The following is a 144,179-nucleotide window of genomic DNA, read 5'->3' as shown; positions in this document are numbered from 1 at the left end:
CTCCCTTTGGGGAGCAGGCCTAAGCTCTCAGCTGGACATCTCCCAAGGGCTCCCAAGCTGCCAGAGGGATGTCTGACTGCCAGTTTAGGCCCAATCCCCCCCCCCCCCCCGAGGAGTGGGCCTAAGTCGGCAGGTGGACATTCCCCAAAGGCTCCTGGACTGCAAGAGGGCACAGGCCAGGCTAAGGGACCCCCCAAATGCACAAATTTTTGTGCACCGGGCCTCTAGTATTTTTATAATGCCCTTTTAAATTAATACCAATAATCCCTCCTTGACTCCATATCTCCCTCTAGCTATCTGCCCTGTTCCATTGTACCTTTCATAGTGAAACCTACTGAGGAGCCGAGGCCGGTTTGGCTCAGTGGATAGAGCGTTGGCCTGCGGACTGAAGGGTCCCGGGTTCGGTTCCGGTCAAGGGCATGTACCTGGGTTGCGGGCACGTCCCCAGTAGGAGATGTGCAGGAGGCGGCTGATCGGTGTTTCTCTCTCATTGATGTTTCTAACTCTCTATCTCTCTCCCGTCCTCTCTGTAAAAAATCAATAAAATATATTTAAAAAAAAAAAAAAAAAACCTACTGAGGAGAGTTATCTCTGCCCTCAGTGGACCAACAGCTCTGGCATCACAGGGCTCCAGTCAGAAATGCAGGATCTTGGGTCCCATCCCAGACCTACTGGGAACTCTACATGCACATTAAAGTTTGAGAGGCACTGATCTATAATAGTGATTCTCGAACTTAGCACACTGGAATCACTTGAGGAGCATTTGATGGGACCCATCTATAGAGACCCTGGTTTAATTGATATGGGGAGCTGCCTAGACTTTGGGATTTTTAAAAATTCTTCAGTTGTCTCAAAGTCAGCCAAGTTTGAGAACCATGGGTCTCAATGACATGCTTCCTTACTCCCCCTTCCATACATTACAATCAGGATTTTGCCTCCACCAACAGAAAGGTCTCTTGCTGAGCTTACCAATTATGATGGTTAAATTTATGTTATCTTGGTGAAGCCATCATGGAATGATGCTATAGAAATCATTAAAACAAACAAAACAACTAGACAACCAGTGGACAGTAATTTCTGAGAAAAGAGAGTATCTGAAAGCTGAATGCTGACAGCATCTCAGAATTCTTCCACTCAAATTAAACATGAAAAAGTGAAGTTGATGATAAGTGGAAGTGGCTTTCCATACTTCGGGTCTCAATGTTTAACTCATGTGCTCTCTGGAGCAGCTCCTGATTCTGATCTGACTAATTGCCTCCCCACGGCACGCACTGGCTTCCTGACGAGCTCAACCAGCAGCTGCAGGGGCGCCCTCAGCCCTCAGCTCAGATGGTGTGGTTGTGTCTGTGGTTCACAAGAGGATTCTGCAAGGTGTCTGCCCTGCTGAAGTAGAGAGAACTTTAATCAGCAATTTATTTAACTAAGCATGGGAGGTACTGGCTTAACTCTTCCTAGTCCTTCAGCACTTTCAATCTCTCTAAGTGGGCAAGTCCTGCACTTCTTGGCCTGGTGGGATTGCTGCTTCTATTTTAGTCCCCATATATTATACATGATAAATTTAAAAAGCTTTTATTCATAGGTAAGAGGATCAAAACTTTTAGTAAAAAAAATGTAAATTCAGCCTGTTCTCATTACTTGCATTGGGCTTTGTTTTAAGTGAAGGCAGCCATGAAGAAAAGGTGGCACAATTGTGAAAAGGCCAACACCTAGAAGAAATTCAACTCCGTGAATTAGAAAAAGCACCCACTTTAGGCAGACAAATTGTAAAAAGGTGCCCCCATTGGACATGGCAATTAGACATAGGCAACCCACAACTCAATTTGAAAATAGTGCCCCCTTCTGTCGGCTGCTGGGCTTGTGGTTTGGACCAAGAGCTGAAGCAGAATTCAGCTCCTACTCCTTCCTTCTTATCTACTGGCAGAGGCTCAGACTGCACAAGTTATTCCTCTGAGCACAAGTCTATGTTAAAACTCAACTTTCTTAGGAGGATAAAAATGGGAGCTGCAGGGCCTGGCCGGTGTGACTCAGTTGGTTGAGTGGCTGGATTCCTGGTCAGTGCACATGCCCTGGTTGCAGGCTTACCTCCCAGTAGGGGGCGTGCAGGAGGCAACTAATTTTTGTTTCTATCTCCCTCTCCCTACCTCTCTTTCTAAAAAATCAATTTAAAAAACATTTTTTTTAGAATGGGAGGTGCAGAACTATGTAAATTAATATCTTTTCTTCCTATCACAATGCTACGAATAGCACAAGGGCAAATGATAAATAATCATAATCATAATCATATACCCTGAAAAGGAGGGATGAATGAGGGATTGCATCAGAGGGCTGCAGGATGAGTAAAATTCGTGGGGAAACATATGAGTACTTGAAACTGAGAGCTTAGTGAAGGGAAGGAGCAGAAAAAGAGAAGTTGCTCTATGAACAGGTTGGACCACAGCTCAGGAGTGATGAAGAGGTCAGATTTACTGAGAAGGAGTAGAGCTGCACCTAACAATGAAGAGGTGAGTGCCTCAAAAGCACAGCCGAGTCATCTTCAATCTCATAATCCCAGTGCTCAGCATGGAGCCTGGTTCAACACATTTAGTTAATTGGTTGACTGATTGAGTTTTCAGACAATACCAGATTGATCTGGAAGGCGTAATGGCTCAGTCAAAGCAGCAGCAGGTGACGCCATCCCTACTCTTTCTTGATGACACAGCCAGTCACTCCTGCATTCACACTGCAGCAGTCACATCTGCCTGTGATTCAGATCGGAGATTTCAGCCACTGATTGCCAAAGCTGACTGATCACAGGAACACCCAGGGAGCACTCACCAGCACAGCTCCGGGGTCCCCAGATGCTTTTGATCGTCAGCCAGGTTGAGCAACCATTAAGTTAACCAACAACAGGGATGAGGAGAAAACAGAGACGTGGAGTAGAGGGGGTGAGGGTGGTGGGGGGCTTCCCTAAATAGAAGCTTGTTGGCCTGTTTCTGAGAACATTCCCCCTCTTTATGCCCTTCCCCTAGACATCTGTTTCCTGTATCACCTAATGTTACCGCTACAGCAGCACCTAGCTTACTTCAGCTTGGTAACCTTCAGAACCACAGCATCATGTCAGCTGTCACTTTGGATTCACCCGAGGTCATCAAAGCTATTATCTGTGCAGAAAGGCAGCCAAATGTTCAGGACCCTCCTCTCCTATGGTTCCAGCTTCCAACTTCTATTCAAAATACTGTTCAGTTTCTGAGCCAAAACACTATATCTCCCCAGCTCCCACCTCCATCCCCCAATCTCGAACCCTGTTCTTTGAAAATCCTCCTTTCTACACTGCACAGTTGTAGGATATTTCTGGGTTACAAGGGATTATATTCCAAAAATCCCCTTGTTGATTATTTTTTGTAACTCAAGACACATTTCCCAGAAAAACAATGTGCGATTTCTGGACCCACCCATAACATTCTTTGTAACGTATACTTCAACTCACACTTACTCTCACTAGTTGCTCCTCATTTAACTGATGACTAAACCAAGGCCCAGGGAAAGTGAGTTGCCAGCAAAGTGAGTTGCCCAACCCAAGGCTCTCAATGGAGTGAAGGCAGGGAATGGCTTCGTGGTCGTGTGGCAGGCACAAATGCTAGCTTTGGCGCAATGGAACTCAGGCAGTGAGCAGACTGGAGAGAGGGATGTGTGGGTACAGTTCTAAGGGCATCAGGGAAAAAGGCTGGGTGGCCATCAGGCTTCAATGTCCAGCTAGAGCGCTATTTGCACAGTATGGGGACAGCCCTGTCCCCAGCCCCCACCTCCAACTCCACTTTCTCCCATATGCATGATAACATCATTATACAAGTGCACATATTATGTGTCAAGCACTGTACAGGAGTTTGATAGCCCCACTTTACATGTAAGAAAAACGAGGCACAGAGACATTAAACAAATAGCCCAAGATTGGAAGTGATAAAGCCAGGATTCTTAACCATTACATAGTCCTTCCCTTTTCGGTATAATCCACAGCTAAACAGCTCTCCTTAAAGATCTGGGAAGCTATAGAGGTGAGATTTTTTTTTAAAAAAAGGAAAACATTTTCAGTGATACAGTTTAAGGCATTCTCCTGAGGTGCAGTGCCTGGGCTCAGTCACTAATCATGTGACTCAGAACAAACCACTGCGTTAGGTGACAGTTTCTTCATCTATTAAAGGAAGGCATTGGATGGGATGGCCACTTGCAGCTCTAAGGTTGTGTTTCTAATTTCATAAAAAACTGTGTGGACAGGCTCCATGCCTGTCTGAATGTAAATACTGTATTTAAGTCTTTGTACCACAAAACTTCTCTAAGCCTCAGTTTACTCGTCTATAAAACTGGGATAACAGTAATACTCCACTCTATTGAGATTAAGTGGGAGAATAAATGCAAATGCTGTAGCATGCGATTTAACTTTAGCTATGTGACTAGCATGTAGTATGGGTTCAAGAAATGTTCCCTTTATCATCATCATCACCTCACACATAGGTGATACCTATCAAGGTTTTCCAATTTTAAAGTCCTGAACACTGAAGATGCAATAAAGAGTTGGCAAATTCTCAGAGTTGGAAAATTTGCAACTAAGATATTATAACTGCCTTCTTTTTACATTAAAAAAAAATGTATTTTCAAAATCAATTCCTGTAAATTAACCCTTTGTGCACCTGTGTCATAGTTCATGGAAGAGGAAAGAATTCATTAGTATTTCTAGGAGTGTCCCTGATTGCAATTTTCAGCCTCCAGCCCCAAACAATGACATGTTTTGAGCAATGAATTAAAGGCAGGCTCTTTTCCACTTTTTGAGAAATTCTACTGTTATTCAATGCCCCTATTTCAGGTCCTCTAGAAAAGGCACTGAGCTGGAAACGGAGTCAGGAGACTCAAGTTCTAGCCCTCTGGTTTTCACTAAGTTGCTCTGTGACCTTGGGGAAGTCACTTCCCCTTCCTGTATTCACTTCACACCTGCAAAATGCTGGGCCTGAACAGGACATCTTTACGGTCCCTCCAACTCCAAGATAGTGTGGCTGTCATCTCATCAGGTGATTTTATGGTCCTTATGACCGACTATTCTCTTTTTGTCTCCCTCAAGCTCAAGGTGAATCCATCCCTGAGACCCAGTTCATATACCAACCCGAGGCCGCCAAGAGGGGAAGCCAAAAGTTCTGACTTTGAGACTCCGTAAGGATGGAGAGAATTTCAACACTGAATATTGCAAGTTTTACTCCCCACTAAAGACATAAAAAGACCCAAAGAATGTTGATCTAATATGTGGAAATTGTCATGGCAACTCACATATCAGGGTCATAAATGTCACTGGAAAGCAAGCATCTGAGAATTACATCATCTGTCCAGCAGTCCTCCAGCAGGAGGCTGAGCCACTGCTCCAGGAGAATGAGAGGGCGGCAGTCAACACTGTCACAGCAGATGTCTCTGCTCCTGCACTGCCCAGCGCACCACACAGCTGGGCCACTGTGGCTGGACATACCCTTCTTTGAGACAGGAGGGGTACTTTCCATTCTCACCCTGATTCATGCCAAGTGTGTCGGTGTCCTGAAAGCTGGCCCTGATTTGTAGACACCTTCGCTGTGGTCCTGGGACAACTTGAACACTGGAGCGGGGAGGCTGAGAAATGTTTCATGTGCACCCAGGAAAAAGTGGTGTTGTGATAAGCACAGAGCAGCGACTCTGCCACAGTGGTCATTTCATTTACGTGGATATTCAACTTGGAGTGAGCACCTACCATGGGCCAAGTATTCCCACACATTGCTTCCTTCAGTGCCTGAAGTTGACTTTAATTTGATTCTACCTACACAAAAGTAACTGAAATTGGGATTTGGGGGTGATGCTGTGGTCCTGAAGTTGGCCAACCTGAAGTAGCCCAGGTACTGCTTGTGTTGTGCCCAGATTTCATGATTCCCAAGAACCCACAGGGAGCCAGCGAGTCCGATGCAAAAGCAAAGAGTCATTCATTTCAAACCTAGGTTTGGCTCCCCTGCCACACTCACCGATGCAACGGTAAGCTCCAGTGGCCGAGAGAGAGAAAACTCTGTGTGGAGAGAGCTTTTATAGGGGGTTGGGCTAAGGGGAGGAGAAAAGACTGTGGGCCCTGCCGATTGGCCAGGCGCGAGTCGGTGTCTCATTACACAGGATGTGGTCATAGTGATGGCATGCACTTCCCTTGACTATCTTCCGGGAAGAAGCTTGCTGAGCACATGGCCAAGTTAAGATGGAGGGCATAGCCCTTACCCTGGGGCAAGGCGGAGGGCGTAGCCCTTATCCTGGGGCAAGGTGGAGGGCGTAGTCCTCGCCCTTTCACTTGTAGCATCAATATTAGTTGATACAGGAAACTGAAAAGTGTCATGAGTATGTGGAAAAGACCTACTTTGGGCAAAACACTGTGACCAATTGTATGTGTGGCAGGAAGTAAGAAAGTATGCAAATATAAAGAGTCCTTCAAAAGAGTTCGTAATTTGTGTGGAGAATCAAATGTGCTCTATAATATGGAGAGTTCAGGCAGGGGGATGCTGGCTAGGGAAGGGGATACGAAGGGTCAGCTAATATCTCAAATTGGGATTCTGCTACTGTGAACCCACGTATTAACAGTTTGTTTTTCTTGAATAAGTAAAGCATGCACACACTGTATATAATTCCAGTGGGCACAAAATGATATTCAGTGGAAGCCTATCTTCCCTTTCTCCCAGCCTTCCAGTTCCCATCCCCAGATGCAACCACACCTACAGTCCCTTGCGTAGCCTGCAGGAGTATTCTGTGTGTTTAGATATGTCCTTTTACTTTTTTCCTCCTTGGTTTATTCAATCTTGGTTTACTCACATCTTAGAAGTCTTCCCATAGGAATATATGTAGACTTGCCTCATTCCTTTAAACAGAATGAGCAAACAGCAGCTCACATATCAGACCCAGTCTCCACTTGTTGTAAATAAAGTTTTTTTGGAGCATAGTCCCATTCATTCATTTCCTCACTGTCTGTGGCTGCTTTTGCATGACAATGGCAGAATTGAGTAATTGCAACAGGGAATTATGATCTGCAAAGCTTACAATACTTCTATGGCCCTTTACAAAAAAATATGGGTCAACACCTGTTTTAAATTGTTGTCTAATAGTTTGTGTATAAAATGTGCTCATTTATTTTAATAGTCCCTTATTTAAAAAATATATCAGATTAGATTTTTAAGCTATTATTATTACAAATACTGCTTGACTTGATATATTAATACATGTGTCATTCTCATATATGTGAATATACCTGTATAAATACCCAGGAGTAGGATTAGTGGGCAAAAAAAAAAAAAAAATGTCAAGAGCTTTTCATGGATATATCTGTTAATCTAGTCCCCCAGCATTAAAGATATAGAGGAAGGTTCAAGCCCAGAAGATAAGGAAGCCCCTGCAGCTGGGAGATGGAATGAAGAACAGCATTTGAAAGGAGAGTAAAGGGTGGTTGCTCCCAGCCCTGCCCCTGGAATGGGACTGTGGGAAGCTGATGGATGGAAACCATGTATCTCCATTCAAATAAATCTCCTGAGGTATCAGGACTGTGGAAACCAAAACAAGAGCATTCATTCCTGTTAAGGTCACTCTTTGACAGACTGTTCCCCGCCTCCCTGCTCTCATCCCCCACAGAGAGCTGCCTCAGAGCCTCGGAGGCAAACATGTGTGACAGCACTCGCTACTCCTTTGGGGGACAGCTGTGTGGGTTGCTGGGGTCACAGAGAGTTTGACTTTGTGTGGATAGTTTTCCTGGACCCTGGCTTTGCTAGTCTAAGCAGGGTTTGGCGCTGGGGCTCTGGGTTCCCCAGCCCTTGGAGGCCAGTCTGAGCTCATCCTTGGGAGGGGGATCTGAAATGTACAAGCTTTGGGGAGAAAGTCACCCCTCAGAGACCCGGAAGAAATCTTTTCTCTAGAGAGCAAAGGTGGAACCAAGAATGGGGAACGATTCCGACCTCTGCTTTCACCCACTCACCCCCTGCTGTGTGCCGGGTACTCTGGGAGAGGTGAGTATGCAGATGAATAAGAGAATCTGGCTGCCTGTCATAGGGCTCGCAGCCCAGTGGGGGGAAACTGATAGACCTGCAGTTCCCAAACGGTGAGCACCTTTTAAGTTTTCAAGAAAAACAGAGCCATATTTGACATCTGTCAGACATGGTGCAAATAAATAACTCAAAGCTCACAGCTTCAACCTGAGATTGAAACACTCCTTTTGATAATGCCATATCTTCGCAAAGCTTGGCCAGGGGCCATTGCCGTGCTAAAAAGCAAGCAGCGTGCCAACTCGACATGGAGCTGAAAGTGAGGGTGGAAGTGTCCAATTCAATTCCAAGTTGGAGAAGCTGTGCATACTGAGTGGTTGCACCCACCCCACTAAGTTAAGTGATGGGTTATTTAAGAATGATAGAGAACATGTCTTTTTTTTTCTTCCAATTTATGTCTGTTGTTTTTTAAACGACTACAAAGTTGTCAGGACAGAAATACTATTTATAAAGTTGTCTGGGACCGACAGGTATTTCTTTTGGCCCGAGTGCGCTGTAAAACAAAAATGACCGAAACGCTAAGTGCACTGTGAACAGAGTTTGGGAACTTCTGAGATGGGCATGAATGTGACCTGGGAAAGTTAACACTGCAAGCTCAACCACCAGTTCCTTAATTACATAATAGGGATCCTAAGACTAACTACCTTGGGGGCTATTGTGAAGGTTAAATAAGCTAATACAAGTCAAGAATTTAATGCCGGGCTTGGCAAATAGTAAGTGATCAGTAAATACAGGCACATATTGATCCCCAGAACCCTCAGCACCATAAAAGTATATTTAACCCCTAACTACTCAGCTTCAATTTCATTTGTAAACTTACAGCTTCTCAAATCAAGTGCTGTTGCCATGGTGACTGTTGTACTGCCTATAATATCTGGTGTCAAGCAAGTCATTCGGAAGCCAGGAAATTAATCCCCCTGCGGTTTGTCACAGTACTATGCTAATGACTTCACTGTCAGTCTTCTGTTAGGGCTTTGCTCCTTATATTAATTGCTTATTCTGTTTGATAAGAAACACACCTTTAGTAAATCTAGTGATACTTTAAGAAGAAGTAGATTCAAGACAAATTGCATCAAAATTATTCTCTGGTGTCTCTGAAATATTTCTATGTAAGCTCTCTCATCTTGACTATACTACAGTATTATAGTGATACTACAGTATAATAAGACATTGTTGGGGGCTGGGGAGGGGCTAGCAGTCTGAATTGGTGCCAATAACCTGCCTTCTAACGCACACTCTTGCTAGCCGATAATTAACTCCATTGATGCCTGTCCTGCTTGCAGAACCTATTTCCCAGAATGCACCCTTTTTGCAGAGGCCATAAACCATGGACCATACACAGCGCTGGCGCCAGGCCAAGGGTGTGGTCTCACGTCCCCCATCCCAACACATGGGCCTTTTCACAAAGCCCGCAAAAGGTCCGGAAGCCTGATCAATATTTGGGGGACAGAGAAACCAAAGGGTATAAAGGAAAAGCTTCCTCCATATTCACTCACTCAGGGATTTGGAGAACTGACCCGCTGAGTCACGGTACTAGTACAGCTGAAACTTCTGAATATAAATGGGTTTATTCTGGCTCTCTGAGTGCTCCCTGTGTATTTTTCGGTCGCCTGGTGAATTCTGTAACAGTAGTGGTTTGTATTTTTATACACTAATTTTGGTTGTAAGATTTTCCCTCCAGAAGACAAATTTATAGTAAGATTCATGACCTTTCATTTTTTAAAAAGACATAACAAACAAAAAAACTCTCATACTTTGGATGCTACCCTAATTCCAAAACATCCACAAACATGGCTATTCCCATCATCAAACAGAGCCTTCCTGGCCTTTCAGCAAAGCTGCTAACCTTTCTGCCAGTTCCAGATGGGTTTTAAGAACTTATTAGGCTTATTAATTTTAGGAAAGAGAGACCAGATTAAATAAAGAAGAGGGGAAAACCCACTCTCTAATTACCTAGATCAGTGGTTGTCAAATTACTGGTGGGGAGGGTTACATACCAGGAAACAGTGGCAATGACTAGCAATATTTTTCTTTGTCACAACTGGGGGTTGCGGGGGGGGGGGGGGGGAGGTGGCAGGGCACAGCAGTTGGGAGCAGGGAGGTGGTGCTGCTATTGGGAGTAGAAGCCAGGAATGCTGCTAAACCTTTTACAACGCATGGGGCAGCCCCACAGCAAAGAATTGTCTCACCCACAGTCCTAAGAGAACTATAGTTGAGAAACCCAGGCTGGTTTTACTTGATATTATTCCTTTTCCTCATTGAATCACATTTTTTTATTTTTCTAACACCTCTTCTCCTGACCTAATGGGTTCTTTTGAATGTTTAGCTTCTGAAATTAGGTGACCAGCAGCTGCAAAAAAATATCAAGTTTTTCTCCAAATCAGAGACGTTTCTGCCCATTAGTATCACCTGGGAGAACTTTCAAACCACGTCAATGCTGGACTCGACCCTTGAACCAATTAAATCTGAATCTCCAGGCTGGCACCTGATGGCAGTATGTTTCAAAAGTTCCCTGCATGATCCTTATGTGTAACCAGAGGTGAGCACATCTAAATAAATAGAAATGTTGTTTTCTATACTAAGTTGTCACAGAGGACTCAGTTGTGGGAGGAGGAGTTAGTGATGTTGCTATTAATGTAGAACTGCTTTTGTGTTTCTAGGGGTCATGTTGACCACTGGAACCAAAAGCTATTTGAGATTTTTCACACATGTGGCTTGATCACCTGAGATATCTGACTTTTGGGGCTGATCCAAGCATGACCAACATTTTATGTATCTGTAAGTTTTCAAGTGTGTTCTTAATCCTTTTCTTAAAAAAATTATAGTGCAAAGAGAATCATCCAGCTCTGGTGCCTCAAAGCTTGACTTTCACCTTTACTTGAGTCTAAAGAGGACAGGGATGCTTCTTCGATGGATTTCAGGCACCCGCCGAACCTGGCTGCCCCTCGGCATTCTGAAACACCAAAGGGAGTTTTTCCAATTTACTTTCCATCCCTGCTCCCAACCCCCCTAGCAAATAGTGGTCAAGCAGATGGTTTGGGTGTGATGCCCCAGAGGCTAACAGATGTGAATTCTGATGGAATAACAAGAGGACAAACCTTTTCTGGGGCCACATATAAACCAAACACATGGCCTGCCCCCCAACAAACAAATGGTGCCTCATATGGCTGATTTTCAGTATTCCAAAACAGAGTCAAAGACTTTTCAGAATAAGAGAGAAATAGGAAAAGTCAGTAAGAAAAAATTAATTTCAACATCACAGGACAATCTACTTCTCACTCAGTTCTGCAGGGTAGGAAACATTTGTTGCCACCTACTGGCCCTGCCCAGTATCGTCCTTGAAGGGCACCAGATGTTTGGGGAAATAGGCCTCTTTCTAAACAGTCTGTGATAAGCTACAAGTGTCCTATCAAAATGGGGTCACTATACTCTATACCTGAAACTAATATAAAATAATATTGAATATCAACTGTATATTTAAGTGACTGATCAATAAATTTACTTAGTACTCAGTGGAAAAACATTAGTTCCCACCATTTCCACCCCAAGTTCTATGTGCCCTCTGAGAGCTCACAGGCATCCAACCCTAACCTTTATGATAAAACTATGGCTTATGTTGAAACTCCCTGTGTTAATCATTACCTGTTTCTCATCACTAGACTGGGAGCCCCTCAGAAGCAGGAACTACGGTTGCATTGCAGTCTCTTTGTATGTCTGGCACCTAGCAGATAGCAGGTACTCCACAATTGTTTATGGAACAAATGATTTAATAAATGACTAAATTACCAGGAAAAAGGCTACTTTAAGCCAAAAAAATAAAGCAAAACAAAACTTTAAGGAGTTGTTGTTTTTACTGGAAGATATAGACATAACTAGCTAGAACTAGTAATGGATCCTTTAAGTCAAAGTTGCAGTGGCAGCTAGGCACCAGGGCGGAGCCACCCAAAAGCACCTTTGCCCTAGCATGGGGGTTGGGGGGAGGGAGTGAGACAATCTATACCCTACTATAGCAAGTATTTTGGAGGAAAGATCCTACTTCCGTGGAAAATCTTCTGTGGCCTCCTGTCCCTGAGAGGAGCTTACTGTTTAATACTAGCAAGGGAGATACTAACTGAAGTAAAAGCTTTGCTCACCCACCTTTGTTGTTAAAAGGATATACCTTTCCACTTCAAAACTGCTTTCTTCTTGGGAGCTACTTGCTCGCTATATAGATAGTTTACCCTAAAGGGACTGCAAATATTTTCTGTAAAGGGCTAGAGGATAAATACTTTAGGTCATATGGACCATGCAGTCGCTGTCACAGCTATGACTGTGCCATCAAAGTGTGAAAATAACCACAGGCAGCACTAGCTGGTTTGGCTCAGTGGATAGAGCATTAGTCCTCAGACTGAAGGGTCCCAAGTTCAAATCCAGTCAAGGACATGTACCTCAGTTGCAGGCTCGATCCAGGCTGTGTGCAGGAGGCAATCAATCAAAGTGTCTGTCTCACATCGATGTTTCTCTCTCTCTGTCTCGCCCCCTCCCTTCCACTCTTTCTAAAAATAAAAATAAAAACACAGTGGAAAAATACCCTCAGGTAAGGATTAACAAAACAACAACAAAAAAAAACACAGACCATATGTAAATGAATGAACATGATGTGTTCCAATAAAACGATGGGCCCTGAAACTGGAATTTCATGTAATTTTCACATGACACAAAATATCATTCTTCTTTTTATTTTCTTCCAACCATTTTTAAAGATATGAAAATCATTCTTTGTTTGTGAGCTGTACAAAAATAGGTGGCAGGCTAGATTTGGCCCATGGGCTGGAGTTTGACCTAAATCAGTATCTTCCCCTCCACCCTGTCTGTTATGTCTCCCTTCATACCTAGTCCTTTCACCCCAGTTAAACAATGATATTCAAATGTCAATATTTTTAGAAACTAATGGCCTCTCTCATCAGTCACTTACAGCTCAGTGTGAATGAATAAATATCACCGCCTTTCCTCAGAGGCGGGGAGAAAATGAAGGTTAAGGATAGTCAAAAGGGCCCCAGCCGGTGGCTCAGTTGCTTGGAGTGTCATCCCGTACACCAAAAGGTTGTGGGTTCCATTCCCGGTCAGGGCGCATACGAGAGGCAACCCATCGATGTTTCTTTCTCACATTGATGTTCACCCTCGGATAAAGATTTTTCAAAAAGGATAGTTAAAAGGAAGCAGGACAAAGCCAAGGTTAACCCAACAAAGCCTTGCCTGCAACCTGCAAACCGGAGCACACTTCGACTGCTGCTCAGGTCAAGTTCATTGCTCATTGGAAAAAGAGCTTACTTCTGTGATCACAGTGAATGTTTTCACTTCAGATAAACCAAGGGAGCTGTGGATGGTGTCTGGGCCGCACACATCTATATGTGTGACTTGGTGACCTCAAATTCAGCGACTGCCTGTGGTCTGGGCCTCCCTGAGAGGGAAAAAGGCCTCACAACTGACATGATCTGGTGTTGAGCCAGTCTGCACAGAATTAGGAAATGGATTATTGTGGATTTGTTTTCCTGTAGGAATTAGGGCTGGAGCTGGCTTAGCTTCCATGCAGCTGAGGTATTAACTGAAATGCATTTCCATCTTACCAGCCGCATCCCGTTTAGCCATGGTGACTTTGGGGTGACTTCCAAAGCAATCTCATCAGAATGCTGATTAGGGCTAACTTTCATGTCAGAACTGTAGGCAAGGAGAAATGAAATGTACACACCCATCTTCCCACGGCAAAATAAGAAGCCAAATTGTGTGACGTGGGCTACTGAATAGTGGTTGAACTTCCAAATGGATCTCCTTTAGTCAGGGGAGAACTGCCTCTTGCCCCCATCCACTAGCTCGGGAAGATTCACAGCTTATAAACAATCAAGAGAAGGTAAAAATGATCTACGGTGGCTGGCCTTGCACTGTGCTGCAAGGTTGTCTTGGTTTGCCATCAGGTCTAATTTGAAGCCCTGTCCTCATCTCCTTACCTGTTTGGTAAATTCACTTAACTCCATCGGAGCAAACACAGGCGTGTGCACTGAAGATGGCCCCCTCCGCATGGCCCTCCCGTTCCCTGAGAAGTCCCCTAACGCTGGGAGCCTCAGCTTCCTCATATGCAAAATGGGGCTTCAGGTCCAGATCCCAGGATTGCTGTAATGATCACATGAGATAAACATGTGAAGGAATGTGCATGATGTGTCCCAATAAAACAGTGAACCTTGTAACTGGAATTTCATGTAATTTTCATGTGTTCCAAATGTCATTTTTCTTTGTCATATAACCTACAAATATTGGCTTTTGTTTTATCTTCTGTCCCCGTCTAAAACCCAAACAGGAATATGTCCAATGCAACTGCCTGGAGACTGGGGGGAGGGGGGAGGGACGGGGGTGGACCGCTGAGTCAGCTATGCAAGGGAGGACTGTCTCCTGCCCCCATCAATAAGCGCTTATCAAAAGGATGTAAGCCCTGGAGCAGGAGACATCTGATTTATAGGAACATGAATTTCTTGAAGGTTCGGGACTGAAAATATTTTTTTCTGATGCAATTCAATTTGTTGGTAGCCCCCCATTTTTATATGCCCTGTCAAGCCAGTTCTGTGCAGATCACCTGGCCTTCTAGCCTTCAAACACACATAGAAAATCCTCAACACACTACCATGCAAATAAGCACTACACACATGCAGAATCGGCCTTACGAATAAACAGCTAGGTGGTCACCACATTCTGTGGTACAGGAGTGCCACCAAAGGGTCTCTGCTATAAAATCCCTCCCTGCAAACGTGGGATGCATACCCAAAATGTCACCATGGTGGGGCTGTTCAGATAAACTGTAAAATCCCCCCTTTCCAAAACAAATATTCTTTAGAAAGGTGATATTTTACTACCACTAGATATTCACAACTTCATGAAATCGTATTATATTTTTTCTAAAGTAGACAGCCAGGGGCTTCTTTAAAGCTAGAAGAATGAGAAAAGGGGAGAGGGAGTGGCCGTGAGATGGGATAGGACACAGCAAAGGAAGCAAGAGGAATACCAGAAGGACCCAGCGTCCACATCTCCCTAATACTTGAGTACCATGTATAAATCAGGATTCTCGGTTATAAACAACACATCAGGAAGATGTACCCTGCTGAGAACTGCATACTTGCCCCATAGTCAGCTCATTTCAGACAAGTGAGCAACCTTTGATTCTCACTAGTCTTGGTCTGTCCTCTAGCTTCCACCTGGACAGGAGCTAACCATGTGAGACAGATGGGTTTGATCAGTGTCCTGGGGGTTGGGGAGACTCTAGGACCTCAGGGTTGATCTATTTCTCCTTATCCATGCATTTATTTCAAATGTTAATTAAGTTTCTATTGCTGGCAGGCCTTGCACTAGATTCTATGGGGAGGGGAGGAAGGGGGAGTATCAGAAGTAATACAAGATACAAGCATCACCCCAAAGAAAATTACAGTTGAATGGAGGAGACAAGGCATGAAGTCAAGTTAACAAATGTCTCTATTAACTATGTATTGTGTTCCCAGCACACTAGAGAATAATTTCAAAACTCCATATGATATTGCATGCTGGCACTGCATGGCTAAGTGCTAAAGATGAGCAACATAAAGGGAACCAAAGCATTTGGCAAGATTAATCAGAGATGGCTTCTTTTTGTTTTTCAATATATTTTATTGATTTTCTACAGAGAGGAAAGGAGAGGGATAGAGAGCCAGAAACATCGATCAGCTGCCTCCTGCACACCCCTCACTGGGGATATGCCCACAACCAAGGTACATGCCCTTGACCGGAATCGTACCCGGGACCCTTCAGTCCCCAGGGCAATGCTCTATCCACTGAGCCAAACCGGTCAGGGCATAGAGACAGCTTCTTGGAGAAATTTATTCTTAAGCTGAACCTTGGAAAAAAAAAAAAAGCAGGATATAGATTCCTCAAAAAGGAAGAGAAGGGGGCGTTGTCCAAAATAGGGGACCCTCGGGAGCAAAAGCGCTGAGACAGAGACAAACAGTCAGTGAGCAAGGGACCCTCAGATGCTGGCTTCACCCTAAATAGGTGGCTCCGCAACAGATTAGTGAGAGATGAGAGTGGAGAGTGCAGTGGGCCTAGCCATGGAGAACTTGAATGTCAGGCAAAGGGACTTCTGAGGCAATGCCATGGAGAGTTCCTATATGGGTGAATCATATATCAAAAAAACATGTCAAAGGAGGTTAATCAAGAAATTGCTTTAGGTCAGTGGTTTTCAACCTTCCTAATGCCGCAACCCTTTAATACAGTTCCTCATGTTGTGGTGACTCCCAATTTCATTGTTACAAATTGAACATAATTAAAGCATAGTGATTAATCACAAAAACAGTATGTAATTATATATGTGTTTTCCAATGGTCTTAGGCGACCCCTGTGAAAGGGTGGTTCGACCCCCAAAGGGGTCGCGACCCACAGGTTGAGAACCGCTGCTTTAGAGCATAGCTCAGGACAAGAATTCAAGACCTGATCCTTTGAGGCATATGTAGTAATTTGGGTGTAAATGGCCAAGGGCCTGGTAGAGAGTAAGGTGTAGAATAAAGAGAAGAAAAGTCAAATCTGAAAGTACATTGAAGGAAGAGTAACTATTCCTGATAGAATCAGGATATGAAGGTAGAATAAAAAAATCACAAAGCCTGCCCTGGCCGGCAGCTTAGTGGTTAGAGCATTGGCCCATGCACTGAAGGGTCTCAGGATCAATTCCTGGTCAAGGGCATGTACCTGGGTTGCATGTTCGATCCCCAGCCCAGTTGGGGGGCTCGTGAGGGGAGGCAACCAATTGATGTATCTCCCTCTCACACACACACACATCTCTCTCTCCCTTTCTCTCTCTCTTCCTCTGCCCCCACCTTCACTCTCTAAAAATCAATGGAAAGGAATACCCTCAGGTGAGGATTAACAGCAAAAAAAAAAATAAAAAGTGCAAAGCCTGCAGGAGACTTGGAGAATGCGAGTGTATCTGACCATAATGGAAAAAAAAACAAAGAAACACTAATATGGGTGAGGAGAAAAGACTGGACAGGCCATATTTTGAAATGTCTCCATGGAAATAATAACACCTCTTCTGTGTCACCTAGTCACATCACCTCTGAAGACTGTAGGTGGTTCTATTTTAACTGGAGAAAGAGTGGGTTTTGTGGAGAAAAAGAAAATAGTTTTCATGCTTGCACATTTGAAGATACAATCCTCCAAGCTTCACCACATACACTTGCCAGACCCTTTCTCCTAAAACACCTCTTGCATCAGCATCTGCAGTAACTGATGACACTCACAGAGCTATCTTTTAGCCATAATCAAGAGGGCCAAAACCAAGACTTCTAAGTCCTTAACTTATGACCCACCACTGTGTCACCTCACTCTCATTTCCTCCAAACTGTGGCTGTTTTGCAGAATTTTTCTGTCTCCCACTGCTGATCAGCATGATTTCTTTGGATTTGGGGTTAGCATAACAAAGGCAAAAACAGGTTAAGTTTCCAAATCTTAAAGTTTTACTGATTCTTGCTGGTATGGGAGCAAAGCATGAATGCCTCCCTCCTTGCTCAAAGGGTGTATTTTGACTAAGGTTTATGTCACAAAAGCCCTCTGATTGCAAGTATTCCTAATTCCTTCCTAGTTTCCAGTCTTTTCCATCTCCCTAACTTCCCAGCTACCAAGCAAAGCAGCAGGAAAAAAAGCAGAAGAGAATGAGATTCAGCCCACCAATACAATCTTTGCCGCCAATTCAAAGATGTTTGTCTTCACAAGTCCTTCTCCTGGGGGACCCTCAGCATCTTTTGACATTATTTCAGGAAGTTTCCATTTAACTTACCTTCTGGAACCAAGGTTATCTCTTCTGTCCGCCCCCATGTCCAGCTTCAACAGACCCGACAAATGCAAACCTTACATAAATGCTAAGTATTAACTAGGCAGAAGCCAAGAGCAAACTATTCAAAGAAAAAAAAGAAACAAAACCAGAACAGTTTGCTTTGTAGAGTAAATAAGGAAGTGCAGAGTGATAGGGGGATGAAAGATGCTCCATGCTGGAGAACAAAGGAGAAGAAATATTAACCTGCAGCTTTAGCTCCAATCTTGTTGCTGTAATTGAGTAGCCCAGTGTAGACTTCCCGGTTCTATTTGAAGTGCATTCAACACAAGCAAATGCCCAATGTTTGTTACAGATCAGCAATTTGGCTCCACATTCCTGGAAACTCATGAAGGCTCCTTTTGTCTGGAATAGAAGAAAACTCAAATGGCTGGTTTCCTGACTCCTTTCCTCTGAGTCTATTGTGAGTCTATTCCCTTAATCTCTGTGCCTCGTAGGCTTCAGGTATAAAAATTGGAGCTTTCTTCTTAAGAATTGGTCACAAAGGCTTCCTTTCTCTTGGACCTCACACTTGTCCTGTGAGGGTTCCCAGATGGAGGGCAGGACTCCTCCCAAAGGGGCACAGTTGAATCTCTGTTCTAGTTTACATTAACTAAGTACTTGTCATATGCCAGGCACTTTTAATTCATTTAGCTCTCACATCCATCCTTTGAGATAAATACTATTATGATTCACATTTTATGCACTAGTAAACTGAGGCACAAAATTAAGTAACTTGTGCAAATTTAGAAAACTGATAAATGGAAAAACTGGGACTTAAACCTGGGAGTCTGACGTTAGAGGCCATACTCAGCTGCCACTTGGAAAAGGAAAAGGAAAAGGAAAAGGACAAGGACAAGGACAAGGACAAGGAAAGAAGGGGTGGATGATTCCCAAATATTTTGCCTGTCCGCCCCACCGTTCACGTGGTTGAGGATGCCATGGCGTGTCCATGCCCTGGAGTAAAGCTCCTTTCCCTCAGGTTAGATCGTCGGCCTGCGGACCGAAGGGTCCCAGTGATCCTAGGCATATGCAGAGGCTTCCCAGATGTTACATGGGTGCAGTCAGTGTTAAGGAGACCGATTCCTCACCCTCCATGTGTACTTTCCATTTTAGATCTTCTTAAGAACTTACCGGTGTTGACGGGCAAGCTCTCTGTCCCACCCCATTCCACAAGAGCCCTTCCTCCAATTTACAACAGAAAAGGGCACCTGTCACCCTTCCCGAACATTGAGAAGATGCATTATCCCAGGCTGCATCTAGGACCCTAGCCTCTAGGGCCCCAAACAAGGAACAATTTAAAACTCTGGAGCTGAGAAAGTGAATTCTAATGAGAGGACACCATATTGTTTAGGAAATCAAATGTTTATAATTCTTTGCTTTCAAAACAACGAACACCACCTAACAGAGCTGATGGATCCTTAGAAGGAATTGTTGATGCTCGAGCAGTAGCTGACTTTTGGCCTATAATTCCAGAGTTCAGGAACTGAGTGACATGGCTATAACACAGCTCGTTTGATACCTATATAAACATGATTATTTGGTGCTTACATCTATGAAAATGGAGATAGGAATATTATTTTACATTCCTTTTTAATATTTATCTATCTATACATATATATATAAACCTAAGCAACTGAATGACCAGTTGACTGGTCACTATGATGCACACTGACCACCAAGAGACAGACACTCAACGCACAGGATCGGGCTCCCTCCTGTCTGGATGGGGCCTGAGGGGATTGGGCTCACTTCTGTCTGGATAGGCCTGCAGGGATCAGGCCTGCGGGGATCAGGCCAAAACGGGCTATCTGACATCCCCTGAGGGGTCCCGGATTGTGAGAGAGCGCAGGCCAGGCCAAGGGACCCCACCGGTGCATGAATTTGTGCACTGGGCCTCTAGTAGATATATAATGCTTTTCATCCACATGTGTATGACCAACTGGAGGAGAGAGGGTAACCCATTCATTGGAGATACATTTCCAAAACGTTTCACTTTTTATTTTTAATAATCATCAATATTTATAATATAACTATGTTGTTTTGGTGTGTTACATACTAAAGGTCATTATGACTATATCTCAACCCAGAAGACTGTGTTTTAACACTGACACCGGAGGTCCCAGCCTTTCTAGTTTCACACCATCCTTAGTGAGCTAATAGTATTTCCACTATGTCCTCAGACCAAAAGAAATACTTATTGGTTCCATTTATTAATTGCTTTGGTTCAAACAACTTAATAAGTATTTCTATCCTAACAACACAGTAACCTAAGATAAAATACATAAAGTGAAAGAAAAAAATATATTTTTATTTCATTCTTAAATAACCAGAATGACTTACTAAGGAGATGTGTGCGCCTGATTCCTTAAACCTTGGGCACCCCACCCTCATTTCATGTTCCACACTGACATGTGTGCTGACTTGCTTTTTGTTAATCCAAACCTGAGCTTTTTTTTCCCATTGCTTTTCCGGAGTGGAAGGGAAGGAGGAAGGGAGAGAGAGAAAGAGAAACATCAATGTGAGAGAGACACATCTACTGGTTACCTCCTGTAAGCGCCCCGACCAGGGGTGGGGGAGTGAACTGCAAGCCAGGTACGTGCCCATGACCAGGAATAGAACCTGAGACCCTTTGGTGCCTGGGCCTACGCTCTAACCAGTGAGCACACTTGCCAGGGTCTGACTTGCTTTTGAAGTACAGCATCGGCCACAAAGCCACCCTTGCAAAAATACAACATCATCAAAGGAATGTAGTTTTGATCAACTGTTGAAGCTGTGAACTACATCCGAACTGGTAGTTCATACTGTGTTTACCTTGAAAATTTACAATATCCGGCGGTTCCCTGTGATTCATTGAAGAGCCCCTCACCACCTGAGTAAATAGTTCGGGAGTCACAGACTTAGGACCTATGTTCACAGGAAATGTTTAACATTTTTTTATTTATACTTTTCTTTTGTTGCAGAGAAAATGGTTGTGTAATTAATGAGACTTGGAAGCATAAACTATAATAGTCCATATAATAGTCCATGGGAATGGAAATATAATTTGTGTATCCTTTAAAAGAATGATGTTAGATATCAATTTGATAGAATGTATAAATATCATTGGGTACATTTAAAAGAGTGCTATGACTTTTATTTTTAAATGTATGTATTTTTAAATGTCAGTATTACTGATATACCAGACAGTACACCCTTTGCCACTGTTTAAATTATAATGCAACATTTACATGTCAACTTAAATATGTGTGAAGGAGTCACCTTTTTTTAAACTCTTTTAGGGCCAGGCTTCTCAGCGTTGGCACCATTGACATTTGGGGCTGGATACATCTTTGCTGAGAGGCTGCCCTATGTATGGAAGGATGCTTATTAGCAGCATTCCTGTCCTCTTCCCACTAATGCCAGTAGCAGCCCCCCCCCCCCCCCACGCGCGAGTTGTGCCAACCAAAAATGTCTCCCAATATTGCCATATGTTCCTGAGGGGCAAAATCACCCCCAGTTTAGAACCATTGTTTTAGGGGTTCCTGAGCAAAAAGGTACAAAGACAACAAGCTAGATTTATACGAGAAGCAATAAAGCATGATCCTTAGGAAGCTGGGTTTTAGAACTTCTGCTCTCACTTTTACTTGCCTTAGGCAAGGTAGCTAATTTTTCTACACCTATCTCTTCATCTGTAAATGGGAATGAACTTTATTAGCAAATAGAGAGTTGTTGTGAGCCTTAGGTGAAAATATATATGTGAGCTCCTTAGCAGAGCCTGACACTGAGTCATCCTATCTAATAAAGAGGGACTATGCTAATTGACTCTCACGCCATCGCAAAAATGGCTGTGCACACAGCCAATAAGGAGGGAATATGCTAATTGACCCTTGCACCATCACAAAGATGGCTGCGCACACAGCCAATAAGGAGGGAATATGCTAATTGACTGCCCCACCCTCAAAGATGGTGGTGCCCACAGCCAATAAGGAGGGAATATGCTAATTGACTGGCACGCCCTCAAAGATGGCAGTGCCCACAGCCACATGATGGAGGTGCCCAGTTCCCTTAGCCCCGCCGGGGCAGCAGGTGTGCGCCTGTCTCTGGAGTCCCCTTAGCCCCCCAGCCACCCAGGGCTGGTCCGAGGCACAGGCAAGCCTCGGATGGCAGCTGCCCAGGTGCTCAGGGCCACAGCAGAGGTGTGATGGGGCATTGCCTTCCCCTGATGACTGGGTCGCCTCCCACCCCTGAGGGCTCCCAGACTGTGAGAGGGGGCAAGCCAGGCTGAGGGACACCCCCCTCCAGTGCATGAGTTTTCATGCACTGGGCCTCTAGTCTGTTAATAAAAGTTGTAGACATTAGTAGATAGTTACTCCCAACACTTCTTCAGGATGTACTTCCCTGCAGGAGCTCCTTCTCTGTTGCATCATCTGCCTGAACTCTGCTGTCTGAAATTCAGACCTTTTATAATCTATCTTCACATTATTGAGCTAACATCGTGCCCCATTAGAAAGGCTTTGCACACCAGACTTACAGTTATGCCATTTAATTTCTTGTCTGACATTAGTTCTGTGCTCTGTCACCAGGTCAGACCTGTCTGGGTGAGCCACTCAGCCTATCTCCTGGGGTGTGTGTGTGTGTGTGTGTGTGTGTGTGTGTGTGTGCTGGAGGGTGTATGTAGTAGAACTTGGTCATCTCAAATTGCCTCTTTAAACTTCAAAAGAAGGAGGAGAAGGGTGAAAGGAAGAAGAAAGAAGGATCATCTGTAGACTTTGGCATGAAGTTCTTTTCTAGGGAGGCAGGATGCTCTCTGTTCTCTTACGTGCCATACTCCCCCTGCCGTTATCCATGCTGCTGCTGCTCCTCTCTGTCTGTTCTGATTCTCTATGGGCCCAGCTTAGGTCCCACCTCTCCTTTGAAACCTGCTTTGTTCACATAGCTGACTCATTCTCTACATTTCTTTAGCCCTTAATTATATACTATCAGGTCACACTGGTCTCCACTTGTTTCTTCTTCCCATTATGTGGTTCCATTGAGGTGATGCCTCCTTTAGGGCAGAGAGTACCACTCATCCTTTTTCAGTATGTGTGTGTGCTGCTCAGACTACCTCAGACAGCACTAAATAAATGCTGGGCAATCAGTTAATTGTCTGGATCATTATATTGTGATGTGACCTGCACATTAAGTGTGTGTCCTAGAAAAGCTTCTCTAGAAATTATCATGGCGTTGAAAATAAATAGCCACTTAAAGTTATAGAAGCATAATCAGACAGGGCTATGGCATGGCAATTCCCCAGTTGTTTCACAGTGAATGTGCCCATCCATGACTGAACAGTGACAGGAAGGACAAGGGACATTAGATACCCAAGCTACTCTTGTTCATGCACTTTTACAGGCTCTAAGAATGCTCTCCAAAGCAAATCCTTCCATTGTGGTTCATTAACAGCCATTAAACAATCCCCTTCTGGCCTTAATTAATGACCTTGCCTTGGAGTTAAAGAGAGAGGATGGTTATCAAGGGCATTATTTGCTCAATTACCCAAGCACCATAGATAATGTGTGGTAATGAATTGGAAGATGGAACACCCAGCCCTTCTTCAATACCACAGTATAAAACCTTGTTCTACCCTTTAAAGTGTAACATCAGTCCTTAGTAAGGGCTTGCATTCAGGGCGACCCCAAACAGAATAAGAGGATGTGATATCTTCATGCTCCTTCCACTAGAATTCCTCAGGTATGATAAGGCTTAGATTTCCAGATAATTTCAGGACCAATTACAGAGACTTCTTGTTTTTCTCTGGTTTCTACTCCTTCTCATAGTCTGCTGTTTGGCCATTTCATAAGTGACTTCGTCCATAGGCTAGTTAGACCCTATGTGGCATAATCAGACCTCCACTTAGAGGGCCTTGTGTTATAAAGCTACATTTTACTTTTGCTTGCTTTTAAAATCATGTTCTATTAGGCTTGGGTTGGTAACTATAAAAGAAATGCTTCTTTTTTAAAGAAAGAAGCAAAGTAGCCTTCATTAGAAAAGAGAAAAATCTGATTGTATTTGAGATAGTTGCTAAGGAGATACTTGGTGTCTTATTGGAAATAGCAAAGCTTCAGGGAGGAAAGAACTAAGATGAAGAGAAGTCTATCAGAGGCAAGCACTTCGTCTCTAATAGGAAAAAAGAAATCATGGCATTTCTTGTCGATTTTCTTATGTATATCAGAGAGCTTTCTCTCTTTACTTGAACCAAGGGAAGGGAAAGCAAATCTTTCTGATTAAATCAGAAGTTGTCAATAACCTGTGACTTCCTTCCGCCTGCCTATAACCGATTTTGAATTAGCATTGGCTTTGGGTCCTAAAGCTACTACAGTGCAAGGGTAAATGAGTGAAGGCGGTGGTGAGGACTGGATTAAGCAGTGGATGTAAACCTCTTTGGAACTCACACCATTTTAAGTGTTCTAATGTTGTACAACTCCTTATTAAAATTATAAGGAAATTAGTGTTTAAAACTATATGATCTGTATAACAGCAGAGGCATGTAAACCTGCATTGCTGGTGCTGAGGAAAGGATCCTTACTTTGTGATGTGCACAGTATGTGTGAAGGCTTCACTCAGAAAGTAACTCTCGAAGGAGGAGCGTTGCAGGTGGGTAAGAAGGGTGAGGACCTTAAGCGAGAATAAACAGCACTTCAGCAGTAGAGAGGCATTGAGGAAACAGAAGTTAAGTCCTGCTAAAAGCAGAGAGTGCACGCTGGGAGATGAAGTTGGAGGAGTGGATTTAGGCCAAGTCACAAATGCATTGTCTGCCAGACTGGGCAAACTATGGGACTCGAGGAAAAGACAGCTAGCTTGATCAGCACTCAGACAACTATAAACCTGGCCTCGCAGAACTTGCCCTTTTGTGCTGAGGTTTGGGAAATTGCTCTCTGCCCACCTCCGTGGGTTCCCCGATCCTCAGATACCAACTTTAGCTGATTTGTTCAGATTCACTGGATTCACACTTTGGCTCATTTTCTTTGTCTGTTTCATTCCAGTTTGGCAAACACTTGTTAGGGCCTGATTCTAGCTTGCTGACTGAATCTGCTCCTTTTCAGCTTAAAATGAGATTTCTAGATCATCCCCTTTCTGCATACCTTATTTCTGTATCATTCATATCCACCTCCCCAACCAAGCATTTATTTTGGACATTCTTTTTAGCCCTTGACACAAATTTCAAATGACCCTGCAATCCTATTTGAATAAAGGTTTTTTTGTGTTTTATTTTGTCTTAAAACACAATTGAATAATAATCATTAAAAAAAAAACCCTATGCTCTTCTTTTCCCCCTGTGGTATATAATAAGAAATATACTTCGTCTTTTTTCAGTGGTTCCTGGCACAAAGCTCCTTTTAAATTTCTTGAATGATAGAAATATCTTTATGTCATTCATAAGGAGCCCCTTTTGAGCCCACCTGAGTTTATGCTAATGAGGTGACTTAGGATGGGGCCTCTTAGTTCCTCAGGATGAGGCTGGTCACAAGAAAGACCAAGTGATTGCCCAGCAGGCATGGCTCGGTGATTGATCATTGACCTATGAACCAGGAGGTCATGGTTTGATTCCTGGTCAGGGCACATGCCTAGGTTGCAGGCTCGATCCCCAATGTGGGGCATGCAGGAGGCAGTCAATCAATGATTCTCTCTCATCATTGACATTTCTACCTCTCTCTCCCTCTCCTTTCCTCTCTGAAATCAATGAAAAGATATATATACATATATACATATTCAAAAAGACTAAGTAATTAGAGGGTTGGAACTTCTAGCCACATCCACATACCTCTGGGGAGGAAAGGGGGATGGCTACAATTTAAGCTCTACAAAAACTTTTGAACAGGAATTGTTGAGCTTGCATGTTGATAGACGCACCCATGTGCTGGTAAGGTAGGACACTGTTTACAGAAGCTCCTACACTTGGGGCTCTTCCAGACCCCATCCGATGTACCTTTTCATCTGACTGTTCATCTGTACCTTTCACGCTATCCTTTATAATAAACTGGGAAACATAAGTAACTGTTTCTCTGAGTTCCATGAGGTGTCTAGCAAATTAGTCAAACTCAAGGAAGAGTATGGGAACCTCCAGTTTATAGCCAGTCATTCAGAAGCGCAAGTAACAACCTGGCCTTGCGAATGCATCTGAAGTGGGGGCAGTCTTGTGGGACTGAACCTTTAACCTGTGGGATCTGATGCCATCTCCAGGGAGTGTCAGAAATGAGTTAAACCAGGGGTCCTCAAACTTTTTAAACAGGGGGCCAGTTCACTGTCCCTCAGAACGTTGGAGAGCCGGACCATAGTTTAAAAAAAAACTATGAACAAATTCCTATGCACACTGCACATATCTTATTTTGAAGTAAAAAAACAAAACGGGAACAAATACAATATTTGTATTTGCATGTGGCCCGGGGGCCGTAGTTTGAGAACCCCTGAGTTAAACTGTAGGACACTCAGTCTCCAGAGGATTGGAGAACTGCTTGGTGTTGTTGGAAAACACACATCAGACCCACCAATCAATCACATTTGGCCATTTAAGCCTAAATTACTCCTCATCAGTGTTCCCCCCTCCTCAACAGTATTGGCTTGGCAGTCCTTGAAGATGGAAAGATGAATTTGAAAACCACCGAAGTTCTTCCGCTCTGATGACTTCATGGTTGTATCCCTAGATTAAATTATCTACAGCCCATAAATGCTACAAATAATGAAAGCTAAATAATATGTTTTGCAATCCTTTTCAAATGTCTGGCCTCTGTAGATCATGTTTCTGTGTTAACACTCTCTCTCGTAGAGAGAAGGAAATGCCACTGGGAGCTTCCCTGCTGCCACCCCCGGAGGCTAATGAGGGCTGACACACTGACTAGCATCAAGGCACCACCAGCCTGGGGAGCTGCCATGGGGCTCCCTCACTCTAATGAAACAGACAGACTTTTTCACTTCAGTAGGCACTTGACACCCAAGAAATTTGACTGTAGGGATGTGGGGTGAGTTATGTCTCCCAGTTCACATTTTGTGATATCTTGGCACCTGGCTCAGTTTGGATGGTTTCACCACCATTGGATGCTTGGCACAGCACTGTTCAAACTCATCCAAGTTTTCTCAGTGAATCCACATATTTTTGGTTTGCAAAATGATCAAATCTTGTCTTAGTCTGTTCAAGCTACTTTAACAAAAACACCATAAGCTGGGTGGTTTAAACAGCAAACATTTATTTCTTAGTCTGTAGCAGGGGTCCTCAAACTTTTTATTTTTTATTTATTTTTTAAATATTTTATTGATTTTTTACAGAGAGGAAGGGAGAGGGATAGAGAGCCAGAAACATCGATGAGAGAGAAACATCGATCAGCTGCCTCCTGCACACTCCCCACTGGGGATGGGCCCGCAACCAAGGTACATGCCCTTGACCAGAATCGAACCTGGGATCCTTGAGTCCGCAGGCTGACGCTCTATCCACTGAGCCAAACTGGTTAGGGCCTCAAACTTTTTAAACAGGGGGCCAGTTCACTGTCCCTCAGAACGTTGGAGAGCCGGACTATAGTTTAAAAAAAAACTATGAACAAATTCCTATGCACACTGCACATATCTTATTTTGAAGTAAAAAAACAAAACGGGAACAAATACAATATTTGTATTTGCATGTGGCCCGGGGGCCGTAGTTTGAGAACCCCTGGTCTGGAGGTTGGGAAGTCCAGGATCAAGGTGCTAGCAGATCCAGGGTCTGATGAGGCCCTTCCTTGGTCCATAAATGGCAGTCTTCTTGCTGTGTCCTCACAGCATAGAGAGCTAGAATGAGAAGCGACAGTATTATGAACTGAATTGTTCGCACCAAAATTTACACATTGAAGCCCTAGCCCCCAGTATGGGAGAATGTGACTGTATTTGGAGATTAGGCTTTTAAAGAGGTGATTTAAATTAAGATGAGGCCATTAGGTGTGCCCTAATGCAATCTGCCTGGAGTCCTTATAAGAATGAAGATTAGGTCGCACAAAGAGACACTGGGGATGCACATGCACAGAGAACTGACCAAGTGAGGATGCAGAGAAGAGGTGGACGTCTACAAACCAAGGAGAGAGGCCTCAGAAGACTTACCCTACCTATAACGTAATCTTGGACATTGAGCCTCCAGAACTGTGAGAAAATTAATTTCTGCTGCTTAAGCCACGCAGTCTGTGGTAATTCATTATGGCAGCCCTAGCAAATAAATACAGATAATAATAGACAATTGTTAAAAAGCATTTGAACAAAAAAAGAGAATTTCATGAGATTAGAGTGTGTAATACAAATAAAATGGCCCAGTGATCTCAAAGTTCCCCCCATACTTCCAGGGTATTTGGAGGGAAAGAGCACCCCCATCAACCCTCTGAGAAACTGGACCTGGTTTACTGCCATTACCCAGGGGCCTACCATTGAACTATTGACTGTACATTCTGGTTTTCACCTATTATAGATCAATTACTGGGTATTAATTCATTTTAGTGACTCTGAAATGTGTCCTGGTTTATATGACAAGATATTTGGTCATAGGGAAGCTGGGTAACATGCCTCTCTCCAGGAAATCTCTCTCAGCTGGGATCCAAACACCAAGCAACAGTTTTCCAAGGATGATGTGTTGAAGGAGAAAAGGAGCCACGTGTCAGTGGCTCTATGGCAGTGATTCTCAACCTTCTGGCCCTTTAAATTCAGTTCCTCATGTTGTGACCCAACCATAAAACTATTTTCGTTGCTACTTCATAACTGTAATGTTGCTACTATTATGAATTGTAATGTAAATATCTGATATGCAAGATGGTCTTAGGCGACCTGTGAAAGGGTCATTTGACCGCCAAAGGGGTCGCGACCCACAGGTTGAGAACCGCTGCTCTATGGCAAGCTCATACCAAAAACACATGAGCAAGCAAACAAATCAAAAGCAAGACTTAGTGCATTATTGTAGGCCTTTGTACCACACACAAACACACACACCATCAGCCTAAAAACCCTCCTCGGTCCCCAAGTCTAAGTGCATGGTGTTGCATCTCACATCTGACCTCTCTTCCTGCATAAGGTTTCTAAAGGATTTTAGCTTTTGTGATTTCTCCCTGCTTTTAAAAGGAATTCACTGGTACTTGGTTCATCTGCATAAATACATGTGAGCCTAGGGAAGAAACTCAGTGTAATGGACCTGCTTCCCTCAACTTCTCACCTCTGCAGCGAGAGGAGGAACTTATTTCCCCTTTTCCCAAGTAAATTTACTTACAGGCAGAACTGTAAGATACAAATAAAAATGTAAAAGAGAAACTATAAAGAGAGTAGATACTAAATATTCTCACCACCAACAAAATTATAATTATGTGAGGTGATGGATGTGTTAATAACCTTAGTGTGGTAATCATTTTGCAATATGTACATATAGTATATGCATCAAATCATTATGCTGTACACCTTAAACTCACACCTTGTCATATGTCAATTACAGCTCAATAAAGCGGGAATAGTAAAAGAGCAGCTGTAATGAGGAAGATGGCCAGCAAACAACAGTAGCTCAAGGAAAAATAAAATCTTTATATGAAATAACTGGAATCTCGGGAAGTAGCCTCTTAGATGCAATTTTTATTTTCAGCATTTCAGGTTAACACAGATTGAGTTAATGATGTTTTCCTATAGCTCCCAGGCAACTCAGAAATGGCAGGACTCAGACTGGCAGAGATGCACTTGCTGCAGATTTGGAAAGGATGAGGAGGCTGGCCTGGGGTTGTGCTCAGTCCCCCAGCTGTAGATATAGAGGGAAGTAGTATAGCATCAGGGATTGTCTATTGCACCCCAGGCACATGGCAATTTTCACAGGTCCTCTCCTTGTCAGTTTCACCAGTTTGAATCAACAGCTCAATTTCAGTGGTGAACAGGCTTTTTTATTGTAGTAACCCCAGAGGTTCAATGATGGAAAATGAGCTCTCTTAGAGTAGGAGATCATTTAGGAATCCTGAATTCCATTTCACCCCTGGTGTTTATGTTTTCCATGGGAGAGATGAAAATGTGTAGGTTCAGAAAAAGGAAATTTCTGAAACCCTAGTGGGAATGTTTCAGATGTTTCCTGCTGCTTAACATATTGTTAAAGACCAGAGAATCAGCTCAAACTGAGGTCCGCTTGTCGGTTGAGGAGTGATTGCTGTTTGGAGATTTTATGTCAACTTTATTAAGTCAATGAAGATCAGTACAGACATTTTGAAGTTCCAGCTTCACTTCCTTCTTTAGAAACAATTTTTTCTCAATGGATGCCTTTTATGGAATTATTTAATGATTTTTCTCAACATTATGTAATTATTCAAAAACCTGACTCATGAATGCTTCATGAGCTTTAGCAAGTGGGGTGTGCATGTGTGTGTCTGTGTGTGTATATTTTCATGTGTTCCCTTTGGACAACTCTCTGTAAGTTTTCTCGATAACTGTGTGCATTGGGGTCATAGTATTTGGACTGTAAGATCCTAGACGACTATTCCTAGGTCTGTTCATATTGAATTCTACTTTTATGTGACTTGAAACATAGCAAATAGAGTTGGTGAAAGACCAACTTTATCAAAAAGGGAAATGACATTTTTTTGTTATTCATATCCTATCTAATAATAGACAAACATGGTAATTGACCATACCTTCGCTACACCTCCCATTGGCTAATCAGCATGACATGCAAATTGTTGGGGGTCCAACCCCAGCAGGTCCAGGGGTTCCCAAAGGTGTGGACGGAGTCGGCGAAGAAGGAATGACACAGAGACAACATTCAGTTGATCAGCAGCCTAGCCAGGTTCTCTAGCCAGGATCTCCAGCCAAGTTCTGTTTTTATTGTCTTGTTACACCTGTATTTATACCAGTTGATTTTAATCCTATCAATTCTATTCCAAAGGTTAGGGCGTTTCTTATCTCCATTCCAACGTTACTCTATTGTTCTGTTAAGCTACAAGGAAGTAACTGAAGGAGACTATCCTAAGTAAAGATTATGTAGCTTAAGTGTGATTGTTCATAGTTAAAGTGATTAATTACCCGCCTGGCACTTAGTTAAGGGGTTTTATTCCCTCCCTAACTCCAGGGAAAAATCCCCACCTGGGGAAACAACGTTTCTTGGAGAGGTGACCTTGGTTAAAACACATAGCGCTAAGAAGGGGAGCAAACATATTAAGAACAGTATGCCACATACACCAGGTCCCTTGAAACATAAGCTGCGCAAATGTTTCTTCCCTGCAGCGACTGTGTCAAGCTGCAAGGGTGGATCGGCTTCCAGCAGCAAATTAGCCGCCAACAAAGATGGTGGCTAATTTGCATACTGCAGGCAGATCCCGCTGCAATCCCCAGCCTCCAGCAGCCCCAGCAGGAGACCCTGGCCTGCCGTGTGCGGGGCGGGGTGGGTGGGGTGGGTGGGGCAGGCGGCAGCACAATCTGAGCAGCTGCCCGCCCCAGCACGGGATCCGGGCCTACCATCTGCCATCAGGGGAGTGGGCCTAAGCCAGCAGGTGGTTATCTCCCGAGGGGAACCAGACTGTGAGAGGGCACAGGTTGGGCTAAGGGATGCCCCCCCCCACCTTGCCAGTGCACAAATTTTTGTGCACCGGGCTTCTAGTTATATTATAATTCATACTAGAGGCCTGGTGCATGAAATTCTGCACAGGTAGGGTCCCTAGGCCTGGCCATTGATCAGGGCCGATCGGGGCCTTCTGGCTGCCAGTGGGGCCTTCCTTCATTCCATGCCACCTCCTGGTGGTCAGCGTACGTCATAGTGAGTGATGGAACTCCCAGTCTCCTGGTTGGACTCCCGAGGGGACACTTTGCATATTAGGCTTTTATATGTATAGATTATTAATTCACATTGTCATATTTTGATATTATATTCAAATATTGTATTATTTGTATTATGGAATTTTCACAATGAAAGACATTCTATGAAGGCATTCAGGCTGATGGGACCCATAAAATCAGAAGTCATGAATGGTTAGTCTTCCTATCAAGCTCTTACCCTCCAGACAGCATCTATTCTATTTCAAATGCATTATCTATTATGCTCTTGTTGATTTTTTTTTTTTTTTTGGTGCCCTTGACCAGAATCGAAACTGAGACCCTTCAGTCCACAGGCTAATGCTCTATCCACTGAGCCAAACCGGCCAGGGCTTATTGATTTTTTTTTATTGTGGCAAAAAGGATAACATAAAATTTACAATATTAGCCATTTTTAAGTGTACTTAAGTAGTATTAAATAAATTTCACATTGTTGTGCAATGGATCTCCAGAACTTTTTATACTGGGAGAAAGAAACCAGTGGAGAAGAAAAAAAATGGAAATTAAATACCATGGAAATGGGGGGAAATTAATGAAGCATGACCTTGAAGTGAAAAGCTAGATCAGCTCAAAAGTGTAGATGGAGACATTAGCATCGGGCAGGTGGAGGTAAAAACAGGTGGTCAAGGGCCCACATTTCTCTTATGTACATGGAATCATTCCTTCTTGCACTTTAGAGCAAATCTCAGCAAAGATGGAATATAGATCAGAATCTTTATTCATTATTAAAATAAAGGGTGTCCCAAAATTCACGCAAGAAGTAATTTTGATAGAAAACACAGGTTTATAATTAAAAATTATAAATTTTTTATTGTTTCATAAAGTATACAGAATAGGGTTATGTATGGAATAGGATATTGGGTAAATGGCCTCCACGGCTTTGCTGGCACATATGCACTCTTTTGTTATTGCCTGAGCAGCCGCATTTTTGAAGAGGCATGGTCCGATGATGCCTCCAGCCCAAAATCTGCACCAAACAGTGACATGCTGTGGATTCATTTATTTCTCAACAATCACTCGTGGATTTTGTGAACCCCAAATGTGACAATTTTGTCGATTAACCAAGCAATCAAGGTGAAAATGAGCCTCATCGAAATTCAGCCACATTATGCAAAACGGTCATGGAAAATTCCAACAAAAGAGTCCAAATTTCTACTCTTCTCTTAGCCATTTATTTATTTGTTTGTTTGTTTTCTTAAATATTTTATTGAATTCAGAGAGGAAGGGAAAGGGAGAGAGAGATAGAAACATTAATGATGAGATAGAATCATTGATCAGCTGCCTCCTGCATGCCCCACACTGGGATCAAACCCACAACCCTACCCTGTCCCCTGACCAGGAAAGGAAACCGTGACTTCCTGGTTCATAGGTCGACATTCAACCATGCCAGCCTGGCATCTTTTAGCCAAACTACAATTAAATCTTTTGTAACAATCAAGTTTGAATGATCCAAAAACAATAGCAGGATCTCCTAGGTATTGCTCCTTAGGATTTTCCAGCCACAGAGGAATCCTAGGTTCATTGATGACAGTGTTGCTAGGCAACCCTGTCACTAACATTATCTACCAAAATGACCTGACACCAGAAATAAGCTTCCTTTTAAGTGCAAATGTAACTCCATACTTCATTTTGCTCTCTCACATTCCCTCATAAATTTGGCAGTCTTTATGAAAGGGAAAATTTGCCATAAAACACAAAGGATATTTGTTTTCTTAACACTAAAATTTGTTATGTCATTTAGTACATGATGCAAAAATAGTACCTATGTCCATTCCAGAACAGAAACTGGGGAAATTCTTAAGAGTTGTTAAAGTGGTTGCATTTAAAAACACTTCTATCGGAGAAACTAAGATGGTGGCATAGGGAAACACCGAAATTGCTGCCTCCTACAACAACTTCAAAACACAATAAAAGGACAGAACGGACATCATCCAGAACTTACAGGAGGGCTGGCAGAGTGGAAATTCTACAACTAGAAGGAAAGAGAAAAGCACATTGAGGGTCAGGAGCTGCGGAAGTAAAGTGCAGAGGTACGGAGGCTCGAGAGTGCGCGGAAAGGGGCTGGTACCTGAGGACACAGCTGTCTTTTTGAATCGGGAGGGAGTCACAAGCTCCCGACTGCTCTGAACTCCGGTTCCGGGAAGTCTCTGGGGACCCAGGACTCATACAGGGAGAAACTGGACTGTCTGGCAGGGGGCAGAACTCGGAACTCAAGGGCGGCTTTCCCTCAGAGGTGCTTGCAGCAATTACCAGGACACTGAGATGCGCGGCCCCTTAGGGCAGGGCTGAGAATCCGCCATAGTTCCTTGCTCCGCCCTTTGATTCCCTGAGACCCCGCCCCAACCAGGCTGCGGCAGAGGCTTTTGCATATGAATGCCCTGGCCCTTTGCAACCTGAAAATTATCTAACAAACTGCAGCTGGGCCACAGACCCAGAACTTCCAAGAGAAGGCCCAAGGCCCCACAGCAGCTTGCATTGCTTCACAGCTGGGCCTCATCAGGGCACCTCCAAACTCCAAAAAAGGAAGGGGAATCTGCAGTTCTCTTCATAGCTCCTGCTGGGTAACCTCCAAGAGCCAGTGTACTCAGTGGTCAGAGGGGGACCATCCAGATTACAACTCCTCAGATCCATAAGGGACACACCCAGGGGGCAGACTCAGTGAGCACCAAAGCCCCACTGAAGCAAGTCTTGCCCCAGAAGGGTGTCTTCAGCACAGAAGTTCTCCCACTGCAGACACAGCCGATTCTCACTGCCAATTGGCCTAGAGGTCAATTCCTCCCAGTGATCCTACAACAATCAAGGCATAACTACAACAAGACTGTGCACAAAGACCACAAAGGGGTGCACCAAGAGTGTCCACCTCAGGTAACGGGGGAGGCTGAGCCACTGGGCCCTACAGGACACCTAGCACACAAAACCACTCTACCAACACAGGGAAGCATAAAAAATGCAGAGACAAAGAAACAGGTCACAAATGACAGAAATGGAGGAAAGCAAATGACTGGATATAGAGTTCAAAACCACGCTTATAAGGTTTTTCAAGAATTTTATGGAAACCGCCGATAAATTTAGTGAGACCCTCAAGAAATCTAGTGAGACCCTCAAGGATATGAAAAAGGACCAACTAGAAATTAAGCATACACAGACTGAAATAAAGAATAATATATAGAGATCCAACAGCAGACAAGAGGATCCCAAGAATCAAGTCAAAGATTTGAAATACAAAGAAACAAAAAATACCCAACCAAAAAAGAAAAAAGAACAAAGATTCCAAAAATATGAAGATAGTGTAAGGAGCCTCTGGGACAACTTCAAGCGTACCAACATCAGAATTATAGGGATACCAGAAGAAGAGAGAGGGCAAGATATTGAAAACCTATTTGAAGAAATAATGACAGAAAACTTCCCCCACCTGGTGAAAGAAATGGACTTACAAGTCCAGGAAGCGCAGAGAACACCAAACAAAAGGAACCCAAAGAGGACCACACCAAGACACATCATAATGAAAATGCCAAGAGCAAAAGACAAAGAGAGAATCTTAAAAGCAGCAAGAGAAAGAAAGTCAGTTACCTACAAGGGAGTACCCATACGACTGTCAGCTGATTTCTCAACAGAAACTTTGCAGGCCAGAAGAGAGTGGCAAGAAATATTCAAAGTGATGAATAGCAAGAACCTACAACCAAGATTACTTTATCCAGCAAAGCTATCATTCAGAATAGAAGGTCAGATAAAGAGCTTCACAGATAAGGAAAAGCTAAAGGAGTTCATTACCACCAAACCAGCATTATATGAAATGCTGAAAGGTATTCTTTAAGAAGAGGAAGAAGAAAAAGGAACTCTTACAATTTGTCACAGCATGGATGGAACTGGAGAGCGGATAAATACCAGATGATCTCACTCATTTGTGGAATACAATGAACAACATAAACTGATGAACAAGGACTGATCCAGAGACGGAGAGGCACTGATTGGACTGTCGGGCCTTGGAGGGAAGGTAGGGGAGGGTGGGGGTAAGGGGGAAAGATCAACCAAAGGACTTATATGCAAGCATATAGGCCTAACCAATGGACACGGACAACGGGGGGTGGGGGTGGGGGTGGGGGGGGTGAGGGCATGAGTGTGGGGGGGGGGTAGGGGGTAACGTGGGGATAAGGACACATATGTAATATCTTAATCAATAAAAAATATATTTAAAAAATAAAATAAAAATAAAAACACTTCTATCCATTATACAGTTGCATCATGATTGTTGCTAGAGAAAAATAGGAAAGTTTTGCCATAGAGAGTTATAAGTAGGACTTAAGTATGAACATTTTTATGAGTTTCAAGGGACTGTTTTCTTGAACAAAGGGTATTTGAAGGTAATAGAGAAATACAATATTTATGCTGATATTTACTATTAAAGTTCTTGATGATAATGTGTTTTGTGTAACACTTGAGATTTATAACATTTATTGCTTACCAGTTGCCTTTTAATATATTTTTAAAATATATTTTTATTGATTTCAGAGAAATAAAAGTCCTATGACCTAAATTTCTACTCCTCTCTTAGCCTCTTAGCCATTTATTTATTTATTTATTTATTTATTTATTTATTTTCTTAAATATTTTTATTGAATTCAGAGAGGATGGGAGAGGATGAGAGATATAGAAACAACAATGATGAGAGAGAAACGTTAATCGGCTGCCTCCTGCACACCCTACACTGGGGATTGAGCCCACAATCCGGGCATGTGCCCTGACCAGGAATCAAACCATGACCTCCTGGTTCATAGGTCACTGAGTCACACTGGGCAAGCCTTTTAAAAATTTTTTTAGAGTAGTATTTCTAAGAAGGATTATAGTGATTGGGGGAATGAAAACAGAGCTAATACTGCTTGGGTACCACTGTAGTCTGGGAATCTTCCATATCAAATCTCATTTATCTCCAAACCAGTGAAACAGTTATTTCCTTAGCTACTCAGTACATCTACATTTATTAAATTAGGGAGAGAGAAACCTACTGAAGTCACTCCCTGGTGTGTGGTTCAGATTCAGGACAGTCTCCTTTCCTTTTCCTATGTTTTCTGAAAGACTCAGTGAACTTTACTACTTAAACTCCCATTCTTTAAACTGACCAGGTACTCTAGTATTTAACGTGCCAAATGACAAGACTAAAGCAATTTAGAGATGAATTTGATGTCCTTTATTCAAGAGAAAGCAATCCATTGTTAAATGGTAAAAACCATTGAAACCTGTAAAGAATTTTTGTGAGTTTATTTGAGCCAAACTGTCGACAAATGCCGGGAAGCAGAACCTCAATGAATTGAGATAATGCTCTGGAGAATGGCAGGTTACATTTGTATTTATACATCGCAATCAAAGGAAAGGGACATAGATGGGTTACATGAAATTCATTGGTGATCAATTAAGGAGGTGGGATAAAACAAAAGGGGGGTGGGGGAGGGGGAACCTCTGGGATAGGGTAAAAAGTGAAATGCTGGACATATGCTTCTTTTACATAGATGAATACAGAATGGTTTTACATAATTAACAGTTGATAATCAACTTGATAACAATAATAATGAGGGAATGTCCTGGTGCTATTTGTTGTGCCCTGAGGAGTCCGGAAAAAAGGGAAGTTACAAGTTACCCAGTCATCTTACCGATATGTTATCCTAGGGGCAAAAAGACAAATGGGCTCAGTAAAGATCTAAGTTGATATTTGTCAGGGATAATACCGGCCTAGGCCATGGCTACCCACCATAACCTGTCTGTAGTTAAATATTTAATTTTCAGACCATCTTTTGTGGCCATTCTAGGTCTCCGAGTCTGTACAACCGCCATGCAGGCCTTCCCTGAACTAGTCAGGCTAACATATGCCCCCTTTCGTGCACACCATGGACTGGAGGCGTGCAGTGCCTCACAAGCAATGGAGTCCTCTTCCCGGTGGATTTGAGGCAAGCAGGAGTTTTAGAGAGCATTAGAAGAGGCATCTGTGAAAATAGGGCATGACTGACAAGGAGGCTGGGGATTTCCTTATCAGGCTAGCTAGCAGGTCCTGCTTTCTAGGGTAAGGTAAGCAGCCTAACGCAGAGTTGTAGGTGTTTTCCAAAAGTGCAGGCCGACTTGGGTTTAGATTTGTGATGTGGGCCCTGCCCTTAGGACGGCTTCCGTTTTGTGGGCTCCACAATACAAATTAACTTTATCAGATTGCTTTGTCACTCCCCTTTTAGTGCTCTTATTTTTGCCTTATCTTTGAAGCTCTCATCAGGCCTTCTCCAATACTCCCAAAATTCTTCTGTAACTTCTGATCAAAAGTCAATGCCTTTGGGACCTAAAGATTTTTTTGTTTGCCTCAGTGACAGATTGAGCTGTTCATAAAATTTTAAGTGCTCACATAGATCCACTCGCTAATAATAATAATAATAAAGCATGGATTTAAGGTCTTTGCTGTTCTGTTTATTCACAAAATTTATCCTAAACTAGAAGATGTTTTGTGTTCTTCTACTCCCCTCTGCTGGTAATTTCTAAGATAACTCTCTCTTTAGAAGTCAAATTGATAGAACATCAATGGTGTTTTTAAAACCTATGAGAAAAACATGTTGAAAATCATAAAAAATGTATTCAATCTTTTTCTCAAATGTAATTTTTTCAGTCTGAAATACTAAACATTATTTTCTACAACCATTTCTTGGTCTGTATAATTTGTTACTAGTGTCCAGCTATTTTTTTGCCTGACTTATATCTTATGCATGGTCAGAAGAATGGAGCCACAAGGAATAGAGAGAGTGTATTTGGCCATAAAAACTGAACTCATTTACAAAATGAAATAGTACTGCACCACATTTTGTTTGTATTCATCTATTTACATCACAAAGCATTCTCATGTATGTATGTCTCATTTATTTCTCACAGCAATATCATGGTATAGGTGTGCACATTCCAAAACATAAAACTTACTTTTCCTTAAAACAAGCAAAAGGGATCACTGTGTTCAGCCTCATTTAAATTCTGAAATACATTCACTAACTTGGCACCTCCCAGTGTTCCCCCCCCCCCTTTTTTTTTTTTTTTGCCATTTTCTCTGTAAACCACTCTGCTCCCCAAGTGACCCATGTCTAATGCTATCAAGGTCTCCCTTAAGAACATAAAGTGCCTGAAGCAGTTATTCACAGTGTCTCATTACCCAGGATAATTTACATTTTAACCGAAAATCAGACCTGGGGGTGGGTGGGTAGGGGCTAGGAGGAGGAGGGAAAAGGGTGGGGGGAACTGGGAGATATCTAAAATACTATCAACAATAAAAAATGTTTTAAAAATAAATAAAAGAAAATCAGAACTAAAGCCAAAGCAACCAGCCTCTAATAGAAAATTAGAGATTAGTGAGAAAGACATTGTTAGACAGGAAGATTTTCAGTCTAACCACTCAAATAAAAAAGTGGTGGCTTTTGAATAAGGCTGCTTTCAAGGTCACCGGTGTCCCCCACAAGAATGGTGTTGGAATTACTGTCATGTGATTTAGAGGGAGCATGAATTTTGCAGCCAGGCTGATCCAAATTGGAATCTCAGCCCTGTTATTCTAACAGCTTAGGACCGTGTACAGTTTTCTTAACCTTTTTAAGCCTCAGTTTTCTTACCTGTAAAATGGGGATAGTACCACTTCCTAGGGATGCTGTAGGGATTAATGCTGAGCATGTTGTATACAATAAATACTAGTTCCCTCTGCCTCTTCCCTGGATGGAGCTGCGCAGATGGCAGAGTAATTTAATTTCTGCAGAAGGTTAGACAGTAGCACCACTAGCAATTTTAGCAGTGAGATTGTACAGGTGGGTAAGTTCTTCCCTAGGTAAATTTTCATAGGGAGTATTTCCTAGAAATAGTGCTAAACCAGGCCCCATAGCTGCTTCACTAAGAATTTCTGTAGGTATCAAGGACCCTCGTCTGGATGTGAGATATCCACTTAGCTTCACGTTTCTCTCTGATAACTCTTTTCATGTGCTGCGAAGCCACTATCTTTAATGAAAAACCACTTCTGCTTGGTGTGGTGCAGAGGAATAGAATCAGTGTAGAGCTGTCCCTGCTGCATGGCCCATGGAAGGACAAAGACAGGTCATGCATTTGAGCCAGTCGACATCATAGACCCAGGAGGTCAGGTGCCCAACATCCTTGAGAAACCATTAACTCTCAGTTATCTATTAACCTGGTCCCATGTGTGTGAAAATGTCTCACCAGCTGGGTCTATTATCACCCACCTATTGTTTCTCCTTTTGTCTCCAGGGAAGGTTCCACCACAATAACAGCTCCCCATTACATCGAGTTCCATAGACATAGAATTCCATGAACACAGAAGGTAATTCAATGAATTTAAGATTACTGGCAGGGGTTAAGTGGATCTACCCCTCTTTTAATTTTGGCCATAAAAATGCACTGATGTAGTTTTTCTCATCCCCTGTAAATTCTCATCAGAAGTCAAGGCACTGGTGCTTCATATATTCTGTGGATTATAGTGATAATACTTTACTGCCGTGACCTTTTCAATATTCTGTAATTTTCTTGGCTGAGCCTGGAACTCTCCTTTGTTTTCAGCATCATTAATGTCTGCAGAAGGCACACAGAACAAATAAACACACTAACCCCTTCAAGGGAAACTTGCAAAGATGGGGTGACAGTCCCCATACCAGCCATGTCACCCTAGCAAGGAAATGGGGATGCTGTCCTTTTCCCTTATATTAAGTGTTTGGAAGCGAAATTCAGGAGAGAATAACGTAGTTCTAAGGAGCAGAGAGAAAGGACCACATTAGAAAGATCCTAGAACAGAGTTCTACACACACAGTACGGCACGCCGGTAAAGACTTTCTTCCACTTTTCAGCGTTTTATCCAGCTGTCAGAATTCCCTGAGGGCTGAGACTTTTGACTTTGTACCAGTTACAAGTACCCGTAATAATAAGAATAGTTAACATTTTGAAATCTTTCATGTTGTTGGCAAAAGGCTCAGAATTTCACACGAGTCATGTTATTCTCATAACAACTCTTTGGATACTTTAATAATTTCCATTTTACAGAGGAAGCATTAAGTTAGATAACTTTCCCGTAATTAAGTAGTAGCGCTGGAATTCAAACCATGGTCATCTGACGTCATTGCCCCTAGTGTCCATAAAAATTTACCACTCAGATTTCCTGCTGCAAGGAGAATAGCTGACTGAGGGTCCCAGATGCTGAGCCTCTGGACCCACCAAGGCATTTGCTCCATGGGCTGCTCCCGGCCAATGACTGAAGGGTACTAGTGTCGGTCCATTCCTGTGGGATACAAGACCCTTCCAACATGTGACCTTAAGTGAGGCTCTCCCCATCAGCCTGGCCAAAATTTCTTAGAACTGCTGTAGTTGAGGTTCTCCCTTCCCTCTCCTCCTCTCCCCTCCCCTGTCCTCCCCTCCCCTCCCCTTCCTTTCCCTCTCCCTGTTCACAGGGGTTAGACCTGCTTCCTGAATTAAAGATTCTCCCTACCCTACTCCTGCTTCCTCCCATTTATCCTTCACAAGCACTCCCCCCAATAAATCCCTTGCACATCTGATCTTGTCTGGGTGTCTACTTCTTGGAGAACCCAAACAACACACTACCCCTGCCTTATTCTGGAGAGCGGCATAAACCTCCCTATCCTTGTCTGCTTACTTCCAGGGTCAAGAAAGAAGTGCCAGTGACGTTTCAGACTGATGGGCTGTTCATCCTTGAAAGGCCCTTGATGATTTCAAACTATTACTTTCCTCATACCCATTGTATTTTCTCCTTTTAATGAAAACACACACACACACACACATATATAATCTACAACTGTGTCCAGATTTCTTAGATCAGAGGGGCCACAGAAATGTTTGGCTAAACCTTGGAGACAGTGTGAGTGCAGAGATGGGAAGCCCAGTAAGTATGAGAAGAGCAGTCCTGAAAGGTGTTCTCAATGATTTGGGACTCAGGGGTCCTCAACCTCCTGGCCCTTTAAATACAGTTCCTCATGTTGTGACCCAACCATAAAGCTATTTTCGTTGCTACTTCATAACTGTAATGTTGCTACTGTTATGAATCATAATGTAACTCGGCGTTTGTGAATCCTGACTGCACTTGTCCCAACTCGGGTTCCGTAGAAGCGGTTTCTCCGTAGGGGGGCCTTCGGCCTTAGCCAAGTTAAAAAAAAACGATAAGGTGTCTATTACATTTCCCCAAATATATTGTCACAGGAGCAGGCCAAATGTACTCAAGTAGTCTTTATAAAGTATTTTCCTCTAAAATATGGCTACGAAGGAGCTAGTGGAATTCAGATTTCTTTTCATGCTTTAAAAAATTTTTTTCCGCACACCCTCCGTAGTCTCCCCTTCGCCCGCACCTCGCTAGACAGGCAGCACCTGGCCACCCTCCGAGGTCCTGATTTTGAAAAACGGAGCGGGCCAATCAGAATGCGGAGCGCTGTTTGGCGCTGCCATTCGAGCTGGGCCAGACCTGCGGTGGGACAACCGTGGCTCGGGGCGTCAGCGGAGGCGGCGGGGCGGCGGCATGAGGAGGGCTTTCTGGCTGCAGCGAGCGCACCAGGATATGCTGGCCGAGGGCCGCGGGCGGGCTAATGGAGGGAAGGGCAGCCTGTGAGACGTGACGGTGGAGACCAGCCCGGGCGGGGACCGGGACTGGAAGGGACGCCTGAGTAGCCGGCTGGTCCGGCGGCCTGGGGCCGGGTGGGGCGAGGACAGAAACGGACATTCCGCTGACCCTGCCAGGGCAGAAGGGGCCAGAAGTCGTCTTTACAGTTGGGAGAGAGCCGTGGGCAAAGCCAGGGTTGGAGGAAAGGGGAGCTTAGGAAGTGGCCGGAAGTGGCGAGAAGGTGCTAACGGGCGTTGGTACCGGGGACCGAAAGGATCAGGGAGGAGGAAGGGTGGTCTTTGTAAGTAGCTGAAAGGGTCGTGTGACAGGGGAGAAGGCTGGCGTAAGTGAAGGAAAGGTGAGGCGTGGCCAGATCAAAGGCTTGAGGGAAGGCGGTTGGGGGACGTGGAGCGAGGAGCCGGGCAAAGCCGTGGAGGTGGCTGGCGGCCGGGGCCGCGAAGCAGCGAGGAGGAGCGCACAGCCGAGCGTGTGCCGAACGTGGAAGGCTTGTTGGCGAGCGAGGTTCAGAACGCGGGTCCGGCCGCGGAGGGCGGGCGGCGCCTCCGGGATGTGGGATCAGCGGCTGGTGAGGTTGGCCCTGGTGCAGCAGCTTCGGGCTGCCTACGGCATTAAGGTCAAAGGTGGCCGCGGGCAGGGCGAGCGCCGGAGGCGGGACTCAGCCGCCGCGGCCGTAGTGGTAAGTCCTGGGGGAGATTCCGGTTGGGGGGTGGGGGTGGGCCGGGGAGGGGAAGCACAGCTCGTACTGTCACTACCAGGTCCTGCCGGCATGTTCATTCTGTATGGGCCCAAAAGAGAAGGTGGTTACGTGCGTCTGATTCAATCCAGGTAGCCACCGGCTGACGTTTAAAAGAATGACATGGCTTATTCGTTACAGGGGTTTTTGGTCACTCAGAGAAAGTTGCAGGACTTTTCAATCTCAGCAGCTTGACATTAAGAGATAGATCATCGCGGGGGGGGTGGGGGGCATGTAGCTGCCCTGTGCGTGGTAGGATGTTTCGCGGCATCTCTGACTTCTACCCACAAGATGCAAGTTGTGAAAATTAAAAATATTTCCAGGTTCCTTTCTCCGCTTTCTCCATCGTTGTCGTCCCCCGCCCCCCCCCCCCCCCCCCCTCAGACCTGTTACCTTTGCCTTTCTTTCTCCTAAGCTCCAAGGGCCCTTCTTTTGCTTCTGTAACTGGTTTCCTGAGCCTAAGCAGCCAGCTGGCTCACTTCTACTACCTCTGTCACTTTCTACATAAAATTTCTCTTATACTCTGGCCAGGGGGCTCAGTTGGTTGGAATGTGGTCCCACACACCAAAAGGTTGCTGATTCCATTCCCAGTCGGGGCACATACATAGGCTGCAGGTTCCATTCCAGGTCGGGAGTGTATGGAGGCAACGGGTCAATGTTTTTCTCTCTCTCATCTCAATAAAAATATATCTTGCAGTGAGGATTTTTTTAAAAATTATGTGTATACCTCATAAACTTTAGAGAAATTGTTTTTATATTCTTACAGAACCAACTATATTTGAGATTTTGGAAAGCCAATCGAGCTTTTAAATATTAACAAATATGTTGCCATATGAAAGAATTTGTACATGGATTTTTTTCACCGCTTAAGAAAAACTGACACCTGTCTTTAGATTCTGATAGGTCTGAGTTTGAATCCTGCTCTACCCCTACTAGATGTGTGATCTTGAACTGCTTGTTTAATTTTCCTAAGCTTCAGTTTCTACTCTATAAAGTGGGAATAATGGTATCTCTCCTTGGGCTGTCTAAAAAAAACAAAACTCTAAAATATGGCAATAGGACTACCACAATGCCTGTCACATGCCACTTAAACTAATTTTAGTTGTTACGATAATAAATGGTCTATATCCTGATTGTCACACTAGAAATACTAATAAAATGTTCTAATAAAGAAATACAGAAGAATATAGTGTTACATGAGTGGGATCTAACAAGATAGGTAACTGAAAACTATATTTCTTTAGTTATTTGGTGTTGGTTGGCTAATAATAGTTTTGAGTTTTTTGAGAAAAGAACTAGAAATCTTTTAAGGGTGGTATTATAAATGATATTTCAATATATACAGTTTAAAAAGCATGCTCTTTATGAGATCAAATTTTAGCAGTTACTTATGAAGCCAAATATTGAGAATATGTATGATATTTGTAGACATATAATCAGCTTCAGCATCTGATTTATTTTTGCATTTTGCTTGGTTGCACAGTATCAAGAAAATTTTGCTTTACTCAGACAAGGGGTTACCTATGTTAACTTTCTTTTTTTAAGTAGCTCTCTTTGAAATGGTAATCGTAGCAGCAGCAAATATTCTTTGAATGCTTGCTCTGCATCAGATTAAGACCTATGTGAGGATACTGAGGCATAGGGAATGTTAATTTGATCAAGGTCACTTGGTAAATGGAAGAGCCAGTATTTAAAATCTGGCAGTTCTCCCTCTAATAAACAGTTTGCTCTCTTACAGCATTATACTAAATTGTCTTTTCTGTATTCTTCAATTAAATGGAGCCACATGTTTGGAAAAGTGAAATTTTGTTAGTCTGTTGAATCATGAACAATGTTGAATGGTTTCTCATTGTAAATACAAAGTTAAATAATAAATAAGATGCTCTTAAAATATAAGTGCTTCAAGAGCATTCTTGGAGAGCAGATTCATTTAAGCTACATTAACATTTGTGAGATTAGGTATACACACTTATTTAATTTTGTATAAGTAGACACATATACAGGCTTTAATTTATTTTCTTTTTTATTTATTTTTTTATTTTAGTAAATCTTTGTTGTTCAGATTATTACATTTGTTCCTCTTTTTTTCCCCCCATAGCTCCCCTCCACCCAGTTCCCACCCCACCCTCTGCTCTTACCCCCCCCCACTGTCCTCATCCCTAGGTGCACAATTTTTGTCCAGTCTCTTCCCGCATCTCCCACACCCCTTTCCCCACCAAGAATAGTGAGTCCATTCCCTTTCTATGTCCCTGATTCTATTATAATCACCAGTTCATTCTGTTCATCAGTTTATTTATTCACTTGATTCTTAGATTCACTTGTTGATAGATGCATATTTGTTGTTCATAATTTGTATCTTTACCTTTTTCTTCCTCTTCCTCTTCTTAAAGGATACCTTTCAGCATTTCACATAATACTGGTTTGGTGGTGATGAACTCCTTTAGCTTTTCCTTATCTGTGAAGCTCTTTATCTGACCTTCAATTCTGAATGATAGCTTTGCTGGATAAAGTAATCTTGGTTGTAGGTTCTTGGTATTCATCACTTTGAGTATTTCTTGCCACTCCCTTCTGGCCTGCAAAGTTTCTGTTGAGAAGTCAGCTAACAGTCGTATGGGTATTCCCTTGTAGGTAACTGAGTTTCTTTCTCTTGCTGCTTTTAAGATTCTCTCTTTGTCTTTTGCTCTTGGCATTTTAATTATGATGTGTCTTGGTGTGGTCCTCTTTGGATTCCTTTTGTTTGGGGTTCTCTGCGCTTCCTGGACTTGTAAGTCTATTTCTTTCACCAGGTAGGGGAAGTTTTCTGTCATTATTTCTTCCAATAGGTTTTCAATATCTTGCTCTCTCTCTTCTTCTGGCACCCCTATAATTCTGATGTTGGTATGCTTGAAGCTGTCCCAGAGGCTCCTTACACTATCTTCATATTTTCGGATTCTTTTTTCATTTTGCTTTTCTGGTTGGGTGTTTTTTACTTCTTTGCATTTCAAATCTTTGCCTTGATTCTTGCGCTCCTCTGGTCTGCTGTTGGATTCTGTATAATATTTGTTATTTCAGTCCGTGTATGCTTAATTTCTAGTTGGTTCTTTATCACAACATCGAGGGTCTCATTAGATTTCTTGAGGATCTCAATAACTTTTTTTTTTTTTTTTTAATTGCTTAAAGTATTACAAAGGGTATTACATATGTGTCCATTTTATCCCCCCGCCCTAGACAGTCCCTAGCCTCCCCTATCCCCCAATGTCTTATGTCCACTGGTTATGCTTATATGCATGCATACAAGTCCTTTAGTTGATCTCTTACCCCCCTACCTCCTGCCCCGCAACCCATCCCGGCCTTCCTGCTGCAGTTTGACAATCTGTTTGAGGCAGCTCTGCCTCTGTATCTATTATTGTTCAAAAGTTTATAATGGTCTCTATTATCCATGAATGAGTGAGATCATGTGGTATTTTTCCTTCATTGACTGGCTTATTTCACTTAGCATAATGCTCTCCAGTTCCATCCATGACGTTGCAAATGGTAAGAGTTCCTTCCTTTTTAGAGCAGCATAGTATTCCATCGTGTAGATGTACCACCATTTTCTGATCCATTCATCTACTGATGGGCACTTAGGCTGTTTCCAGATCTTAGCTATGGTGAATTGTGCTGCTATGAACATAGGGGTGCATATATCCTTTCTGATTGGTGTTTCTGGTTTCTTGGGATATATTCCTAGAAGTGGGATCACAGGGTCAAATGGGAGTTCCATTTTCAGTTTTTTAAGGAAACTCCATACTGTCTTCCATAGTGGCTGCACCAGTCTGCATTCCCACCAGCAGTGCACAAGTGTTCCTTTTTCTCCACATCCTCTCCAGCACTTGTCGTTTGTTGATTTGTTGATGATAGCCAGTCTGACAGGTGTGAGATGGTACCTCATTGTTGTTTTGATTTGCATCTCTCGGATGATTAGTGACTTTGAGCATGTTTTCATATGTCTCTTGGCTTTCTGAATGTCCTCTTTTGAAAGGTGTCTATTTAGGTCCTTTGCCCATTTTTTGATTGGATTGTTTATCTTCCTTTTGTTAAGTTGTATGAGTTCCCTATAAATTTTGGAGATTAGGCCCTTATCAGATATGACATTGGCAAATATGTTTTCCCACACAGTGGGTTTTCTCGTTGTTTTGTTGATGGTTTCTTTTGCTGTGCAGAAGCTTTTTATTTTGATGTAGTCCCATTTGTTCATTTTCTCTTTCGTTTCAAGTGCCCTAGGAGCTGTATCAATGAAGAAATTGCTTCGGCATATGTCTGAGATTTTGTTGCCTTTGGATTCTTCTAGAATTTTTATGGTTTCCTGTCGTACATTTAAGTCCTTTATCCATTTTGAGTTTATTTTTGTGTATGGTGTAAGTTGGTGGTCTAGTTTCATTTTCTTGCATATATCTGTCCAATTTTCCCAGCACCATTTATTGAAGAGACTATCTTGGCTCCATTGTATGTTCTTGCCTCCTTTGTCAAATATTAATTGAGCATATTGGTTCGGGCCGATTTCTGGGTTCTCTATTCTATTCCATTGATCTATATGCCTATTCTTGTGCCAGTACCAGGCAGTTTTGAGAACAGTGGCTTTGTAATACATGAGGATCTCAATAACTTTATCGGCGGCTTCTAGACAGTTTTTGAGAGACCTTAAAAGTGTGGTTCTGAACTCAATATCCTCCATTGACAGTTTTGTCCTGTTTCTTTGTCTCCGCATTTTTTATGCTTTCTTGGTGCACCCCCTAGTGGTCTTTGTGCGCAGCCTTGTAGTTAAGCCTTGATTGTTGTAGTTAATACTGGGGGGGGATTTGACTTCCAGGCCAACTGGCTGTGAGAGTCAGCTGTGTCTGCAGTGGGAAAACTTCTGTCCTCTGGGGCGGTGCTAATCTAGCCTTTCCCTGAGGCTATCTGGCAAATGGCTCTGCTCAGGGCTTGGGCGGGGCCGGTCGCACGGGATCAACAGAGCAGGTGGAGGGAGCAGTTATGGCTGCTCTCAGTCCTGTCCCCAGAGGCTCTGCCTCTCAGAGTCCCAGCAACCGCTGCAAACCTCGGAGAGAAAGCTGCCTTCGAGTTCCAATCGATGCCAGACAGTCCTGCTTCTCCCGTTTGAGTCTGGGTCCCTAGAGACTCGCCGGGATCTGGAGCTCAGAATCTGAGCCTCCCTCCCGATTGAAAACAACAACCGCGCCCTCAGCCACCAGCCCGCTCCTCGCGTACCTCCGCACCTTTGTATTTTCCGCACTGCGCCTCCTCTGAGCCTCAGTATGCTGTTCTCTTTCCTTCTAGTTGAAGAATTTCCCCTCAGCCAGTCTTCCTGTGGTTCTGGGCGATGTCCGTTCCGTCTTTTAGCTGTATTTGTGAAGTGGTTGTTTGAGGCAGCTAACTCCGGTGTTTACCTATGTCGCCATCTTGGTTTTTCCCAATTTATTTTCTTAAATCCAATGAAAAGCTACAACTTTCTTATTCAGTGACACATTTTTAAGAAGTTTGAATGTGTGCACAAAGATAGTGTGTACAAACATGCAAGTTAACTGACATTTACAATTTTACTCTTGGGATTTTCAGTGTGTTAAATTTTGAATGTGAGTAATACATTTGAATGTGACTGTTTAAAATGGTTTTTAAAGTAGTTAAATGAAATTTGAATTAAATGTTTGCAGAATCCCTATTTTTGGGTAGCTTAGAAAGTAGTTTGAATAGCACTTTTCCATGGAGTGTGTAAAAGATAATCAGGTCTAAAAATAACCACTTCTGGTGTAATTTTAGGAAGTACCCAATGAATGACAGGAATTACCATTATCAGTTGACTTAACCTCTTGTTCAAATTAGTATTTATAAGGTGCCAGAAGGAAGGTATAAGGTCAGTATTTTTAAGGTCATTGAAAAAACAGGTAGTATTTTTTTAAAATACATTTTTATTGATTTCAGAGAGGAAGGGAGAGAGAGAGAGAGAAACATCAATGATGAGGCAGAATCATTAATCAGCTGCCTCCAACTGAGGATCCAGCCCACAACCAGGTCCTTGACCAGAATCAAAACCCGGGCCCTTTAGTCTGCAGGCCTAAGTTCTATCCACTGAGCCAAACCAGCTGGGGTGGAACAGGTAGTATTTTGAGGGAAACCTTAGTGTTTTGGGACAAATCTGTTTAAGAATTTCATGACTAAACACTAACAGGGTTTATTTTTCCATAATGGCTTTGGAAATGGAATTTACCACATTGCTTGAGGGCACTGACTTTATCTTTGCCATCATTGTACTCTTAGCACCTAGCATAAGGTAGTTACTTTTTACAAAATGTACTTGAAAGAATTGCTTTCTTTGTCTTGACTGACTGATAGTTTACTTCTGCTTTTTTTTTTTTTAAGTGTTGTTATTGACTTCAGAGAGGAGGGCAGAGAGAGAGAGGAAACATCAATGAGAATCATTGATCTGCTGCCTCTTGCACTTCCCCTACTGAGGATTGAGCTGGCAACTAGGGCTTGTGCCCCACTGGGAATCAAACTGTGACCTTCTGGTTCATAGGTTGATACTGCACCTCTGAGCCACCAGCTGGCTCTGCTATCTTTTTTTATTTGTTGAGGTTTTAAATTTGCCCTAATGTTTAAGAAAATTTATATTATGCTTAATATTTGTGTTAGAATAACTAAATTTGTCATTTTAGGGTAAAATATTTGGAGTACCTTTTAATGCATTGCCCCATTCTGTTGTACCAGAATATGGACACATTCCAAGGTAAGCAAAGTTTGAAATGAATAAATATTTCAAAGTGGTGTTTGAATGTTTAAAAATAAATAGTTGATTGACTCACACATTTGTTTTGAATTAACAGATGATTTCATTTCTCGGTAGTAATGTAAAAAAAAATTTACTTAAACTTTCACATATTTTTAACTTCAATTTTTACTTACTCCCAGGATTGAATTTTAAGGTTTAGTAATGAGTAAATGTTAGAGAGCAAATTATTTTTGTTCTATTAAATTAGAGATTTCAGATCTATACCAATTCTTTTGCCACAATTCTGATTATATTCAGTAATATACTGAATTACCAATACAGCTAAAATATTGATATTTTTATTTTAGAAAAGTTGGGTAAAAGAATTTTATGCTAAAATATTAGCTTATTTGTGAATATAAATTACATACCTTGAACTTTTTAATGTTGTTTACTATTTATAAATAATCTTTTGGACTAACTGGATCAGAAATTACTAGGTAAGTTTACATCTTAAGAAAATAGTTTAAATGCATTTAAAGAAACTGTTTTAGCTCTTTCTAATTATTTTTCCCTCTGTCCAAAGTAGGGTTCATTCTGCCTACTCTAGTCCAGTAACCTGGGTTTTTAATTGATGCATTGTCCAAAAGCACTTACTGAGCACCTTGCTGCCTTAGAATCATTTTCCCTCAGATAATAGGTGTAGATTCATAATCTTCATTAAGGTTTCCACTTAGTATTTTGCTTTTTAAATAATCTGCAAAGGTTTGTTTATATGGATTTTCAACATTTAGAATTGCAAATTCTAATAATGACTACATCTTTGTCATAATTTTTTGCGTGCTAAAAGAAACAACAAACTACTCTGTTACCCTCTGCGATGTTTAGTCACTGTGCACCAATGCAACTTTTATCAGTTGCTTACAGCTGATATCCATTCTAATTTATTGGTACCAGCTGTTAACTAAGCATCTAAAACTACCATTGGTTGTTAGAAATTGTTCAATATAAAAATTGAGCACACATCTTTAAATATGAAAAAGATTGTAAGGACTGGGGTGTATTTGATTTTCTGAGAGATAATGTTAGAGTGAGAAAAAAAAACACCTTGCCTTATTTTGGGGGAAACGTAGTAAGTAGATGGTAGATATTTTAAGCTGTGCATGCTGTGCAAGAGCACACATGGGGAGAGAATGAAGAAAAGAAGGCCTTGGAGCCTTGAGCCATCCTAGCATGTAGAGGTCTGGAAGAAGAAGAGGATCCAGAAAAGGGGTTTGAGAAGAAGCAGTCAGGGAGTCAGTAGGAAAACCAGAAGAGTGAAAAAGTATTTTTAAAATGATCTGGGAGTGGTCAAGTGTGTTATGCTGGTAGGACAAACAAGATGAAGACAATGAATTTACCATGGATTTGGCAAGGCAGAGGCCATTGGTGATTCTGAGAGCGCTTTTTTTTTTTTTTTTTTTTTTTTTGAGTAATGGCTATGAGAGTCTGATTGGAGAGGGTGGAGGAGAGACTGGGATATGAAGGAAGGTAGATTAGAGGCAGTGCAAAAGACAAGTCCTGTGCTCTGAATGAAAGCAGAGAAACAGGATTGAGAAGGATGTAGGTTAAGTGGGTTTACTGAAGTTGTCATGGGTAAAATGGTGGTTCCTAAAGAGGAATTTAGGAAGCACGTGGCCTTTTATCACAGGTTAAAGGGATTTGTACATCAGAGCTTCTGTAAGGGGTGTAGTGCCTGGTCTGCTCCTGTACTTTGGCAGAATAATGGGATTTAGAAAGATGTGTTCTGGCCACCTGAAAAGATTTCTCTGTTTCAGTTTTCTTGTTGATGCTTGCACATCTCTAGAAGAGCATATTCATACAGAAGGGCTTTTTAGGAAATCAGGATCTGTTATTCGTCTAAAAGCGTTAAAGGTAAGCATATTCTTAAACTGTCATTTTTCTTTTGTATCATATTTTTGGTGTGGTTTTGTGATTGAACTATGTAGAAGTATTACATGAATTATTGACAGAAATTGAATTTGAAAATAGCTTTTTTCATGGCAGAAAACTTTTTTCCAAAAGAAAGTAAATCATTTCTGTAATGCTCTTCCCCCCACCCTGTTTTATTGAGGTATAATTCACCAGTACATTTAGGATGAACAACTTGATGTTTTGATTTACATATACATTGTGAAATCACCACAATCAAGCTGTTTATAAAATGCTTTGAAAGTTTAGAGTAGTTTAAAATTCATGGTCCTAGTTTCTATAAATGAAAAAAAAATTTTTTTTATTATTTTTAGCCTTCTGAAAAGGAGATATATTAAAATAAGAGTTAAAAGAAATTTATTTTAAAAAGGTCTTTAGAGTACAAGAAAGGATAGTTTATTTGCAATATACTCCTAAGCCCCCAAACACTCAAGATTATTTTATCTATTTCAGAATAAACTGGATCATGGTGAAAGTGGCCTGTCTTCTGCACTTCCTTGTGATATTGCAGGACTTCTTAAGCAGTTTTTTAGGGAATTGCCAGAGCCCATTCTCCCAGCTGATTTACATGAAGCACTTTTCAAAGCTCAACAGTTAGGAACAGAAGAGAAGAATAAAGCTACATTGTTGCTCTCCTGTCTTATGCCTGACCACACTATTGATATATTAAGATACTTCTTTAATTTCCTCAGGAATGTTTCTCTTAGGTAAGTAGTAATGAAAAGTCTTGGGAAATGAGAATTTAATTACTCAAGTAGCTGGATTTACTCTTATAGATAATAAAATTTCATTTGGAGTGAAAACTTTTCTTAAAAGTCCTATATAACAAAACCCTAATATGCAAATCAACCAAACAGCAGAAGACTGGTCGCTATGATGCACACTGACCACCAGGGTGCAGATGCCCAACGCAGGACGCTCTTGTGTTGAGCATCTGCCCCCCCCCCCCCCCAGAGGGAGGTGACCGGTGGGGGCGGGGCTGGTGAGCAGGCGGGGCCAGGTTGCCAGGCAAGGTGGGTGCCAGTGGGGGCCCCCTGATCCCCCCACCGGCCACTCGCCCCACAGGTTAGCCCTGATTGTCGGCCAGGCCTTGGAACCCTACTCTGTGTATTGGGAACAGTCTCTTAGAAAGAAAAATTAAAACCTGGCAAGGCTACTCTTAACACTGAAAAAACAGGATGATGCAGTGATGACATGCATGGACTCTGGCTTGTCCATTTTGTGGTCAGCCCTGATTCTGACACTTATAACTGTGTGACAAAGCCAGTTACTTAACTTCTCTCTGCTTCAGTTCTTCCACCCACAAGATGGGGAAAATGGTACTACTGCCTCAGAAGGATCATGTTATGTATTACTTTTTATAATCAGGGCAAAAAAAATGTAGCTGCCCATACAACAGCAAGATGCCTTTTACCTGTATGAAAAGTATGGTCACTGGTGCATGCAGTGTCCTAGTGAGGGGAATGTCCAACTGCTGGTTTAGGCCTGATCCCCACTGGCATAAACCAGCAATCGGACAACATCCCCCAACTGGCGCAGGCCGGGCAGAGGGGATGCCACCCTTCACCCCACCTCCTCCCCTGCATGAATTTTGTGCACCAGGCCTCTAGTATTATATATTTCCTTTCCATAAGAAGTCTATCCTGTATAATTTAAGAAACAATATACCAAATGATTTACTATGTCTTCTCTGTGATCATTATGAATGCCTGGACAGCTTATTGGTGATTGTAGGATTCTTTGTCCACTGAATGGTTTCAGATTACTGTGTTTTTAAAATATTTGTGTTTTGCTCTTCAAATTTCTCTTCTCTTTGCTGTCAATGAGCCTGCTTGTTCTAGACATACTTCCTGCCTTCTAATACTTCAGATTTTCTGTGTGTGGGTTTGAAAATCAGACATGTTCAATTTGTGTGGAAAAACAAAGTGTGAGCTCTATGTTTGCATGATTTTGATGATGTGTATCTAAGCACACAGAAGCTGTGTATTTCTGGTTCTGTCTTTATTCAACCTGATCATGTAGATGAGTAGATGAAGGGTAACTATATTGTGACTTGTGTTGGACTGGAAAAGTAAAAGGTCTTCAAAATATACTTAATATTTTATTTTAATTTTTATCTTTGGTGCCATCTCATAAAAGCTTTTTTTCATTTAGGTCCAGTGAGAATAAGATGGATAGCAGCAATCTTGCAGTGATATTTGCACCAAATCTTCTTCAGACAAGTGAAGTACATGAAAAGATGTCTGCCAACACAGAAAAAAAGCTACGATTGCAGGCTGCAGTAGTACAGACTTTTATTGATTATGCATCAGATATTGGTAAGATGTAGTTGCATTATTAAGTAACTAGAGGCCCAGTGCATGAAATTCGTGCATGGGAGAGGGGGTCCCTCAGCCCGGCCTGCACCCTCTCCAATCCGGGACCCCTTGGGGGATGTCTGACTGCTGATTTAGGCCTGATTCCTGGGGGATTGGGCCGTTCGGCAGTCAGACATCCCTCTCATCACCCAGGACCAGTGGCTCCTAACCGCTCACCTGCCTGCCAGCCTGATCACCCCTAACCACTCTGCCTCCCTGCCTGATCGCCCCTAACCACTCTGCCTGCCTGTCTGATGCCCCTAACTGCTCCCCTGCCTGCCTGATTGCCCCTAACCTCTCTGCCTGCCTGCCTGATGTCCCTAATCGCTTCTGCCTGCTTGCCTGATCGCCCCTAATTGCATTCCCCTGCCGGCCTGATCACCCCTAACTGCCCTCCCCTGCTGGCCTGATCTCCCCTAACTGCCTCTGCCTCAGCCCCCCCGGAAGACATCCGGTCTAATTAGCATATTACCCTTTTATTAGTATAGATAGGATTTATTTAAGTGAGGGAGATCCCAGCTTCTTCAAGTGAACTATGAAGACAACTGTTAGAAAGTTGATATATACTATTGAAACATTTTGGGGGGGCGGGGGCAAGTAGAGGAAAGATCTTAATTGTGAACATTTTCTTTTAGGACATGTTCCAGATTTTATCATGGAAAAGATACCGCCTATGTTGGGTATTGATGGTCTCTGTGCTACTCCATCACTGGAAGGCTTTGAAGAAGGTCAATATGAAACTCCTGGTGACTGTAAGAGAAAGCGAAGACAAAGTGTAGGAGGTAAGGAGGAGTGACAGTTTGTTTTAGAGAGGTACAGCAATTTGCTTTATCTGAAATTCGCTTGAACATAAAAAAGTAGAAACTATGGTGTATGCCATTTTGGTGCTTACAGCATAGTTAGAACGGCATGACATATGCATGTGAAAAGTAAAAGTGACAGTATAATTTAATATTAAGTGCTAGATCTTCAGCACAAACCAAATGAGAAAAGTTCCCAGGATTATAATGGTCAGGGCTCTTCAAAGTGAACCTTCTTGAAGAAAAGGTAAAATGTAAGGGGGATTGGGTGGAGGACCAGAATAATTGTATCTTTTTTTTTTTTTTTTTTAATATATTTTTTATTGATTAAGATATTACATATGTGTCCTTGTCCCCACGTTACCCTCTACCCCCCACCCCCCCCACCCCCGCTCATGCCCTCACCCCCCCGTTGTCCATGTCCATTGGTTAGGCCTATATGCTTGCATATAAGTCCTTTGGTTGATCTTTCCCCCTTACCCCCACCCTCCCCTACCTTCCCTCCAAGTCCCGACAGTCCAATCAATGCCTCTCCGTCTCTGGATCAGTCCTTGTTCATCAGCTTATGTTGTTCATTATATTCCACAAATGAGTGAGATCCTGTGGTATTTATCCGCTCTCAAGTTCCATCCATGCTGTGGCAAATGGTAAGAGTTCCTTTTTCTTCTTCCTCTTCTTAAAGAATACCTTTCAGCATTTCATATAATGCTGGTTTGGTGGTGATGAACTCCTTTAGCTTTTTCTTATCCGTGAAGCTCTTTATCTGACCTTCTATTCTGAATGATAGCTTTGCTGGATAAAGTAATCTTGGTTGCAGGTTCTTGGCATTCATCACTTTGAATATTTCTTGCCACTCCCTTCTGGCCTGCATGGTTTCTGTTGAGAAATCAGCTGACAGTCGTATGGGTACTCCCTTGTAGGTAACTGACTGTCTTTCTCTTGCTGCTTTTAAGATTCTCTCTTTATCTTTTGCTCTTGGCATTTTAATTATGATGTGTCTTGGTGTGGTCCTCCTTGGATTCCTTTTGTTTGGGGTTCTCTGTGCTTCCTGGACTTGTAAGTCCATTTCTTTCACCAGGTAGGGGAAGTTTTCTGTCATTATTTCTTCAAAAAGGTTTTCAATATCTTTCCCTCTCTCTTCTTCTGGTACCCCTATAATTCTGATGTTGGTACGCTTGAAGTTGTCCCAGAGGTTCCTTACACTATCTTCATATTTTTGGAATCTCTTTTCTTTTTTCTTTTTCGGTTGGGTATTTTTTGTTTCTTTGTATTTCAAATCTTTGACTTGATTCTTGGGATCCTCTTTTCTGCTGCTGGATCTCTGTAAATTATTCTTTATTTCAGTCAGTGTATGCTTAATTTCTAGTTGGTCCTTTTTCATGTCCTCCATGGTCTCCCTATACTTATTGAGGGATTCATTAAATTTATCGGCGGTTTCCATAAAATTCTTGAAAAACCTTATAACCGTGGCCTTAAACTCTATATCCAATCGTTTGCTTTCCTCCATTTCTGCCATTTGTGACCTGTTTCTTTGTCTCCGCATTTTGGCAGCTTCCCTGTGTTGATAGAGTGGCCCTGTGCGCCAGATGTCCTGTAGGGCCCAGTAGCTCAGCCTCCCCAGTTACCTGGGGTGGACACTCTTGGTGCACTCTTGGTGCCTTGGTTGTTGTAGAATCACTGGGAGGAATTGACCTCCAGGCCAATTGGCTGTGAGAATCAGCTGTGTCTAAAGTGGGAGAACTTCTGTGCTGAAGACACCCTTCTGGGGCAAGACTTGCTTCAGCGGGGCTTTGGTGCTCACTGAGTCTGCTCCCTGAGTGCGTCCCTTATGGATCTGAGGAGTTGCAATCTGGATGGTCCCCCTCTGACCACTGGGTACAGTGGCTCCTGGATCTAGGGAGGTGCTAATTCAGCCTCTGCCTGAGGCCACACAGCAGGAGCCAGGAAGAGGCTCAGCTGTGAAGCAATGCAAGCCGCTGCGGGGCCTTGGGCCTTCTCTTGGAAGTTCCAGGTCTGCCTGGTTCGGCTGCAGTTAGGTACATTCACATGCAAAAGCCTCTGCCGCAGCCTGGGTGGGGCGGGGTCTCAGGGAGTCAGAGGGCGGAGAAAGCGGCCATGGCCGATTCTCCGCCAGAGTCGCGCGTCTCAGTGTTCCGGTAACGGCTGCAAGCACCTCTGAGGGAAAGCCGCCCTCAAGTTCGCTCGCTGCCGGACAGACCAGCTTCTCCCCGTATGAGACCTGGGTCCCCAGAGACTTCCCGGAACCGGAGTTCAGAGCCGTCGGGAGTTTGTGATTCAAAAAGACAGCCGCGTCCTCAGGCGCCACCCCCTTTCCTCGCGCGCGCGCGCCGCCGTACCTCTGCACTTCACCTCCGCAGCGCCTCTGGCTCTCAGCGTGCTTTTCTTTCCTTCTAGTTGTGGAATTTACACTCAGCCAGCCTTCCTGTTGTTCTGGATGATGTTTGCTCAGTCCTTTGCGGTAATTTTCAATTGTTGTGTGAGGCGATAATTTCCCGGTGTTTACCTATGCCGCCATCTTAGTTGCTCTCCCAGAATAATTGTATCTTACTCTAGATGAGAAGAATGCTATGAAAAAATATTTCTGTAAGAAGTAGTCAATATCTGTAAAAAGACCAACGTGACTTGAAGTGTTCATCCTAAGGATTAGGATGATACTATGGTGAGCTCAATGTCAGGCTAAAGAATTAGAACATTGAGTATTGGAGAACCATTGAAGTCATAACATGATTAAAAATACGGCAGTCCTCGGGTTACATCGAACTCGACGTACATCACCATCTCCCATTTATTAAAAAAAAAAGTTCCATCATTTCGACGTATGTACATATGTACTTAGTTTTTTATTTATTTACCACAAGTAAAGGTCAGGAATTGTTATCTTTCTTTTAAATTTTTTTTACTGTTTCAATTCATTACTGCTGTGTATGTGCTCCATGTGAGTGACGTAGGTGCTTATATAGGTGGGTTCCGACTTACGGTGAAAATCACATTACGTCGTGCCCTAGGAATGGATCTCCAACGTAACCCGAGGACCTACTGTATTTTAGAAAGTTACCTAGTTTGAAGAACTGAGACTTGGAGGTAGGGAGAATAGTCAGAAATGTGGGGCAATAATCCAGGTATGAGATAATGATTTGAAAGTGATATGAATTAAATAATGTGGGAACATTACCAAGGAAGAAACAAAAAAATCCAGGGTTCCATTGTAGTGAAATCAATTATAATACTTTTCAGCTGCTTTTTTTAATTTAATTTTTTAAATTCTCACCTGAGGATATTTTTTCCATTTATTTTTTAGAGAGTAGAAAGGAGGGATGGAGAGGTAAGGAGAGGGAGAGATATGAGAGAGACACATTGATAGGTTGCCTCCCGCATGCATCCTGACGGGCCAGGGATTGAACCCGCAACCTAGGTACATGCCCTTGATGGGAAATAAAACCTGCCACCCTTCCGTGTACAGGCTGATGCTCTAAAAGCGCTGAGAAACACTGGCCAGGGCCTCATCTCCTTGATGAAGAAGTCTGTGGCCGTAACTCCTCCAATTATCTTGGAAAATTTCTTATCTTTTGAGTATTGGAACCAGTTGTCATTAACTACCCCCTTTCTTTTAACTATTGGTTTATATAGTATTACCTTCTATTTTTTCTTTGCTTCCTGTATAAATTTCTTATGCCTTCTGCATCAGTTTCCTAGGGCTACTATAACAAAGTACAACAAACTGGGTGGCTTGAAACAAAACTTGAGTACAACTGCAGAGACCATAATTGCAAATAAGGTCACATTCTCAAGTACTGGGAGTTAGGACTTAAACATATCTTGGAGGACACAATTCAACCCATTAAACTTCTTCCTATCCCAAATGTAGCTATTTTAAGACACAGATTATCTTTACTACCCTACTTCCTTATAGTTTGTTACCTCATCTAAATAGTTGAACACTGGATCTCTCTTATTCACTGTTAACGCTCAAATGTCAGTTTCAGATTCATGCAAATTATTTAATAACAATTTTCCTATTTAACCACGTCAGTTCCACTTTAGTAAGGGAGGACCTACTAGGCATTCTTCTTCTTTTTTTTTTTAAAATACATTTCAGAGAGGAAGGGAGAGGGAGAGAGATATAGAAACATCAATGGTGAGAGAGTATCATTGATCAACTGCCTCCTGCACACCCCCTACTGGGGATTGAGCTCACAACTTAGGCATGTGCCCTTGCCTGGAATCAAACCCGGGATCCTTCAGTCCACAGGCCAACGCTCTACCCACTGAGCCAAACCAGCTAGGGCTAGGCATTATTCTTTAAAAAATAAAAGTCTAAACATGACCCCCAACCACTGAGTCATACCAGCCAGACTAGTGTTTATTTTTTATGTTATAGTTAGCCTTCTTTCTTTTTAATATCAGACTTTGAAATGCCACAAACATCACTGTGACCTGATTTGCGGTAGCTTTAAAGAATCTTTTGACTTTTTTTTTTTTTACTTTTTAAATTGTGGAAAAATAAAACAAAATTTACCACCTTAACCATTTTAAGTGTACGCTTCAGTAGTGTTCAGTACATTCACATTGTACAACCAAACTATAGAACTTTTATTTTGCTGTTATAAGAGTTACTTATTCCTTAACTTTATGCTATATATGACAATTCTCAATAATTGTATTGCTCCAGAATGTACACAGAATTTATGAGCACACTCTTAAAATAAGTAAGAGGAATTTGGTCTATCATAATTTTCCCATTCTTGCCTGTGTATGCGAGTGTGTGGGCTCCTTGGCATTGTCTTTGTGTTAACGAATGTCTTTCATGGACACTGATGCAGCACTGAACTGATTCAATTAATATGATGCCCTGAAATCCTCTATAATAATAAAAGCATAATATGCTAATTAGACCAGACATCCTTCCGGATGAAGCTGGAGATGCGAGGGAAGCCCGGGTCCTGGGTGCCTGCCGGTGGCCTGAGGGAAGCAGATGCCGGCAGCCAGGGGAAGGAAGGCCTACTCTTGCACGAATTTCATGTATGGGGCCTCTAGTGTATAATTAAAGGCTAATATGCAAATCGACCGAACGGCGGAACAACTGGTCGTTACGACGCGCACTGACCACCAGGGGTCAGACGCTCAATGCAAGAGCTGCCCCCTGGTGGTCAGTGCGCTCCCACAAGGGGAGCACCACTCAGCCAGAAGCTGGGCTCCCAGCTGGCAAGTGCAGTGACAGTGGCGGGAGCGCCTCCTGCCTCCGTGGCAATGGATGTCTTCTTTGAGCAGGCCTAAGCTGTCAGTCGGACATCCCCTGAGGGCTCCCAGACTGTGAGAGGGCGCAGGCTGGGCTGAGGGCCCCATCTCCCCCGAGTGCACGATTTTTGTGCACCAGGCCTCTAGAGAGGTGGTCTATACTTTCAGTGTGGCCCATTATGCTCCAAGGACGGTCTCAGATTATGGAGGGAACAGTTTGTCTTTCCATACTCCTGGCTTTGCTGTGCTGGTCTAACTGTGTTTATCTGCTGTGGCTGAATCTGTTGCTCTCTGTCTTCTGCTCTGCATCTTGTTTCTCTTCTTTTCCTTTCTTTTTTCTTTTTCCTCTCCCATATTAACCTTGTTTATCTGCCCAGGTTTCATAAAGGTTGGCTTGGTTAGCCATTGCCTGCAAGTTAGAGCATTGCCTATTTTTGGCTCTTTGAGGTTTTCAGTATTCTCCTGGTTTGTATATATTTCACTTGAGAGTGTAAGATTTCTCAATACATAAGTGCGCTATAGCTGAGCTTGAATTTACTAGTAAATAACTACGTTGAGTGATATTTGCTAATTAACTTTTTTTTTTTTTTTTTTACCTTGGGTTCTCAGAAGTTGTATTTCTTTATTTTTTTTATTTTTTTTTTAATCTTTAATTTCTTTATTGGTTAAGGTATTACAAATGTGTCCTCATCCCCCCATTAACCTTCAACTTCCCCCCTCCCCCCTCAACTCATGCTCTTATCCCCCTGTTGTCCGTGTCCATTGTTTTGGCTTATATGCATGCATACAAGTCCTTTAGTTGATCTCTTCCCCTTACCCCCACCCTCCCCTACTTTCCCTCTGGGGATTGATAGTCTGATCCCTGTTTCTCTGTCTTTGGATCTGTCCCTGTTCATCAGTCTATGTTGTTCTCTATATTCCACAAATGAGTGAGATCATGTGGTATTTATCTTTCTCTGACTGGCTTACTTCACTCAGCATAATGCTCTCCAGTTCCATCCATGCTGTTGCAAATGGCAAGAGTTCCTTCTTCTTTACCGCAGCGTAGTATTTCATTGTGTAGATGTACCACAGTTTCTTAATCCACTCATCTGTTGATGGGCACCTAGGCTGTTTCCAAATCTTAGCTATGGTGAATTGAGCTACTATGAACATAGGGGTGCATATATCCTTTCTGATTGGTGTTTCTGGCTTCTTGGGATATATTCCTAGAAGTGGGATCACTGGGTTGAATGGGAGTTCCATTTTTAATTTTTTGAGGAAACTCCATACTGTTCTCCACAGTGGCTGCACCAGTCTGCATTCCCACCAGCAGTGCAAAAGGGTTCCTTTTTCTCCACATCCTCTCCAGCATTTGTTGTTTGTTGATTAACATATTTAAGAGATTTTTTTGTTTCATTGTGACTAAAAATTAGGGGAACATTTTTGCATGAAAGTATTCCTGTGGAAGTCACAATTTCTTATATAGCTAAATCCAGTGTATATTTTTTGGCTTGTATTATTGGGAATCTCTGACTATTTGATTATGTCTTGTCTTTCCTGATTTTTTTTCCTCTCCTTTTTTATTTGTTTATTTTTGGTTTTGCTTTGTAATACTGTGCTTTCATGGTTTCCCTGCCTCTTAAGTCATTTGTTCTGTCTCATTTTTCTGGATTTTTTTCTGACCACCTCTTGAATGTTCCATTCTTTCATATTTGATCTTCTTACTCTTTGTCCTCTATTTATTTGTTTATTTTAAAAATAGATTTATATTGATTTCAGAGAGGAGGGAGAGAGAGATAGAAACATCAGTGATGAGAAAGAATCATTGATCAGCTGCCTCCTGCACACCCCACACTGGGGAGCAAACCCACAAGCCGGGGGACCAGGAATCAAACTGTGACCTCCTGGTTCATAGGTCTATGTTCAATCACTGAGCCATGCTGGCCGGGCTTTGTCCTCTTTTTAAATGATCTCATTCATTGTCATTTTTAAAAACTACCATTTCTGGTCTGATGATTCCCAAATCTGCTTCTCCGGCCTAGATCTTTACACAAATGGATTTATATCATCTCAGTGTTTCTTAGACATGTCTAACTCTTCTTTCATAATGTCCCTTGTTTTTTTTTTGGTGGCACCATTATCTACTGACTCAGCAAGTCAGAATTTTCCCCACATCTCACTGTTCACCAAATGTTGTAACTTTGATCTCCTAAATTATTCCTGCCTCCATTTTTCCACTGTTCTGTCCCTGTTCAGACCTTCATCTGCTGTCTGGCTAATTTCCACTCTTCCTTCAGGTCTCAACTATCACTTCCTCAGGAATACCTTTGACTCCCCAGTATAAATCAGTTGTTATAATTGTACCTCAGACTATTTAACCCACTTGTCATGTATTTAGTATTTCCTTAGTGTACTTGTTTCCTCTCTGAGAATAAGTTCCCTAAAGGCAGACTGTTTTGGTCACTGTTGTATCTCTAATGCTAGTGCAGTGCTTGACACATTATAGGAACAAATTAAATACTTGTTGAATGACTTAGTAACATACTTAGAAGAACCTTCAGCTAGTTTGCCTGCCTCTAAGGAGGCTTGCTGCCTCAGGTCTGTCTTTCACACTGCTGTCTGAGCAATTTTTCTAAAATGTGGATCAGACAGTTTTGCCTTTGGAGAAAGAAGTTCAAGTTTTTCAAAATGACAAACAAGCCCTCTTCCTGATATAAAAAGGGTTATCTTATGTTCACTTCAGCAGCACATACACTAAAAATTGGAATGATACAGAGAAGATTAGCATGACCCTTGCACAAGGATGATACAAATTCCTAAATTTTTGTGACTGTGGGGGGAAGGGTGGTGGGTGGAGGTGGAAGAGGATATGTGGGAGATAAATAGTGGTGGAAAATAATAAAATAAAGGGAAGAATTAAAAACAAACAAACCACAAGATACTACTTTAAAAAGGCTTATCTTTTACCTTATCTACTGTTCACTGTTTGCTCTAACAATATCAATCTACTTGGTTTCACCCAGCCATTGTAGCTCTGGTTGTGCGTTGACCCATGAACCAAGAGGTCACCAGTTCCATTCCCAGTCAGGGCACATGCCTGGGTTGCAGGCTCCATCCCCCGTTGGGGGCATGCAGGAGGCAGCCGATCTTTGATGTTGCTCTCTCATCAATGTTTCTATCTCTCTATTCTTCTCCCTTCCTTTCTCTCTAAAATAAATCAATAAAAACATTTTTAAAAAGATCTGCTAGTTTCTAGTATACATAAATCTTGTGTTTACTTACATGCCTATGCATATGCTGTTCACCTTGCCTCAAATCAACAACCTAATTCTTCAGAACACAGGCCAGGTTTTACTTACCCTGCAAAGCTTTTTCTCTTATTGCCACTTCCCCTTCCTCAACAAGTAATGCTTTCCTCTTCCATACTCTTTCTGTACATCATAAGTATTTTACATTTCATTTGGTATTGTATAGCTCTTATTTTTTGAAAGAGAGATCAGAGTATAAGTGAAATGGAATAAAATATACCACTTAGGTTTTTTCCTATTTTGAAATAATAACCTTAACTGACCTTAAAAACGTATGTTGATACAAATGTAGATTCTAGAAGACCACAAATATCAATATGAATTATTGGTGAAAGTTAGGTAAATGTTATAATTAATTATATGATTATATATGCCTTGCATTTCAGATTTTGTCAGTGGAGCACTAAATAAGCTTAAATATAACAGAACACCCTCTGTTACACCTCAACAAGAAAGAAGCAGTAAGTGTTATATGTATTTAATGAAAATTTCTGAGTTATTTTGGTTTAATCAAATCCAATATTTTCAGTGGAGATACTGTACTATAATACTATGCTGTGACTTGCTAATTACATTGGATATAATAAACCCAAAATTATAGATAAGAATTTATTTTAGTCTATTTTATCTTTAATCTTCTAAATCATGCTTTTCTGTTGCTTATAAGTTAGATGTTATTGAACATGTAAAAATAACTCAATTTTATTTTTGTTTTAGAACCAGAAGTTTATTAGTATATGTGACCCTCTCCCTTTTTTTTTATGTTGGTTTGCTTGTGGCTGAAATTATTTAGCCCAGTAACAGACAATTATAATTTTCTTCCCTATGTTAATATTCTTTAATGTGAATTATATGCATCTTTTAGTATATTTTGCTCAAGTTACTACAGCTTGCCTATTTTTATTTTACAGAATTAATGATATTTAGTTTTATAGCATGTATTTGATAATGTGAACATATATCACTTCATTCTTTGTTTAGTCCTAAGTAATAGTTTTATAAGAATAAATTTATAAAGCTTTTTTATTTTATCAGCATTGTGGGAGAAACAATAAATTGTGGGTGTTTTTCAGCCCAGCTGTCTGAATCTCCAGTGATTCTTACACCAAATGCTAAGCGCAAACTGCCAGTAGATTCTTCTCATGGTTGCTCAAGTAAGAAAAGGAAGTCCATCAAGCACAATTTTAATTTTGAGTTGTTGCCAAGTAATCTCTTCAGTACCAGTTCTACACCAGTATCAGGTAACAAATGTGATTTATATAATTGGGTTGTAAACATTAACATAAGTGCCTGTTCTGGGTAAAGTGCTATTTCATGTTAATACTGCCCTTGAGGAGCCAGAGCTTTATTTTTTATTAAACCTGAATTTTTATAAAGTCCCCTAAATTTTAAAATAGACTGATCTGTATAATTGACGTGCATGTGGTTTATGGCCATGCCCATTGAAAGTTATGAGAAATAACTGGGAGGGAGAGTCTGGCTTCTGTGGATAGCATCAATGCTAAGATTTTATGTGATTGGACATACTGAATTCTACTTCTGGATCTGTAGCTATAGGTGTATTGCTGTCTTCTGTTGAGTTGAGGTTGTCCAGAGTTTGATCATCTCTGAATCCACAGTGGCGTAACTATCATGAGTTGCATGTGGATGGAGGAGTGTGGGGGTGGGGGTGGGGGTGGTAGAATGTAATATTTTTAATGTTTTATGCTCTAAAAGCTTTAAAAAGTTTTTATATACTGTTTCTTGTAGCATGACTTCCAGATCCCTTACCATCCTAGCCATTTTCTTCCTAATGAACTATAAGTTCCTAATATGGCCAACCAGAGCCTCCAGGGAATAATATAATTTAATCATGCCTATTTGAGTGCCAGACTTTTGTTATTGTGGTCTTAGGTTGGGTTGGCTTCTTTAGCATGTGCAACAATACAGTTGGCTCAAAATAACCTATAGTCAACCCAAATGAAATGAAACCATAACTAAGTCTGAGGTCTTCCATCTCATATTTGTCTCACATTTAGTCAAAATGTGAGTAACCTCTACCTCTTTTAGATTTTTATTGGCTGGTTTCTGACAATGTTGAGTTCCATTTTGAATTCATTAGCTGGGTTATTAGATCTTCTCAAAGGCCTCTCTTTTGTTTATTTAAAAAGTTTATATTTTCCTTGTTTGTTTTATTAAAAATTGAAAACAATAGCAATTTGTTCTCTATGGTCCTTAACAGGTTCTCTTGGTTCATTAATGTGTAATAATAAGAATCTTGAGGCTATGTCTGTAGCTTTTTCAGTATTCAGAAGTTGAAGACTTCAATTTATTTCAAAGTAACTTTGGGTTTCGTTTTTTGAAATTTAAAGGCTTTTCCATTTTGGAGGACTTTTTCCAAATGGCACATGTGAAGTGTGGTTCTACCTGCCTTTGCTTATTTGCATTACATTGTCCCCAAGGATGATCTGCTGACTCCTTTTCTCTAAACTTCCCCCAAATAAGGTTAAACATTCTTGTGTTATTGTAACATTACTATGAACCTGCTTAATCAGTGAATTTTTTATATAAAACATTAAGCAACAGTAATCCTATTATTTTAACTCACCTCTTTGTTGTTGTTAGTCCTCACCTGAAGATATTTTTCCATTGATTTTTAGAGAGTGGAAGGGAAGGGGAGAGACAGAAAGAGAAACATCAATGATACTTATATTTGCTATAGAAATCCATTTTTAAAGCCTCAAGTCATTAGTAAATGGTGAGATAGACAGACTGTCTTGTAAGCTTGTCTTTCTCCAATCTGCAACAGTGCCACTCCTTTGTATTCTTAGACAAGTTTAAAACTCCAATGTGCAAGCAATGGTGGTTAATCTGACCTTTCATTTCTACTAAAAAGAAGAAAATTGATTCTTTTTTTAGTTGAGTTGGGTTATTTGGCCCCTAAAATTTTTAAGCAGAAGTGATATGACTTTTCTTGTGGCTTTAAGTCTAATCACTATTAATAATTTATATTTGAAAAAGAAAATAAGTGTGTGTGGTATATTACATGTGATTGTTTTTATAGTTCACTTTGATACAAGCCCAGAGGTGTCATCTCAGAGTTCACTCTCTCCTGTAGCCATCAGTGGAAATCTTTTGATCAGTACAGATGTACCACGGCGAAGTAAAAGGATTGCAAGCAAAAAAGTTTGCAGGTAATTTATCTAGGGTATTTTCATTGGATAAATATTTGATGTATATAGCTAATAAAATATTTCATCTTTATACCAAGAATCATAATTAAAAAAAAATGTTTTCTGCATTATTAACCAGGTGCCCTTTATATATTCTCCAGAGAAAGATTCCTAATTTGAATCATTTACTTGCTTGAAATCCTACTTCAAGTTGATATGTGTAATTGTTAAATTTCTGGTTAATTTAAAAAGCTAGTTTATTCTGATGATTCTGGTTTATAAGTGACTAAATAACTCTTGTGATAGATGGAAAAAATCTTTTTGCGTGCAAATACAATGTGTTCACATATGGTACTTAAAACTTAACTGATTTTAGAAATAATGATTTGCTCTGGACATTCTCAAATTTCATTTTGCAAAAGTTGCTCCAATTTTTTTTTGCTATAAACTAATATTTTAAATTCCATTTTTTTTAGGGTGGAATCAGGAAAAGCAGGCTGCTTCTCTCCTAAAATCAGTCGTAAAGAAAAAGTTCGAAGATCTCTTCGTTTGAAATTTAGTCTGGGGAAAAGTAGCAAAGATGCAGTAAGTGTCTATCACCATTTCATTGATGTTTATCATAGCATAACGCTGTAGATTTGATGCTGAAAGACCCTCTCAACCCTGCCTCTCCTCTAGCTACTTTCCCATTCTCTACTCCTCTTTATACCAAACTCTTACACTTGCCTATCTCTAGTCCCTCCTTTTCCGATTCCATTGAGGCTTTCATCCTCAACACTCACAGAAAATACCCTCATGGTCACCCATGAATTCATCCTCACTCAAGCCACTAGACAAAGATCAGTCCTTGTTTGACTTGACCCACCAGCAACATTTGACTTGGCTGATCACTTGCTCCTCTTCAACATACTTTCTTTTCTTACTTCAAGGACACTACTCATGAGTTTCTTCCTTCTTTGCTGGTTACTCTTCTAGTTCCTTTGCATTGGAGTTCCCAAAGCTTCATCTTTGGACCGCTCTTTTCTTTCTCCACTCACTCAAAGGTGATCATCAATTTTAAACAACATATATTTGCTTGAGACTTCCAAGTTTGTATCTCCAGTCCAGAATGCTCTCCTGAACAACTTGTCTGTTTCTTAACATCTGCCTACTTGACCTTCATAGTTGGATGTCTATCCAGTAGACATCTCAAGTGTAACCTTTCCCAAATAGAGGTCTGAGATGCATTTCTTCACTGCCTCTGTTTCTCCAATCCTACCCTTTCCCCAATCACACTCCTACCTGTAGTCTTCACCATCCAGTTATGGCAACTCAGTCACTTAGGCCAAACCATGCAGACATTCTTGACTCCTCACTTTCCCTCACACACCCTGCCTACACCATTAGGAATCCTTTCTTAACTATTGCATTCTGAGTATATTGAGATCAGCTTCATCAGTACTATATTTTTAACTTTAAGTCCTGTTATCTTGAACTTGTATTACTGCAATAAGTCTCTATTAGTAGGTCAACCTGCTTCTACCTTGCTGCTGTACTCTAGCCAAAATTATCCTTTTAAAACCCAAGTTAAGTCATGTCATTTCTTGACTCAGAACCCTCCAGTAACTCCTCATTTCACTCTGAAAAAAAAAAAAAAAAAAGCTAAGTTCTTCCATCGACAGTAACCCTGCACACGACCTGCTCCCAGCCTCCTCTGAGCCCTCTTCCTGCTTACTCAGCTTCATCCACTCTTGCCTCCTTGCTGTAGGCCAAATATGCCAGACCTAGCTTCAGCCTTAGAGACTGCATTGGCATTTTCCTCTCCCTGGAATGTTTTGTTCATGACTCTCACCCTCATTTTTTTTTACTCACAGATCATCATCTTATGATCACTCTGTTGGAAATTATACCCTCATCTTTTACCATTTCATATCCCTCTTACCCTACTTTACTTTTCTCCATAACACTTTTCATCTTTTGTATTATATATTATACAATATAATTGACTGATTATTATTTTCTAGTCTAAATCTGTCCACCTAAAATATAAATTCCATGAAGGTAAGATTTTGGCCTTAGATTTTTTTTGTTTTTCTTTTTAATTTCACTTTTCTGAATAGGCCCTGGCAAAGACTTACCATAATTTTTTTCTTAAGTTAATGAAGATGTGAGGCAATTTTTTATTTTGCATTATAAAATATCAACTAAGAGCTGAGTCAAATGCTTACAGTTTTTATCACACATGCAAATGTATTTGGTACAAAATTGTTTCTCAATTATATTATTTTTAATTAACTATAGAATTTTGATAATAAAAAATTTATTTTGTTTTAATATTTTGAAAATTAACTGGTTTACTTTTTAACAAAAATGTTCCAATTTTTCTTTTCTGTACAGAATGGGTGTTCTGGTGTCAATAGACATGAAAATGTTGGTCGACGACTTGCAAATCAACAAAATTTAAAAAGTAGTATTGAATCTGTAAAAACAGGTCTGCTTTTTAGCCCAGATAATGATGAAAGATTAACCAAGAAAGGTAATGGTACATTTACATGATATTATTAGAGTTTTACTCAAAAAACCTACTTTAGTTGTGTGTTTTTTAATATATTTTTATTGATTTCAGAGAGGAAGGTAGCGAGCGAGAGAGAGAGAAACATCAATGATGAGAGAGAATTATCGATTGGCTGCCTCCTGCATGCCCCCTACTGGGGATTAAGCCCACAACCTGGGCATATGCCCTCACTGGGAATCGAACCATAACCTCCTGGTTCATAGCTCAATGCTCAACCACTGAGCCACGCTGGCTGGACTAATTTAGTTGTTTTTTAAAATGAAAGTTTTCCAGCTTAATTGAGATATAATTTACACATGTCCTTTCATTGCTTTTTTAATGATAAAATATATTAAATAACTGTTCTGAAAATTTAAAATTCATGTTTAAATAAAAATTTGAATTGGCATTGTATTTTTCTGTGAATAATTGGAGGATGCTTATAAATATGAAAGTTTGACATTTAAAAATTCTTCGCAACAAATCTTATTTATTAGAATTAAATGCTTAGTACCTTTATTCACCATGTATTTGAATAATAATGTAAAAACTAGGTTAAATATAAATGATTAAAAACCCTGAACTGTTTTATTTTAGGTTCAAAAAAGATCAGTAAGTCTGAGGAACATTTATTGACTCCAGAGCAACTGGACGGAACAAGTTACCGAATGTCTTGGACTGGACCTAGTAATTCAAGTTTTCGAGAAATAGAAGCAAAAGAAGCTTCTCCAATAGAGGGAAATCTTGAGGTGGAAAACTCTTGTTTGGAGCCTGATATGGTAGAAAAGTCATCTATTAATTCATATGAACTCACTCCTTCTAATGTACACAATAAGCATAATGACAACCTAACCCGAAGCTCTCTTAGTGGGGATGAAAATAACTTGAGTACAGAGACTTTGGTGAAAATTCAGAAAGCATTTTCTGATTCTGGAAGTAAGCTTCATGCATTGATAAACCACAAGCATTCATCATTTACTAATGTGGGGAAAGTAAAAGTAAATGAAACATCTATAGCATATAGCTCACGGGAAAATCTATTTGAAAGTAATGATTTGACTGTGATAGCATCAAATGAACACCACACTGGTAAAAGTGAAAATAGTTTTTCAGAAAGAGACTTCTCACAACATCAAACTCAAAAATTAGATAGAAAAGCAACTATAAAATGTTATTCAACTAATATGAAGATGGAACATGATGATATCATTCATTCAGATATGCCAAATGATGACTTAAACAAGCAAGAATTGCCCAGTGATGAACAGATAAAAACACAACGGTCCCCAAGGGATAAACTAAATACTAAATTAAAGGAGGAGAATATGATTGAAGAGAACTTGTTGAATTGCCCAGCTCCTAGGGAGGATGCAGCTAACACCTCTTCCTCAGAGCAGATTACATGTGATACAACCAGCTTATCAAAACCTAGGCGTGTGACAATGGTTACACAGCAGTCACTGGTGGAAAAGTGTGATACAAGGCTATCTGAACATTTACAAGTAACAGAGCATGGAAAGGTTTCAGACCACATACAATGGTTTAATAAGCTTTCTTTAAATGAATCAAATAGGACAAAAGTTAAATCACCTCTTAAGTTTCAGCGCACACCTGTCCGTCAGTCTGTCCGAAGAATTAATTCTTTGTTGGAGTATGACAGACAACCTGTAAGGCACAAATTGGCACATCTTGGCGATACTGCTTCTCCTCTGGTTAAATCAGTGAGCTGTGACAGTGCTCTTCCCTCTTGTATCGAAAGTACGTCAAACGATTCCTCAATTTCACATACCCAGTCAGGTCCTAAGGAATGGAAGTCTGTTTCATGCAAACAGTCAAATGTTGATGCAGTTACAAGATCAAGCATGGGATTAACTTCTAAATCTTTCTCACAGATGAAGAGGCACCCAGACTCTATGAATGCTTTGGTTGGGTCAAACAGAGTTTATAAACAAAAAGTGATATCTGATGGCCAAATTACTAGTAAGGGTCCTTTGGAGGATCTGACAAATCATGATATGTTAAGATCTGTTGTAAATAATAATACAGGCTTCTCTGGGATAAATAGCAGGATCCTTAGGAAGCCGTCAGAAAGAGAAAGGGTCTGGTATAAAGGTTCTCCCAAAAATCCTATTGGAAAAGCTCAACTACTACCAACAAGTAAACCTGTAGACTTGTAATTGGTAAATGTTATACTTGTCATTAATGTAAATAAAATCAGTTGGTGATGTGCTTGTTAATTTGTAGCTCAGGATGATTGTTACATGATAGATTTTTAATTTCATGGCACAAGCAACTTGGATTCTTGTGCTTGTATAAATGACTACTTTTCCTTAATTATGGCAATATTTAAGACTTTAATTTTATTGTGATGTTTTAAAACAGGTTACACTTTACTTTTTAAAAGATTATTGACTGGCTTTATAAGAAATTAATTTTTTAAAATTGCATGAATTTTATGTCTTAAGTGTGATGGGAAGAGTAGAATAAATTGTGTCTATTTCCTGTTATTCCTCCTAAGTCTACAAGAAATGTTTAGGATATAAAGGGAATAGATAAGACTTGTAAGTCTTATTTCTTGAATGACATTAATTTTTATTGTCTTTACCCAAATCCCTAGAAATTAACTTGTTTCAATAGCATCTTAATCCTTTATTCCTATTCAGGGCAAAATAATGAGGTTTCTATTGCCTGTAGATGTATACAGGGTGTTCACTTAAGAATGATGGCTAAAGTAGAGCAGTGCTAAAGTGTGCTTATATAGTGTGTTGCTGCAAGAATAATTGATGACTTTTAAGCCATACTATATTTTTAAAAGTAACTTGCACAAATACATTTATATCTGTTTTGTCCAATGCAGAATTTAAAATTGAGGAATAAATAAGCTTGAAAATTTTAATCAAGGTGATTTCTTATATGCAGATGATTGATTCTAGACTTTGAAATACTTGATGCACCTCCACATTTACCTTGGATTCTTTTGTATGTTTTTTTCATTTATTGAGGTGACATTGGTCAACATGAACATATAAGTTTCAGGTGTGGATTTCCATGTTACAAAACCTGTATATTGCACTGTGTGCCCACTACCTTGGAGTCTTATAGTTTGGATTCATACAAAAAGCCCATGATGGCTTGTCTTGTGTGTAAATGTTATTTATTTAGCATAGATATTAAAGATAACTTCCTGAAACATAATTTGCCTGAGATTCTAATGAAATTCAACCCAAATTGTCAAGCAAATCTATATTTATATTTTAAATTATTAGAAGTTACAAATATTTAAGGAAGGAATGTTATTATCAATAGAGGATAGTCTGTGAGTTTTAGCGGAAGGAATATGAAGATAGAATCTACCATTAGACATAGTTTTGTAAGTCAATTGTTAGAATGCCATATTCAGATACTGAGGCAGAATAGGACAGCATTGCACACCTACTCAGCAACCAGACTCACAGTGTGTGTATGTATGAGGCCTTTAACCCTTTGCGGTCCAATGTTACTTTTGGAATTCAAACAGTCTGGTCCAAATTAATTGACGGGATTGAATGTTGAACTTTTTAATGTTCTTATTACTCAACGTTGGACCTGCTCCTAGCGCTTGGTCTGTCGAGTCAGCCTCAAGGTTGGACCGAAAAGGGTTAAAGTCATCAGATGTTTGCTTCACCGAGTTCTACTTGATAGCAGTACATCTCTTTTCTTTCAAAGCTATTTCCTATCTGTATTCATTACCTAGGAATCAACCCTTTCTCAGAACTAGTAAATATTTGACTTATTTGAAGACTAAAAATCTGTACATATAAACATCCTGTTTATCTGACATCAAAACAGGTTTGTAGTGTTTATTGGCTGTGCATTTCAGTGTTTATGGTATTTACCTAGTAGTAGAGATAGAAAGTATTCATAAACCCTGAGATATATGTTGTCTGGTTCAAAGAAATTTTTAAACTTAAAAATGCGTTCATGTCCTTTTACTAGTATATTCATGGGGATGAAATTGTTGCACTGGATGACTAGTAAAAAGGCATAGGAAATTAACTGTAGAAATCATCTGAATTAGTGGTTTTTCTGGGAGATGAATCAATAATGAGAGGTTTTAAAAACAATAAAAACACCTACCCACATGTCACACCCATGTTAGCTGAAAGTGAATTGCTTGGAGGTATGGTAATTAGAGAAAAAGAGTCAGGAAATATGAGTTTTAGACTTGATTTAATTTTTTTTGTCCCTCCATCCCCCCGCCCCCCCCCCCCCACACACACACACACAAAATAATGTTCCTAGTGTCATGGAATATTTGATCAAATGATAAATTTAAATGTCAATTACTAGTTCTGAGAACCAATGTGCATTAACTTCAAAGATTATTTTTAATTGTTCTTTCTTACAAGTAAAGATCTAATATTAATTTGATTATTATGAGCAGCAAACTACAGTTACATAGAACTAAATTAGGTTGCTTGGCAACATCCTATAATCACTAAGAATTTAATATAAGATTTTTTTTAGTTTATCCTCACCCAAGGATATTTTTTCCATTGATTTTTAGAGAGTGATAGAGAGGGAAAGAGGGTGAGAGAAACATCAATGTAAGAGACACATCAATTGGTTGCCTCCTGCACACACCCAACTGATGCTCTAACCACGTAGCAACACCAGCCAGGGCTTAATAAAGGAGTTTGATAATCGTCAGGCCCAGGATATAGATGGTAGATGTTTTGTTTTTAAAATTTCAGATTTTATGCAACATACACATTTCAGTGTACTTCAGTCAAATTTCCATTCATCACAAAAGCAGTAAATTGTAATAACTTCTCTATTTTTCCAAGCACAAAATGAAGATAACAACAATGTCAAAGTAAAATTCAGAATTGAAAGAAAAAACCTCAATATGGGTGAATAATAAATAATAAACTCCCAGCTTGGCCTTTGAACCTAGAACTAATAAACTATATTTGTACTGTTGATTGAGTATATCCTGAAACAAAAAGCTGGAAATGAGCATCCACGGAAGAAAAGCCTAGGAAGGAGGCTTGGCTTCAAACCAAAAGGCCATGTGTCTCAGGAATGATTTTCCTGTCCCCCTCAGCATTGCATGAAATTGCTGTAGGTGATCATGGATTTGAGCTGGGGGTAAAGAGATCTGGATTCTACACCCGTCAAGTTCCTCCTCAGTTATTCTCAGAACCCAGGTACTTTAGTCATCCCCAGTCTTGAAAAAAAATTTGCAATATGTATTGTGTAGTTTTACCTTTCAATTTAACAGAAGTTGCTAGCATTTTCTATTTAAGAGCCTGGTTCCCAATGAAAGGGCTCCTGAAAGCACCCTGAAGATAAACCCTACCCTATCGTTGCCATCATTAAAAGTTCTTAGGACCCTTCACATTTATTTCTCCTACCATTGTCCCCTTTCCTCTTACAGCTGAAAGGCTTAAAAACACAAAATGCCAGAAGGTGGCAGAATTAAAGATGTGCTATTGGGGCAAAGTACACAGTGGCGACCTGTCACATTGTTGAGATAAGTGCGTGAGAAAAGGTGGGTTACTTCTATAAGGGTCTATGAAGAGAGAATGCCAGGAGATGTGCTTGTGGAATGCGCGCTGTGTGGCTCCAGGTGGGAGGTGCCAGCATCTGGCTGCATTCAGGGGAGTCCTTGCTGGGCGGCCTCCACCTGCTGCGGGCGGGGCCAGGGCGGAGCCAAGATGCGGAGGGAGGTGTGACGCACCAGAGACTCAGAGCGCCGCGCTGCCCGACCCCCAGCAAGGCCCAGACTCGCTGCAGGCTCCTCTGGCCCCTGGGTGAGTCCTGCGCTGATGCTGGGCCGCCTGAGGCCCCGCACAGACCCGAGGGTTCTTCGGGATGGGGAGTCGGGAAGGGCGTCCTGAAATCTTTGAGCTGGAAGCTGGGGGCAAAGGGTGGGTGCGGGGTTAGGAGGTTCGGCTACAAATACGAGGGAAAGCGTACCAAAGGAGGGGATTGTGTAGTTCGTCAAATCAGAACCGTGTTGGTCGGCGTGTACATGAAACAAAGCATCCTGCATTCGGTGCAGAGGAGGGAAGATGGAGATGGCTGGCAGCTGGCATCTCCCTCTGGCCTTTCTGTCAGAATGGCAGGTTTTGCTCGATGGGGAACAGGTTTTGTATCCAGGGGTGGGTAGAAAAGGCCTTTTTCTATACAGAAAAAGATAGGGGTTGTGAATGTTTCCGTTCCGGGGGGAAATGCATAGAGAACGTAAAAAGAAAGGGGTTGCGTGGCCCCTGCGGGAGCGTAGATCAGCAGCTGCAGAGGGAAGCTGCGTGAACGTTTGTCCCCTTGTTCTGCAGGCCTCAGGCTCTACTGATGCCAGCATTTAGGACAGCGACTCCCCAGATTAGTTTTCTTCCTCTCGCCTGTCTGTCTTCCCTCTCATCACTCACTTGCCTGGATTCTAAGCCCAGAACCATGAGGTAATATTGCCAACATAAAGCAATGTAGGGGTTCTGTGCCTGGCATGGCTCCAGTCCTCCTTACAGGTGTTCCCACACTTCTGCTCACAACAATCCTACAAGCCAGATGCTTTTCCATCCCCCTTTTGCAGAGAAGAAAACTGAGGATTTTGCCCCAAATCACCCGATTTTGCATGTGACAGAGCAAGCTTGCCTCATCTCCCCTTCCAGATTGCAGGGCAGACCTGAGCGGTGTGTGTGTTTCATTCCCTCTCAGGATCTCAAATGTATTAGATGTCTGCTAAGCTAAAGTGCTCCTTCCACCACTCTGGTCTTCCTGGGATTCTTTACCATCCGTGTCTTCCTAACTCCTTTCTGAGACTCCCTCCCATCCCCCCAGACTCAAGATGTCCCTCTCCCTTTCTCAAAATGGAAACAAGTTAATTTTTGTTGTCTCTTTTAGTAAGAGGAAGAGGGTGGTAGGGTTTAGGGGTGCTGCACAGCTTACAGGGAGCTGCAAGGAGGAGAAAAGACGACTGAGAACTGCCGTTCCTGGCTGACCTTCCCAAGAAGGCTTGTCAGAAGGAGCTGGCTCCTCGAGCTGTTTTGTTTGTTTAACACCTTCCCACAGCAGATGTCCCAGCTGGAGTGGACATTTAAGGCAAAAGCAAACTCCTAGAATTTCCCCTCTCTAGGTGGTCCTCAAATTAGTACTTTGCATGATAGCATCATCTCAGTTGCCAGTTGGCCGATGGATGCAATTTGATCTGATTTCTGCAGGTTAAAAATGGTCTCCAGGATGGTCTCCACCATGCTCTCCGGCCTGATGTTTTGGTTGACATTTGGGTGGACTTCAACATCTGCCTATAGCTCGAGGACCCCCGACCGGGTCTCAGAAACGGACATGCAGAGGCTGCTCCATGGCGTTATGGAACAGCTGGGCATCGCCAGGCCACGGGTAGAGTATCCAGCTCACCAGGCCATGAATCTCGTGGGCCCACAGAGCATCGAAGGTACGTACTGTGCTCCCCACTTTGCAGTTGCCATGAGGAAACTCTGCTTCCTCTCTCCATTTTCCCTTTCTTCTTACCCTACACAGTATACACATCCACATGAGAATATAGGTCCTGTGTCAGCTCTACAGAAAGACTGGCACCCAGCCCAGGTCTTCGCCCATACTGATCTCTGGGAAGTTGTGTTCCCAGCTGGCTGCTTATAAAAGACCTTCAAAGTGTAGGACCTGCAGGCTCCGATTTGGTTCTTAGGGATGACGTCATATAAGCCCAGAAGAGCCAAAAGAGGCACTGACGTTAAGCGTTTATGGCAGAAACTGTTCAAAAATATTTAAAACTATAAAAAAATGTTAATTAACTTGTTTTAATGTGGCAAGACCATTTCACCCCAGAAATTTTCTGTCTGGCAATGTGGTTGTAATGCTTTTATTAAAAAGCAGCACTTTGTTGTGTAATGACTTATTTACAGAGGAAATCGGAATCTAGCTCTCAGGAGAGGCCCCTTATCTCCATGCCTTGCTTTGTGTCCTCCCCGGATCCGAACGATCTCTTTCTCTGCTGAGCTGGAGCCCTAACGCAGTAGCCTGGGTACTGCAGTAGGTTAACTGCAGGGAGTGGGTCCTAAGGAAAAATGCAAATTATTTCCCTGAGTTTTCTCAGAACACACACCCAGCAAGTGCTACTCCCTGTGGATTATGATACATAATTTTACCTGAATTTTGAATTTCCTAAAAATGCTTTCTACCATGGGGTCCTGTGAATGCTGTGGATATTGTTGACATACAATTCTCGTTTCTGGCTTGTTACCCATAGTTTGAAGCCATTGAGTAAAACTAACTCTGGGGAGTTCTTGTCTATTTAGGCTGACATTTAAATTGTGGAATGGATTGACATGGATGATGTGAATATTGATTCACATAGCATAGCAACCTAGCGAAGGGCTTGAATCATAAAGGGCTTCATGCCATCTGTCGCTTCGAGCACCCCTATCCCTTTCAGACCAGCTCTTTGGAGACAGTAAATATGTGCCCTTTCAGGGCAGTAAGTGCTAGGTTAGTCACCCAGCCGTTGTCATGGAGAAGGCTTTCTGAGTTTCTATTAATACCTGAGGCCTGATCATTGATATGGAAAAACAGCGGCTCCTTGGCATCAAAAGCCTGTGTGAATCTTGAGCCTCATTTTCTTCCCTGGATAGCCAGCTATTTAGCAGCCACTATATGCCAGGCACTGGGCAGGAGACCAGGGCAGTTCTGCCCTAAAGATTCACTTTTGGGGGCTGGGAGGAGGATAGGTTGTCACGATACATCATGGCACATGTTTTGTAGATGAACAGATAAGCTGCTGCCGTGGAAGCAGAGAATAGTAGTTTATTCTGCTTGGGAGTGGATTGGGTTGTCTGTAAGGAAATGCTTCTTTGAAGAAGCAACATTTGGCCTGGGTTTTGAAGTTTGAGTAGGAGTTCATCCAGGAATGGCAAATGAAAAGGCATGGAGATTTCAAAGAACATGGATTAGGACAATTCAAAATTAATCATTCTGTTTCTATTATTAACCTTGGGGTAATGTGAGGTCATAGCCATATTAGGTTCCCCCGAACAGCATCTGTGCAAGGGATGATTAGCTGGTGTTTTGGTATTCTGTTACTGCTCCAAATTACCACCTGAACACAATAGCCATTTATTGTCTTGTGGTTCCCACTGCTCAGGAGTGAGACATGGGTTTGCTGGGCTGCCTCTGTTCAGAGTTTTAGAGGTTGAAGTGAAGGTATTTTTTTTTTCAACTTTATTTTTATTTTATTTTATTTTATATTTTTATTGCTTAAAGTATTACAAAGGGTATTACATGTGTCCTTTTTTTTTTTTTCCCCGCCCTTGACAATCCCCTGGCCTCCCCTACCCACCCCCCCGAAGTGAAGGTATTGACCAGAGCTGCAGTCTTGACTAGAGCTCATGTCCCCTTCCAAGCTCTGTAAGATTGTTGGCAGAATTCAGTTTCGTGCTGTTGTGGGACGGAGGCCCCCTTTTTCTTGCTGACTGTTGGCTGGGGTCCCTATCCATTCTAAGAGGCCACCCTCAAGTTGTAAGCTGCATGGTGACCCTCTCGCAATGTGGCGGCTTACTTCCTCAAGCAGAGGGAGACTATGCCTTTAGTCTAATTATAACATAATTTAATTATGGGAGTGACTACCATCCCCTTGGTCATTTAAAAAAATCTTTATTGTTGAAGCTATTACATATGTCCTCTTTTCCCCCATCATCACCTTTGTCATTTAACAAGGAATTGATATCCTATTTTATTCACAGCCACCCTCCCCCCCCCCTACCCCAACCCCAGCACACACACATAATCAAAGGCAGAGGATTCTGCAAGCAGGTACACCAGTGGGTGGGCATCTTGGGAGTCATTTCAGAATTCTGCCCATTACAGCTTGTGTGAAAGCTTAACAGAGAAAATACTCCAAAGACTTTAGAGGAAAAAAGGAAATGAAATAAAAAGCCTGGATGTTTCGCAGCCCTGAGCCTTGCCATTAATTCATTGGGTATCTAATACTTATTCAAATGAGTGTAGTACTGTTTCAACTCTTCTATTTATTTGCCATGTTTCTGTTCAGACATTCACTCAGGCTAATTCCCAGGCTTCTGACAGATACATGGAGTATCTTTCATATTCCTTCCAACATCTGTTTTAGGATTTTATTGTAAAGGAGCAAATTAGAAAAGTATCTTTTTCTAATTTTAATAGAACCGTATACATAATGCATGTATTCTGGTGTGAATTTTAACAAACATTTAACATAGACTATTACCAAGGATACCTGGATTTAAATGTTTATTAGTGCCCTGGCTGGTTTGGCTCAGTGGATTGAGCATCGGCCTGCGGACTGAAGGGTCCCAGGTTCGATTCCGGTCAAGGGCACATGCATGGGTTGCGGGCTCGATCCCCAGTGGGGGATATGCAGGAAGCAGCTGATCAATGATTTTCTCTCATCATTGATGTTTCTATCGCTCTCTCCCTCTCCCTTCTTCTCTAAAATCAATAAAAATATATTTTAATAATAATAATAAATAAATGTTTATTAGTGATGTGAGCTTAAGCAAATTATTTAACTTCTCTGAGCTTTCATTTAGCTTGGGGGTAGGACTTGGGGAAGCAAAAGTAAAGTTTTAGCATCCATGACTGCATACTGGGAAGTCATTTCTAAATGAATCATCCTCACTTTAGATGACAATTACTGGATCTTGAGTTCCTTGCAGGCAGGAACTAGTTGTCTAGTCCAGTGATGGCAAACCTATGACATGTGTATCAGAGGTGACACTCAAACTCATTTTTTGGGTTGATTTTTCTTTGTTAAATGGCATTTAAATATATAAAATAAATATAAAAAATATAAGTCTTTGTTTTACTATGGTTGCAAATATCAAAAAATTTCTTTATGTCACACGGCACCAGAGTTAAGTTAGGGTTTTTCAAAATGCTGACACGCCGAGCTCAAAAGGTTCGCCATCACCGGTCTAGTCCATAGCACATAGAACATAGTTTCCTCTTATTTTGTCTACTCCGATTAATTCATTGTATGATCCTTAGATTAATCTCATTATAGAAGATGCATATTATCCCTCAAATGTAGTATTATAAACAAACCTTTTAGTATAGCAAATAGTATCAGTATAAATTGCCATTAGTCACCGAGGTCATATATCCCATGAAAAAAATATTTCCTCCCTAATCCATGTCCCTTCCAGTTACTGAAACATTGTCTGCCCTCCTTCACAGGAACTTTTTGACACATACTGCCTGTGCTGCCTCCCCTCCCAATTCTCTCCTAGTGCATTGTAGCCCACTGTTCCCACACTCCTTTGTCAAGTATCTCTTCTTTTTTAAAACCAGTTATTTATTGATTTTTATTTATCTTTATTGTTGAAAGTATTACAGATGTCCCCTTTTCTCCCAATGACCCCCTCCATCCCACACCCCACACCCCAAGGAGTATTTCTTGACTGCCAGGCATGCTTTTCAGTACTGAGGAAATAAACACGAGCCTCAGAGATTTGGCTGGGCAGAGGACATACCCTTAAATAAGCAAATAAGTAAAATATAGAATAAATCAAATGGTTATAAGTGCTATAAAAATATAAAGCAGAGGAGGGGGTGGAGGAGACGACTTAAAATAGGGGCGAGGGACTCCTCACTGGGAAGGTGAGCAAAAATCGGGGAGTTGGGAGTGAGCTGTGTGAGATATGGAAGAAGGCACTCCAGGCAGAGGAAGCTGCATGTGCAGACGCTGCAAGATGGGAGCCCGGAGGCCAGAGGCCGGAAGCCGGAGTGGCTGGAGCCCGGGACTCAGGGGAGACAAGGAGGGGAGACTTGGTCGTGCAGGAGGGCAGCCAGGAGGCTAGTATGTGGGACAGTACACATAGGGTCTCACAGCCCTATGTGGGATGGGCCTTTAGAAAGGATCGCTCTGAGGGCTGTACTGAAAATATCCCTGTAGGGAGGAGGCCTGGGGTCGGGCCTTGAGTCAGGAGGCTATTGGAAGATCCAGGTGAGGGTTGTACTGGCCTAATAGCTAGCAACGTGGTGAGGCATGTCCCTTTCTGGATATATTTTGAAGTTAAGCCAACAGGATTTGCTGGTGGGTTACAGGTAGGAACTGAAAGAGAGGATTTGGGGTGACACCAGGATTTTGGCCTGAGGGAGTGGAAAGGGGCAAACTGAGGAAATTCAGGGGAAGCCCACTACATGAGCAATTCAAAGACAGAAAGGGAAAATGCGGTGTATATGACATCCTGAGCTAAGGTGAGGCAAGGTGCCTCAGGGCTTCAGAACGTCAGGGCAGGAGGGTAAAGACAGAAGTTCGGTAACTAGTAGTTTGCTGTGCCATATAGATGGGCAAAAAAGGTTATCTCTGATTATCTTATCATGGGCAAGGCCCCTAATTCAAATTCTTCTATGTGATTAAAGGGAGCTGGGCAGAAGTTTCTCTTGAGCCTACAGTCTCTGTTGCCATTAGCTCAAGATAATCTGAAAACCACAGAGGCATATCATGGGGTGACTCATTTGGAATCCCTGCAGTACTCAGTAAGACTGAATATATGATATCAGGGGAAAATAAATATATCTAGAGGCAATAAGTATGTAAATACTATTTGACATCTGGATCTGTTGAGACATTTTCCTTTTAGTTCAAGGAAAATATTCCATTTCTATTCCGTTTTTTAAAAAAAGCTACCTAGAAAGTTTTGCCAAGAGCTCCGTGATATTTGCTTGCTTACTTTGACTGTGACCCATCACCATGGTGCAGCCTTTGTGCCCTTCATACAGCTGCAGATTGAGAAACAGGAAGGACTATTTGCAGTTCTGGAACTAAACCAGCAGGGGGCCAACTAGGCCCAAAGTATATCACAGGATTCCTGCCACCCGGTAGCCAGCCTCCTGGTTGTTACTTGCTTGCTCTAAGGCCGTGGTTCTCAACCTTCCTAATGCCGCGACCCTTTAATACAGTTCCTCATGTTGTGGTGACCCCCAATTTCATTGTTACAAATTGAACATAATTAAAGCATAGTGATTAATCACAAAAACAGTATGTAATTATATATGTGTTTTCCGATGGTCTTAGGTGACCCCTGTGAAAGGGTCGTTCGACCCCCAAAGGGGTCGCGACCCACAGGTTGAGAACCGCTGCTCTAAGGTGTTCTGAGGAGGAAGCATTTACCAAAAACATCCAGAGAGGACTAGGGGTTATCTTTTATTTCTCCATAGGCACCTTACACATGACTTGGTAAGGAGCATTTTTTTTAATGTAAAACAAAAACACAAAATAAAGACAAACAGGGAGCAGCGTGGTGTTTTATAGAGGAAAAAAAATGTGCTTTAAGAGCAAAGAGATCTGGGGTTGAGTCTTGGCCGTACTATTTGCTAGCTTTGGGTGATCTTGGCAACTTTCCTGAGCTTTACCTTTTCATCTATAAAGTGGGGCTTCCAGCCCACTCTCTCACAGCAATAAGTGGGTGCTGTTAGTAGTAACTGAATTGTGGGCCCGCCACCTCTCACTTTGGAGGTTATCAACAAACAGTACATGTTTAATCATTTTTTAAAAATATATATTTTTATTGATTTCAGAGAGGAAGGGAGAGGGAGAGGGAGAGAGAGAGAAACATCTATGATGAGAGAGAATCATCGGTCAGCAGCCTCCTGCACGCCCTCCACTGGGGATCAAGCCTGCAACTTGTGCATGTGCCCTGACCCAGAAACCAATCTGGACCTCCTGGTTCATAGGTCAACGCTGAGCTGAGCCACACTGGCCGGGCAGTACATTTTCAGTCTTTCCCCTGACACTGGTTTGATGACTCCTCCGCTTAGCCATACAGTTCACATGTGCTTCAGTGCACCCTGTACTGCAGCAGCGCCTCTTCCCTGTAGCTGCTCATTGGTCCCTGTGGCACAGCTACTGGTGGTTGTATTATTATCCCCAGAAACGAGTAAAGCCGCCGCGGCCCACGGATTGATTCAGAGAGCAGTGGCTATGGGATAGAGACTCTTGGGAGGCAGAGCTGGCTCTGCCGAGGTTGGTCTTTGATGAATCCAGTCTGAAATGTGCTTGTCTTCAGAGTATTAACAGCCTCGGGTAAAAGCAGTTCTTTTGTGTGCCACTGGCTCATTTCATCACCAATCTAGGGCCTGAGATCTAGCTCTGCGGTAACACCAGACATTGAACCACTAAGACAGAAATTTAGGAATATTGACATTTGATGGTTTCAAATAATTTTAAATCTATACAGTCAGTTCTCTGTATCCATGGGTTCCACATCCACAGATTCAACCAACCCAATGGATTAAAAAATTACTTTCTCAAAACTGTTACGTTGTTTCCAATGTGTACTATGTAGTTAGGCCTATGAAGGCTGTGTCTGCACTGAACATGGGCAGACCTTTTTCTTGTCATTATTCCCCAAACCAAGCATGTCAAACTCAAAGGCTAACACGGGCCAAATAAATGAAGCATGCAGCCTGTGGACTGCGAGTTTGACATGCTTGCCATAAACAATACAGAACAACAACTATTTGTATAGCATTTACATTGTATTAGGTATTATACGTAATCTAGAGGTGGTTTGAAGTATATGGGAGGATGCGTGCTGGTTACATGCAAGTACTACACTTTATATAAGGGACTTGAGCATCCACCGAGTTTGAGCATCCACGGGAGTCCTGGAACCAGTTCCCCATGGAGACTGAAGGAACACTGTATTGCCAAACATAAAAATACCAAAATTCTTTTTTTATAACACTGACTTTTGGGACTCAATTATTTTATTTCAAAACAAGGAGAACTGAGATTATTTCCTTAATAAATACAAGTGGAGAAAGAGTCCTTTGTAAGATAAAACCTATTTGAAGGGGTGGATAGTAAGAAGTCTCTACTTAGCCAATCTTTGGCCTTGGTAAAGGAGCTGCAGTGCCTCCAGTTTGCCACAGGAGGGCAACAGTGCTTCCCTTGTGAAGGTCGGAGGGTGGAGAGATTGCAACTTGTTTCTGGCTGGCCTTTCCCTGCAGTTGGAGGAAGGAGTGGGGCTGACTCTTGCCCCAGGTATCCGGACTAAAATCTGTGTCTGGGCTGTTCCCTTCCCGAGGAACCAATGAGAGCAGTGGGTTTAAGAGCTCTCTTTGCGTGGGCCAGGGCCTCCAGTTTGCCCATGCCCTTTGGGGTTCTGTTGAGCCCATCCTGAACTCAAATTCTTAAAGCAAAGTCCCTGGATGATTTCCAGTTTTCTTTCTTGGGAAGTTGCACAGATGGTGATAAGAAATTGAAAAGGGATAGCAGGAGGTCTGGGTTGTTTTTCTGGGAGGAGGCAGAATAGGGGGATGAAACGATGACTTGTTTTGTGTTGTGTTTAAGGTACCGGGGCACCCAGGTGTGGGGAACCAGAGAGCACTGAGATGTACAGATACAGGGGCGATGCCTTGGAGGAGGGAGAGGTTTGGGAGTCATCCCCATGCTGGTGGTGGCTGAGGCTACAGGGATGGATGCGGTGACCCTCCTGAGTACCAGGAAGGGGAGCAGAGCACCCAAGAAAAAGTCCTGGAAGACTCGGTGCATGGGACCAGGTAGAAGAATCTGGAAAGAAAGACTGGGAATAAATGAGAACCAGAGAGGTGAAGGGCAAAGAAAACAAGGAAAGAGTTTCAGGAGGGGGCAGTGGTCACCACTGTCCAAATCAGCAGAGAGGTCACGTGAAATAAGAACCACTGGGGGTGACGTGCTCACTGGGTGTAGCCACACGGAAGGTACTGGGGGCGTGGATGGAACTGAAAGCCCTGTGGGGCGGTGGGGCAGAGGTCACACAGAGCAGACAGAGAAAACAAGATGTAAAAGCTGTTACCTGAGCCTCCGGGTCAGGAGGAGAAGATAATAATAGTTTCAGGAGGCTAGGGTGGGGGTCGGGGGGTGGGGGGGAGGAGAGGAGGAGAGGATGATGTAGAGATGAAGAAGGTTTTGTTTAGGTTTTGCTTTAGAGTTAAACTTGACTGAGTGCTCATTGGCAAGAACCAGTGGGGAGGGAGAGTTGGAGATGTGGGATGAGGAGCAGTTGAGAAAGTGGAAGAAGTTCCTGAGGAGATGCGAGGGGATCAGCCCCGAGCACAGGCCTGGCGTTTTCCAACACTGACAACGAAGGAGAGGCAGAGAGATGTGTCTGGATGCAGTCAAATTCAGAGGTTTTTGCCTTACTATTTGCAGACACACTATATATATTTTAAAATATATTTTTATTGATTTCAGAGAGGAAGGGAGAGGGAGAGAGAGATATATAAACATCAATGATGAGAGAGAATCATTAATCAGCTGCCTCCTGCACATCCCTCACTTGGGATGAAGCCCGAAAAACCTGGGCATGTGCCCTGACGGGGAATTGAACCATGACCTCCTGGTTCATAGGTCAGTGCTCAATCACTGAGCCACACTGGCCTTGAGACAGGCTATATTCCTTTTCTTTTTTTTTTTTTTTAACTATTTTAAATATATTTTATTGATTTTTTACAGAGAGGAAGGGAGAGGGATAGAAAGTTAGAAACATCGATGAGAGAGAAACATCGATCAGCTGCCTCCTGCACACTCCCCACTGGGGATGTGCCCGCAACCAAGGTACATGCCCTTGACTGGAATCAAACCTGGGACCCTTGAGTCCGCAGGCTGATGCTCTATCCACTGAGCCAAACAGGTTAGGGAAGGCTATATTCTTTCAAGCCACCTGCTCAGAATTAAAATATGAATGAAATGCAGTCAGCCTCACAAATCTCTGTTCTTTTGTATGCATATCATATACCTTATCTATGTTTTTTGATATTTTAAAATTTCAGACAACTGATTTTAACTTTTTATGAATGTAATCTAACTATTAATTATTTGCTAATTATATTATAAATAACATTATATAACTCCTAGATATCTTGTAAAATGTAATCCAAGTTGAAAAATCTACAGTGTCATCTTTGTCTACTTTTTACTTCTTAGCAATAAATGGTTTAGTGAGGCATAAACCAAGAACAAAAATGGAAAATAATCTTAATAATCTTAGTGTACATTTTAAGTGACTTTGCAACAGTCCTATATAATAAAAGGCTAATATGCAAATAGACCGAACAGCAGAACAACCGAACAACCAGCTGCTATGATGTGCGCTGACCACCAGGGGATGTGTGTGGAGCATGGCAGGTGTCAGCAGCAGGCGGCAGAGTGCAGAACATGGTAGTTACTGAAAATTCTTTACTTCTCTGCACTGCAGTCCCAACCAACTCTTGCACCTGCTGCTGGCACTGGCCCCGCTCACACCCACTCCCAGCGCTTGACGCTGGTCCCACTTAGCACTATCAGCAGGTGCGAGCAGGGGCTGCCACCCCCATCACCCCTGAGGGCTTCTCCACCTCCCCCTGCTCCTGAGGGGTGATCTGGGCAGCAGCTGCCGCTTGCACCTTCTGACAGTTCTGGCTCTGTTAGCACCCACTGCTGGCACCAGCCCCAGTCGCTCTGCACCATCAGCGGGTGCAAGCAGGGCCAGCATCATCAGCGCATGGGAGTGGCGGCAGCAGCGGAGGGAGCGGAGCTGCCAGCAGACAGGGGTCCGGGGTCCACAGTGGGAGCGGCCGGGGGGGGGGGTGCGGAGGATGAACCAAGATCCACCCCTGTGCCCACCGCAGCCTCACCGCCCACAGTTCCTTTCAAGGTGCACGAATTTGTGCACTGGGCCCCTAGTACAATATAAAATATTAGTACAGTCTTACTGTGTACACAAATGTGAAGTAATGTGAACCCCCCCAAAGTAACAATTGTCAAGAGTCACAATTTCAATGTAGGAGGCTTGGTTAGTAATTATCAACAGTGCTTATTGCCTTTTAGCGGGTAAGCAGAAATGACTATCATCCTCAGTTAGGGTTGTTTTTAAATTATGTGAAAATTGAATGATGTAAGGTCTTCAGTTCATCTCTTAAATAAATAACACGTGACTGTCTCATAACGGCAGAGAGGTACACAGAAAACCAGCACAGTCACTGAAATTACATTTACTGTGTAGCACCTGCTAATGGCTCTGCCAGGGATCTGACTCCAGGACAAGCCTTGTGAAGTGCCCATTTCCCTGCAACCTGGAGCCTGGGTGAGTCTGAGCCTCAGTGTGTTACACAGAAGTCAGTAGAATCTAGATGTGCTTGTCAGGTTTCTCCAGAGAAACAACAATCTACACATACACATACACATCCATCAAACTACATATTTACATATATACATATCAATATTTAGAAATAAATCTATGTATACACACATATTTATATATGTACTATATGTGGGCTGATATGTATAAGACTGGACATGTATATATCTAAAAATCATGAAGTCCATTGCCTTAGGAGCACAGATACAAAACAGATTGGTGGTATGTCTTGGGTCTGGAGGCAGAATCCCTTTTTCCTCGGGGACCGTGTTTTCCCTTAAGGCCTTCAACAGGTCGGATGAGGCTCACCCACATTGTGGAAGATAATCTGCTTTACTCAGTGCCTTCTGATTAAGTGTTGGTCGCATCTAGAAGATACCTTCACAGCAACACCTAGACTGGGGTCTGACCGAGCACCTGGCACTGTAACCTAGCCCAGCTGACACATATAATTAACATCACACCAGAGTGGATGAGTAACGTCACACAGTGGCCTCGTGCGACTGTTTTCTAAGGAAAATGATTCTAATCCCCATGGAGACAGTGCAGTGCTTTTGAAACCTCGCTATTGATTCTGGATCTCAGAGTGTCTTCGTGCACAGGGTCATGCTTCTCCACAAGTTTCTCGCCACAGATTTGGAAAGAGAAGCTCAGAGAAGTGACTTGTAGGGATGCGGCCAGTCTCTGCACGTGGGCTCAGAGCCCTGGGGTTTTCTTCTGTTCTAACCAGCACAGTGTGCTGCCTCTGAGGCCAGTGGGTTAAAGGGACAGACGTGGACAGGGTTGGTCTTAGACCAAATTGTGAAATAAGTTTATTTTGTTGTTGTTGTTAATCCTCACCCAAGAATATTTTTCCATTGATTCTTAGAGAAATTGGGAGGGCGGGGTAGAGACAGAAACAGATGTGAGAGAGACATTGATTGGTTGCCTCCAACACATGCCCTGACCCTTCGGTCCTATAGAGGATGCTCTATCCACTGACCAAACTGGCTAGGGCAAAACAGGTTTATCGTTAAGGGTGATCCCCACTCCTCCGCTCATTGTTGGTCCTTCTTTAAATTGCTGCCTATGGAGTCTTTGTGAGTCGGCATTTACCTCGGTGCTGCTTGCCTTCCACGCTAGACTGCAAGGTCTGCCGGAGTGGACGCAGGGCCTGCTGTGCTCTCTGTCAGCAGTGCCTAGACAGGGCCAGGCACCTAATAGACACTCACTAAATAGTTGTCCAAATAGCATTGACCTCTGAGACACCCGCAAGTGAACCTAGTGTTATTTCAGCTAAGATCACCCAGCCTGTAATACACCAGTAAGTACATTGGGAGCACTTTATTTTATTCTTTTCTTTTCTTTCTTTTTTTTTAATTAAATCTTTATTGTTCAGATTATTACATTTGTTCCTCTTTTTCCCCCCATAACTCCCCTCCTCCCAGTTCCCACCCCACCCTCCGCCCTCACTCCCCACCCACTGTCCTCATTCATAGGTGCACGATTTTTGTCCAGTCTCTTCCCGCATCTCCCACACCCCTTTCCCCACCAAGAATAGTCAGTCCACTCCCTTTCTATGTCCCTGATTCTATTATGATCACCAGATTATTTGTTCACTTGATTCTTAGATTCACTTGTTGATAGATGCATGTTTGTTGTTCATAATTAGTATCTTTACCTTTTTCTTCTTCTTCCTCTTCTTAAAGGATACCTTTCAGCACTTCATATAATACTGGTTTGGTGGTGATGAACTCCTTTAGCTTTTCCTTATCTGTGAAGCTCTTTATCTGACCTTCAGTTCTGAATGATAGCTTTGCTGGATAAAGTAATCTTGGTTGTAGGTTCTTGGCATTCATCATTTTGAATATTTCTTGCCATTCCCTTCTGGCCTGCAAAGTTTCTGTTGAGAAATCAGCTGACAGTCGTATGGGTATTCCCTTGTAGGTAACTGACTTTCTTTCTCTTGCTGCTTTTAGGATTTTCTCTTTGTCTTTTGCTCTTGGCATTTTCATTATGATGTGTCTTGGTGTGGTCCTCTTTGGATTCCTTTTGTTTGGGGGTTCTCTGCACTTCTTGGACCTGTAAGTCTATTTCTTTCACCAGGTGGGGGAAGTTTTCTGTCATTATTTCTTCAAATAGGTTTTCAATATCTTGGTCTCTCTCATCTTCTGGCACCCCTATAATTCTGATGTTGGTACGCTTGAAGCTGTCCCAGAGGCTCCTTACACTATCTTCGTATTTTCGGATTCTTTTTTCATTTTGCTTTTCTGGTTGGGTGTTTTTTGCTTCTTCGCATTTCAAATCTTTGCCTTGATTCTTGTGCTCCTCTGGTCTGCTGTTGGATTCTGTATAATATTTGTTATTTCAGTCCGTGTATGCTTAATTTCTAGTTGGTTCTTTATCATAACATCGAGGGTCTCATTAGATTTCTTGAGGGTCTCAGTAACTTTATCGGCGGCTTCTAGACAGTTATTGAGAGACCTTAAAAGTGTGGTTCTGAACTCTATATCTTCCATTGACAATTTTGTCCTGTTTCTTTGTCTCCACATTTTTTTTTATGCTTTCTTGGTGCACCCCCTAGTGGTCTTTGTGCACAGTCTTATTGTAGTTAAGCCTTGATTGTTGTAGTTAATACTGGGGGGATTTGACCTCCAGGCCAACTGGCTGTGAGAGTCAGCTGTGTCTGCAGTGGGAAAACTTCTGTCCTCTGGGGAGGTGCTAATCTAGCCTTTGCCTGAGGCTATCTGGCAAATGGCTCCGTGCAGGGCTTGGGCCGGGCGGGTCGCACCGGATCAAACAGGACTGGCGGAGCGAGCAGTTATGGCTGCTCTCAGTTCCGTCCCTAGGGGCTCTGCCTCACAGAGTCCCAGCAACCGCTGCAAACCTTGGAGAGAAAGCTGCCTTCGAGTTCCGACCGAAGCCAGACAGTCCCGCTTTTCCCGTTTGAGTCTGGGTCCCTAGAGACTCACCCGGATCTGGAGCTCAGAGTCTGAAACTCCCTCCCGATTGAAAACAACAACCGCGCCCTCCGCCGCCAGCCCGCTCTGCGCGCACTCCGCACCTGAGTATTTCACTTCAGCACTGCGCCTCCTCTGAGTCTGGGTATGATATTCTCTTTCCTCCTGAGTGTAGAATTATCACTCAGCCAGCCTTCCTGTGGTTCTGGATGATGTCCGTTCCGTCTTTTAGGTGTACCCTTGAATTGGTTGTTCGAGGCAGCAATCTTCGGCATTAACCTATGCCGCCACCTTGGTTTGGTCTCTTATTCTTTTCTTAATATGTTTTTACTGATTTCAGAGAGGAAGGGAGAGGGAGAGAGAGATAGAAACATCAATGATGAGAGAGAATCATTGATCAGCTGCCTCCTGCACGCCCCCTATTGGGGATCAAGCCTGCAACCAGGGCATGTGCCCTGACTGGGAATTAAACCGTGACCTCCTGGTTCACAGATCGATGCTCAACCACTGAGCCACGCTGGCTGGGTTTATTTTATTCTTTTAGCTTATTTTATTTTTTTTAAATAAAAATTTAGTTTTCCATCCCAGTTGACATACAATATTACATTAATTTCAGGTGCACAATTAACTGCTGAAGTGATCACCCCAATAAGTCTAGTGCCCATCTGACCCCTGCATAGTTATTACGCTGTTAGTGACTATATCTCCTCCCCATGCTGTACTTTACTGGAGCATTTTCATCATAATAACCCGAAGTTCACTGGCCCTTCTCACAACTGCTCCCTCAGGACACCAGCGTCCTGCAAAGGCCCTTCTGTTTCTGGAGATGGGAGAGCACACCTGTGTATGGTCCTGAATGTAGGAGTCAGTGGGCCCCCGGGGGGCAGTTCCCCATTTCCCGCGTTTTCTACTGTCCCTTCAGCTGGGTGCCACCGTGTCCTGCCACCGAGCCGCTGCGGCCCAGGGAGTCCTGCTGTAGGTGCTGGTGGTGAGGGCAACGGAGGTCCCTCCTGAACCTGTGCCCTAAACCCTAGGGAGTTTTCAGGAAAACAGAGCTTTCCACTTCATTTCTCACTGTTCCCAAAACCGCCTGCACCCCCACCTGTGCTTCCCATGGGAATCCCATGAACGGTTGGACAGGGAGACAAATCTAAGCACCAAGCACCTGAATAGCTCATAGTCCCCCCCCCCCCCCTCCAGTGCCCAGGAGGGCCTGGCTCTCCCTGCCTCAGGCTCAGCAGCGGACTCCTCTCTTCTGAGTGTGAGCTCCTCCCAGTTCCTGATGCAAACAGGCTCTGGCGGGTCCTCCCAGACATGCTGTCCGGCTGAAGCCCAGAGTAGGTTCACGCGGGGACCTTGTTCCACTCACCTGAGACCTGCACCGGAGTAAGGGAGGGGCAACAAGCAGCGTGCGGAGTGAGCAGGGAAGCCATGGTGAACAATTTCCCACAGATAACTGATGGGTGATCACTCACACTCAGGAAGTGGGCTAGTGACAGCTACTTTTTAGATAAGATTTTATGGTTTGCAAAAATACCTTCCTGGGTCGGTCTCATTTGATAGAACCTTTGTAACAGTGTGTGTGTGTGTGTGTGTGTGTGTGTGTGTTTAGGTTTAAAGTTGCCCACATCACTGAGTTTTAGGAGTTAGTTGGCAAGCAGCTGTGTCAGGTCTCTCCCCCAGCTGTCTCCTACCCCCTAGTCCCGTGATGGCGAACCTATGACATGCGTGTCAGAGGTGACACACGAACTCATTTTTTTGGTTGATTTTTCTTTGTTAAATGGCATTTAAATATATAAAATAAATATAAAAAATATAAGTCTTTGTTTTACTATGGTTGCAAATATAAAAAAATTTCTGTATGTGACACGGCACCAGAGTTAAGTTAGGGTTTTTCAAAATGCTGACATGCCGAGCTCAAAAGATTCACCATCACTGCCCTAAGGCCTAGGCTGTGATATTTAGCTGAGCAGCTGCAATGATGCTTGCAGTCGTGGTAAGCCACGTGTGGATTTGGGCAGATGGTGTTTCAGGGACACAAGGGAAGCTTCAGGGAGCACATTTTCGGACACACTGCCCCCTTGGAACAAATTGGTGCATGTCCCTGGTGCATGACGAAAGCTCTGGCGGCAGGAGGGCTTGGCAGACCCCAGCTTGGCAGCACGAGGAAAACCAAGTGTGCACTTCTACCCGTGGCGTGCCGTGTGACTGGAGTGGCAGATGGGGGTGGGGGTGTGTGTGGGGGGGTGGTCCTGGAGAAGCAGGAGGAGCCTGGGGCAGGTAGCCAGGGGTCTGGTCCTGCCTCACACCAGTCGTGGGGCGCTGAGCAAGTCCCTTAGGCTCTATGAAGTTCATGTCCCCAATGTGAAAATGGAGGTGAGTGGTCCAGTCCATCCCACGGGGTCAGTATGGTGGCCAAATACTGTATAGGGTGGGCAAAAGTAGGTTTACAGTAGTGAGTACACGAAACAGGTTATTCTTGTATTATTATTTATTATGTGTGATTTTCCATAATAACCACTATAAGCCTACTTTTGCCCACCCTGAAATTTTAAAGTGTTTGGGGCAATCTAAAATGTTATGTAAGCCCTGGACAGGTGGCTCAGTTTGTTGGAGCATCGTCCCATACACCAAAAGGTTGTGGATTCGATTACCAGTCCAGGCAAGTATGGGACAGCCAACTGATGTTCTCTCTTCTCTCTCTCTCTCTCTCTCTCTCAAGTCGGTAGGAACATATCCTCCGGTGAGGATAATAAAATAAAGTGTTGCATGAATGCAAAGCAGCATTCTGTGGTCACTGCCTCTTCCACACGTATTTCCAGGTGTGAATGGCTTCATGGCTGGATGGTTGTCATATTCTGTGGCCATGTCCCACATTCCCTGTGCCCGTGCCCTCCTTGGCCTGGCCTCGGAAATCTGTCCAATAGGCATGTGAGGCTGGATGCTTCCTGCAAGTTCTGGTAAAAGGCAACTTTCACGCACTCAGCTGTGCTTGTTCTATTTCTTGTCCTTGTGGCTACCTAAGTACCGTGATTTGCCATGAAATAGGTTACAGAAGCATCTTTAAGGTCTAGAATTCTAGTCCACTCCCACGCTGAGAGGGAAGTGTGCGCCAGCTGACACCTGCAGACGGACATGGGAGAGAGACGTGAGTGGCAAGCAGGTGTGAGAGGGCTGTAAAGGCCGCTCCAGGTGCCCTAAGAGCAGACTGTCCATGGCTGGTGTGTTTCATAGGCTAAGATCAACACATTTCCCTGGAGCCAGGCATCCTGTCAAAACACCATCTAGCTGCCCTAAGCTTCGAGGAGGGGTTTAGGATCTGAAGGAGGGACTGATGCACAAATGAAAATGCAATACAAGAAATATGAATTTAGAAGGCATTGGAGGCCAGGTGGAGCCTCTTTTATTGAACAGACACACCAACTTCTGGCCTGGTCCACTATTTATTTACTTGAATACACATTTGCCCATTAGCAATGCATACAGGCAGATCAAAGGTAAAGTTTGGTAAACAGCATAAGGATTATCAGGTTAGGAAATTGCCTTGAGCCATTGAGCCCACAGCAGGGCAGTATTATGCTGATTTTCAGCCCTGCTGAATATCCAAGTCCATTGGCCTTCCAGTGGGTCTTTCTGCATTAATATGCTAACAGCTGTTGCCTTTAGCCTCCAGCATATAGCACAGTTCCATTTTCATTTACTTAGTGCCTACTATGTGCCAGAAACTGTGACCTTGACGAATTTTACGACCAACAAACCTGCATTTCATTTATCTACATAGGGTCTTTTTAAAACAGTAAGAGCCAGGCATTTTCTTTGTTTGACCTGTTACTAAAGGTCAAACTGAGCAGAGGAATTAAGTAGTTTCACAGAACATCAAGGATGGAGCAGGACGAGACTGTGGCCCCCTTGCTTTGCTATCCCCTGGCTGCCTCTTCCCTTGCTTGGTGCGTGAGTGTGGGGCATCCAGAATGACTGCCCAGAGAGATCAGGAGTGGTGACCTGTATTCACGCACTGCCTGCCTCCAAGGAAGCGGGCCAGCTCAGTGGGCTGATGCAGACTGATGCACAGAGAGCTGCAAAGGGAGAGACGGGCCTGTTTCCTCTTGTGGGACTAGAGCCCTTGTTAAGGAGGCTGGGGTCCAGGGGAGGGAAAGGTCCAGAAATATTGAAATGCGCACCTAGAGCATGCTGGGACAGAAGCTGAGAGCCCAGGGTGTGGGTCAGACGGCGCCAAGGGTATTGGCCCCAGAAAAGACATCCCAGGTCAGTTGAACTTGAGCTGGATTCCTTGAGGAGGGGTAGGGCGTGGATCAGGGGAACTCACGGTCAGGCAGGAAGAAGTGGGAAGGGATATACTTTTTAGCCAGTACGCGTTCATGCATTGTGGTAATGGGGAGGGGCGGTGGCAGCAAGGAAGCTGGGAATTTGAAGGATGTCACCAGTTTCTGAACCTAAAACCATCTGGGGACAAGAGCATGTGGTCTGTATGACTTAGAGCCCCAGGGCCTCCAGGGAAGCGACTGCCTCCCACAGCCTGTCCCTGTGCTGTAGTGCCCACAACGCCCCTCTCTCCTTGCAGACTCGCAGGCTGCCTGGATGTGGATGTGCTGGGGGCAGCGGTGGCAGTGGGCGCCGGGTACGCGGGACAGTCCTTCCTGTGTCAGCCATAAACACACATTTGGCACCAGCACAGCTGGGACCCCAGGGGCTGGGGCTGGGTGTTTCTTCAGTTACTAGCATTAACAACATCAGACATGACGTGGGGTTCATTTGCACACATCTGGTTGTGAGTTCCCAGAGGGTCGGACACCAGCCTCCCAGCTCTGTAGACTACACTCGCATGGACAATGGGAAGCGAACTTGGTGCTGCATTTGGCCTGGACAGGGCAGCGTGGGGGTTCTCCAGGGTCCAGACGCCCATGGCGATGGCCCTTCCCACGGGCACTCCCCGCAGGCCCAGGGCGCCTCGGCCCTCTCCCCCCCGGAGGTGGCAGGTAGTCCACACGCCCTTCTGCCCTGCAGAGGCTGGGCACCTTCCTGATGCCCTCCTGCTGGTGCAGCACCCCTCAGGCCTGTGCCAACCAGCCCCTGGCATGGTTCCCTCCCCAGCAGCAGGCACCGTGGGCCTGCCGGGACTTTTCCTTTGCCAAAAGCTACCAAAGGCGCCCGTCGCCTGAACTGAACCTGCGGGTCTTTCTCCTGTCTTTTTCTTTCTTTTCTTCTTTTTTTTAAATCCTTAAGCAGATGATGGGAGGAAGCACTATTCACTTTGTCCAGACTCTGAGTCGTCCTTGGTCACTGGAGTGTGCAAAACTATGGCAGCCACGCAGGTGCTACTGCCTGGAAACGTCTCTGAAGGGAGGAGGGGCGGGGAGGCTTCTGGCCGTCAGCATGCATTGCACTGTCAGTGAAGAGAGGTCTTGGCGGCCGTAGGTTCTCATTTAACTAGGTCTGTCTCCAGCGCCCTGGAGCCTGGTCAGCGCCTCTGGTTCTTTATGGGCAGTTTTGGTGCCGGTGGGTCTGGGCTGTGACAGGCAAGATGCCGCTGCTACAGAGAGTGGTCAGCTCAGGAGATCCAGGCCTGTGACCCGAGTGTAATGACCAGTCCGCGTGCAGCCCTCTGCGTGCAGCCTGCCTCCCGCCCCTGCCTCAGTGTGTTCCCCTCTCCTGCACGGGCCTCGCTCCAATTCAGGCACAGGGGCTGCGAGGGCACTGGTGGGACGCCGCCGCTCCCCGTGGGGCCCACTGTTCTGACGTGGAAGCAGTTGGGAATGAGGGCAGGCTGGGGCTAGAGTTTTGCTCTTTCTAGATCGTTATTATTTTCTGTGAGCAGATTTATAAACAGTGGAGGGGAAAGTGTGGGAAACCCAGCTGGATGGATGAGCGCCAAGTCAATCCTGTGTGGCTTTGGCCGCTGGTGAGCGACGCAGGCAGGACACCTATGCTCACATCCTCTGGTTCCCTGCCCCTACCTCCCCAAGCAGCCTTTCAACTGCAGGGTGGACCCAGGTGGGCAGGACAGATCACCTCTGTTAGCCCAGTACTCAGAGCATTTGCCTTCCCGAGTGCTGGGCTGTCACTATTGTAGACCCCGATTCATTTTTCATCTTATCAACCTGAATATTAAAGTTCTAGAACCTGGGGGAGCACATCAAAGCTTACTTGACTCCAAGATTATGTTTGAAGTGAGTAATTAAGATGTAATTAAAAGATTAGAAAGCACTGTTTTATAATACCTATCCACCCCTCCCCTCAAGAAAGAATAGTAGTGTTCTTTCTTTAAATGTGGCTCTAGGGGAAGGGAACTGATATTTATTTTGTAAATACTATGTGCCAGGCACTATATACATGGTTATTTTGTCCTCAGAAATGCTATGGGATGGTTCCCTTTTACAAGGGAAAGTTGAGGCCCAGGGTTGTCCAGATGGGGAGATAGGATCTAGAGAGCGGGGTTTTCTCTCTCAGCACCCTGGACACTGAGCTGAAGAACTCTCTGTCTGGAGGCTCTTCCTTGGTCTCTGCCCGCTCGGTGCCAGGAGAATAACCAGAAATGTCTCCAGATGCTGTCAGATGTCCTCTGTGTGGCCACATCGCCCCCCTGTGGAAAACGACTGTTTTGCATGCTTTATTTTTCCTGTCACTGCACATTTGGAAGGAAATGTGAAGTTACGTATAAAAGGACTATAGGTGGTATGGATTACTTCTGTGTGTAGTATTTTTTTCCTCATTCTCTCTCTCTCTCTCTCTCTCTCTCTCTCTCTCTCTCTATCTATATATATATATATATATATATATATATATATATATATATATATGTGTGTGTGTGTGTGTGTGTGTGTGTGTATATATACTCCCGAGGGGGCACTTTGCATATTAACCATATATATATATATAGTTAATATGCAAAGTGCCCCCTCAGGAGTATGACCCAGAGACAGTTTTTGCTCACTCGCTATGATGTGCGCTGACCACCAGGGGGCAGCACGGAACATTGTGGGCAGCCAGCTGGGGTGGGGGTGGGGGTGGGGGGTGGGGGCACTAAGGGAACAGGGAAGGAGGAGGCTGGGAGGTGGGGAACCTGATCAGCCCTGATTGCCAGCCAGGCCTAGGGACCCTACCCATGCACGAATTTCGTGCACTAGGCCTCTAGTAAAGCTATAAACACCATGTGGATTATTTGGAAAATAAAATGTTTATAATCACATCCCCTAGAAATATCCACTTTTGACATTTGGTGTTTTCTTCCAGTGTCTTTTTCTATAATAGGTGTAGCTTTCAAAATCATGCTAAAAATATTTTTATCTGGATTTTTATGCTTACCATTATATCAAGACCTTTTCCATATATCATAGAAAATCACTGTTGTTTTTAGTAACTGCATTATATCCAATTATCTGTTTATGCCACGGTTTAGTTAACCATTCCCAAATATTGGACATTTAGAGTTTTCCAATTTGTCCCCATCATAAACATTGCTTTGATGAGCATATTTGCACAGAGATCTTTATGTAGCCTCCCGACACGTTCCCTAGGATATATATGGCTATGGGGAGGAAAAAAAGTGGGTCAAGTTCCATGCAGGTTTCTAGGCTCCGTTCCCTACACACTGTCACAGCACTCCCTGCAAATGTTGGGCTGATGGGACTGCTCTCTCTCCATCTGTTCATAAGAATCTTGTCTGTCCTGCTAACTATGAGTTTCACCTTTTAAGAAATGTCTTCATTTAACAGGGAAAAAATGGCATTTCATTGTTTTAATTTGATTATCAACCAACTGGCCGTCTTTCCATCTGTTATCTGCCTGTTGCTGTTCTGCTTCTCTGAAATAATGAGTTGGATTGCCCTTTTAGTAGCTCTAATTGTGTCCACCCACTTTATGATTTGCTATTTCTCTTTTTCACAGCACAGACTTATAGGCAGTAGAGGGAGACCTTGGGCAAGAGTTAGGGGAAAGAGATGGAAGGGAATGCTTGTATATAAATTGGAGATGAACTAAACTAGAATTAATTGACCCCTGAAGTTGGAAAAGGATAAGAGGGGAGAATGGCTCCTGTTTGAGGTGCACCAATGGTGAGAGGAGGTAGTGCAGAAATATCTGGTCATGAATTTCCCAGGATGGCCACCAGGTGGTGCCACCAGCCCAGGGTGAATTGGTTTCTCTGGTCTTGGAGGGCAGGGAATTAGTGGTCAAAAGGTGAGTGAGGTGATAAGGGGCTGAGTGCCACCACACATATAGGACATTTACTAGTTGGGCATTTGTAACTGACCTGTCAATGTTCACAAGTTGGCATGGTGTGTGTGGAGGGAGGAAGGGCGGAGGGAGGAGGAAGGTTAGGGCTCGTTTAAAAATAATACATAATAGTTTTATTAAAATATAATTCACATATTAAACACTTAAAGTCTACAATGTTGTTTTTTATTATATTCACATCACTACAATAAATTTGAGAACCCCATTCCCCTTAGCCATCACAGCCCCCCAATCTTTATCCCCTTACACTACCCCCAGTTCCCTTTCCCCAGACCCTGACCACACTAATCTTCTTTCTCCCTCAATGACTTTGCCTACTCTGGACATTTCATATAAATGGAATCATTCAATAGATGGTTTTGTGATAGGGCTGGATTCGGGTTGTTACTTGCCCCAGGCAAGACGCATCAGGGCAGTTGGATAGAGTATTCCAAGCGCGCGGTGGCGTTTTCAGGCTTCTTGGGACAGAGAAAACCACCCAGAACAGCAATTACCTGACCTAATAAATAATCAGGATGACCTGGGAAGCTGTCAGAATTAAAGATTCCTAGCCCCAGTCTCTCCAGGAATTTAAATTTTGTAGTTCTGGAGAGTCACTGTTTAGGACCTTGGTCCCAGTCCCCAGGGATTTCTGATCATCGTCTAGCTGCCAGCGAAGTTATGGAGAAAAGGGAACCTGGTGTTGGATGGAGGCAGGCGAAGCGCCTGGCCTTCCCCTGGAGACGGGCTCTGCCAGCTGCGGCTTCAAACCCAGGGCCGCTCCCCACGTGGACCTGCTGTGACGCCGGCTCACGTCACAGTGTCCTCTTTGACCCAGGTGACAACGGTGCATATTTGAAGGCCGTCAAACCAACGGCAGCAGGCAGGCTCATTTCCTGTTCGCCTGGCAAACCTCTGCAACGTGGTATATCGGGAAGAACTCAGAGTTAGGAGCCTGATGCCTGCCAGAATATTCTACTGAATACTCCCCAGGGCTGTGTGAGCACCCGGCGAAAGCGGGTGTGAGAGGCGGCCTGCTGCACAAATTTGGGTGTTGGAATCACGGACAAGATGGCACCGTGGAGAGCTTCTTGCCTACCTGCCTCCTTTCCCCGGAGAGAAGACTGTGGGCCCAGAGGGGAAGTTCCTCGCTGAAGTCATAGGCCAGCTGTTGCTAGTGCAGTCAGGCCAGGGCCAGGGTCAGACCATTTGCCTCCTCTTTCCTGCCGGGCCTCACTCTTCAACATCTCTTCCATTTGGGACCCGAGGAATCCTATCCAATCACCTTTCATTCTTAGAAGTTAGGGAGTGCAGGCCTAATTGGTCTGTGGTTACCGAGCTAGTTGATTTATATTTGCTTTGGATGAGTAGGAGTTAAAATAATGACAGAAGAAAAATCCAAGATTGCATTTATAGGTGGCTTTTCAGAACAGCCCAGAGCAGATCCAAGTTTTGTGAGGCCAGAGGCTTAGGCAATTTGGAAACTCTCTTTAAGAAGAAGAATACAAAATTACAAATGCAGAATTAGGTCCAGGGCCTTGGAAGCAGTCTATGCAAATGAGGGGCCTTGAATCTTAAGCATCATTCACGTTGCTGTAAATCCACCTCTGGGAACAGTAATCCCAAAAGTCCTAGTCATGCATGTTCCGCTAGATTCTTTCATGTGTATAAATACCATGTGTCCTGCCGAGAACCATTTAGTCATCTCCAGTTGCACGAATGGAGGCCATTCTATGGACAAATATGTATCGAGTATCTGCTCCACGTGCAGAACACGGATGGGACCCGGAGAGGTAAGGAAGCCATGGTTTAATCAAGTGCGTGATCATGGGCACTGATACCAGTCATCCTCCCCACTCTGGTCTGGGCCAGCGATGCCTAAGGGAGCCAGCCTCTCTGTGTGTCTCCGATTTTGGTCTCACAGAATCTTCTTCCTCTCATAGTCCTTCTCCGTCTCTCAAACGGGGAATGGACATCAAATGAGTAAGACCCTATGGGGTTTCTGGATGAAAAAAAATGTCAAGGTTTAAGTAATATATTAGCGGTTATGCCCCTCCTACCTTCCCCAAGTCATTTTAAATCACTGCTTTGAAATGAATTAAAAGTACATGTATTCATCAGGAACACTTTCCCCCAAAATGTGCCTAATGCTCTGAAATCATTAAAATAACACGAATCATTTCTATACATAGTCTCAAGAAATTAATTTTATTTCCAATTTGGTAGGACAACATCTTTACTCAGTTCTCTTCATTTAAACAGTCACATTAGCGTTAACTCCTGTATTTAACAACAACAAAAAACGCCAGGTTTCTGCCACTTTTTAGAAGGTAACATGGGGTAGGGATAGATCTAGTTTAGTGGAGGGCGCTTTGCTGTTTGTTTTGTTTTGTATTGTCACATGCCATTTTATTGAATTCCTGTGGAGAAGTGAGGAGTCAGAGCTATGAGGGTGTAAGTCCCTTGAGGCAAAACCAAGCAGTGTTTTGTGTCTTATCAAAATTTCCCTTCCCATTGGAGGGAGAAATGGCTGAACCCTCCATGTCATCCTAAAATGCATGTTGTTTTTTGTTTTGTTTGTTTGTTGTTTTGAATTTTGAGAGTTTTCATTTGAAGGTAAATCTTAATGTCATTAAAGTCACAGATACGCTAATTTAAATACCCAGTTCTATGTATCTAAAACAGACATTACAAACATACAGATGTCTATTCTCTCCGCATGTCAGAGCCCACCAAATGCATGTTGCTTTCATGGCAGTTTTACTGGCCTCCGGAGCCCAGCCTTCTGGAGCATTGTAGCGCGAAGGGGCATAGAACCCTCCAGAGAGGTTAGCAGCATCTCCCGGAAGCGCAGCGGGAAGGGTCCGAGCTGGTGGCTGGGGGCAGCCGGGATGTCATAAGCAATCCCATGGCTCGTGTGCCCCTCCCTGCTGGAATCCTGGATTTCAGACATCTTCACAAGCTCTTCCTCGGTAATTCCAAAACTCTGAACAAATCAACCGTAAGAAAAAAAAATAAACAAATATGCAGAGGAGCCGAAAGATATTTAGGATGTGGTTTTAATTAACATTTTTAAGTTTTCCTTCTCAAAATCTTGTATAAGCCATTAAATATGAAAAAACCAAACCTCTAAGTAGGAAAGCGGTCAAGGCCATTACCATTAGAGATGTTGAATTGTATAATAAACAAATAGCTTATTTGTTTTTCTTCTACGTAACACCAAGGGAGCTGAGGCATTGCTGTAGCTTTAAAACACTGACCGGCTGTCTGTTGAATTAGGCGTATGTTGGGATATACCATATAAGATGCAGATACATCCTCCATCAGCCTGTGAGACAGTGAACCTGCTTGCTGTTGTACAGCTTCTAATAAAGGAGCTATCCGAGAAGCACACCCCGTGGGCACACCACTCCCCACACTGCCCGCGGTGGGTTGGAGCCCTCTGGAGGCTGCCTGCAGTGTCACTACCTCGTGACCACCCTGTTTGCCAACTATCCAGGGCCGTTTACCTCTGTTCCCGCTCTGCGGGCCCTTTGGCTATTTCTCTGTTTATTGACACCTGAATCCAAGGGGGAAAAAATGAACATGTAGTAAGTGCTACGTTTGTACCAGTTAATCCTCTCAAGGAGGTATTATTATCACCCCGTCTTACAGAGAAGGAAACTAATAGTCAAAGAGGCCAGACAACTTGTCCAGGATCGCATAAGTAGGAAGCTTGTGCATTGTAAACTGGCTGCCATTGAATGTTTGCCAGATTCCCGCAGAAAGCCTTCCAAGGGCTATGTTATTTTATCTGTCCTCATACCAACCCCTTAAGATTGGCATTACTCATACCCTCGTTTTATAGATGACGTCATACAGCTAGTATGCTGGAGCCAAGATTCAAACTCCAGCGCTCAGACGGCAGAGCCTGCACTCCCGCCCACTGGGCCAAGCCTCCTCCATGTACTTGGGCTGTCCCATAGGGAGGCCAGCCACACGTGGCCACTGGACACTTGAAATGTGGCCGATGGGCTCTACGTGTAATCTACACATCAGGTTTTGAAGGCAATACAAAGAAAAAAAAAAGAATATGAAGTATCTCATCATTCATTTTTTAATATTGATTGCATGTTAAAATTAGAATAATTTAAATATAGGGGAGTAAATAATATAAATTCTTTGTTTTAATTTCACTGAACTGGTGGTTGGGGGCAGCCAGGGTGTCATAAGCAATCCCATCGCTTAAGGAGCAGACTCAGCGGCAGCAGAGCCCTGCTGAAGGAAGGCCTGCTCTGAGGAGTGGGCCCCTGCACAGCTGATCCCCCGCTGTGGTTGCAGCCAGTCCTCAGGGCTGCCAGTGGGCCTGGGGGAAAATCCCACCCATTGTTGTCGTTGAGCAGCAATGAAGGCTCAGCTGCAACAGGAGGGTGTACCAAGCCCACCGGGAGTGCCCGGCGTGGGTGACTGGGGAGGCTATGCCACTGGACCTTCCAGGACACATGCTGCATTAGGCCACCCTGTCAAGTTGGGGAGATGGAGAGGTTCCACCGCGTACAGGGAGGCAGCCAAAAGGAGGAGCCAGAGAAACATCCCAAATGAAAGAACAGAACAAAACTCCAGAAAAAGAACTAAGCAAAATGGAGATGATCTTGTAGATGCAGAGTTCAAACACTGGTTATAAGGAAGCTCAGTGAACTTAGGGGAAGAGCGGATGAACTTAGAACTTCAACAGCGTTAACAGGAACATGAAAACCATAAAAAGAACCAGACAGAAATGAAGGATACACCAACTGAAATAAAGAATTTACATTGCCCTGGCCAGTGCACTCAGTGGTTAGAGAGTCAGCCCGTGCACTGAAGGGTCACAGGTTTGATTCCTAGTCAAGGGCAGGTACCTCTCGGTTTCATGTTCGATCCCTGGCCCAGTTGGGGCACATGTGAGGGGCAACCAATCGATGTGTCTCTCTCACATTGATGTTTCTCTCTCTCCTCCTTCTCCCCTCCCTTCCATTCTATCTACAAGCAATGGAAAAATATCCTTGGGTGAGGATTAACAACAACAACAAAAAGAATAATTTATAGGGAATCAACAACCTAGAATCAAAACAGTGATTTGGAATATAAGGAAATAAAAGACACCCAATCAAAATAGCAAAAAGAAAAAAGAATTAAAAAATAAATAAGGATAGTTTAATGAGCCTCTGGGACAACTTTAAGCATACCAACATTTGCATCATGGGGGTGCCTGAAGGAGAAGAGAGCGAGAGCAATAAATTGAAAACCTATTTGAAAAATAATGATGGAAAACTTCTCTAGATTAGTGAAGGAAAGAGAGATACAAGTCCAGGAAGCACAGAGAGTCTCAAACAAGATGAATCCCCAAAAGCCCATACCAAGATACATCATAATTAAAATGCAAAAGGTTAAAGACAAAGAGAGAATCTTAAAAGCGGTTAGTTACCTACCAGGGAGCTCCTATAAAACTGTCAGCTGATTTCTCAATAGAAACTTTGAAGGCCAGAAGGGAGTGGCAAGAAATATTGAAAGTGATGAAAAGCAAGGATCTACAACCAAGATTACTCTATTCAATAAAGCTATCATTAGAATTGAAGCTAAGGAGCTCATTACCACCAAGCCAGCATCATATAAAATGTTAAAGGGTCTTCTTTAAGAAGAAGAAAAAACTAGATTAAATATATGAGCAATAAAATGGCATTAAATACATATCTATCAACAATTGAATTTTAAAAACACAAAATAAATGAACAAGCAGAACAGAAACAGACTCTCAGATACAGAGAACATTTTGAAGATTGCCAGATGGGAGGGGAGTTGGGGGTTGGGTGACAAAGGTAAAGGGATTAAGAAGTACAAATTAGTTGTTACAGAATAGTCATGGGATGTAAAGTACAGCATAGGGGAAATAGTCAATAATATTCTAATAACTATATTTTAGATGTCAGATGGGTACAAGATTAATTGGGGAGATCACTGAGTATGTTATATAATGTCTAATTACTGGGGTGTACACCTGAAACTAATGTAATATTCTATGTTAACTGTAATGAAAAACAAAACAAAAACCAAATTTACCTATGTGGCTCACATTATATTTCCCCCTCTCTTTCTCTCTCAATCTCTTATTTGGTTATTTATTGATTTAAAAAATTTTTTAAATTACTTTTCAATTACAGTTGACATTCAACTGTATTAGTTTCAGGTGTATGACATAGTGGTTAGACATTCATATAACTTATAATGAAGTGATTCTATCCCCCCAAGAAGTCTAGTACCCATCTGCCATCATACATAGTTATTACAACATTATTGACTATATTCTCTGTGCTGTACTCACATTATATTTGTATATTTCACGGAGAGGCTGTGAAATTTACTCAGGCAACCATTATTTCTCATCTGTAGTTCTAGTTGAAATTTTGGTTGTAGATGGGTGGGGAGGTTGAAGCCATTAAAAAGAAATCCCAGGCAGAGATTACATGGGTACCTATGACAGGAAGGAGTTGGGAATATTTGTGTGGGATGGGAAAGCTAGAAAACCAAACCAGAAATTTGCAGAGGAATTAGTCTGAGCAAACCCCTTGCCCCAAACACCACCTGCCCTCCCCTCCTGAGTCTGGAATTCAAAACAGAAGAAGAAAGGTAATAACTGCTAGCAACTCAGAAACAGAAAAGAATGTCCTACAATATTACTGTTTGTCCAAAACAAATGTTTATGCTAGCTATTTATAACAGACATGTCCTTATTTCCAGCAGCTTTGGATGGAGAAAGGGGAAGTCGGGGGCCGATAATTGATGCAGGTAGGAATTTGAAGGCCACGTGAGACGGCCCAGAAGGCCATCCCTGACCCACATCCAGTCCCTTGTCTTAATCTACAGAAGGGTGGAGGGGACTGCCAGGTGAAATCATTGCATCCCCGAGCTATGTACTCCCAGTACGGGCCAGGGTGCTGCTCCCCTGCCAGGGAAGAACCTGAGATAGGAAAGGACACCAAGCCAGTTGATAGATGGGGGGCTCTGGGCTGGCACTGCTCTGCCAGGCCCTGCCACCTCCCTCCTCCACTGTCCAGAATGGGCCCATCAGGGCCTCCGCTGCCCCTTAGGCACACCTCCTCCTCTGCAGCCTGTGTCCCCTGGGAAGCCCAGGCTGGCTGGGAGAGGTCAGCCTTCACAGAAACCACTGAAGGGCCTTGAGTCTGGGCAGAGACCTCTGCCATTATCATGCTTGGTGTCGAAGTCATCTCTTCGCTCACCCCTTCATTTCGTCCCAGTTTCCTAGGCGTCTGCGCGTCTCCTGTATTATTTTCTTTTGTGTTGGAAGCTGTCTCCTTGGACACTTCTTCACTAATCCATTTACGTGGCTCTGGTTTGGGCTCTGATGTCCCACTGACATTGGCCTCTGCCACCTACAGGAGCCTCAATGCCATGGCCCCGCCTCCTGATCTGAGAACTTGGCATATCCTGCTCCTCTCCTTAGCAGGCGCACCAGGGGGCCTGGACTTCCTGGTAGTGAAGTCACTACTTTACGTTAAAAGAGTTATTCCACAGTTTGTGCAGCGTAGGATTATCTAACCATCATGCTGCACAGCAGAAACCCATACAAAAGAATACTGAATGTAATCTGTAATTTAAAAATAAAATCACTATACCAGAGATTTTCTAAAAGGCAAATATAGATAGTATACGGGAACAGAGTACACATATTAGTCCTCCCTATCCTGTTGGGAGAGAACCTCACCAAAGGAAAGACACGCTGGACTGGCCGCGTCTATGAGAACAGAGACGTGGGGCGCAGGCTCCGGACAGAGGACACCGTCCATGAGTAAAGTTTCAGAAAGGAGGATATAGCTGGGGGCTTTAAATAACTGAACTAGGTGACAGAGGGTTCAAGTTTATAATTTGACGTTTCCACAGTTTTGTCCATGAGCTCACCTAATCCCAACCCCCACCAAAATTTTGTTCTATGTCCCATTATTTTTTTAACAGTAATTGATAACTCCCTCTGACTCCCATTTTAGTCATAATTTCATCAAGAATCACAGAATAAAGTTTTTAAAGGACCCCGAATGGTCCTTAACCTCAATACAAAAGCGGACGTGGCCTTCGTAATAAATTGCCAAATAGAAGCTTTGTTTCAGGCATCCAATAAAGTCACACGAAGGGGCTGAAAGTGCCGGTGCAAATTAGCTATTAAAATTATTTTTTCAAAACCTACGAAATTCACAGCCATCCTAAAAATGCCGCATTTTCAAATCAATGTATTTTATTTTAATTTGGGGCGGGGGGGGGAGGGCTGTGTGTATGTGTTGGGGAGGGGCTGGGCTTGCGGTGGCTGCAGGAACATCAGTTAAATTCACAGAATAAAATTTGAACTTTTGCAAATGAGTAAACAGCCAAAACAAACACCATTTTTGGGGAAAAAAATACACATTTTCTTATTTTGGAAAAGCAAGCAATGCCTAAGCAAAATACCTTAAAAGTGAACTAAAAAGCTTTTCTAAAATAAACAACTCTGCTTGTGATCCTAAATTGGGACCATATGTAGATGGGCAAGCTACAAACGCAGCGCACTCCGCGCTGTCTCTGCCTTCGCCGTTTGCGTGCCTCCGAGTAGATGATGATAATGTTGCCTTTGGTCCCCAAGGACCCTGAGCTTTTCAGATCCTGGTATGAGGGGGAAGCAGAAGAAAGAGAAGTAATGAAAACAAATGCCTTTCAAGACAAAATATCTGAACAATGAGTTTTATTTTGCTCCCCTGCCAGCAGGCTCAACTCAGTTCAGACCTCTCCTGCACATATAGGATGGGCCGGCGAAGTGCCGTGTGGCTGCCGGTGATGCGGGCGTTGGGAAGACCCTGTGCCAGACCAGGCTGCACTCAGCATTAGGAGTCCGGAGCAGCCCCCTTCCCTGTGAACAAGCCAATGCAGCACAGATAGAATCATTCCTTTGTTTTTCTCAATTACCAAACGCTGTGTGCTTTGGGGTCACTTGTCATGGGTTTAGAGAATGTGGATATTGCAACACAAGTGCTCACCATTCTAAACAGCGTCAACTAAGTTCTGTTACCAGGGAGGAGGAGAGTCAAGGCCACAACATCATCTCTAATTGGAAGCCACCTTATGTTCTTTTTCTCATCCAGGACACGTACTTCTGTCCCCTTAGTGCTCCTGGGGTCTCTTCCACTGAACTGGTACCTCCATCAGATATGAGTCCATGTGGGTGTGCTTAGACCTTGTAAGTGGACGGCAGATCCTTGAGAGAGGGGTTATGCCACCTGGTGAGGATGGGAGATGCCTTCCCTTTAAAAACATGGGTAGGATGAGTGCAATGATTAATTCAGTTATTTTGTGTTGAGGAGATACTACTGCTCATACAAAGCTCAGCTCTCTTGAGCCCCTGTGGTTCACTGCCCCAAACACAGGACTGTGTGCTGGGAGCCGGTCCATGCTTGCTGTTTCAAAGGACCTGGCATATATGGCATACTGTTCTTAAAATGTTTTCTCACCTTCTTGGCACTATGTGTTTTAACCAGGGTCTCCTCTCTGAGAAAGGTTGTTTCCCCAGGTAGGGATTTTCCCCTGAAGTTAGGGAGGGAAAAAACCTCTTAACTAAGTGCCAGGTGGGTAATTAATCACTTTAACTATGAACAATCATGCTTACGCTACATAATCTTTACTCCCTGGAATGGAGATAAGAAACGCCCTAACCTTTGGAATAGAGATTGATAGGATTGAATCAACTGGTATAAATACAGATGTAACAAGACAGTAACAACACAGAACTTAGAACACAGAACTTAGAAGACAGAACCAGGAGGCACAGAACCTACACAGAACGTTCTCTAGAGACAGAAGAACTTCGCTGGAGAGAACATGGCAAAAGATCCTGGACAGAAACTGGCCTCAGAACCTAGAGACAGAACCTAGCGAGAGAACATGGCAAAAGATCTTGGACTGAACCTGACTACAGAAATTGGCAAGAGAACCTGACTAGAACCTGGTGACTGAACCTGGCTGGAGAACCTGGACAGAACCTGGCTGGAGAACCTAGTGAGGGAACATGTCTACAGAACCTGGCTGGAGAACCTAGCAAGGGAACATGGACACAGAACCTGGCTGGAGATCCTAAGCAGAACCTCTCTGGAGATCCAGACCAGAACTTGGCTGGAGATACTGATCTGGAGATCCTGGCTAGGCTGCTGATCAACTGAACATTGTCTCTGTGTCCTTCCTTCTTCGCCGACTCCGTCTACGCCTTTGGGAACCCCTGGACCTACTGGGGTTGGACCCCGGCAACTGTGGGCACAGAATGAAGAATACATAGGATCACTCATCTGGGCTCTATCCATTGTGCTGTGAGGAAATGTGGATTGGATAATAAAAGCAGCTCACATTTGTGGAGTTCTTACGATATACATACCAGGAGCTGAGCTGAGCATTGTACGTATAATCTTACTCGATCCTTTCACAAGCCGACTATCTCCAAGTTATAAAGAAAAACGTTGAGCTCCAAAGAGATTGGGATGCTGTCAGGTGCGTGGCAGAGTGTGGACTTGAACTGAGGTCCCTAGCACCAGGCAGCTATAAGAGGGTCTGTGTATAAGGGTTATCTCTTGTCTGTGGGTCCTCAGTAAATGAAAATGTAGTTGCTTTCCAGAACTCTGAATTGTGGGAGACTCATATTTCTCACCAGAAGTTTTCAAAGCAAAAAAAGGTCTTAATACAGAGTTGAATTTGAAGATGGACACGTACAAAAACGACGAATTCTTTTTGTTTCTTCTTTTTAGCTCATTTAAATGACTTGGGTTGAAGGAAGGATATTAGACATCTACGATGTTAAAATCCCACCCTTCAGTTGACCATGTCTTCCAGCAAGGGCTCACGAGCAGGGGCTCATTTGTTTGTCTTGCTCCAGCCCCTTCTCCTGCCTCTTTGCTCCAGGCAGACAGCTGTACTGGGAAGGAGAAACCCAAGGCATGGATTGTGCAGGTGACAGATTGGTCCTCTGACCTTTGAGGAGAGAGCCACTTTCTGTGGAAGTGTATGTGTTTACCTCAAGTCATGGAAAAAAACAAAACTTTCGGGGCCAGCCAGACCTGCTTCAGTAAGGCCCTCAGGACTTCCTGGGACTTGGGGTTTCTCATCGTCCCCTCGCGCCCACCCACGTGCTGCACACTGACCACGTCCTGCCTCAGCCTCTCTCATCCCCACTCCGCAGCCTCTGCACCAGACGTCAGACTCCTCATCTGCCCACTGCAGTCTCCCCTCCGTCTCCCCACTTTCTTTCCTTGTTTCCTCAGGCTGTCAGGAGTCCCCAGGGAAAAACCAAAGGGGGCAGCATTAGTTAGAATAACCCAACTGCTTCAGTCTCCCAGACGTTAACAAAAGGAAAACAGGTCATTGCTTTATAAATGATGTATCGAGGCGTGCCGGAGGAATGAAGGCAGAGACCACAGTGTATTTTTAGCGTCTGCTGTTTGTGGTAACTGCTGGATCCCTTCCCTTCAGCTGAATAGCTGGTATTCAGGAGAGTGTGCCCACTCCCTGCCAGACTCTCCTCATGGAGTTCCTTTTTATGAGGTGGGTGCCTGGCTCCTTGGCACCAGGCTGCCCCATCACAATTCTCCTTTATTGCCCAGCCCTGATGCCCAGTTGCGTGGTTCCACGGGCAGCCCCAGTGGGGCCACGGGCAGGGGTGGGGTATGGATGAGACTGCTGGCTGCGAGCTGCTCAGGGTGTTACCAGACTGTGAAGTGGAGTGTGCAGGGCAGGGGCTGTGTCTGGATGCTCGAAACCGGCTATTTTCAACTGGCGAGCTGCAAGAATTTTTAAAACATGCAATACCTGACTATTTAGTCGGGGGTGCTGATCTCTTTTCCCTTAGATTGTCAAATAAATGACAACAGCCAACACAACCATAGCTGTCCGGTGTGAATGAGTCTAAATTATACCTATTTATATTGTCAGATTGGCAAAAACTAGAATATGTTTTTGGTGTGCTGCAGAACTTTAGTCATTAGTTTATGTGTGCCATGAGATGGAAAAGGTTGAAAATCGCTGCTCAAAACCTTCTGGCATGAGGCTGGCACTCAGTCACAAAGGAACCACAGCAGAGAGAACCGCGGCTAGCTCCCCATCTCAGCGTCATGTCCATCCCACTGGTGCCTGGCTTGAGTGGGTGTTGGCCCACCCCCATGTCACTGACATTCTAGATCCTGAGTGAGCTAGGAAATCTGACAGGTCATTCTACCAATGATCGCTCCAGAGCTAGAGCTAATCTAATCACTGGAAGGTGGAAACCCAGTGGAGAGGCTGAGGATGGGCTTCACACCACCTGTGGGGCTCTCCGGGTACCATCGTAGAGGGAAGCAGTGCTGGGGTCCCCGGCCTCACCAGGTTGCTGAGTGGCTTTAGGCAAGTAACCCAATCCCAGCACTCACTTTCCACTTACAACTGTGAGTGGTAATTCTTGTCCTACTGACCTCATTAAAACATTTTTTAATAAGGCTATAAAAGTACTTTGAAACTTTGGAAACCATATTACAAAAAGGAGGGAAGTGGTATTGGCTCCATTTATTTTCTTTCTTTCCGACCAACCTTCTATCAAAACCATCTCCACCAGCCCCAGCCGGGAGGGGCTCTTGCATTATCGTAAATAACATCACTTGTGCCGTGAGAGATTGCCTTCCCGAGGGAGGTATGTACCCCCAGGTCCCACGGAATTGGTTTGAATGAGACAGGGTGCTTGTAGTGGGATCCTTTTCTTGTGAAATGTTCAAGTGCCTCTTCAATTAGAGTAAACCTTAAACAAAAGAACTTTGACTTGGCTATAGTTTTCCTTATCTGATACCTTGGTGGTATTTTTTTCTTTTTCTTTTTGCATCAGCTATTTATTTATTTATTTATTTATTTATTTATTTATTTATTTAACTGGGATGATATTAGTTAATGAAATTATGTAGGTTTCAATTGTTCTATTACATGATACATTATTTGTATATTGCCTTGTGTTTACCACCAAAAGTCAAATCTCTCTGTCACCATGTTTTTGACCCCCTTTATCCATTCCTGCTTCCTCTCCACCACTCTTCCTCTGGTAACCACTACACTGTTGTCTGTGTTTATGAGTTTTTGTTCATCTTGTTTGTTCATTTGTTGCTTCCAGTTTTATATCCCACATGTGAGTGAAATCATATGGTTCTTGACTTTTTCTGTCTGGCTTATTTAGCTTAGTATGCTATTCTCAAGATCCATCCATGTTGTCGCAAATGGTGCTATGTCTTCCTTTCTTAGGACTGAGTAGTATTCCGTTGTGTATATGTACCATATTTTCTTTATACAATCCTCTGTTGAAGGACATTTTGATTGTTTCCGTATCTTGGCTACCATGAATAAAGCTGTAATGAACTTAGGGGTGCATATATAATTTCAAATAAATGTTTTCATATTTTGGGGGTAGATACTCAGAAGGGGGGTTGCTGGGTCATATGGTAATTCTATTGTTAATTTTTTGAGAAATTTCCATTCTGTTTTCCACAGTGGCTATGCCAGTTTTCATTCCCAACAGCAGTGAATGAGGGTTCCTTTTTCTCTACAACCTCTCCAACATATACTATTATTTCTCTTGTTGATAATGGGCATTCTAACAGGTGTGAGGTGGTTTTAAAAAGGCTCTCAGCAGCCACACTGGATGTCACAGACTCGATGAACCTAGATGGTCACTGCAAGATCTCTCTCAGAGCTAATTTAATCTTATATATAATACTATATATTATAGTGCATGAAATTCATCCCCCAGCCTGGCCTGGTACATGAAATTCGTCCCTCAGCTTGGCCTGCATCCTCTTCAATTCGGGAACCCCTTCGACATCCCTCTAGCAATTCGGGACCGCTGACTCCTAAACACTCACATGCCTGCCTGCCTGATTGCCCCTAACTGCCTTTGCCTCGGCCGGCCACCACTGTGGCTTTCTCCTGAAGGACGTCCAGCAGATATCCGGTCTATCTGGTCTAATTAGCACATTACCCTTTTATTAGTATAGATGAGGAAGTCTGGCTCTCTAGGTTTCCAGCCCTTTGCTACTGAAAGTAGTTTGTGAACCAATAGCATTAGCATAATCTGGGAGCTTGTTAGCAATGCAGACCCTCAAGCCCCACCCCTCAGCTGTTCACTCAGAATCTGCATTGTAATTCGTGTCTGCAGTAAAGCAAATTAGAAGACTTGACTTGCAGGGTCCAAGCCCACTCTCAGTTTATTCATGTATGGACTGTACTTCACTATGGAAAGGACTTGGGATGGTTAACATTAGTAACTTACAAGGGAGGAAGAGACAACAAACTTTAAAAGCCATAGAAGCCTGGACTATTTAATGTAGTTGTGCCACTGAATGCAGTTTAATGCTCAGTGAGAACACACCGCTATAGCACTATTAAGAAGAGGAAAGGTCATATTCCAAAGCCACTGCTTATTTATCTAAAATTCATAGTGAAAAATGTCCTTTAATGTGGTTAAATAAATGAATATTGATATTTCAGAGGATGTGTCAGTGATCTGGATTCTTTATGAAAAATCATCTTCCCTAGCGAGGAAATAAGTGAGATATTACTTTAATTGGAAACCTCAGTTCACTTGATTTTGTTTTTTATGCAGTACATTTTTTTTGTGGGGGGGGGAAGTAAAATGACATCAAGATAAGGTGTTGTTATATCAGAGATTTATTCTACAAACAAACAGCTAAATAAAACCCAACCAGTACAACAAAATTATAAAATTTGGGGCATCAGTATGTATTCAATTTCATATTTGCATTTACTATATACTGGCAACTGATCTTCAAAGTTACTAAGGTAGGAAAATGGATTTGAAACTAAAAGGAATTTTTAATTAAAAAGTTGGGCCCCTTTCTGAACAAGGTAGTATTGGAAGTACTGAACCCCAGTTGGTAGTCCATTGGAGTCTTGCTGTGAGCTGCCAGGTGGAGATCTAACAAGTTCATGAGTGGAGCAGAGGTTGACCAGATAGCCAACTGAAACCAAGCTCAACCATCCACCTGGATCATCATACAGAGGAGCAAGAATCTAGGCACAAAGCAGGGCATGGCAACATAGAAAAGGGCTGAAAGCTATTTTCCAAGATGTGGAAAAGAGCCTCAGTAAATTTCTAGGAAGTGTCCCAACACAGGCCAAGAAAGAGATTTAAAAGCCCTGACCCAGATCAGACCAACTCAGGTCTCCTTCCCTTTCTTCCTCACTCCCTGCCCTGCATTGCCTCTGAATATGAGAGCTGACTGGCACTTTATTGCCAAAACAATGCAAAGAAAACCCATCAATAATTTGATATCTAGAGCTTAGAAATAAACAGCTGCCTGGTACCAATTTTATTAAATGAAGCAAATTTATATAAACAAAACTGGGCTTAATACTTATTTGGCAAGAATTAAATATTTTCTGTTTATTCTGGAGACATTTTTGGAGTGCCATGGCTGTGATGGAAACAGATAATGCATCATCACAGGGTAGAATTAATTAATTCTGACATAATTTTAAAGACGTAGTGAAAGATCTTATCTTTACCAATGGCATTATTTTCCCAAATCAGAGAGCCTCTAAACCTTGAGACCTCTGGGACTCTTAACTCATTTCTCCCTTGTGCACTGTTTGAAATCTCTAATATTTCTACTCATGTTGTGACCACCCTAACCCCAATCCTTGTTTCTTTGTCCCTGAGTTTCAGCAATAGCCTTATGGCAGGTTTTCCTAACTTTCCTCCAACATCCCTTTGCATAAGTGGTCTTCAGAAGAACACCTGGACACATTGGTTTTGAGCAGGTTTACAGGGGTTTAAAAACAAAACAAAACTCTGCAAGTGATTCTGATGTACACCCCTAGATGGGAACAAGGACTTTAAACTGCTGCTAAATTAATGTTCTACACATCGCTCTCTTGCCCAGGGAGCTTTGGTTGATGTCTACCACTATATAAATTCATACTTTTTGGCTTGGCATTGGCCTTCTCCCTTCCTGTCCAGCTCCTCCCATCCCCAGCAGTGCTCGACACCGATGTTCAGACATTTTGTGCCCACACCCACCTCTGGGCCCTCAGTGTGGTTTTTCCTTTGCCACCTGTAAGCATGGATTCTGTCTTTCCTGATTCAATTCGTGTCACCTCTTCCCTGGCAGGATCCTTGCTTCCTAAATTTCTACATCATTTATAGTCTATACCATAATGAGTTATATTGGAGAATATGTTTTATCACATACCATTGGCTTATTTTGTTAGCCTGGAGTAACCAATGAGAATGAAGAACCAACTAGAGAGTAGGAACCATGTCTTTCACATTTTTATCTTCTATGGCACCTAATATAATCATCACTATGTTGCTTCTTGGAGGAAGTCCTCCATGTCTTAGATCTGGTTTAGATGTTTCTCCTCCACACACCTGTGACATCTTGCTGTATTCCAGTTATTTTTATGTTATGTATTATAAGTGCATCACAACTCTGCATTTTAAGTGTTTGTCTCTTTGCATATCCCCTTTAGACTAAACACTATGAGAGCAGGGCTCACATTAATCTGGTTCATCATTGACCCCCTAACACATAGTCCAGGGCTTGATATAAGCTCAATACATATTGTTTAGACTAACAGAAAAAGTAATTATTTAAAGATATGTGTTTGGTTGACACTGGGACAAATGGAACGAATGCCATCCATAGCATCATAACGTTTTGGTTGACTTGGCTGCAGATGTAATAGATCAGCAAATCTAAACAATATAATGAATCAGCTAACTAGCATTTGGTTGCATACTCAACTATATAATTTTCTGATATATAATTGATAATGGGCTTATCAACTCATTATAATTACCAAATTATTTTCTGTACATGGTTGCTTTTCTGGTCTATAAAGTTCAAGGTCCTGGAGAGTGAAGGATAGATAGCATCTGTTGCTTCTACATGTCTCCCATAGTTCCTACCTCAGTGAGTGCTTCTTGATTCGATGTCATAAACTGTAGTTTTTAAAGAGCCTGTGTTATAGTGTATTTACCTGGTGCTAAACATCTGTTGCCTCCTAACAAGTGCTGCATTCATTTTAATGGCACTGGTGCACAGAGGTAAACAGAGCCTTGGCAGGCCTTCCATAAAGGAAACTGTGTTTGCTTCCTTCATTAATTACTAATGGAGCATTAAGACATGCATTCTCCTTTGTGCCAAGTTGGATAATTCCTGGCACTGAAGGCTAGGGTGCTTTCAAAAGTTGAGACATGTATTGACACACCGGGGAGCATGCCCAATGGCAAGCACAGTGGTGGATATATTGCCAAGATTGTACAAGGCTTCAAATAAATCAATACCAGGTGTACTGATCTGTCTGTCCAACCTTTTGCAGGTCTTGGGTTAATGTGGGATAATAATATGAATCAACAGGCTATCTCTGAAGGCAGTCACCACAGTATGAATCTGACAAACCATCAGAAAGGTGAAAAATAAAAGGACCATCAAAGATTTACTGAACACTGAGAGTGCAATGCTAATGGAAGAAATATGAAACACAACATGAGTTGTCAGTTTTTACTTAACAGTCAATTAGTGACAACTAAAATGAAAATTTATATTCTGGGCCATGTTGACTAGCATAACATCAAAATGAAAAGAGTATTAAATAAAAGAGATTGACAGACACTTATTGGTAGATAAGTATAGACTGGTAGATACTTATTGGTAGCTGTTGGTAGATTTTACATATAACCATCAAATTATGATATTTTAAACAGATAAAATGTAAATAAGGATGTGAAAGAATATAATTGAATAATTGACTATATTTAGACATTTATGGACTCTGTAAAAATCTATTATATTTTAAATATTCACATGAAAAATTTACAAAAATAATCCTTTTTTTTAAATACATAAAATCTGCAGGCTACTCTCATCACAAAGCAATGAGATATAATATAACATAAATGTAAATAAAAACACCATATGGTGCTGTCTATATTTGGGGACTAGAGGAATTTGTAATTAAAGGGGGTAAGATTATCCTTTTAAGGATGAACTTTAATAAAACATAATAAATTAAGACAGAGTGACACAAAGTCACTTCAGAGAGACAATAGAATTTACAGGACACTAAGATCTAGCCATGATCCTATTAAATCATTAACCTTTCTGAAGAAAAACATATGTCAATCTAAAGTGGAGCTGGCCCTAGCTTGTTTGGCTCAGTGGACAGAACACCGGCCTGCAGACTAAGGCTCTCAGGTTCAATTCCTGTCAAGGGCACAGGCCAACATTGCAGACTCGATCCTCAGTAGGGGATATGCAAGAGGCAGCTGATTCTTTCTCATCATTGATATTCTCTCTTTCTCTCTCTCTCATCATTAATGTTCCTATCTCTCTCTCCTTCTCCCTTTCTCTCTGAAATCAATAAAAATATTAAAAAGTAAAAAAATAAAGTGGAGCTGCTTCAGCCAAAAATGGAAAGAGAAAGAGAGAGAGAGAGAGAGAGAGAGAGAGAGAGAGAGAGAGAGAGAGAGAGAGAAAGAGAGAGAGAGAGAGAGAGAGAGAGAGAGAAAGAAGAGAAGAGAAGAGAAGAGAAAAGAAAAGAAAAGAAAAGAAAAGAAAAGAAAAGAAAAGAAAAGAAAAAGACAGAAAAACAAGTGTCAGAAAGCACAGCTGGGCAGGGCTCGGGCTCGTCCGAGGAGGAGGGAGTCTCATCCAGCTGCTGGAATTAAATAATATGACAGATTGACAAGACCATCCTCTCGTGGAGGTTAAGTGGAGCGATTGTAGCCTGATTTGGGTTCTACTTTCAGGCACCCCTTTTGGTTTTTATTTTGTCCTTTGTGTACAGGTCTATGTATAGGATGATTGTGTAGTAAGGGGGCTGGGAGTGCGGGGCCTCTGTGCCCCACTAAAGTTAATGAATAGAAATTCATTCCAAGAAATGACCTGCTCTTGTACTGGAAGAGTAAGGTTCCTGTGCCTTATAGTATATTAAGGGTACAAGAAAAGAATTTGTACTTAAAAGTAAAGCAGTTTACACAATGTGTATTGTTCTTATTTATTGCTGTGATTGGGCTCCTCCATCTCAGCAGGCTGAGAGCTTACTACCCTATCTAGCAAATCCTACTGCCACTACCCCATCTCAGACCCGCTCCAGAGCAGTTTTCAGCTCTCTTCCTCCCCCAGTCAGAGCAGATGCTGTCCCCAACAGAGACCTACTGTAAATCTATCAGGAAGGGCAAGCAGGTCGCAGGTCTTGGGACCACATAATAAAAATCCGGCAGTCCCTCTTCCTCACCCTACACAGGCCATGAGAAAATGTACTAATCTTAACCCAACAAGCCTTTGTTTAAACTTCTTTGGGTTGCAACCTTATACCTTTAAATTAACCCTAGACTTCTAAAATTTTAACCTAACACAGCAAAATTATACATCAGGGAAAAGCAATTAAAAATTCTCTACAGTCTTCCCCCTAAAGCAGGGTTTGCCCTATCTTTAAACAAATTAAACAACAGAACAAATACTCTAATGTTTACAGCCAGACAGCACAAAGTAGCTTTCACTTCACACAGACTCTCACACTTACATTCATACACCAGATAGTCCGAGTTTTTGACTTCTACCAGATATTTACCCAGAGTTTAAACAGTCCACCTGACTCCTGATTAATTTGCCTGAGGAAGTCATTGACTTCTGGGGAGGTGATCAAGCTCCCCTTTCACTCACTTGGAGTGGGCCTGAATAATTAATGGGGGTGGCGTAGTCCTCTCCGCATCTCTTGAAGTCCTGAAAATTCTCAAGAAAACATTGTAAGGGGGTCAACGAAGACGACTAACCCTCACCCATTTTGACAAAGACAAAGACAACAAAGAACAAAGACAAAACAAACCAGACAAATGCAACCTAAGGTTGCCCAGACCAGGACCCCCAGACGCCATTGCATCTGGGCGGTCGGACTCTGAGGTTCCGCTGTGTCCAGCCCGCTTTTGAGTCCTAAAGGGAACGTTCCACAGACAGATACCAGATTCTTACCTCCCCGCTGGAGGTCCAGGTGGCTCGTCGTTTTCGGATTGCAGTTTTGGGAGGAAAACACTCCGCCTCCCTGGGACCTGGGACAGAGGCTGGAGTGTCCTCGCCTGGGGCGTCTGGGGTGTCCACCGGCAACTTGGCTGGAGTGGATCTCGCTGGGGCCTCCAAATGTAATAGGGCGACCCACGGAGACAACCACCAGGGACTCAGATCAAGATTTAGGAGCCTTTATTAAGCTGGCCAGTGACTTCAGTTACAGCACCCTGCCGAAGCAATTCCAACTACAGGAGTTACAGCGTTTTTATTTGCAAAACCCACAAAGTTAGTTACAAAACCTTGTTTACACAATTTGTTCCCGACACAATACAGCATCAGTACAGTGACTACCTTCCTATCTATGTGTTCTAGGAACAGAGAGCACAGTGTGCTCCACCTGGCTGAAGCACGAGCACATTCCTATCTATGTGTTTTAGGAACAGAGAGCACAGCGTGCCCCGCCTGGCCAAAGCACCAGATATGCAGCCCAGCACACTGAGAACACAGTTGTCTTTTTCAATCGTGGAGAGGGAGACACAAGCTCCCGACTGCTCTGAACTCCAGTTCCGGGCGAGCCTCTGGGGACCCAGACTCATACGGGGAGAAACTGGACTGTATGGCATCAGGCAGAACTCGAGGGCGGCTTTCTCTCAGAGGTGCTTGCAGTGATTACCACGGAACACTGAGACCCAGGGCCTCTAAGGGAAGGGCTGAGGATAAGCCATAGCTGTTTGCTCCGCCCTGTTGATTCCCTGAGACTTCACCCCACCCAAGCTGTGCGCAGAGGCTTTTGCATATGAATGGCCTGGCCCTTTGCAATCTAAAATTACCTACCAAACTGCAGCTGGGTCAGAGAGACCCAGAACATCCAAAAGAAGGCCCAAGGCCCCACAGCAGCTTGCATTGCTTCACAGCTGGGCCTTATCTGGGCACCTCCAAACCCCAAACAAAGAAGAGGAATCTGCAGATCTCTCCATAGCTCCTGCTGGGTAGCCTCAGGCAGAGGCTAAATTAGCACCACCTTAGAGATCCAAGAGCCAGTGTACCCAGTGGTCAGAGTGGGACCATCCAGATTACAACTCCTCAGATCCATAAGGTACACATGCAGGGGGCAGACTCAGTGAGCACCAAAGCCCCACTGAAGCAAGTCTTGCCCCAGAAGGGTGTCTCCAGTACAGAAGTTCTCCCACCATAGACACATCTGAATCTCATAGCCAATTGGCCTGGAGGTAAATTCCTCCCACTGATACCAATAACAATCAAGGCTTAACTACAACAAGACTGTGCACAAAGCCCACAAAGGGGTGCATCAAGAGTGTCCACCTCAGGTAATTGAGGAGGCTGAGCCACTGGGCCCTATAGGACACCTAGCACAGGAAGCCACTCTATCAATACAGGGAAGCATAAAAATGCAGAGACAAAGAAACAGGTCACAAATGACAGGAATGGAGGAAAGCAACCTACTGGATATAGAGTTCAAAACCACAATTATAAGGTTTTTCAAGAATTTTCTAGAAACTGCCGATAAATTTAGTGAGACCCTCGATAAATCTAGTGAGATCCTCGAGGTTATGAAAAAGGACCAACTAGAAATTAAGCATACACTGACTGAAATAAAGAATAATATACGGAGTTCCAACAGCAGACTAGAGGATCGCAAGAATCAAGTCAAAGATTTGAAATACGAAGAAGCAAAAAACACCCAACCAGAAAAACAAAAAGAAAAGAATCCAAAAAATATGAAGATAGTGTAAGGAGCCTCTGGGACAACTTCAAGCATACCAACATCCCAATTATGGGGGTGCCAGAAGAAGAGAGAGAGAGCAAGATATTGAAAACCTATTTAAAGAAATAATGACAGAAAACTTCCCCTACCTGGTGAAAGAAATAGACTTACAGGTCCAGGAAGTGCAGAGAACCCCAAACAAAAGGAATCCAAAGAGGACCACACAAGACACATCATAATGAAAATGCCAAGAGCAAAAGACAAAGAGAGAATCTTAAAAGCAGCAAGAGAAAAACAGTTAGTTACCTACAAGGGAGTACCCATACGATTGTCAGCTAATTTCTCAATAGAAACTATGCAGGCCAGAGGGAGTGCAAGAAATATTCAAAGTGATGAATAGTAAGAACCTACAACCAAGATTACTTTACCCAGCAAAGCAATCATTCAGAATTGAAGGTCAGATAAAGAGCTTCACAGATAAGGAAAAGCTAAAGGAGTTCATCACCACCAAACCAGTATTATATGAAATCCTGAAAGGTATTCTTTAAGAAGAGGAGGAAGAAGAAAAAGGTAAAGATAAAAATTATGAACAACAAATACATATCTATCAACAAGTGAATCTAAAAATCAAGTGAATAATTTAATGAACAGAATAAACTGGTGAATATAATAGAATCAGGGGCATAGAAAGGGAGTGGACTGACAATTCTCGGGGGGAAAGGGGTGTGGGGGGTGCGGGAAGAGACTGGACAAAAATCGTACACTTATGGATGAGGATGGCGGGGGGGGGGAGGTGGGGGGGGTAAGGGCAGAGGGTGGGGTGGAAACCGGGTGGAGGGGAGCTATGGGGGGAAAAAAGAGGAACAACTGTAATAATCTGAATAATAAAGATTTAATTTAAAAATCAATAAAAACATTTTAAATAAATTTAAAAAATAAAATGGCGATGACGCTAATAGTAATAACTATTTCATATGATTGTTATGCAAATTAAATAAGGTAATGCCTGTGAAGTGCTTAGCAAGGAGAGGGACATACAATAAATACTTTTGAAGTAAAAAAAAAAAAAAGAAAATATCACCATAATATCCAGAATTCAAAATCAGACAACATGGGGGAATCTTTGCAGAAAATGTGACATCCAATGGCCTGATATCTTTATTATGTAAAATGTTCATACATATTTATAGTGGAAATACTGAAGTTCCAAGGGCATGAACAGACAACTCACAAAAAAGAAATGAAAACTTGTAATAAGCACATGGAAAGATGTTTGACTGACCCAGTAATCAAAGACATTACAAATAAAAAGTACTTTTTCTAAGAGCCTTTTAAATTAGCAAAGAAAACATAAAAATTATTTGTATAAAACCCAGTGCTGATAAGGATGCTGTAGAAGTGATAGTCTCATATTTTGTTGAAGATACTTTATAAATTGTACTTCCTTTTTTTCTTTTTTTTTTTTTTTTTACAAAACTTATTACCCATTTATTTGATATTGCTAGGGTTGAAACCAGTGCATGCAAATCAATGTTCTTCTCAAATAAAAAGAATTTGTTAGCCCACTGTTACCTTTAGAATCATTATAATAAAAACCCTACCTGAAAAGGGTAATACAAAAGAGATCTTCAAGGTCTCCAAACATCTGTACCTCCTTTTTGGGAGAGCAGTTTGGCAATATAACACAAGGAGCCAGAAAAGTCTTTATAGCCTTTGACCTAGTATTTTGACTTGTGGAAATCAATCCTGAGGAAGTTGAATCCAAAACATGGAAACAATGAACTGCCTAAGAGTAAACTGGGAAACACTAAATGTCCCACGCAGGGGAATGATTGATAGGCTGTGGTAGAACCACTGGATAGAAAGCTACATAGCTATTCATAATGATGGGAGTAGAGACTGTGCAGCCACATGGGAAGATGCTTGTGTTTTAATATTAAGAAAAAAATGAATAAACATTTATGTATAAAAAGATATGCAGAGGAGAAATGATTAAAGTAAATATAGTGAATGTGAAGTGGTTGATCTAGAATGGCAGTGACTTTTTTCTTTATCTACCCTTCTTGGTTAGGGTTGTCATTCAGCCTGTTGTCACCTTTCTCTTCCCCCACCTTCCCTCACCCAGGCCACAAGCTCCATGCCCAGCTTCCAAAGCCCTACCCACCTGAGTCAGTGCTGCTCAAGTTCCAACTGGTCCAAGAAGCCCTCCCCATCACATTAGTGAAATGAAACTCCCCCTTTTCTATGCTTCCATGATGCTGTGTGGACATTTCTATTCTAGAACGTATACAATGCACTTTGTGTAGAAAAGATATATGTATAGTATGTGTCTGTTTCTACAACTAAATTTTAAAAATTTTACTAGAGGCAGGAATTGCTTGGTTCTTTTTTCTCTCCCCTGCACAGAGCGCAGAGCATTGCATGTGTGGCATGGCTGGTTAAATATTCATTAAAATGAATGTAATTGCACTGAAATGAATTACTTCCGATTCCCCCCGGCAGGTGGAGCTCATGAAGGTCTGCAGCACTTGGGTCCTTTTGGCAACATCCCAAACATTGTGGCAGAGTTGACTGGTGACAACATTCCCAAGGACTTCAGTGAGGATCAGGGCTACCCTGACCCTCCAAATCCTTGTCCTGTTGGAAAAACAGGTAAGGGACATGTCCTTTGGTTCCCATGTATGGCAGTGGCTTTGGGAGGAAATAAAACATTCTAAGATCAGCTACAAATATTGTGAGAATATTTCTAGTCCAATGAGCCCTCATGTATTTGTAAGTGGATTACAAAGGAAATTTTATTTGAGAATACATTTCTTGGTGAGTTCTGATATTCAGATACACCCACATAGGACTTCCTTGCTAAGGCTTTACATTCTGTCTGTCTCTCTCTCTTTGAAATGGGAACTGAGGCTCTTTTCTGCATGGAGAATGCTCCCCTCCCTTCTATGATGCAGCGGCTGCCCATGGTTAGTGTCTTTGGAACTGGCTACTTAGTCCGTGGATTACCCATGCCATTTGTTTTCCTTACTTCTCTTGACAATCGACATTCCAACTACATCTCAACTAGTTAACATCCATCCTGAGATGTTTCCTAAGGGGCCAGGAGGTGGAATAAGAGGGAGGGGGTTCGTAAGATAAGACGTTGGCTAAGGAAGAAAATTGAACATTTCCTTGCTACTTGTATGTTCTTGCCACGTTCCTATTTCCTAATGCCAAAGAGAACGACTGGTGAATGAGCTACACTCATGCTGGGCTTTGAGCAGCTTACCTTGGTGGTTAAAACAAGTGGCTCTAGACTCGGATTACCTGAATTCAAACCCAAGGTCAAAATATGTGACCTTGAGCAAGTTAATTAACCATGTTGCACTTTAGTTTCCTCATTTGCAAAATGGGGGTTGTTGTGGGAATTAAATGAACTTATTCATATGAAGCACTTGGCATAGCACCTAGCACAGGGTAAGGATCATTAATGGCATCTTGATTGTAATTAGCTTGGCCACTAGTAAGTAATGCATCTCTCTCGTTGGGCTTGTGCTAACTTTTAGCTCCAAAGTAGTCTTTTTCTCCAAGCCTAATAAGAGTAGTTGGTACTTATTATCCTTACTTTATAGGTACAGAAACTGAAGCTTAGAGAGTAACATGCCCAACACTATCTATGTAGCAAGTAGCTGAGTCAAGACTCAAACCTATGTCTACCTCATTCAGTACCCTGCACCCAACCACCATGACAAATTGCCTCAGTTTGAAAATTGTGTCAGCATTGACCCCTCAGCTTTTCTTAAACACAATGCAAGTTTTGTCTGGAAGATGCCGTCTCTGAAAGATACTCCTCTTTTCACTTAGGGTGAGGTCTCTGTTTTTCATGGGCACGGAGCCTCCATTAGGGATGGAGCAACCAAAGTAGTTGGATGTGGCCCAGAAGTGGGGACGCTGGCTCAAGGCTGCAGGAAAACCCGACTCACTGCCCAGAGCCACATGCTCCTGCTGCATTTTACTTGCTTGTTGGGCTTTGGAGGGTAGGAAGAGAGAGCAGTTTAGAGTTTAAAGACCAACAGTCCCCACAGGGATTTGCTTAAGTGGACAGTGCAGTGGTTCTTCAGGTGTGGTTCCAGGATCTGCAGCATCAGCATTACCTGGAAACTTATTAGGAATGCAAACTTTTTAAAAAAATAATTCTTTATTGTTGAAACTATTACATATGTCCCCTTTCTCCCCCCTCCCATTGACCCCCTTCAACCCTCCCCTGCCCCCCGCCCCAGGCCTCCACCACCCTATTGTCTATGCCCATGGGTGATACATATATGCAAACAAGGTCTTTGGGTGATTACCTCCCACCCACCCACCCACCCTCCCCCGCCTTCACTCTGAGATTCCGCACTCTGTTCCATGCTTCCATGTCTGTAGATCCACTCTGTTCATCTGTTTATTTTGTTACTTAGATTCCACATAGGAGTGAGATCATGTGATACTTGATTTTCTCTGACTGATTTATTTCACTTAGCATGGTACTCTCCAGGTCTCTCCATGCTGTCTCAAAGGGTAAGAGATCCTTCTTTTTTACTGCTGCATAGTATTCCATGGTATAAATATACTACAGCTTTTCTATCCACTCATCTACTGATAGACACTTGGGCTGTTTCCAGTTCTTAGCTATTGAAAATTGTGCTGCTATGAACATAGAGGCGCATACATTCTTTCTGATTGGTGCTTTGGGTTTCTTAGGATATATTCCTAGAAGTGGGATCACTGGGTCAAATGGCAGTTCCATATTTAATTTTTTGAGGAAACTCCATACTGCTTTCCATAGTGGCTGCACCAGTCTGCAAGGAATGAAAACTTTAAGCCTTACCCCACATCTATTGGATCAGAAACTCAGGGGTAGGACGCAGGGCTCTGTGTTTGAACCTGCCTTCCATGTGATTCTGGTGCATATTAAGTTTGAGAACTACTGTTATAAGAGGATGGAAAGAGAAGCAGACTTACAGCCAAGAGATCTGAGTTCTGTTCACTACAGTGCTCTCATTTCTTCCCAGGGCCTCAGGCTTTTCACTGTGAAAATGAAGACATACTCAATGCCTTTAAAAAACAGGCAATGTAGGTTATCCTGACAAAAGAAAAATACAGATCTATGTAATGAAGCAGTTAGGAGCTCTGAGAATAGCTATTAAGTGGGCTGATAGAGTTGGATAAAAACCCAACTCCCAGAGCCTTCCTTGTCACAATTTACCTGCCATTTCCTTTGTTATCTTTCTGTTTCTCGGACTTTGTTCTACCCTAATTTGTATTCTAGAAAGGAAATCACTTGTAGATGTGGCCATTATTTGTAAGAAGTTGCTTGAGGTATGCCTCACTGAGAATCGTGACACCACACCATTGAGCAACCCAAGAATAACACGTCTTCCCCTCCCGTGCCATGCTCTCCTCTGAAGCAAGCCCCCCTCACCATGGACAGAGCAGCAGGACCCAGAGAGTCCATCCTCAGGGATAGGATGTGAATCCCAGGGCACATTATCAGGCCCAAGATACATTTGATGCCCAGGACAGGCCTTCATTTTTACTCTCTGTCTGGCCCTCGGAGGTACTGGCGAAACAATTACGAACAGGTTGCAAAGCTGCCTTATGCAGATGGCCAGAATTCTCTTCATTTGCTCTCCTTTCCCTATGTGTCAATTGCTCTAGATCCGAGGTCGGCAAACTGCAGCTTGCGAGCCACAGGCGGCTCTTTGGCCCCTTGAGTGTGGCTCTTCCTAAGCCTTAGGAGTACCCTAATTAAGTTAATAACAATGTACCTACCTATATAGTTTAAGTTTAAAAAATTTGTCTCTCAAAAGAAATTTCAGTCGTTGTACTGTTGATATTTGGCTCTGTTGACTAATGAGTTTGCCGACCACTGCTCTAGATGAAGAAATTAGATAAATAGTTCCATGAAAAGTGGGGAGCCACATTAGGGATTTGTTCAGGTGCTTGACTTCCACCGGAGCTGATGCTGCTAAGAGCTGAGAGACTGGAGCCTAAAGCTGCCGGAAGGTGTCAGAGCAGTCTCAGGGGACTAAGACTACCATTGCCTTTGCTGGTTCATTCTCCCTGTGCAAAGGGACTCTTTCTTCCCCTAGCCCAGTGGTTCTCAACCTTCTGGCCCTTTAAATACAGTTCCTCATGTTGTGACCCAGCCATAAAATTATTTTCGTTGCTACTTCATAACTGTTGCTACTGTTATGAATTGTAATGTAAATATCTGATATGCAGGATGGTCTTAGGCGACCCCTGTGGAAGGGTCGTTCGACTGCCAAAGGGATCGCAACCCACAGGTTGAGAACCGCTGCCCTAGCCCTACACAAAATTCACAATCCATCCTCTGCCCCCTGTTTAAACCATTGACTATAGCACATTAGAGACAGAAAGAAAGAAAGAAAAAAAGACTTACAAAGCATGGCTTCTAGTAATGACAGGGTATAGGTAATAGCAGCAGCGAAGAGGGATAACATTTCTTGGGTTGGAATGGAAGACATGCTTTATTTCAAAGAGCAGTCATAGTATAAACTGTCATTTAAAGCGAAGTGGTGGGGAAGGAATTAAAACAAAGCAAACCTAGTATGTGCCAAATGCTCTGCGTACGATCATCTCTACTTCTCACAGCAGCCTGTAAGGTACGTATGTGATTATTCCCACCTGACAGATGAGTAAATGGACGTAGAGAGACTAAGTTAACTTTTCCAAGGAACTAAACCTATCTGTCACTTATGAGCCAGGATTTGAACCTCAAACTCTGCTCTGTCTGACTTCAAAGTTTACCCCATTACCCCCATAACACACAACCGCAGGTACTATCTAGTGATTGTTGTTCTTGTATCATGTATGTTCTCCAAGAGCTGAAAGTGTTGCTAAAGAGCTCACCCAAGGGAAAACAGAGTGAGTCATGTGGAAGGGAAGTGTATTAGTTAAGGAAATACTTGCTGTTATAACAGATAAAGCAGATAGTGTCTTCACACAATAGGAGTTTATTTCCCACTCCTATGAAGTCCTGCCAGAGGTGGTGAGGGTGTGGTGGAGAGGGTGGGGTGGGAGGTTCAGCAACAAGACTGCCATCTTTCATCTTTGTTTTTCCATCACCATTTATTCTACCTATACCCCTTCCACCTCACCCACCCCTCTCCCCACCACAATCACCACACTGTAGTCTGTGTCCATGAGTTCTTTCTCTCTTTTTCTCTGTTTTGCTCAATCCCTCTACCACCCCTGACACCTGCCCCCCACCCAAGCTGTCTGTCTGCTCTCTGAGTCTGCCTCTATTTTGCTTGTTAGTTCAGTTTGTTCATTAAATTCCGCATAGTTGCCCTGATTGGCTACATGTATAAAGCAGAACAACAAAGGTGGGCATGGGACAGGGAATGGGGCTATATAGGAGGTTCGTTCGGATGGGCTAGGCCTGGAAATGGAATATATCATTTCTGCCCACGTCCCATTGGCCCAAACTCAGGCCTACAGCACCGCCCTATTGCAAAGCACGGCTGGGAAGTTGGCTGTGTGCAGAGGGGAAAGGGAAAGTGGGTTTGGTGGGCAGCCAAACAGTCTCAGCCACAGGTACGAGCATTTGGGATGAACAAATCCCAGAGGAAAAGTGACTTAGAGTGACTGATGTGAATACAGTCTGACCTTTGGGTGTCTGGTTGTTTTTAATAAATTATCTTTTGGAATAATGATAAATGCCTTGGCCGTTCCTCAAACCCTTTGCTGTTTGCAGCAGATGATGGATGTTTAGAACACACCCCCGACACAGCGGAGTTCAGTCGAGAATTCCAGTTGCACCAGCACCTGTATGATCCCGAACATGACTACCCAGGCTTGGGCAAGTGGGTAAGTCCAATCTTAGTTACTAGTGGGTTTATACTCTGCTGCTCTGAAGATACCGATGGGAGAGATGAGCAATATAGGTGGGGAGAGAGAAGAAAAATTGTTTAGTGGCTGATTTTTTAGAAATCTCTGGTTGAGAGGGACTTTAAGTAGTTCTAGTCCAAACCACACTCTAGGCTACAATATTCCAGCCAATCTGAAGAGTTAATGACCTGAACCCATCTTATTAGGCTGCAGAGGCTTCCACTGCGGTCCACCCCACAGTCTGCCTCCTAATACATCCTAAAGTGTCACCAGTGTTTCATGCAGCTCTTATAGGAAATATATGATTGTTTTTAAAAAAGGATACTGAGAAAATTTGCAAATTTTATCTGTAGAGGAGGGTAACGGCCTCTACAGAACTAAGGAAAAAACGATGCCAGAAGCTTAGAAACAGATGTATGTAATTCTGAGTTAAGGAAAGAAAAAAAAAAAAAGTGCAGCCGTGAGCTTGCTGTCAATACCAGGCAAGGATCTATAATTGCCAGTTAAGGAAATTGTTTATAAGCACTTGGAAAGAGAAAGCATGACCATTTGGCACAGGTTTGCTAAAAACAAGTTTTGTCAAACTAATTGTATTCTACTTGCCAGCATTAGTCACTTACTTGCCAACTCGATGAGGGAAATGAAGTGAGCGTGGTGCACTTGGACTTCAGCAAAGTATTTGATGAGATCGTTCATGAAGTCCTATTGGGAGCAGAGGGGAGACATAGCCCAGGCAAGAGAATGTCCCCAAAAGGGAGCTTGTTAAAGGGTCCACGTCAACAGGGAGAGAGATTTCACATGGCATCCTGCATGTCCACATTTTAATAAATGTTTCTAATTTAAAAAATATAGAAGGTGTAATTATCAGATTCTCAAAGGATGACACAAAGTTGGAAAGGCTTGCACGAAGTAACATTTGGGATTCAAGATGGTGAAGGCAGGCTGGGACAATGGGCCAAAGGAGATCCCAGTTGAATGGGGATATTTCTGTGTCCCTGTGGTTGGGCCCATGCAGTTGGATGCTGAAGCCATGTGAGAAAAGTGGAAAAATACTAGGGAGTGTTAGTTCACATGTCAGTAGGTAGTCAATACATCTGTGGAATGAGTGAATGAGCAGCTATTCCTAACTTCCTAAGCCCTTCTAAAGCTATCAATCCCTTCTCAGCTCATTACTGGCAGCTGACCTTGCTTCGACTTTACTAGGAATTTTGTAGTCTCAGGACTAAACGCTCTCCCTTCCTTTTACACCGTTTTAGAGAAAGATGTCCCGGCTTGTTAACCGTTTTCATCATCTTGCTTTAACGTTGCACTGAGCTGATTCAACATGCAACCTTCAAATGCACACATTTCCTGTCTTAAAACAACAAATCAATAATACCTCCTAAGTTGATCTTGCTTCTTGCAATATGCATCATTTTATTTCTCTTCTTTTTCATAAGCAGTTCTGTTAGGGAGACTTGGCATGGGGAGCCATGCTGCAGCCTTCTAGAAGAGTTTGAATATGTTGAATTAAATTGGCAAATATCTATAGGTTCTTAAATAGGAGACTGGAATCATGAAAAGCTTCTATAAAGGAACTTATTCTGGTGGCAGAAAGTATGAAAGCTAGGAAAAAAGGAAGTCATTCCAGCTCTGAAAGCTGTGAATTCAAGTGAAAGTCACCAACATGATGAGGCTCTAAGACATTTCCAGGGAGGCTGGCAACCTAACATCGGTATGTGGCATAAATACTAGTGTAGCATGAGGAGGAAAGATGAGATAGGTCAGGCTTATATGAAGTAGATGGTATGAACTTTCCCTCTGAGGGAATCTTAAAAAGAAAGGAGGAAAGAAAAGAGGGAGGTGGGAAGGGAAGAAGGGAGCAGAGAGAGGGAGGGAGAGAGTAGAAGATCACAGAGAATCACAGAGGAATCACAAGAGATGGGCAAAAGTATTGCCAAACAGAAGCCAGGGCAGGTTCAACAAAGATTAATTGGAAGATATTACGCTTGCTTCATTCCAGGCACCGTGCTAGGTGCTCAATATGCAATAGTCATCAAGACATGGTATTGGTCTTCATAGAGCTTATAGTCTTCTGGTTGAGAAGAACTGCATGAAAATAAAATGAACACAACTTAGCATTGTTCAGACACTATGTTTAATATTTTACTGAATTACCTCATTCAGTAAAATGCTCTAGTTCTGCCATGAGCACCGGGTACAGTTACCAGGAAAGATGGAAGATAAGGGTAGAGGAAGATCCAGGACTGAGGACTCATGGCCAATTGTACAATACCCATTGAGGAAGTCAAAGTTGCTAAAAAGGGCGGCATGGAGGTGTAAGGTGAGAAGGTAGCCTGCATAACTGGCAGGCTGGAAAAGAGAAAAAGGAAGCAAGGGGGAGGCTGAGAGAAGTCTGACTTAGGGCAGAGATCCCAACTGGGGAAGCGGGAGAAATGGAAACTTCTCTCTTGCCAACTTTCCTTGCCTCTTCTTAAACACCTTTAGAGTTCTCTCACCAAGTTCCACTCACTCTCAGTGCTCCAGTAAGAGGCCAACCACCACCCTTCATCCTCTTTGCATCCTTCTCTAAATACCAGTTTGTTTTCTCAGTCATTCCTAGTCTGTGTGCATCGGAGCTCAAGCAGACAAGTTAGTACTAAATGAAAAGGGAAGTACTATTACGGATCAATGACCAAGGAGCAATGTTTATAAACCTTTTATCAGCTATAATTATGTGTTTGTTTAAACTTAAGTTTTCCTCATTTAATTTCTCATTACCACCTAGCAGTAAAATATGGTTTGTTTGATCTTCACATGGAAATGTGAATTGAGTATGTCTTGCTTTTCTAAACTGGGGTCTACAAACCTTCGTAGCGTATATATAGAATGATGGCCTCAAGCTTGTCTTAAGCTCAACAATCCTTCAAGTTAACAAAATAATTATCTTTTACATGAAACTGCATGCAAGACCTGATTCCTTATTTGCTAATAATGTTTCTCTGTTTTTGACATTAGCTGGAGCCGAACTGGGTCTTTAGCGGTGATTCACATATAAATATAAGTGTCTGTCTTGTTTCCTGCATTTTTATCTTTGTTAATGCATCAAGACACATTTATGAAATGCACATCATATGCCTTCCAGGCCTGTGTTAGGTGATTGGAATACAAAGATGAATGGTAATTGTCTTTTGTAATACACAAATAGATAGTAATATTTATTGAGCACATATTATATACCAGACACTATATTAAATAGTTTACTGAATTATCTCATTCAAGCTGCCCATTCCTATTACTCTCATTTTATAGATGAGAAAATACAGGCTTAGGGAATTTGAATAGGCTGCCTAATACCACAGAGCTGATGATTGGCAGAGCTGGGATTTGAACCAAACTGACTCCAGGAGTTCTTTAAAAATTGGATAAGTCCTTTACCTTTTCCATGGCTCACCGCTCAGAATGTGTCCTGTACATGATCCTATCAAGTCCTATCTAGGACTGGTTGCCTTCCAGACAGTGAGTGTACCCACAACATTGAGTGGCTATGACCAAAGGCAGGCTGCTATAGATGCCAGTCACTCCCCTTTTTCACACATTAATCACAAAGTGTTACTCAGGAAAATGTTGTCTTGACAGCAAATGTTTTTCCTGTCCAAGTGCTTATCACATCTTTTCATTGGCAGCATGGACAACTAGGGGCTCTTCCTTGCACGGAAGCAGCTGATCATGGCCAGAGCCTGAGCCGAGGGAGAAATGAGAGGCCAGGACCCTCTTTGCCTTTCATAACCTCAGCAACGTCTGAAGAATTGAATGTTCTTCAGCTGGTGTTCATCGCATTTCCCATGTGATCAGACTGGAGTTATGCCCTTCTATTTTAGTGTTTTATGCCAAGAAGCACGTGATGCCCGTTAGTCTCACCTGGTTAAAGTAGTGTCTGCCAGCTTTCTACCTTGTAAAATCACCAGTTTCCCTTTTGAAATTAATAATTGACCTGCGGAAGGATACTTTGGGACTGTGTAAATATGCTGTCTCCATTAAACTTTTAACCAACAATTTTAGTACCCATTGATGACGCTCACCAGAATCAGTGAAAACTATGGTCATTTTAATGGCAATTTTCTTAGTCTATTATTTTTATGCATTTATTGGTTGGCATTCTAGTCTAAGCAAGAGTTTTCCTTGCTTTGTTTATTTACTTAAAATTGTGTGTATTTAATATCAATATTAAATATTTGATGCTCATTATTTACTTTGGTGTACAGTCCTAGATGTAGCCTAGATGTAGCCAGTGGGAGTCACTGTGTGCTGGTTTTTCTTTCTTCTGACATGTCCCATCATTGTTTTTGAGCATTTCCTAACTTTCTGGCCCAATTAGATATTCCAAATTCATTCATCCTTGTGCTTTCCCTGCCCTACCCCTGGAAACAGACATTCCATCAAGAAGCCTCCCTGGTTCCATTTAGGAATGGAATTTGAAACCAACATCTGGGCAGTTGCCCAAAATCTTGATAGCACAATGGAAAGCCCTCCTTATGAACTCGAACTTGCTACTCACATGGGAAACAGGCTCACCACTCACCCCTCCCCACCCACCAATAAGGAATGGGTGTCAGGAAAGGGGGATGGTTTCTTCTTAGACGTCTGCTACCCACACGATACCTGCCAGTCCCTGCCCTTGGATCCATACAAAGCAGGGCTGATCGCCGCGCCCCAGCACTTCCATGCAGAGGTGGGACAGCACCATCCTGCTAACCCTAACCCTAGTCCTCAGGGAAACACAGGGACCGTCTTTGAGAGGAAGGCTAGCTAGCCTTTTGCACTTCCTTTTGAATGAAGGCTCTTATGGGCATAATTTGGCCTAATACCTTCTAAAGTAGAGTAATAAACGATGCTGCTTCCACCCTGCTGGTGGCCCCGAGGAGCTCCTCCACAGTGATTGGCTGTCTTTTATGATGGTACCAGCTCTCAGGTACCATCTGCACAGTCCCTCCCATGCTCAGGCAGCTGAACACAGAGGTGCACATGAAGATGCTCCTATCCTCACTCCTTTCCCCCAGCCCCCTTCCCCAGCTCGGGCACAAACTCCCAGGATATTCTTTTTTTTATTTTTCCTTTCTTTATTGATTAAGGTATTACATATGTGTCCTTATCACCCCCCCCCCCCCCCGCCTCCCTTGCTCATGCCCTTACCCCCCTGGTGTCTGTGTCCATTGGTTAGGCTTATATGCTGTATACAAGTCCTTTGGTCAATCTCTTCCCCTTCCCCCCACCCTCCCCTACCTTCCCTCTGAGGTTTGAGCACCCGATCAATGCTTCTCTGTCTCTGGATCTATTTTTGTTCATCAGTTTATGTTGTTCATTATAATCCACAAATGAGTGAGATCATGTGATATTTATCTTTCTCTGACTGGCTTATTTCGTTTAGCATAATGCTCTCCAGCTCCATCCATGCTGTTGCAAATGGTAGGAGTGCCTTCCTTTTTACAGCAGCATACTATTCCATTGTGTAGATGTACCACTGTATTTTAATCCACTCATCTGCTGATGGGCACTTAGGCTGTTTCCAAATCTTAGCTGTGGTAAATTGTGCTGCTATGAACATAGGGGTGCATATATCCTTTCTGATTGGTGTTTCTAGTTTCTTGGGATATATTCCTGGAAGTGGGATCACTGGGTCAAATGGGAGTTCCATTTTTACTTTTTTGAGGAACGTCTATACTGTTCTCCACAGTGGCTGCACCAGTCTGCATTCCCACTAGCAGTGCACGAGGGTTCCTTTTTCTCTGCACAGGATATTCTCTGTGCATCAGGAATTGTTACATCCCAGAAAGGCAACACCGGTCAACAGCCTCACTGCGATATTACTCATTCCTCCAGTAAATGACCATGTTCCCCCTTTCTCCATATATGTATATGTGTATGTGTATGTGTATGTGTATGTGTATGTGTATGTGTATGTGTATGTGTATATGTATATTTTAAGTTGAGATAACATTGGTTTATAACATGATATAAGTTTCAGGTATATAACATAATTCAATATTGTATACACTGTAGTGTGCTCACCACCAAGAGTCTAATTTCCATCCATCACCATACATTTGACTCCCTGACTCCCTTTACCCATTTGCCCTCCCTCCACCCTCCTTTTCCTCTGGTCACCACCAATCAGCTGTTTGCCTCTATGAGTTTGCTTATGATTCGTTGTTGTTTTTTTTTCATATTCCACATATGTGTGAAATCATATGGTATTAGTCTTTCTTTGCCTGATTTATTTCCTTTAGCACAATCCCCTCTAGGTCCATCCATGTTGTCGCAAACGGCAAGACTGCATCTGATATTAAACCGATCAGTCCCCAAGGGAGCATGAGACGGAGGCCATGGCCAGGATGGCCTTTGGCAGCCAGGGGTCCCTCCCTCCCTGGTGCGGCCTCCCTGCATAGTTGAGGTTGGGCAAGAAATACACATTGTAAATTGCGGGTGAGGTAGATTTTAATGAACATGAAAATTACGAAGCTCATTCTTGGCATGTGTCATTTTCATTTCCAAATCCACCATAAAAAAATTCTTTCTATCCAGACAGTTCCGAGGATACAAGTGCTGTATAAACTTGTTCCTTACCAAAACTCTGTCATCTCCTTTAAAAAAAAAAAATCAATGTTAGGGTATTTTAGGTACTCTAAAGTACGATGAATCACCTTTTTTATACCTTAGCTCCCTTCTGATTAAAAACAAAAAACAAAACCCACAAGTAAAGCCCCCCAGCTTCCCTCCTCCCCTTGTGCCTCCAGGTTACGTGTCTGTCTTTTGTGATCCCGACAGAAGGAAAATCTGTTGAGCACGTGTCCAATATTCTAGAGCTCATTCCAGCCCCTGTGTGTTTGAAATACAGCAATATGTGGAAACACTTATACAAACTGTGGTAACAGATCCCGTTCCCCTCCCCCGCGCCCCCCGCAACATAACTTTCCTTCTGCCAAGAAGTTTTTTTTTGGCAGTTTTTAAAAGACCCACTCTATTAAAATTGTTATAGGCCAAATGGTTTTCCGATCGTCTTGACTGGGTGCACAGACTAAAGCCACGGGAGGGAAGGCTGCAGAAGTCGGAGTTCCATTTATTTACCTAGAGGATTGTTATTCATGGGCGGGCACCGCTCTAGAGAACAGTTTATGTGTACAGCTCATAAAAAGGGAGTTAGGCCCAAAAGTAAAGTGACACAACATTGTTTGTTTTGAACAAAGGCTGTTCACAGTGAGGAGATGGGTTTCCAACGCGCTTGGGTGTGAGAGTGCCGTATTTCCCGTTTATGGGATGTTGATGACAGGGAGGTGCCTCGGGACGTTGAAGAGACCTTTACTGAGAGCTGCACAACCACCAGCGTCCCCCTCGTGGTCTAGCTTTCTGATGCGACCTTCCTTTCATCTAGTTTCATTTTTTTTCATCTAGTTTTGTTTCCAAAATATGGTATGCAAATATCCAGGGGACACACCAAGTGTTGCTTTTAAGATAGAGGCTCACCTAACCTGATCCATGTATTTGTTGTCTCTTCTTCCCACTCTAGAACAAGAAGCTCCTGTATGAGAAGATGAAGGCAGGACAGAGACGAAAGCGGAGGGTAATGCACAGCGGGCTGGTGGTGGCTGGGATGCCCGGAGCTTTCTGAGTGGGGCACTGGCAAGCTATAACCTTCAGTTGTTGGGATGGAGCAGTCCTGGGAGGGCAGAACAGTGGTCTGTGTGACCAGGCCACGCCCACAAAGTCCGCCTTAGTTTCTGGGATGGCTTTCTCAAGCTTTCGTACATGGTTTTTAGTGCAAAGCCAAGTTTTGTGGTGATTCCATCAGCTCCATTGTACACAGGAAACGTGTGTTGCATCTCTTGCCCGGGTGTACGTGAGTATGTGTCTTTCCGCAGAGGGTCTGTAGGCCACTGGGAGACTGTTCACATATCTGCATCAGTTACATAAACGCACTAGACAGGGACAAGGAAGTGATGGAAGGCATGCTCCAGGCAACAATGCTGAAGGAATGTGGGGACAAAAGATGAAAAGAACAAACCTCATTCTTCCCACATGCCTTTTTTCTTGGCCTATCCAGATTGATGTAAACATCAACTAGATCGATTATATTGGTTTGCTGACCTCTGAATTTACCAACCATCCCAGGGCTGCCCAGGGTGGGACTTTGGTCTGGATGTGTCATACTGAGCCGCTGTGGTGTTGCCTCGTGTAAAGCTGTTGAATTAGTGCTGGGTTTCTCACTCATTTGATGGCACCATGATTTAATCAGTGGCCATTGTCCATTCAGCTAATCCACTGGAACCTTCCTACACAGAAATGCCCGGCCACCTGCCACCATTCTCTGATCATCAGGAGAAAAGGTTAAAATCCTAGTATTACATAGCTAAGTGCTACCAGAGAGTAGCCATCTTTGTTAAAATATACAAAGCAAACCATGTACCCAAGGCCACTGACTGGTTATTTAGAATAATAAGTGCTGGGATCCTGGTGAAATTTGGGACTCTGGACAGTGGTCATGGCGGCTGTGCTGAGAGGTTTGCCGAGTCCAGTCAGAGTGCTTAGGGGTGGGGAGGTGGTTTTTTTTTTTTTTTTTTTTTTAATTCAGCATTAATTCTCAGGACCCTGCAACAGAGATTCCCAAACCACTATGCCACCTGACAAAACACAGAAATCCCATGGCCAGTTTTCTATGCTAGATGCAGTTTTGATGTCTGGAAACAGATCTTTGGGAGAGTTAACAGAGTTATTAGGGGTTTATCTCAGGTGATTACAGTGTCCAGTGGCAGATGGTGGCAGGAAGGGTCTGAAGGGTGTTAGTGGGCTTGAGAGAACATCAAGAAATTCTATTCCAGGCGCTCAGAATACACATAATTTACCAGCAAAATAGCTTGAATATCTCTCCATGGCGCAACAAGGACATTTCCAAATAAGACCAATCATGGCCCCAAAATGAATAACTTAGCCTTTAGCTTTAATTGTCTCTACTTCTTGGCTCACCATTCCTTCTGCCCTGACTTGAGTAATGACTGTGGGTCATGATTTAGGTTCAGTGATGAAACCAGGATTATAAAAATCAGAATTCTGGCTAGGACACGTATTATAAAGGTTTTACTTTGGCCTCAACTTCCTCCTCATAGGAAAGGCTTAGAATTTGTGAAAATATGGGTCACTCTGACCCAGAGGTATCAAGTTCTTTCTATTCTCGGGCATCTACAAAGACCCAAGCTCATGCCGCAAACCGTGAGCCTCTCAGGACTGTTGGGGAAATAGAACTATCCTCCCCTGTCATCATGCCTCAAATGGTGTTCCCATCTTGACTGAAGACTCTACCACCTCAAATGCAAGAATCAATAGAAATTATGGGCTTCCCTTTGGGAAAAATTAAGGCTTTCTCCAGTGAAGCTCAGTATTTGCTGTGGGTTTTCAGAGGACATGGAAAGTAGGGATTCAATCCCAATGGTTCTTCAGTTGTGTAACTGAATAATGCTCACTTTGTAACCTGGCTAGTCTCTCACCCAAAGCTGAAGATAAATCTATAAGTGTCTTAAATTCTCCAGAGGACAATTAAAACCAAGTACCATTATTATTACTCTTAAGTTAGGATTCAATGCTAATAGTTAAACATTCATCAACAAAGTTCACCTGATTGCTCCTTTTACTTCTTCGTTAATTTACTTCCCCTTCCCTCCAATCTTTGCCATGTTCTGGGTCTGGTCTGAAGGACTATCTCCCATAAAACTCCCTCACCAAGAGGATTCTCCCCAAAGTTACAACGGAGCCCCAGGTGGTTTTATGAAACTCTCCATACTTGCTCATTTTCAATTGAATTCCTACTTGCTTCATGAGTAAAAGGTTAATTCACCTTTAAATGATTTAGCAAATTTTTTAACTCTGAAGATGTATCTTGTTAATATTTGAGGTTTACTATTTGTTTTATTTACTAGTAAAGAGCTATCAACCTTGTATTCCACTGTTGATTAAAAACAAAAACCTACTTTCCTTTTTTAATGTAGTAGAATTTTCAGAATAAATATTACTAAAAATCACTCAAGAGATTTATGATATGAATATGCTTTTTCAGTTCACATTTGCTCTACCTTCTAGAGATCTTGATATAATTCTTTGGGATAGGCTAGGGCCATTCCAGCTGACAACCTTCTTGTTATAGAAAAGATGTTAGTTATTTTAAATATTTTAAAGATGTCTTCCTGGCATCTTTTGTGACATGACACTTTTCAGATCTCTGAGGACATTGCATATTTTTAAATTCTCAGCTGGTTTGTGATGCATTTCTTCAGGGTGAATGGGACTGGCATACTTCATTACCCATTGGAATGTGGAAAGGACATTTACAAATACTAAGCTCATTCCCAATCCTTCTCTTTGGAGAATGTTTGCTCACCCTTCAAAAGTCATAGCAGACCTGTGCACTCTGCCCATTCATCCCTGGGGACTTCATATGCAGTGGGGTTGCTGATCATCTGCAACTACAGCTTCTTTCCTGTATTTTTGTTCAGTTATTGGAAGGTGACTTCAATAACCAATATTTCAAAACTTTTGAAATTTTTTTTCTACTTGCTAAAGGCTATCTTTTAAAGCTACAATTACTAATTCAAATCCAAACCTCAAAAAAAAAAATGTATTAGAGAAGGAATGGAAAAACCTTGACTCATTCAGAATACCAACAGATAAAAGAGATTTCAGACCATGGAGTCTTGAGTCAAAAATAATGGAGCCTTCCACATGACTTCCTCCCTTTTTTCTTCAGCTTTTCCATTTGCCTGAGGGAAGGTGGAAATGATTACCGAGCCCCTGCTGAATCCTCTTTAGGAGAATGCTGGCGTGGAAGAGCCAACATTATAGGATGATCTGTGACTGGTCTGCAAATCGAATTTCACCTTGGCCCTGCTTGGTGATCTTTAGAACCTTCGTCTTGTAAAATAATTTGATGATTTAATGCATTTCAGATTCTCTCTTCCCCCTATTAAGGCCATAGAATAATAATTCTCTTTCATAATGGGCTTGTGTATCTAAGTTAATAGTGAGAGCCTATTCGCTGGTTAATTCCAAATCTTTGTGCCAAGCAAAGGAGAGGGGGCATAATGCATCCAATAAGGACTTTATAGCTGCATGAAAGACACAATGAGACACATCTGTCAGACAACGTTTCTCCTCCCACTGAGATGTGGGTTAGTTCCCTGGAGGAATTATTTGTTACCTTATAGTTAACCCAATAGACCAGAAATGATCTCATCCACCTATTTTGTGATGTGTCTGTATCGATGTTCAGGTATAATACCAAGCCATATATATATATATATATATATATATATATATATATATATATATATATATATTTTTTTTTTTTTTTTTTTCCCAGAGTGTCAACCCATATCTACAAGGACAGAGACTGGACAACGTTGTTGCAAAGAAATCGGTCCCCCATTTTTCAGATGAGGATAAGGACCCAGAGTAAAGTGAAGATGCTGGGGGGACACCCACACCAGCCGTCAGGCCTTGGTATTGCTTATGTGCACCTGTTATTAGAGCCCCCGTGAATGGCGAAATGCTTATAATTTATTCCAGTGTGGATGAAAAGCAGCTTTACCTTGCTATTGCATTGTCCTTCACCGATAGCCCCGCTTTCTGCTAAATGCAAGCTTTTTTAAAAAATTTATTTATGAGGATCTGAAATGAGCATTAAAATGAAAGTGTGTATGTCAATGACAATGAAAAGCAGGACTGTGAATGGAATGTCAGATTTCTTGCCGTTTGGAATGCTGCTTTGGCTGCGCTGTTTGGGCCCAGCCTGTAAAAAGCTGGCATTTGGTTTTGATGATGTCACTCACCCAACCTGTGGGCGTTGTTACACACCAATAAAGAAGGTTGTACTCGGAGGAGGGCCTGACACATCTCAGTGGGCTGCATCTTAATAAATGTGCGTTGTGTGCAAGCATTGGCATAGGAAGGTTGTTGTTTTTTAATTTAGACCATTATGAAAACAATGTCTTTGCTAACTGGGACTAACTCATGAATATGAATGTATTTGATCTTAACAATAATACTGTGAGGCAAATGGGGCTGCATTATTATCCCCATTTTACAGATGGTGGGACCGAGACTCAGAGCTTCCACGGAAAGCTGAAAGTGGCACAGACAGTACCTAAAGACTAAGGTCTTCTGATTTTGAGTTATTTTTGTTTATTAAGTAAATAATGGGTTTCTGTCCTGTGCCAGGCACAGGGCTGGGCTCTGGGGGTGCATCAGCGGCCCAATCTGACATTGCTGAGACCCTCGGGCAGCAGATCATACCATCTTGGTCTCGACGTGTCTCCAGGGGTACTGAGGACATTGGCCAACTCCACTGTGGTGCTGAAGTCCTGTGCTGCCTTTTTGTGAAGAGGTGTGTGCACTTTCATTTCAGCCAAACTCTCCCAGGTCAGAAAAGCAGTTCAGTGGACGGCTGGCAGGGATCAGTTCACGGGGGGCGGGGGGAGGGGGGATGGTTCCCGTGCCTTTTACAGCTCCTCACTCTAAAGCAGACAACAATTTCAGGCTTTGGTAGCATTGGTCTCAATTTCTTTGTCTATAAAAGGGAGGAAGCACTCAGCGAGAAAGATCATCCTTGATTTAATTTTAATAAGTGCACATTTATGTCAGGGCCTTGTCTAATAGAAATAGCTTGACCGTATTTAGTTACCATGTGAGTCTGTTATTGGGGCTTATAAAAATCAAGAAAGGTATTGGCAGCTTTTTCATAGCAGGAGGCATTTTTCCAAGAGTTTCTGCAAGCAGTTTCTCCATCGCCCACAGCTTGAAGCACCCTCGCCACCTGCTTTCAAACACAGTTCAAGTTCCCTCACTGGAGATGCGGAGGGCTGCAAGGGTCTACCCTATGTGTTCTGGGTTTTGTAGATATTTCAGTTACATCTCATGCCAATTCCAGCTTTTAGGCAAACCAAAGACATCTCTTTCGCTAAGATTAGAGAGAAGGAAGGAAAAATGGCTAGAGGAAGATGTTTTGTGACCATGAGGAAAAGAGTGGAGGTGAAGCAGGAGGAGGTGAGGTCAGACGCGCTCCTGCCCTGCCCTGGTCTCTGAACAGCAGAATGGGTTTCCCTGGCTCTCATGTCAGCTGACTCCTGGCTGTGTTTAGTGTGAGGTCACCGAGGGCAGAGTGGAAGGTGAGTGAATGGGAGAAAGCAAGGTAATCCCCAGGAGCCACATCTCTGAGGCTCCTGTCTCTCCAGGTGAGCCTGGCTCCAGGCTCCAGGCTCTAGTCATGCTGCCCCCCTCCTGGTCCCTACAGCCCAAGGAAGCCGTGGCTCCTGTCATATTGTCCTCTCTGTGTTATTTCACTAGCCCCTGTAGCCTCCTTCATCACATGTGTAACCAATATTTTATATTAAATTCCTTCTGTTGGAAATTCTCTGTACCTGCCACAGACTCACAGGTGATCTTAAGGTGTCCCTGCCTTGGCACAGGTGCATGAGGGCTCAGAAAGCCCACACCCATGTTTCAGAGGAGGCGGATGGAATGGGAAATGAAGATGATGGGGGCCTAGGATGGTGGGTGGGGTTGGTTTGGATGCTGTAGCAGCTCTGGTTCAGAGCCTGGTTAATTCCACATCTGTGAAAGCCCCCGTTTCTGGACTCTAATTATCTCATCACTGCAAAATTAAAGCAAAGCAAAAAAAAAAATAAAAAAAAAATAGGTACTGCCCTTCCTCTGACACTAAGAACTGCATCCTGCTTAGCTGAACCTCACCTGGAGCCCTTTTCTAGTGACAGTGCTGGGAGTCAGTGAACATCTACTTAAGGGGAAAAGACTACCCATCGGCATCGAACTGCAAGGGGCTCCTGGTGGGCTACTGGGTTCCTCGTTGCTGTGCAATCAACATGAACTCTCCATAAATGTTCATGTTTCTAATCATCATTCAAGCACATACCTGGCAGATGGTCCAGAATCTTCTTACTTAGGGGCCCTGTAAACAATTATCAAAGGCCCCCAGGGGACTTCATCAGTCTGAATTAGGGGTAGGGTGGGCTGGGATCACTGGGGCCTGGGCAGCCACCTTTGACATCCCTTGCTTCCACACAGTCTTGTGGGTGAAGCTTTTTCTTGCCTAATGCCTAGACACTTACCTCGCGGGGGGCCAGACTCAGGCTCCAAAACAGCTGACATGGGCTCCGGAATTGGGCTATGAAGTTAAAACTTGCTTATTTCCCAGTTAGAACTGCTTTGTAGAGTATAAGCCAGCTCCAGGGTCCTGTGGAGCTGCTCTAACACGTGCCTCCTCCCCTCTCCTCTGCTCTCTCTCCAAGCACCACTCAGAAACAGACAAGCTCTAGTTAGACCCTTTGTGAGGACACTAGGACCTTCCCATGCTGTGCTTGGGTCATCAAGAATAACCAGTGGCCCTTCTCCCAGGAACATTACTCATTTTTGTCTCCACTCCAGATGGTCTTCCACTATCCCCTACACACAGAAGAGGCTGGCAGGTGAAGTAGCCCTTTCACTGGGCACCCAGTTAAACCTCTGCAGAGGGCATTTGTGCACCTACAAGTAGGAGGATAGTGAATACTCTAAGGTTCTGTGATTCGCTTACAAACAATGCATGAGTCAGGACTGAGCCAGGTGGGGAGACAAATGATTTATGAGTCCAAGGAGCCCACAGTACAGAGAGGCTGACAGGGAGACAGGAGTCACGGCAGAATCTGGGCAGGTGTAGTGAGGGCTCAGCAGCTAACCCAGGGTGGGTGGGTCAGGAAAGGGAGCCAGAAGGTCACACCCAAGCTGAGGCTTAAAAAGTTTTTCAAACTCAGGAGGGAGAATGGAAGGCAAAATGTTTCAAGCAAAGGAATCCATGCATAAAACTAGAGAGAGAGAGAGAGAGAGAGAGAGAGAGAGAGAGAGAGAGAGAGAGAGAGAGAGAAAGAAAAGAGAAGAGAAGAGAAGAGAAGAGAAGAGAAGAGAAGAGAAGAGAAGAGAAGAGAAGAGAAAAGAGAGAGAGAGAGAGAGCAGGACATGGAAGTGCCCAGTCTGGTGATGGTTTTAACAAGAGGGAAACACGTATTGGAAAGCTAAGAGGTAAGTCCAGCAAAGAAGGCAGAAATCATGCCAAGAAGAGCAGGGCTGAGTGGGGCCACACGAAAGTATGTGGATTTTATCCTGAAGGCTAGGAAATCCCAAGAGGATTTCATATAGGAAGGGCGATTATCAAGTTCATATTTTAGACAGGTCCCTGGTGACAGTGTGCAGACCAGCCTGGTGACTGAAGGGGTCCCAGGTTTGATTCTAGTCAAGGACACATGCCTGGGTTGTGGGCTTGATCCCCAATAGGGGTTGTGCAGGAGGCAGCCAATGATTCTCTCTCATCATTGATGTTTCTATCTCTCTCTCCTCCCTTCCTCTCTAAAATCAATTAAAATAACAGGAATAAGAATTCTGTGCAATTAAAAAAAACAAGAACTGGAGGAGGGGGCGAGGAAATGAGAAATGCAGATATTTCAGGGCACATAGACATTCCAGGTCCTGTGAGTCCTGAGAGCTACTTGTAAAGCCAGGTGGTCCCAGTGCTGGGTGCGTGTACAATTTCCATCTCATTATGTCGGAGTATTTAAGGTTAATTCCAGGAGGAAAAGAACTCCAACATATTGGGTAGATATTCTTCTTAGCAGCTTTCACCTAGCAATGCAGTTCAGTCAGAGGTCACTCTTTCCACCAAATTAGGTCCCTGATTCTCTTATTACCCTCCTCTGTGTTCCCGTGGGACCTCACATACACTTCCATACAGTCCCTGGAACAGGCCATAATAATAAGAGCTACTATGTGTGTAGAACAGGTTCTATAGACCTGGTTCATTTAATCCTCGCTCCGTACTAGATAAAGCCACTGAGGCTGAGAGGTTACCTGACTTAACCAAGACTCCACAACTAGTAAGTGGCAGAGTTGGGACTTGAACTTAACTCTCTTGATCTCCACAATTGATACCCCTGTACCCGAAGCTTATTCACTTACGTGTCTCCCTGGCTCTACTGGGTTATACATTGCT

The 144,179-nt window shown here is 42.9% G+C and overlaps 2 protein-coding genes, 1 long non-coding RNA gene and 1 pseudogene across 7 annotated transcripts; 3 read left to right on the top strand and 1 right to left on the bottom strand.

The window, feature by feature from the left end:
- The first annotated feature begins 42,171 nt into the window (after positions 1–42,171).
- LOC118649436 (rho GTPase-activating protein 11B-like) lies at positions 42,172–72,336 on the top strand. 4 transcript variants are annotated; one of them, XM_036296486.1, is made up of 12 exons: positions 42,172–43,001; positions 49,730–49,800; positions 51,600–51,696; positions 52,207–52,460; positions 53,908–54,071; positions 54,746–54,892; positions 63,843–63,917; positions 64,530–64,697; positions 66,554–66,629; positions 67,085–67,193; positions 68,985–69,123; positions 69,739–72,336. In XM_036296486.1, exons 1-12 carry the CDS (start codon positions 42,873–42,875, stop codon positions 71,316–71,318), a joined length of 3,009 nt encoding a protein of 1,002 aa, XP_036152379.1. In that variant the 5' UTR covers positions 42,172–42,872; the 3' UTR covers positions 71,319–72,336. The 4 variants fall into 4 exon arrangements, with proteins under 4 accessions (XP_036152379.1, XP_036152370.1, XP_036152394.1 ...); XM_036296477.1 differs by having other exon boundaries at positions 42,173–43,001; positions 66,500–66,629; XM_036296493.1 differs by lacking the exons at positions 42,172–43,001; positions 52,207–52,460 and having other exon boundaries at positions 49,757–49,800; positions 66,500–66,629.
- Positions 62,881–62,974, top strand: LOC118661384 (annotated as a pseudogene).
- A 2,473-nt stretch (positions 72,337–74,809) lies between the features above and the next one.
- Positions 74,810–140,084, top strand: LOC118649460 (neuroendocrine protein 7B2). Of its 2 annotated transcripts, none has more exons than XM_036296521.1 (6): positions 74,810–74,936; positions 76,344–76,576; positions 122,753–122,902; positions 127,995–128,104; positions 135,669–135,722; positions 139,506–140,084. In XM_036296521.1, exons 2-6 carry the CDS (start codon positions 76,351–76,353, stop codon positions 139,599–139,601), a joined length of 636 nt encoding a protein of 211 aa, XP_036152414.1. In that variant the 5' UTR covers positions 74,810–74,936; positions 76,344–76,350; the 3' UTR covers positions 139,602–140,084. The 2 variants fall into 2 exon arrangements, with proteins under 2 accessions (XP_036152414.1, XP_036152405.1); XM_036296512.1 differs by having other exon boundaries at positions 127,992–128,104.
- On the bottom strand, positions 100,635–118,757 carry LOC118649466. Its single transcript, XR_004965663.1, has 2 exons — positions 118,492–118,757; positions 100,635–101,435 (listed from the first exon to the last, which is right to left on the bottom strand). It is a non-coding gene; the product is annotated as an uncharacterized LOC118649466 (long non-coding RNA).
- Positions 140,085–144,179: the final 4,095 nt, after the last annotated feature.

The sequence above is a fragment of the Myotis myotis genome, unplaced genomic scaffold (genome assembly GCF_014108235.1).
Source record: "Myotis myotis isolate mMyoMyo1 unplaced genomic scaffold, mMyoMyo1.p scaffold_m19_p_1, whole genome shotgun sequence".
NCBI classification, from domain to species: Eukaryota; Metazoa; Chordata; class Mammalia; order Chiroptera; family Vespertilionidae; genus Myotis; species Myotis myotis.
This window is presented reverse-complemented; position numbering and strand designations above follow the sequence as displayed.

Bases quoted from the DNA above. Each gene is read 5' to 3' on its own strand.
- LOC118649436 (XM_036296477.1), top strand. From the start codon at position 42,873: ATGTGGGATCAGCGGCTGGTGAGGTTGGCCCTGGTGCAGCAGCTTCGG. The intron at 51,697-52,206 runs GTAAGCATATTC...TATCTATTTCAG, and splicing joins TTCGTCTAAAAGCGTTAAAG to AATAAACTGGATCATGGTGA. The intron at 67,194-68,984 runs GTAAGTGTCTAT...TTTTCTGTACAG, and splicing joins GGAAAAGTAGCAAAGATGCA to AATGGGTGTTCTGGTGTCAA.
- LOC118649460 (XM_036296512.1), top strand. From the start codon at position 76,351: ATGGTCTCCAGGATGGTCTCCACCATGCTCTCCGGCCTGATGTTTTGG. The intron at 122,903-127,991 runs GTAAGGGACATG...TGCTGTTTGCAG, and splicing joins TTGTCCTGTTGGAAAAACAG to CAGATGATGGATGTTTAGAA. The intron at 135,723-139,505 runs GTAATGCACAGC...TTTTTTTCCCAG, and splicing joins GACAGAGACGAAAGCGGAGG to AGTGTCAACCCATATCTACA.